This window comes from Leuciscus leuciscus (genome assembly GCF_965113295.1).
Source record: "Leuciscus leuciscus genome assembly, chromosome: 1".
NCBI lineage: Eukaryota > Metazoa > Chordata > Actinopteri > Cypriniformes > Leuciscidae > Leuciscus > Leuciscus leuciscus.
Window position 1 is genome coordinate 71,941,353 of NC_138725.1, and position 110,958 is coordinate 72,052,310.

The following is a 110,958-nucleotide window of genomic DNA, read 5'->3' on the forward strand; positions in this document are numbered from 1 at the left end:
TTGTCCTGAGCCCACGGACATCAGGACTTTTTCCCAGCAGCCTTCTTGGCGGTAATAACGGTCCGCAGATCCGTTCTACCCCTCGAAGGTTGCTGGGTTTGAGCGTGCTTCCCGTGTCCCCGAGATTTCTGTGGGGGAGCACGGGAGGACACGCTCTGTTTTTGAGTGGCACGATGTTCAGCGCTCTTTTTAGATGAATGAGGCTGCTCCCGCTCAGCAGCCTCATAAAATGAACGGCGGGGAAGAAGTTTTTGAAGGGCGGCTGCCTGTTTAGAAGCTTCTTGAAATTTGTCTACAGCACTATTGACCGCGCCACCAAATAACCCCGAAGTGGAAACAGGCGCATCCAACAGAAAATGTTTCTCTCTATCTTTGATGTTGCTGAGGTTGAGCCACAGATGCCTCTCAGTGGCCACCAGGGCTGCCATAGAGCGGCCGATGGATTTAGCCGTCTCCTTGGTGGCCCTGAGAGACAAATCTGTGGCTCTCCGCAGTTCGCACACCACATCGGGACCAATCCCCCCGCCCTCATTTAAATCACCCAGTAATTCTGCCTGGTAAGCTTGCATAAGAGACATAGTATGAAGACACGCTGCAGCCTGACCAGCGGCGGAATAAGCTTTATTAACCAGGGAAGAAGTGACTCTGACTGGCTTGGTGGGTAACATAGGCGCCTTCAGGGAAGATGCCGTTGCTGGAGAGAGATAGCTCGCAAGCGTCTCCTCCACCCTCGGCATCTCCCCATAACCATGCTGTTTATAATTTGAAATAGTGGAGTAGTGTGATGTTTGTGCACTGTAAACTCTGTATGACATGGGTTTTCCCCACGATCTCGACACCTCGGTGTGGAGATCGGGAAAAAACGGAAGGCATCTGCGCTGAGGCTGTGCACGAGAGGGCAGAAATCGTTCGTCGAGCTTGCTTTTCGAGCGAACGTCCTGCTGATCCTCTGGCCACTCAATAGAAAGTCTTTCGACAGCTCTCGTCACAACCTCTATTAATTCCTCAAACGCATGAGACTGAGGTGGCGAATCCTCAGACTCAGCGTCAACACTAACAACATCCAACTCCTCAGAGCTGGACAATTGCAGTGTTGGTGCCTCCATCGGGGCGGAAGAAACCGCAACGCGTGCTTCCGAACCCTGATGAGAGGCACTGGGTCTATCAGAAGGAGACTGAGATAAGGCAGAGCCCGTCTCAGCATCCACTGATAGATCCATTTGCGAACCCCAGGTCTGTGATCGACGCCATGCCTCGGCAGCGGCGGGACCAGAGCCCTGGGGAACGCGATCCTGAGCGCTCTGGAAGAACGCCAGGCGGGATCGGAGCGTACGCAAAGGCAGCGCGTCACAATGCTCACAGCCAGCACCCTCGAGTGCTGACTGGGCATGCTCCTCTCCCAAACAAACAACACAAAGGATGTGAGTGTCCCCACCCGTTAAATAACGCGGGCAGGGGTGCACACACAACCTATACTGCTGCTTGCTCGCCATACTGAATATATAACTCGATATAGACAGACAACACCAAATAACAGAGACAGATTTCACACAGAGCGCAACTGAAGACTCAGAAAGCTTTCGTTTTCTGTTTCGGGCTGGCTTTTATAGCTTCCTGGTACGTGACGTCACCCGCCTCTGACGTTCCGCCACACCATTGGACTGATTTTACATGTGCTTCAAGACGTCATCACGCAAAGCGTTCCCCATAGCGTCAATTTCGACGCAACGCGAGTTCCCTTGAAAGGGAACTGTAAGAGCTGCAGATGACGTGGTTATTTTAACAACAGCAGAAACACGGTGAGCAGAAAAATAGATATTTTTATAAAACACTGCATAAAACGTGAATGCAGCAAATACAATCATTTTATCATACAGACTCCGACCGTTTAACTAAACCAGGTTTGTGACAACTAAATTAACCTGTGGAACCTTTTTTTCATATTTAGCATGATTAATCAGCATATTAAGAGCATTTCATAATAAACAATGTTATAATTTGAAAAATTATTTAGAGATGAAGGGAAGACAAAAAAATAGGAAATTACTAGTTAACTTTATTTTGTGCTCATGATGAGAGTTTTACTTATTAGATTATGTATGTTGTTTGTTTTTAGTAGTTTATTACTTTGAGTAAAATATAAAAATGGCCCATACTTTTCTTAAGAGGTAAACCTGCACTTCCAGAATGTTTTCTCAGTCCCAATGCCTTCTATGTGCCAGAAACATAGGTGTCTAAATGTAACATAAATACATAAATAAATAAATAAATAAATACATAAAATAGCCTGATGAAACATCTGATCTAACCTTTTATAATCATATCCAATTGGGAGAAATAATTATGTGTGTTTTCGAGACTATTCTAATATGAACATTTAGAGTTTTCTTGTCTGGTTGACATTTGCCTACATTTAATTTTGAGGAATTAAATGGTAAATACTCACATCATTTTGAGTTTCTGATTTCTGATTTTAAAGTTAGATGCCTGTGTTAATATACTATATTCAGCACAGTACTATACTTGCAGTACATACATTATACAATATATTCACCTCAGTTGTGATTATTATACGTTTTTATGTAATTGCAAAAATGTAAAAATAGGTCATTTAGTTCTCCTTCCAATAGTAATGTAACGGTCATCAGCTGGAGTGAGAGCCTTGAGAGCCACCAGAGGACACTCCACATCAGACTATCGTGATTCCCTCACAACTACATTTCCCATAACTCACTGCCCAGACTCATCATCCCTGATTGCATCCACCTGTGTCTCATTACCTTGTTAGTCTCAGCCTATTTAAACCATGTACACTTATTCATTATCTGTGAGGTCTTGTTGTTTTATGTAACGTCATCAGCTGGATCATGATAGTCTGATGTGGAGTGTCCTCTGGTGGCTCTCAAGGGCTCTCCAGCTGATGACTGTTACAAGTAAGTTTCTCCTTTTGTTTGTTGTTTTGGCTAGACCTTCTCCTGAAGATTGAATGCTTCCATTTTCTTTATTTAACAAAAATAAATATTTTTGGGATACTGGGAGAGCTTTTAACATGTTACAATATATTCTTTTTTTTTTCTTTTTTTCTGTAACTGCTTTGGATGCTGTGTTCTCCATTTATGTTGATGTAGTGTCTATTGGTTGATCTGAAGTGAAATGGCTCGACTCTCCACACATCCATATAGAGAAGCAAGAAGAAGACCGACAGAAAAGGAAAAGCATTATTTTTGTGAAGCTGCACTTTTCTTTTCCTTAATTTCATTAGCATCTTTTTCAGCAGGAATCTTTTATTTTTATCCAGAACTAGAGCTCACTGCTTTTTGCAACAACACTGATATTTCTCCATATCTGGAAATAACTATTTTGTATCAACAATTTCATCAAACGCTGTGAAAGTGATTTATTTCTTGTAAAGAGTTCATGATTTCCATCCCTTGTGACTCAATATCTGAAATCTCAGAAAGTGCTTCTTCATCCCTCATCTTCTGCATCACAATTTTCCTCACATTTTGAACTGTGATTGTTTTCCAGCATTATTTTCTCCACTACTAATGTCATTTTCCACATCTTCACTCCTTACATTGTTCACAAACATTTCTGTTATTTCATTATTCATTATTCCTTAATCTTTTCATTTTATTTGTTTAATAATTTCAAATGAAAGTTACTTCTAATAGTAATATTAAAATGATTGTGTGTCACTACAATAAAAACTAAATGAATATGATTTCCATCAATACAATTATAGCTTGATAAAAACACACTCACACATCATTCTTACTGTCTCTATAAAGGATTTAATACACACATTTATTCTGTTATTTCTGTGACAGAAGTTAAGATATTAAAGAAAATTAAAATAAGAGTCTCTGTATCTCACTGTTAGTGATTTATCGTGCAGCTCAAAGTATTATGGGTAAAATCTCTCTACAATCTGTTCTGAAACATCAACACAGTTTCACTGATGATCCTAAGGAATAAACCCAAAACCCAGGATAGAGCGTCTGAGTGAATGTGGTCTGGACTGTGTGGATGAGGCTCATTGTGTCAGAGACGCTGTAGAAGGACAGAGTTCCTGCACTGTGATCCACATACACTCCTATTCTTCTGCTGATGGGCTTTACAGGGAGAGAAGTGCGTATCTTATTGTGTCTGAATGTGTAACTGGAGGAATAGCAGTCCAGACTCCAGGACTGATCATTACCTCCAAACGCACACTCATAACCCGATCCCTTCCTGCTGATGCTCTTATATGACACTGATATATACACACCACTATTCCCAGTCCACTCAATCTCCCAGTAACAGCGTCCACACACACTCTCTCTACACAACACCTGAGGATACTGATCAAATCTGTCTGGATGATCAGGATACGGCTGCTCTGTGCCAGTGTAAGTAATCACTCTGTTCCTCTCAGACAGACTGAGGTGTTTATTCACTGACTACGTTTACATGCAGCCAATAACCCGTTCAAAACCGGGATATTAGCAATAACCCGGTCGCGCACGGCCATGTAAACACCAGCAAAAACCCGGATATGCTCATATCCGGGTTTTTAAAAACCCGGATATTATCCCTGGGGTACCCCCTTTCTAACCCGAATATTTGGTCATGTAAACGCGTATCGGCATATCCCCATCAAAAGGGACATTGATTTGTGTTCTGCGCATGTTCTATTCGCAAGGAATCTTGGTCTTTTGAGTAGAGACGGCGCATACAGAAACCCGCGTGCAGTATACCGGAAGTAAACAAGAAGTAGAGGTAAACATGGCGAGACGCAGCACAGCACCACACTTTTGGAGCGAGGAGGAAAGCGCAAACAAAGGCGATCGCTATCTGCCCCGAACTATTCATTATCCGCATGCTGCTGCTGTTGTTGTTGTCTTTGGATACAGGAAAAAGAATCGGAAATGACGCATATTGCGTCTTAAGGAAGTCCGTACGTCCAGACGCTAACCGCGCGTCGCCGTTTACATCGGGATATTGTAAATTCCATGTATACAGGAGTAACTCTCTCTGCTCACGCATGTAAACGCGTTATTCCGAATGTTTCAGAAACCCAAATAGTGACCTTAACCCGACCATAACCCGGATATTGGCTGCATGTAAACGTAGTCACTGTGTTCAGATCCAGAGTGAGCTGATGGGAATCTGATGGAGAGAAAACACATCAGAAACAGGAATTATGAATCTGTCTGATCTTTTAATGTATCTGAACTCTTCATGAATCAATGTTCAATGTATCATCAGTGTCTCAGTACAGCTGACCAAATATCCTGTGCAAATCATCATTTACATGATCAATTATAAAACTCTTCTATCATGATTTATTTCTCCTTCTACAGGAAGAACATGAACACATTCAGTGAGTTTTTCTGCTTGTTTTCTAGTGACTCACATTGTAGGAAGTCGATCCTGGTCTTGGGATTCATGTTGGTGAATGTGACTGTGGAAATAAACAGACATGAACAGTGTGAAGAGAAATGACAAGATCAAATACATTCATTTCTGAGACATTTCTAATATGATGCTCTATAATATTAGATGATGGACTCATTTCTGAGAGCAGATTAATAATCTCCAGGGGCTTCATTTATAAAACACACACATCGGATTGATCCTAAATTCCATGGATTTCATCCTCCGTCATGTGTATATAAACGCTTGTCCACGATGATGAGTCCGTATTTCTGAATCATCAAGAGATATTTGTGGCCGTTCTGTAGGAGGATTTGATGGACTTGAATTTAATTTATTAATAACTGATTTAAAACTGGGATGCGTTTAAGGACATTTTTGTGCAAATGGATGTTTTATAAATCATAGGAACATTTCAGAAACAGTTGTACGTTCAGATTTGGGATCTTTCTCCACACGTCTGTATAAACGAGGCGCAGGACTTTACCTCCGTCTGAGATCTTCTTGATCTCCTCTTTGCAGAAATCCTCCAGTTTGTCTCTCAGCTGATGGACAGATTCTCTCATGCCATCAAAAGAGGAGAGAGAACTGAAGGAAACGTCGGGTTCGTCTGTAGATTCAGGAGGTGCTGAGAGAGACTGGAAACTCTACAGAAAACAGAAATCAAAACTCATCATCTCCACACTTCAGCCAATAACCTGCACTATATCAGATCTGAGCGGCTCTTGTTGACTTGACTTCTCTTCAGTGACTCGCTTCAATCCAGCACTTTCACACAATCAGCACATTCTTCTCATATTCATCATTTAATGCTACAAACTCTAGTATTTCACACTTAATAATAATATCATATATATATATATATATATATACATATATATATATACTGAAAAGCTGATAGAATGTAATGCTTTCAGACACTTCATTATTTTTTAAATTAGAATTAAAATAATTATTTTAATTAATGTCTTATAGTCTAAAATTATATAAAATTAGCTAATATTTAGAGAGCTTTTTGACCAACTTAAGTAGGATTTAAGTATCTGTATATGTTATTTCATAATTATTTCTATTGTCTTTGAAATATGGTTAGTTACTGCTGAATGAACTGACACGAACTAAAATATACTCAATGTAATTTCTATTGAAAATTGTTTGTTTAATTTTATCAACATTATCAATATGATCAGCTTTGAAGATCACCTGACCCAATTTCCTAAAATAATTTTAGAAGAAATAAAAGATTTCATGAAAAAGATGATGAAAAATCTAGTTGGCTGGATATTGATACCATCAAGTTAATTGATTTCATCAAGACAGAAGAAACCAGAAGTAAAAATGAGTTAATATTTAATGGTAAATTTCCCAGGGCTTTGTAAGTGTGTCTCTTTAAACAGAAGATGATCAGATGAGAGTCTGACTGATGATTATATGATAACACAACACTTGACTGAATCTGACTGAATTCCTGACAACATCTCAGTCAACGGCTCATTCTGCTCTCATGAAATGTTTCTCTGTCATAGCAGGATCTTGCTCAAGTCCACTATGATCCTGTTCTTCTAGATCTCTGTTACCTGCAGGAACTGGATGTGATCTTGTGTGTGTGAAAGCTGCTCCAGCTCAGCGTCTCTCCTCCTCAGATCATTGATCTCCTGCTCCAGTCGCTCCAGTCGTCCTTCAGCTCGACTCACTGCAGTCTTTTCCTGATCTCTGATCCGCTGTGTGACCTCAGAGCGGCTTCTCTCAATGGAGCGGATGATCTCAGTGAAGATCCTCTCACTGTCCTCCACTGCTGTCTGTGCAGAGCGCTGTTACACACACATCACAATCACACAGTGGCTTCAGCACGACTGACAGAGTCCAAACTGAGACGTCTCAAACTTCTCTTCTTCTCCAGACTCACCTTATGAGACTTCACAGCCTCTCTCAGATGCTGAAGATCTTTCTGTCTCTGCTGGATTCTCTGACGGATCTTCATCTGCGTCTCCTTCAGCTGTTTCTGGAGGACAAACCAATGACAGGGAATGACACATAAAACTACTATCATGCAAACATTTAGAAGAATGTCTCAGCTGTTTACAGAGGCCAAATAAAATATGGTGACACGTCAATAACATCAAACCTCATTGGTTCTTTCATGTCACAGTCACATGACTAAACACCATGATGTCATGACACAAACACCAGGCTTGTTCGACTTCATGCAGCTCTGCGCAGACCGATCGGCGGCTGACTTAAAGCAGTGCATGCCGGTTAGAAATTTTGTCCGACTTGAAACAGCGCCGACGCCACGTGACTGTGACGTATGCCATCAAAGTACCGCGAGAGCAAATCGAGAGTAGCCGGAGAACTCAGCCAGCGCAGCTTCTCAAGAGCGGCTGCACTGGGCTGCACGTGGGCTGATGACGACACAGCTGTTCCACGATTGGCCGGATTCACCGCATGACAACGATCACGTGTGTTTCGTGTTTATTCGAACACCTTTAGTTCCTCTAAAGCTCTCAAATCAGTTTATTATAACAGTGAACACTCTTTTCATGTCGTTGTCATGTTATATTGTGTCATGTTTATCAAATTAAAACTGCTTAAAAAACGTAGACTCCACTTCATTGATAGTAGCTAAATGTTGAACTTTATTCTTGTTCAAACAGACGCTGTATGAAGCAGTACATAAAGTATTGAATGAAAATGTCTCTGAAACATCTGTGTATTATTTGGCAAATATTGCATTTATTTCACTGCAGCTGTGGTAAAGTATGCAAACAACACGTGAGCTGTCACTACGGGAACCAGAAAGTGTCCGACTTCACGTCTCCGTTTGCAGCTCCTCCCCGCCTGCACGCGGCTACTCTCGCCGATCGGTTACATCCAGCCGCAGCCGATGTCGAACACACCTACCAGTGAAGTTTGATGTTTTTGATGTCATCATATTTGATTTGGGCTCCAAATACATGAGTTTATTAATGATTTGATTTGTGAATAAATGTGGCTCTTTTAAAAGTAGCAAATTTTAAAAAGTGCACTTTTTTTTGGAAATTATACGCTTTAAAAGAATATAATTGTGAAATAAGTGTGAACTGAACGGAATGTTTTCGGACACGACGTAATTGCATGTTAATTGCTATTAAATGAAAATGTATTATAGTTTAAATGTACATATAAAGCAATTAGCTGAACTTAAGAGTGACTTTTTGACCCACTTAAGTAAGATTTAAGTATATAATGTAATTTCATAATTCTATTGAGTTAAATTGAAATATTAAATATTATTAAAATGTACTTTAAAGTAAAACTTTTAATTTTACATTATAAAAAAGTGTACTTTATAAAGTGTACTTATGAAACAGTCATGAAAGTTGACTTTCTTTAAGTGCACTTAAGTGGCCTTTCATTTCATTAATATTATATTATCTGCAAGTACAGTTTTATTTTAAATATACTCTTAATTTGAAGTACACTACAAGTGCATGTCAATACACTTAAGCGTACTTCTTTCTTTAACCACTAGTTGTTTAGATTACTTTTATGCTTTTTCTCCTTTTTGGAGCTTGAAACTTTTTTACTCCATTGACTTACAATGACTTTCTCACTGACTTTCAATGAATAGACTAAAATAGATCAGAAATTCTTCAAAATATCATCTTTTATATTCCACAGAAGAAACTCAGTCAAACCGGTTTGGAACAACATGAGTAAATGAGTGAGTAAATAAAGACACTTTCATTTCTGTGTGATCAATCCCTCTCAGTTCATACCTGTTTCTCTGTCCTCTGTGCTGCAGTTGATACAGTGTTGTGGTTTTTATGTTCACTCTCCTTACACCACACACAGATGCACTGTTGATCAGTGATACAGAACATTTCTAGCTCTTTATCATGTTTACGGCAGATCATGTCCTGCAGTCGTCCAGTGGCATCAATCACTTTGTGTGGTTTACGAGAGTGATATTCCTCATGACGGTCAAAATGAGTTTGACAGTAAGATTCCTGACACATCAGACAGGACTTGACGGCTTTGTATTTTCTCCCAGTACAGACGTCACACTGCACGTCTCCAGATCCAGCGTAACAGTCAGCAGGAAGTTTAGTCTTCTTCAGTTTCTCCACCAGTTCAGCCAGAATGGTGTTTTTAGCTAAAGCAGGTCTTGGACTGAAGGTCTGTCTGCACTGAGGGCAGCTGTAGACTCTCTTCTCATCCTCCTGATCCCAGCAGTCTGTAATACAGATCTTACAGTAACTGTGTCCACAGGGAATGGCCACTGGATCCTTCAGGAGATCCAGACACACTGGACACGTGAACTCATTCTGAGAAATTCTGGCTTCTGCCATGTTACTGCATGAATACAGAGAGACACAAACACACAACAGCTCAACAATACTTCAGTTTCTGTTTCTCTGAACTGAGGAGTTGAAATAGTTTCCTGCTTCTGTGTTTGAGTGACGTGTGTAAAACAGGAGTGTCTGTAAATCAGCTTCCTCATTCCTGGTGAAGGAGAGTCACTTTACTGCTGTGTTTATGTGCTCTTCAAGTGGAGTCGAAAACATTCAATTGCATGCATGTTCAATGAGTGCATTCACACCGCGAGCAGTGTGAAAGCACACTTTTGATGGACAAAATTTCACACAAAAAGTACCTAAAATGCACATAATTTGCATGTGATTTAACAAGAACTGAGTAGGCTATGTCAGAAAAGAAAATGAAGACTCAAAAATATTTATTAAACTTGTTTTTATTAATCAGTTTGGGTAAAAGTGGTGTTTTATAAAAAATATATATATATAGAAATTAAATATTTGTGTGTGCTGTAAAGTGGTTAGAAAATGTTTTATCGGAATTGGCTAAAATTTGTATCGGCAGGTCAAACTCAATGAAAAATCGGAATCGGCCTAGAAAATTGTAATCAGTGCATCTCTATAATCTTTCTGATTGGCTGGTATCAAACACCATCACATAATCTGATGTTCACCTAGATGTTTTATTTATTTATTTTAACATTTGACGTAGTATTGTCGATGGGTTCAATAACACATCCTGCAAAAGGGGGGCCTTGGCCAGAACCTAGTGGTATTTGGGGGGGCCTTGTCATGGAAAAGTTTGGGGACCCCTAGCCTAGTCCACAAGACAAAATACATTGTGTGTCATTACCTGAATGATCCACAACCGTTTTTCTTTTTTTTGTAATGGTTGTTCATGAGTCCATTGTTTGTTCCGAACAGTTAAACTGCTCAATGGTCTTCAGAAAAATCCTCCAGCTCCTGCACATTCTGTGCTTTTCAAGCATCTTCTGCATATTTGACTCCTTACTAGCAGTGACTATGATTGTGAGATCCATCTTTTCACACTGGTGACAACTGAGGAACTCATACACGACTATTGCAAACCCTGCAAATATTTAGTGATGCTCAAGCAAGGGCGTAGGTTTGGCCTCAGCTTTGGTGGGGACATCCCCCTCCCCCTCCCCCTGGAATGAGTTTTCTATATGTAATTAAATAATGAACAAATGAATAAAATACACACGTATCATAGTATGCATTCAACACAACAAATCCATTATTATTATCTATTATTATTATTATTATTATCCATGATTACAGTATTCCATTAATACTAAAATTGTATCTACTATTCTATATCAAATTCTATTGATATATTCTATTCTTAAATATAAAATTCTTAGGCTACACTCACTCACAAATACATTACATAAATAGAATGTAGAAACGAAAAATGTCTCAGATCCACTGTTTATGTTGACTGCAAGATTCTAAGTTAAGGTCAGCTAATTAACATTCAGTGACTTGCTAACGTAGCATTCTATCATGATAGCGTGACTTCTATGAGTCTATCAGTGCTGCACAGCCTAATCAATACTCTTAACCTTAGTTGAAAGATTGCTGCTGCTAGGTTTAACTGTAACAACATGGTAACACATACTATCACCAATCAATACTATTTTCCACAGTAGAATCTGCATTTGAAAGCATGGTCAGTCACTACTACTGCTAGTTTATTTGTGTGGCTAGTTATTTTGCCTACTTACACTCTGCTTTATGAAAAAAGCTTCGTATGTCCCCTTTCTTCTTCTTGGGTGGCATAGCTGATCTATCTACAAAGTACAAAAAGTGGCAAAAAACGGAATATTAAAATGTTTTACTCTGGCCTTTGTATGTGGCAGAGAGACAGCCCTGGTAACTTACCGTCGGCGTCGTCGACGCGCGCGCGCACACACACACACACCACCCGCTCGCTGCCAGTGCAAGCACAAAAGTAGTCCCGGCCCGCGCGTGTAGCCTGTCAGATACACCGCCGCCAATCAAATTACAGCGTTTCTTGTACTGTCGTTGTTTTGGCCGTTGGAATCGATCCAAATAGCAGCGCAAAGATCCAAATAGCAGTTCAAAGGAGCTTGCTAAATATTGGTGGGGACAAATTTGTCATCTCAAAATATTGATTGGGACTAGTACCTAGCGTCCCCCCCTAAACCTACGCCCATGTGCTCAAGAAGGAAGCATTAAGAGCCAGGGGGTGTCAACTTTTGAACTGGATCATTAGTGTAAATTGTTCTTATTTTGTTTAAAAATGAATGAATTAATTTAGTCCTTCCCTTCAGAGGCTAAATAAGATATTAGCATGTAAAACAAAATAAGAAAAATTTAAACATCACCATCATCCTGCTCAAAAGTTTACCCCTGGCTCTTAATGCATCGTGTTGCATTCTTCAGCATTACCTTGCAGATTCTGAAAGATGTACAGTAGGTAAACATATGACTGTAACTATACATTGCAATTATTTTGTAAGGGTTAAAATATTATTTTAAGAGCTTAGTGTTGAGACCTTTCGATGGAATTTGATTGACAGGCGATCTGACCAATCATAATGCAGATAACCACCATTTTTGTCCGACAAACAAATCAAACCAGTTAGTAGATTAAGGTCAGCGGACTTGAACTTGAAAAATGGTGTGTATTGATGTCTTTTTTGCAGTTCTGATGTCATTCATTTTTAATTCGTGATATAACTAGAATAGATGATCAGTTAATGTGCTGCTTGAACCGAGGCCCTACACATTAAAGTGCCACAAAACAGTATTGTTTGAATTTCATAAAAATGACAAAATTTGAAAGCTGAGACTTTATTTCATATCAAAAGTAACTTGCTCTGTCTTGTCTGTTGGCGCAGTCAGTGTCCTCTTTGCTCCGCAATATATTTTTCACTGTGTGAGAACATGTGGAGTGAGAGCAGAATGGCTTGTCGTACGTAGCAACAGTAACTAAGAGGAATAACAGGGTAACTGACTTTGTGTAAGGTCAATTTCAAATAATTTAAATCTTTGTGGACTTGGCCTGACTCGACTCGAACTCAGATGTTAAGGACTCTGACTCAAGTCCGACTCGGCCTTCTTTGGACTCGGACTCGATTGTCAAGGACTTGGACTCGACTCGGACTCGACAAAGGTGGACTCGGATCCAATACTAGTTGGAAGTCTATTCCACTCATGTGTTCCTCTAAAAGCCAAAGATAGCTGACCAAAGGTAGTTCTTCAGGGAATGGTAGGTTGTCTGCTAGGCCCACATCCAGAAGATAAGTTTGTCCTTTCACCTTGATGTACATCTGCCGTAGGAAACAGCTTTTCATCCCCATGAACACTGCGAGTGGATCTCTTGTCACAAGGATTAATCCAGACCGGTGAAATAAACTGTCTTTGCACCGAAGTCTGGTCGCTGCCAGTGTCAACTAGAGCATGTGGTCCTTTACCGTTTACTTCTACAGAGGTCAGGTTTAAGGACAGTCCACTATCATAATTAAGAGAGTCATCAGCTCATTATTGGCCGACGCTGGTCATGTGTGTGATGCGTGTGATGCTGACCAATAATGAGCCGACACTCTGACGTAGAACCCAGAAGCGCTGCACTGTTTACACTACAGCAACAGCGTAGGAGAATGACGTGGAAGAGAAGAGATTGTTGAATAATGTCATTATTTTGGGGGATTTTTGGGACGTGTACAGCAAAGCAGGACTGTCGGACAAATACAAAAAAGTGCATGCTTACGCTCTCCTCAAATTAGCCGGTTCGGGTGCACTAGACAAATATGAATCATTTCACTCTCAAGAGGGTGAGGACAAAAAGGATCCTGATGTGTTAATTAAAACATTTGATGAGATATGCTTGCCAGAACGGAACATGATAATGGACAGACATGCATTCAGTATCACAGTGCAAAAACCTGACGAAGGAATTCAGTCTTACTATAAGACTGTTGGCTAAAAAATGTGACTTTGGTACGCTAACTGATGAACTAATACGTGACCGAATTGTCTGTGGCATCTACAATGATGCAGTCCAGACTTGACATCAGAATCAGCAATCAGAATATGTATGTTTGAGCGTTCTGGAAGGAGTATAAGGAGCTCAAAAGAGAGGCTGAAGTGTTTGCAGTGCAGAAGAACAAAAGACGATGTAACAATTGTGGAGGTGAGCACGATTATGAGCGCAACAAATGCCCAGCTTTTATCAAACGCTGCAACTCATGCAACAAATGGAATCACTTTGCCAAGTGTTGTCGATCCAAGCCTCAATATTCAGCTGGGCGGATGGCGCCATCTAGTGGAACTGGTGAAAAAAACCTACACAGAGTAAATGAAGTGGAAAGTGAAGTCCACCAAGATTATTTTCATTGTGAAAGTGTGGACCTGCTTGTAAACAAAGGAGAAATATTCACCAGTCTCAAAACAACCTGTAACAAGCAGGTCAAGCTGAAAATAGACAGAGGAGCTAAATGCAATGTTATGTCTGTATCCACATTGCAGCACGTTGACCCCAACGCTCAAACTGATCAGTCAGAGTAAATTTGATCTAAATCAAATAATTCAGACACTGGGCACTGCCACCCTAGTTCTTTCAGGGGGGAAATTGCAATTCCACATAGTGGATATAAATGTTAAGAGCCTTTCAGGCTTACCAGACAGCATGAGGTTAAATGTCATACAACTGAGCCCAGAGGTACATGCTGTACAACAACAGGCTCCTGAGATGAGTGATAATGAGGACTTGTTTCGTACTGACACGGTTAGGAAGCCAATTCAGAAAAACTGTAAGAGCTGCAGATGACGTGGTTATTTTAACAACAGCAGAAACACGGTGAGCAGAAAATTGATATTTTTATAAAACACTGCATAAAACGTGAATGCAGCAAATACAATCATTTTATCATACAGACTCCGTTTAACTAAACCAGGTTTGTGACTACTAAGTTAACCTGTGGCACCTTTTTTTCATATTTAGCATGATTAATCAGCATATTAATCAGCATAATAAACAATGTTATAATTTGAAAAATTATTTAGAGATGAAGGGAAGACAAAAAAATAGGAAATTACTAGTTAACTTTATTTTGTGCTGAGAGTTTTACTTATTAGATTATGTATGTTGTTTGTTTTTAGTAGTTTATTACTTTGAGTAAAATATAAAAATGGCCCATTCTTTTCTTAAGAGGTAAACCTGCACTTCCAGAATGTTTTCTCAGTCCCAAGGCCTTCCATGTGCCAGAAACATAGGTGTCTAAATGTAACATAAATACATAAATAAATACATAAAATAGCCTGATGAAACATCTGATCTAACCTTTTATAATCATATCCAATTGGGAGAAATAATTATGTGTGTTTCCGAGACTATTCTAATAAGAATATTAAGAGTTGTCATGTCTGGTTGACATTTGGCTACATTTAATTTTGAGGAATTAAATGGTAAATACTCACATAATTTTGAGTTTCTGATTTCTGCTAATTTCTGATTTTAAAGTTAGATGCCTGTGTTAATATACTATATTCCAACCATACAATATATTCACCTCAGTTGTGATTATTATACGTTTTTATGTAATTGCAAAACTGTAAAAACTGGTAATTTAGTTCTCCTTCCAATAGTAATGTAACGGTCATCAGCTGGAGTGAGAGCCTTGAGAGCCACCAGAGGACACTCCACATCAGACTATCATGATTCCCTCACAACTACATTTCCCATAAATCACTGCTCGAACTCATCATCCCTGATTGCATCCACCTGTGTCTCACTACCTTGTTAGTCTCAGCCTATTTAAACCATGTACACTCATTCATTATCTGCGAGGTCTTGTTGTTTTATGTAACGTCATCAGCTGATCATGATAGTCTGATGTGGAGTGTCCTCTGGTGGCTCTCAAGGGCTCTCCAGCTGATGACCGTTACAAGTAAGTTTCCCCTTTTGTTTGTTGTTTTGGCTAGACCTTCTCCTGAAGATTGAATGCTTCCATTTTCTTTATTTAACAAAAATAAATATTTTTGGGATACTGGGAGAGCTTTTAACATGTTACAATATATTGTGTTTTTTTTTGTTTTAGTTTTTTTCTGTAACTGCTTTGGATGCTGTGTTCTCCATTTATGTTGATGTAGTGTCTATTGGTTGATCTGAAGTGAAATGGCTCGACTCTCCACACATCCATATAGAGAAGCAAGAAGAAGACAGACAGAAAAGGAAAAAGCTAATATTTTTGTGAAGCTGCACTTTTCTTTTCCTTAATTTCATTAGCATCTTTTTCAGCAGGAATCTTTTATTTTTATCCAGAACTAGAGCTCACTGCTTTTTGCAACAACACTGATATTTCTCCATATCTGGAAATAACTATTTTGTATCAACAATTTCATCAAACGCTGTGAAAGTAATTTATTTCTTGTAAAGAGTTCATGATTTCCATCCCTTGTGACCCAATATCTGAAATCTCAGAAAGTGCTTCTTCATCCCTCATCTTCTGCATCACAATTTTCCTCACATTTTGAACTGTGATTGTTTTCCAGCATTATTTTCTCCACTACTAATGTCATTTTCCACATCTTCACTCCTTACATTGTTCACAAACATTTCTGTTATTTCATTATTCATTATTCCTTAATCTTTTCATTTTATTTGTTTAATAATTTCAAATGAAAGTTACTTCTAATAGTAATATTAAAATGATTGTGTGTCACTACAATAAAAACTAAATGAATATGATTTCCATCAATACAATTATAGCTTGATAAAAACACACTCACACATCATTCTTACTGTCTCTATAAAGGATTTAATACACACATTTATTCTGTTATTTCTGTGACAGAAGTTAAGATATTAAAGAAAACTAAAATAAGAGTCTCTGTATCTCACTGTTACTGATTTATCGTGCAGCTCAAAGTATTCTGGGTAAAATCTCTCTACAATCTGTTCTGAAACATCAACACAGTTTCACTGATGATCCTGGGTAATAAACCCAAAACCCAGGATAGAGCGTCTGAGTGAATGTGGTCTGGACTGTGTGGATGAGGCTCATTGTGTCAGAGACGCTGTAGAAGGACAGAGTTCCTGCACTGTGATCCACATACACTCCTATTCTTCTGCTGATGGACTTTACAGGGAGAGAAGTGTGTGTGTTATTGTGCCAGAATGTGTAACTGGAGGAAGAGCAGTCCAGACTCCAGGACTGATCATTACCTCCAAACCAACGCTCATTACCCGATCCCTTCCTACTGAAGCTCTTATATGACACTGATATAAACACACGACTCCCAGTCCACTCAATCTCCCAGTAACAGCGTCCACACACACTCTCTCTACACAACACCTGAGAATAATGATCAAATCTGTCTGGATGATCAGGATACGGCTGCTCTGTGCCAGTGTCAGTAATCACTCTGTTCCTCTCAGACAGACTGAGGCGTTTATTCACTGTGTTCAGATCCAGAGTGAGCTGATGGGAATCTGATGGAAAGAAAACACATCAGAAACAGGAATTATGAATCTGTCTGATCTTTTAATGTATCTGAACTCTTCATGAATCAATGTTCAGTGTATCATCAGTGTCTCAGTACAGCTGACCAAATATCCTGTGCAAATCATCATTTACATGATCAATTATAAAACTCTTCTATCATGATTTATTTCTCCTTCTACAGGAAGAACATGAACACATTCAGTGAGTTTTTCTGCTTGTTTTCTAGTGACTCACATTGTAGGAAGTCGTTCCTGGTCTTGGGATTCATGTTGGTGAAAGTGACTGTGGAAATAAACAGACATGAACAGTGTGAAGAGAAATGACAAGATAAAATACATTCATTTATGAGACATTTCTAATATGATGCTCTATAATATTAGATGATGGACTCATTTCTGAGAGCAGATTAATAATCTCCAGGGGCTTCATTTATAAAACACACACATTGGATTGATCCTAAATTCCATGGATTTCATCCTCCGTCATGTGTATATAAACGCTTGTCCACGATGATGAGTCCGTATTTCTGAATCATCAAGAGATATTTGTGGCCGTTCTGTAGGAGGATTTGATGGACTTGAATTTAATGTATTAATAACTGTGATTTTAAACTGAGATGCATTTAAGGACATTTTTTGTGCAAATGGACGATTTATAAATCATAGGAACATTTCAGAAACGGTTGTACGTTCAGATTTGGGATCTTTCTCCACACGTCTGTATAAACGAGGCGCAGGACTTTACCTCCGTCTGAGATCTTCTTGATCTCCTCTTTGCAGAAATCCTCCAGTTTGTCTCTCAGCTGACGGACAGATTCTCTCATGCCATCAAAAGAGGAGAGAGAACTGAAGGAAACGTCGGGTTCGTCTGTAGATTCAGGAGGTGCTGAGAGAGACTGGAAACTCTACAGAAAACAGAAATCAAAACTCATCATCTCCACACTTCAGCCAATAACCTGCACTATATCAGATCTGAGCGGCTCTTGTTGACTTGACTTCTCTTCAGTGACTCGCTTCAATCCAGCACTTTCACACAATCAGCACATTCTTCTCATATTCATCATTTAATGCTACAAACTCTAGTATTTGACGCTTAATAATAATATATATATATAGTTAAGAACAGATTGAATGTAATGAATGTAATGCTTTCAGACACTTAATTATTTTTAAAATTATAATAAAAATAATTATTTTAATTAAATGAATGTTTTATAGTCTAAATTTATATTAAATGCAATTAGCTAATATTTAGAGAGCTTTTTGACCAACTTGAGTATGATTTAAGTATCTGTATATGTAATTTCAGAATTATTTCTATTGTCTTTGAAATATGGTTAAAGTTACTGCTGAATGAACTGACACACATTTATGATAAACTAAAATATACTCAATGTAATTTCTATTGAAAATTGTTTGTTCAATTTTGAATATAATATTGAATAACACACTAGAGTTTTAATTATAATCAAGTACTTTACATGTGCTTTAGTATGTTGGTCAACATCAAAATAACTGCACTTCTTTAAAGCATGACAAAAGATTATTAAAACATAATGATTTCTAATATACAAATTAAAACTTTAAATTTTACTGTTACAAAGTGCAATTTTTAAAAGTCTATTTAAAGTGTGTTAAAAACATATTTGTCACATGGACACTGTTTAGTTAATTTTCGTTTTGGTTTCACTTGTTTTGTTCTCATTTGTCTCCTAGGTTCCCTTATCGGTCAGTCTGCGTGTTGAGAAGATTTGAGGAAAAGCAGTTCAAAGGTTACGAGTAGATTGACCATATGTAACGTTTGATTGGTTAGTGGCACTGAAACTTCACAAGGACTCTTAAGGATCCCAAGGTCAGGTTTTGTTTGGTTTTTATACTCACTTTTCTGTCTGGAGTCTTTGAGAACAAATTCATCAATGTGTTACAGGTAAACAGTAATGGAAATTAAAATCAATATTGTCAACTTTGAAGATCACCTGACCCAATTTTGGTGCCAATTACTGAAATTATTTTAGTAGAAATAAAAGATTTCATTAAAAGAGGATGAAAAATCTAGTTGGCTGGATATTGATACCATCAAGTTCACTGATTTCATCAAGACAGAAGAAACCAGAAGGAAAAATGAGTTAATATTTAATGGTAAATTTCCCAGGGCTTTGTAAGTGTGTCTCTTTAAACAGAAGATGATCAGATGAGAGTCTGACTGATGATTATATGATAACACAACACTTGACTGAATCTGACTGAATTCCTGACAACATCTCAGTCAACGGCTCATTCTGCTCTCATGAAATGTTTCTCTGTCATAGCAGGATCTTGCTCAAGTCCACTATGATCCTGTTCTTCTAGATCTCTGTTACCTGCAGGAACTGGATGTGATCTTGTGTGTGTGAAAGCTGCTCCAGCTCAGCGTCTCTCCTCCTCAGATCATTGATCTCCTGCTCCAGTCGCTCCAGTCGTCCTTCAGCTCGACTCACTGCAGTCTTTTCCTGATCTCTGATCCGCTGTGTGACCTCAGAGCGGCTTCTCTCAATGGAGCGGATGATCTCAGTGAAGATCCTCTCACTGTCCTCCACTGCTGTCTGTGCAGAGCGCTGTTACACACACATCACAATCACACAGTGGCTTCAGCACGACTGACAGAGTCCAAACTGAGACGTCTCAAACTTCTCTTCTTCTCCAGACTCACCTTATGAGACTTCACAGCCTCTCTCACATGCTGAAGATCTTTCTGTCTCTGCTGGATTCTCTGACGGATCTTCATCTGCGTCTCCTTCAGCTGTTTCTGGAGGACAAACCAATGACAGGGAATGACACATAAAACTACTGTCATACAAACATTAAAGTTACATGAATCCAGAGTTGGTGAAGTGGTTAAAGATCTTGCATGGTAAGTTTTTACTGTCTGGTTCAAACCACAGATTCATGGTTTCCTGAAATGAATGTCAGCAGTATTTCATCAGTGCCTAGTTTTATATCATTAGTATCATCATTTACTCTCCCTCATGTCGCTCCAAACCCGTATGACTTTCTGTCTATTGTGAGACACAACAGAAGATATTTAGAAGAATGTCTCAGCTGTAAAATATGGTGACACGTCAATAACATCAAACCTCATTGGTTCTTTCATGTCACAGTCACATGACTAAACACCATGATGTCATGAGAAACACCAGTGAAGTTTGATGTTTTTGATGTCATCATATTTGATTTGGGATCCAAATACATGAGTTTATTAATGATTTGATTTGTGAATAAATGTGGCTCTTTTAAAAGTAGCAAATTTTAAAAACTGCACTTATTTTGGAAATTATACACTTTAAAAGAATATAATTGTGAAATAAGTGTGAACTGAACGTAATGTTTTCGGACATGTAATTGCATGTTAATTGCTATTAAATGAAAATGTATTATAGTTTAAATGTACATATAAAGCAATTAGCTGAACTTAAGAGTGACTTTTTGACCCACTTAAGTAAGATTTAAGTATATAATGTTATTTCATAATTCTATTGAGTTAAATTAAAATATAAAATATTATTATATTTTTATATGTTATATTATATATTTTTTTAAATATACTTTTAATTTGAAGTACACTACAAGTGCATGTCAATATAAGCGTACTTATTTCTTTAACCACTAGTTGTTTAGATTACTTTTATGCTTTTTCTCCTTTTTGGAGCTTGAAACTTTTTTACTCCATTGACTTACAATGACTTTCTCACTGACTTTCAATGAATAGACTAAAAATGAATGTCAGCAGTATTTCATCAGTGCCTAGTTTTATATCATTAACATCATCATGTCGCTCCAAACCTGTATGACTTTCTGTCTATTGTGAGACACAACAGAAGATATTTAGAAGAATGTCTCAGCTGTTTACAGAGGCCAAATAAAATATGGTGACACGTCAATAACATCAAACCTCATTGGTTCTTTCATGTCACAGTCACATGACTAAACACCATGATGTCATGACACAAACACCAGTGAAGTTTGATGTCATCATATTTGATTTGGGCTCCACATACATGAGTTTATCAATGATTTGATTTGATTTGTGAATAAAAATTTGACTCAAATAAAAAAAGTAGCATATTTTAAAGAGTGCACTTATTTTGGAAATTATACACTTTAAAAGAATATAATTGTGAATTAAGTGTGAACTGAACGTAATGTTTTCAGACACGTAATTGCATGTTAATTGCTATTAAAGGTACAATATGTAAGAATTTTGCACTAAAATATCCCAAAATCTCAAGGCCAGTGTTATATATATTTTTAAGTTGATTACTTACAATATCCCAAATGTTTCCAACTATTTTTAAATCGTGAGAAAATTGCGATTTTAACCAAGGAAACGGGGCGTTAGAGCAGGGGGGAGCTGGGAGTCGCCAGTCAATTGCGTCATATCCGCGTCACCCTCGGTTTCCGCTCGTACTGCGTGGAGTCCTGGACAAATGCGGAAGTTGTAGTTGTAGCATCTATCATACTACAAACTTTATCATGTTTCGTGCAGTCGTTATGGTACACAATTATTCTTTACCGATTGCAGCTGGTTCTGTCGACAAAGCATGCTTAATTTTATATTTTCCAAATGTAGCATTCGGTAATAGTTATGTTTATGTAAGGAAAGTATTATTGCTTTAGATTTGTGTTTAGTTTATTGACATTGTTTATCACGTCTGGTGTTTATGGCCATGTAAATAAACATAGCATGTGTTATACATAAAGATTAATCAGTATTTTGGCAAATGATGTGGGCATGTTCGAATGTACTTTTACAACAATTGTTTAGAACACGTAAAACTGCGCAGCGTTATCACAACAATGAATTCAACAAATACAGTAACATCTATAATAACCAATTTAGTATTAAACCTTACTTTTCTTGCGGTTAATTCATTTTAATGAAATAAAAGTGTGATGAGGTTTAAGAGTCAGGAAGGAAGAAGACAGGGATCGGCGTGGCTGGGACTCGTACTTTATTAAAATAAAGCAAAACAAACAAAAGCCGCGCACAACGCGCATTCACCGTGGCAACCGCGACGGCACAAAACAGTTCAAAAATGAGAGCTCGGATCCACCGGTTTTCTTCCTCTGCGTCCAATTTTCTCTCCAGTCTCTCTCTCGTTCCAGCGCGGCTTATAAGCGGTCTCTCCACGCCAATAATACTGCAATAAGACACAGGTGTTCGTCATTTGTACTTGACCTACTTGCTCGTCTCTTCTCTCTCCCATCACAGACCGCGCTGAACCACACCCCCCTCGCCACAAAAAGCATGTCATTAAACGCAACATTTATAAAAATAGAAATTAGCCTCATCCATGAACATGATTTTTCGATTCCCGTCTGACTGATTTACATCCACGGTGGAGTTTAAAACGACAGTTCCCATCATTCCACGCTCCTTCACATCGTCATCAAGCTACGCCGTTGTTGTTGTTTGGAATGTAGCGCCCTCTAGCGGCAAAAAATTATTGCATATTGTACCTTTAAATGAAAATGTATTATAGTTTAAATGTAAATATAAAGCAATTAGCTGAACTTAAGAGTGACTTTTTGACCCACTTAAGTAAGATTTAAGTATATAATGTAATTTCATAATTCTATTGAGTTAAATATTATTAAAATGTACTTTAAAGTAAAACTTTTAATTTTACATTATAAAAAAGTGTATTTTAATTTGAAGTACACTACAAGTGCATGTCAATACACTTAAGCGTACTTCTTTCTTTAACCACTAGTTGTTTAGATTACTTTTATGCTTTTTCTCCTTTTTGGAGCTTGAAACTTTTTTACTGCATTGACTTACACTGACTTTCTCACTGACTTTCAATGTATAAACTAAAATAAATGAGACATTCTTCAAAATGTCATCTTTTATATTCCACAGAAGAAACTCAGTCAAACCGGTTTGGAACAACATGAGTAAATGAGTGAGTAAATAAAGACACATTCATTTCTGTGTGATCAATCCCTCTCAGTTCATACCTGTTTCTCTGTCCTCTGTGCTGCAGTTGATACAGTGTTGTGGTCTTTATGTTCACTCTCCTTACACCACACACAGATGCACTGTTGATCAGTGATACAGAACATTTCTAGCTCTTTATCATGTTTACGGCAGATCATGTCCTGCAGTCGTCCAGTGGCATCAATCACTTTGTGTTGCTTACGAGAGAGAAATTCCTCATGACGGTCAAAATGAGTTTGACAGTAAGATTCCTGACACACCAAACAGGACTTGACGGCTTTGTATTTTCTTCCAGTACAGACGTCACACTGCACGTCTCCAGCTCCAGCGTAACAGTCAGCAGGAAGTTTAGTCTTCTTCAGTTTCTCCACCAGTTCAGCCAGAATGGTGTTTTTAGCTAAAGCAGGTCTTGGACTGAAGGTCTGTCTGCACTGAGGGCAGCTGTAGACTCTCTTCTCATCCTCCTGATCCCAGCAGTCTGTAATACAGATCTTACAGTAACTGTGTCCACAGTGGATAGTCACTGGTTCCTTCAGGAGATCCAGACACACTGGACACGTGAACTCATTCTGATCCACTGAAATTCTGGCTTCTGCCATTTTACTGCATGAATACAGAGAGACACAAACACACAACAGCTCAACAATACTTCAGTTTCTGTTTCTCTGAACTGAGGAGTTGAAATAGTTTCCTGCTTCTGTGTTTGAGTGACGTGTGTAAAACAGGAGTGTCTGTAAAGCAGCTTCCTCATTCCTGGTGAAGGAGAGTCACTTTACTGCTGTGTTTATGTGCTCTAGTGGAGTCGAAAACATTCAATTGCGTGCATGTTCAGTGAGTGCATTCACACCGCGAGCAGTGTGAAAGCACACTTTTGATGGACAAAATAAATATGATTTCACACAAAAAGTACCTAAAATGCACATAATTTGCACGTGTTTTAACAAGAACTGGAGTAGGCTATGTCAGAAAAGAAAATGAAGACTCAAAAATATTTATAGAAAATTTACCCATTTAAACTTGTTTTTTATTAATCAGTTTGGGGAAAAGTGGTGTTTTATAATATATATATATATATATATATATATATATATATATATATATATATATATATATATATATATATATATATATATATATATATATATATATATATATATATAGATAGATAGATAGATAGATAGATAGATAGATAATAAATATTTGTGTGTGCTGTAAAGTGGTTAGAAAAAATCTAATCGGAATCGGCTAAAATCTATCGGCAGGTCAAACTCAATGAAAAATCAGAATCGGCCTAGAAAATTGTAATCAGTGCTTCTCTATAATCTTTCTGATTGGCTGGTATCAAACACCATCACATAATCTGATGTTCACCTAGATGTTTTATTTATGTAGTTTAACATTTGACGTAGTATTGTCGATGGGTTCAATAACACATCCTGCAAAAGGGGGGCCTTGGCCAGAACCTAGTGGTATTTGGGGGGGCCTTGTCATGGAAAAGTTTGGGAACCCCTGGCCTAGTCCACAAGACAAAATACATTGTGTGTCATTACCTGAATGATCCACAACCGTTTTTCTTTTTTTTTGTAATGGTTGTTCATGAGTCCATTGTTTGTTCCGAACAGTTAAACTGCTCAATGGTCTTCAGAAAAATCCTCCAGCTCCTGCACATTCTGTGCTTTTCAAGCATCTTCTGCATATTTGACTCCTTACTAGCAGTGACTATGATTGTGAGATCCATCTTTTCACACTGGTGACAACTGAGGAACTCATACACGACTATTACAAACCCTGCAAATATTTAGTGATGCTCAAGAAGGAAGCATTAAGAGCCAGGGGGTGTCAACTTTTGAACTGGATCATTAGTGTAAATTGTTCTTATTTTGTTAAAAAATTAATTAATTAATTAATTTAGTTCTTCCCTTCAGAGGCTAAATAAGATATTAGCATGTAAAACAAAATAAGAAAAATGTAAACATCACCATCATCCTGCTCAAAAGTTTAACCCTGGCTCTTAATGCATCGTGTTGCATTCTTCAGCATTACCTTGCAGATTCTGAAAGATGTACAGTAGGTAAACATATGACTGTAACTATACATTGCAATCATTTTGTAAGGGTTACAATATTAATTTAAGAGCTTAGTGTTGAGACCTTTCGCTGGAATTTGATTGACAGGCGATCTGACCAATCATAATGCAGATAACCACCATTTTTGTCTGACAAACAAACCAAACCAGTTAGTAGATTAAGGTCAGCGGACTTGAACTTGAAAATGGTGTGTATTGATGTCTTTTTGCAGTTCTGATGTCATTCATGTTTAATTCGTGATATAACTAGAATAGATGATCAGTTAATTTGCTGCTTGAACCGAGGCCCTACACATTAAAGTGCCACAAAACAGTATTGTTTGAATTTCATAAAAATTACAAAATGAAAGCTGAGACTTTATTTCATACCAAAAGTAGCCTGCTCTGTCTTGTCTGTTGGCGCAGTCAGTGTCCTCTTTGCTCCGCAATATATTTTTCACTGTGTGAGAACATGTGGAGTGAGAGTGGAATGGCTTGTCGGACGTAGCAACAGTAACTAAGAGGAATAACAGGGTAACTGACTTTGTGTAAGGTCAATTTCAAATAATTGTAATCTTTGTGGACTCTGACTCGACTCGAACTCGGATGTTAAGGACTCGGACTCAAGTCCGACTCGGCCCTCTTTGGACTCGGACTTGGCAATGATTGTCAAGGACTTGGACTCGACAAAGGTGGACTCGGACCCAATACTAGTTGGAAGTCTATTCCACTCATGTGTTCCTCTAAAAGCCAAAGATAGCTGACCAAAGGTAGTTCTTCAGGGAATGGTAGGTCCCAAGTCATGAGACAAGTCATGAGTCAAAATCTACGGTGCTCATTTTTGATGAATACATCACTAACAACTGGCTGAAATTCAAGAGGGAATGGGACGTGTACAGCAAAGCAGGACTGTCGGACAAATAAAAAAAAAGTGCAAGCTTACACTCTCCTCAATTTAGCCGGTTCGGGTGCACTAGACAAATATGAATCATTTCACTTTCAAGAGGGTGAGGACAAAAAGGATCCTGATGTGTTAATTAAAACATTTGATGAGATATGCTTGCCAGAACGGAACATGATAATGGACAGAAATGCATTCAGTATCACAGTGCAAAAACCTGACGAAGGAATTCAGTCTTACTATAAGCCTGCATGTTGGCTAAAAAATTTGACTTTGGTACGCTAACTGATGAACTAATACGTGACCGAATTGTCTGTGGCATCTACAATGATGCAGTCCGTTCTCAACTATTAAGGGAGAAAGACTTGACATCAGAATCAGCAATCAGAATATGTGTGTTTGAGCATTCTGGAAGGGGTATAAGGAGCTCAGAAGAGAGGCTGAAGTGTTTGCAATGCAGAAGAACAAAAGACGATGTAACAATTGTGGAGGTGAGCACGATTATGAGCGCAACAAATGCCCAGCTTTTATCAAACGCTGCAACTCATGCAACAAATGGAATCACTTTGCCAAGTGTTGTAGATCCAAGCCTCAATATTCAGCTGGGCGGATGGCGCCATCTAGTGGGACTGGTGAAAAAAACCTACACAGAGTAAATGAAGTGGAAAGTGAAGTCCACCAAGATTATTTTCACATAGTGGATATAAATGTTAAGAGCCTTTCAGGCTTACCAGACAGCATGAGGTTAAATGTCATACAACTGAGCCCAGAGGTACATGCTGTACAACAACAGGCTCCTGAGATGAGTGATAATGAGGACTTGTTTCGTACTGACACGGTCAGTGGCGGTTCTACATTGAATTACACCCTGGGCGAGACCCCTTTCGAGCGCCCCCCTGCCCCCCTACTCCCCCCCCCCCCCCCCCCCCCCCCCCCAAATATAATTTTTGTTACCCCATTGGCAGATAATGTTTTGCTTGTTTTAAGCAAAAACTCAATTTTTATTTATTTCCCCAGAAAACAAGACTTAATATCTTATGTAATTTTACTACTTTAGTAAAATAACGTTATGCATCTTTATTTAAGAAATGTTTGATATTTGGACTGGAAACAAGACAAAAATACTAAGTAAGAAAAGCATTTTTGCAGTGTAATAACTGAACTTGCAACAGTTTTGTTTCAAAGAACAATATTATGGTGAAATTAGATCTCGTGTTTGAGTTAAAAACGAATTATTGTTAAGCATAGCAAGAATCATAGAAAAAAGGCTAACAAATAAGAGTTATACCCACCAATTAATATTGCCCCTTCATTCATGACATGGATACCGTAATCATATAGAGTAAACATAGTTGCATTGCATACCTTTATCTTTCGCTCGTTTCTAAATTGGGCACCTGATGGCTTTGACCTTTCTTGTCCATCTCTTATTTGGCACTCGACATCGACAATCAACAGATCCCATGATCCCCCCATAACTGTCACTCACGCTCACGAGTCACGACCAGAAGTCAAGACTAAACCAATTCACCTTGGTGGTGGTGACCAAGTTTTTGTTCTTTTTGTATTACCTATTTTTATTAGCCATTCAGACAATTCAGAAAAACAAAAATGTACAGGAAATATAGAGGCCCGTATTTATAATATTATGAATGAAATGTGCGTTATCTGGAAGAAAGTCGAGGTGTGACTGATAACTTCGATAACTATATGGATCCCCCCCCCTTGTCCGTTCCATTTGGGAGAGACCCAGAGGTGAACTGTCATCCGCGCCCGCGCCTCCGCGCCTCCGCGCCCCCTCCCCTTTCCCCTTCTCAAACAAACAGCTTCTGTGCACGGCATCTTCTCATCAAGCAGGGGCGCAAATTTGGCAATTCCCCACACAGTGAAATGATAGATAATAGAAAACCGCTTCGCGGCGCAGATTTGTATTTTTTTTTCTGCTCGTGCCGGCGGTGCCGCCCCCCCAAAAATGCCGCCCCGGGCGATTGCCCGGTTCGCCCGTGCCTAAAACCGCTACTGGACACGGTTAGGAAGCCAATTCAGAAAAACTGTAAGAGCTGCAGATGACGTGGTTATTTTAACAACAGCAGAAACACGGTGAGCAGAAAATTGATATTTTTATAAAACACTGCATAAAACGTGAATGCAGCAAATACAATCATTTTATCATACAGACTCCGACCGTTTAACTAAACCAGGTTTGTGACAACTAAGTTAACCTGTGGCACCTTTTTTTCATATTTAGCATGATTAATCAGCATATTAATCAGCATAATAAACAATGTTATAATTTGAAAAATTATTTAGAGATGAAGGGAAGACAAAAAAATAGGAAATTACTAGTTAACTTTATTTTGTGCTGAGAGTTTTACTTATTAGATTATGTATGTTGTTTGTTTTTAGTAGTTTATTACTTTGAGTAAAATATAAAAATGGCCCATACTTTTCTTAAGAGGTAAACCTGCACTTCCAGAATGTTTTCTCAGTCCCAAGGCCTTCAATGTGCCAGAAACATAGGTGTCTAAATGTAACATAAATACATAAATAAATACATAAAATAGCCTGATGAAACATCTGATCTAACCTTTTATAATCATATCCAATTGGGAGAAATAATTATGTGTGTTTCCGAGACTATTCTAATAAGTATATTAAGAGTTGTCATGTCTGGTTGACATTTGGCTACATTTAATTTTGAGGAATTAAATGGTAAATACTCACATCATTTTGAGTTTCTGATTTCTGCTAATTTCTGATTTTAAAGTTAGATGCCTGTGTTAATATACTATATTCCAACCATACAATATATTCACCTCAGTTGTGATTATTATACGTTTTTATGTAATTGCAAAACTGTAAAAACTGGTAATTTAGTTGTCCTTCCAATAGTAATGTAATGGTCATCAGCTGGAGTGAGAGCCTTGAGAGCCACCAGAGGACACTCCACATCAGACTATCATGATTCCCTCACAACTACATTTCCCATAACTCACTGCTTGGACTCATCATCCCTGATTGCATCCACCTGTGTCTCATTACCTTGTTAGTCTCAGCCTATTTAAACCATGTACACTCATTCATTATCTGTGAGGTCTTGTTGTTTTATGTAACGTCATCAGCTGGATCATGATAGTCTGATGTGGAGTGTCCTCTGGTGGCTCTCAAGGGCTCTCCAGCTGATGACCGTTACAAGTAAGTTTCCCCTTTTGTTTGTTGTTTTGGCTAGACCTTCTCCTGGAGATTGAATGCTTCCATTTTCTTTATTTAACAAAAATAAATATTTTTGGGATACTGGGAGAGCTTTTAACATGTTACAATATATTGTGGGTTTTTTTTTTTTCTTTCTGTAACTGCTTTGGATGCTGTGTTCTCCATTTATGTTGATGTAGTGTCTATTGGTTGATCTGAAGTGAAATAGCTCGACTCTCCACACATCCATATAGAGAAGCAAGAAGAAGACAGACAGAAAAGGAAAAAGCAAATATTTTTGTGAAGCTGCACTTTTCTTTTCCTTAATTTCATTAGCATCTTTTTCAGCAGGAATCTTTTATTTTTATCCAGAACTAGAGCTCACTGCTTTTTGCAACAACACTGATATATTTCTCCATATTTGGAAAGAACTATTTTACATCAACAACTTTATCAAACGTTGTGAAAGTCATTTATTTATTGTAAAGAGTTCATGATTTCATCCCTTGTGACTCAATATCTGAAATCTCAGAAAGTGCTTCTTCATCCCTCATCTTCTGCATCACAATTTTCCTCACATTTTGAACTGTGATTGTTTTCCAGCACTATTTTCTCCACTACTAATGTCATTTTCCACATCTTCACTCCTTACATTGTTCACAACCATTTCTGTTATTTCATTATGCATTAATCTTTTCATTTTATTTAATAATTTCTTTAAATAATATTAAAATGATTGTGTGTCACTACAATAAAAACTAAATGAATATGATTTCCATCAATACAATTATAGCTTGATAAAAACACACTCACACATCATTCTTACAGTCTCTGTGAAGGATTTAATACACACATTTATTCTGTTATTTCTGTGACAGAAGTTAAGATATTAAATAAAATTAAAATAAGAGTCTCTGTATCTCACTGTTACTGATTTATCGTGCAGCTCAAAGTATTCTGGGTAAAATCTCTCTACAATCTGTTCTGAAACATCAACACAGTTTCACTGATGATCCTGGGTAATAAACCCAAAACCCAGGATAGAGCGTCTGAGTGAATGTGGTCTGGACTGTGTGGATGAGGCTCATTGTGTCAGAGACGCTGTAGAAGGACAGAGTTCCTGCACTGTGATCCACATACACTCCTATTCTTCTGCTGATGGACTTTACAGGGAGATCAGTGTCTATCTTATTGTGCCAGAATGTGTAACTGGAGGAAGAGCAGTCCAGACTCCAGGACTGATCATTACCTCCAAACCAACGCTCATTACCCGATCCCTTCCTGCTGATGCTCTTATATGACACTGATATACACACACCATTCCCAGTCCACTCAATCTCCCAGTAACAGCGTCCACACACACTCTCTCTACACAACACCTGCCAATAATAATCAAATCTGTCTGGATGATCAGGATACGGCTGCTCTGTGCCAGTGTAAGTAATAACTCTGTTCCTCTCAGACAGACTGAGGCGTTTATTCACTGTGTTCAGATCCAGAGTGAGCTGATGGGAATCTGATGGAAAGAAAACACATCAGAAACAGGAATTATGAATCTGTCTGATCTTTTAATGTATCTGAACTCTTCATGAATCAATGTTCAATGTATCATCAGTGTCTCAGTACAGCTGACTAAATATCCTGTGCAAATCATCATTTACATGATCAATTATAAAACTCTTCTATCATGATTTATTTCTCCTTCTACAGGAAGAACATGAACACATTCAGTGAGTTTTTCTGCTTGTTTTCTAGTGACTCACATTGTAGGAAGTCGTTCCTGGTCTTGGGATTCATGTTGGTGAAAGTGACTGTGGAAATAAGCAGACATGAACAGTGTGAAGAGAAATGACAAGATAAAATACATTCATTTCTGAGACATTTCTAATATGATGCTCTATAATATTAGATGATGGACTCATTTCTGAGAGCAGATTAATAATCTCCAGGGGCTTCATTTATAAAACACACACATCGGATTGATCCTAAATTTCATGGATTTCATCCTCCGTCATGTTTATATAAAAATGACCTTTTATTTATAAACTGAGATGCATTTAATTACATTTTTGTTAAAATAGACGTTTTATAAATCGTAGGAACATTTCAGAAACGGTTGTACGTTCAGATTTGGGATCTTTCTCCACACGTCTGTATAAACGAGGCGCAGGACTTTACCTCCGTCTGAGATCTTCTTGATCTCCTCTTTGCAGAAATCCTCCAGTTTGTCTCTCAGCTGACGGACAGATTCTCTCATGCCATCAAAAGAGGAGAGAGAACTGAAGGAAACGTCGGGTTCGTCTGTAGATTCAGGAGGTGCTGAGAGAGACTGGAAACTCTACAGAAAACAGAAATCAAAACTCATCATCTCCACACTTCAGCCAATAACCTGCACTATATCAGATCTGAGCGGCTCTTGTTGACTTGACTTCTCTTCAGTGACTCGCTTCAATCCAGCACTTTCACACAATCAGCACATTCTGCTCATATTCATCATTTACAGTGTTTTACGAATGCTATGACAATTTTTTCAATACTTTTAACAAATTTCCTAAACTCTTAACACATCAACACACCTACGACACACAACTGGCAAAACAGTTAATTTCATGCTCAAAATACACAGCTCTACAGTAATTTGAAAGTGATTGCAGTACCAGTTTTGGCCACAATCTTACATACTGTTCCTTTAACTATTTTTCAATTATTTTTTCAATTATAATTAAAATATTTATTTTAATTAAATGAATATCTTATAGTCTACAATTATATTAAATGCAATTAGTTAATATTTAGAGAGCTTTTTGACCAACTTAAGTAGGATTTAAGTATCTATGCAATTTCATAATTATTTGGTTAAAGTTACTGCTGAATGAAATGACACATATTTATGATAAACTAAAATATACTCAATGTAATTTCTATTGAAAATTGTTAAATATAATATTGAATAACAAGTATTTTAATTATAATCAAGCACTTTACATGTTGGTCAACATCAAAATAAGTGCACATATTTAAAGCATGACAAAAGATTATTAAAACAAAATGATTTCATATGAACAAATGAAAACTTTTAATTTGACTGTTACAAAGTGAAATTTTAAAAAAAGTCTATTGTTAAGAAAAATTGTTATCACATGGACACTGTTTAGTTCATTTTCGTTTCGTTTTCACTTGTTTTATTCTCATTTGTCTCCTATGTTACTCATTTCCCTCTTGTTTAGGGCTGGGAGAAAAAAAAAATCGATTCACCTAGGTATCGCGATTTTTTTTTTTTACGATTTTAAAATCGATTTTTTTATTATTATTTTTTAAATCACATAATCAATATTAATTCAAATTAAATTGCTTTATTTTTGCCATTGCTTGTAGATGAGGTTGACAGAAGTTAGCCACTTTCGTTTCAACAGAGGATGAAATGTTTCGTTATCTTTGAGTGTTGAAAGCGTGAAAGCGTAGTTAGAATGCATTCTGACGATTTCCTTTTGAGTATTCATGATAAGATTTCAGGTATTAAGGATGACTTTAAGCAACTTTGTGATTCTGATATAGTTGAAATGGACGATGCTCAGAAATCTATGAAGAGGGGAAAATCTCCAGGTAGCCTACTGATGGCTTGTCTGTTGAATTTTATTTACATTTTTGGGACATCTTAAAGAAACTTCTACATAGTTTGTTTAAAGACTGTATTAAAAAAAGGAGAGATGACTCCCTCAATGAAGCAGGGTCTTATTTCCTTGATCCCCAAAAATGATAAAGACCCACTTTTAATTGAAAACTGGAGACCTATATCACTGTTAAATGTTGATTATAAATTACTTGCTTTAATTTTGGCAGTTCGTTTAAAATCTGGCCTTAATAGTATAATTGGATTCATGAAAAATAGGCATATTAGCTCCAACATTAGATTAGTTCTTGATCTTCTTGATTATTCAGAGAATATTGATTCAGAAGCTATTATAATGTTTTTAGATTTTTATAAAGCATTTGATTCTTTAGAACACGCGTTTTTGGTTTTGGATGTACTTTTATCAACATGGTGAGCATGCTTTATAATGACATTAACTCTTCAGTTTTGGTTGGCTTTCAAACTACTAAAAGCTTTAATTGCGATAGAGGAGTGCGCCAAGGTTGCCCCATTTCCCCATTTCTTTCTCTGTTAGCTGTTGAATTGTTATCAATTGTTATTTTACAAAATCCCAGTTTAGAAGGTATTTCTATTTTTGGTAAAGAATTTAAAATATCTCAACTAGCTGATGATACAACTATATTTCTTAAAGACCAAAGTCAAATTCCCCTGTGTATCAATATTATTAATTCTTTCTCTGAAGCTTCAGGCTTATATTTAAATGTATCAAAGTGTGAACTATTCTGTCTTTATGACACTCAACAACCATCGATGCACAATATACCTGTTAAAGATTGTATCAAGTACCTGGGGATTTTCCTTACTAAGGATAGATTGCTCCGCCAACAACTTAATTTTTCACATAAAATAAAGAAAACAAGAACCATCTTTAATTGTTGGTTACAACGAGATCTGTCAATCTATGGGAGAGTACTTATTTCTAAAGCAGAGGGTTTGTCTCGTTGTGTTTATCCCTCTTTATCTTTATTTGTTAGTGACAAAATCTGTGATGATATTGACAAAATCTTATTGAATTTTATTTGGAAGAACAGATCTCATAAAGTTAGGAAATCTGTTTTGTCTAATAGACGTTCTGAGGGTGGATTGGATTGGAAGTTTTAAACTGTAAAGAATTAGTCAGCTCTTTTGGAATTAGTTGGTTAAAAAAAATGTCTTTGTAGTAATGGCTCAATTTGGTACTATATCCCCAATGCTATATTTAGTAGATTAGGCAGTTTAGAGTTTCTTTTAAAATGTAATTTCACTCCTTCTAAATTACCGATTTCTCTCTCCAAATTTCACCAACAAGTTTTGCTTGCTTGGAAATTGTGTTATGTGCACAATTTTTCTCCCCACAAAGAAATCCTGTGGAATAATTTGAACATTTTAATCCGAAACAAATAATTTTTCATGGATAAATGTTATGATAAAGGTATTGTTTTTGTTTTGGATTTATTTAAAGATGATGGCAGTATACTGGAATATGAAGAATTTATGACTTTGTATAATTTTCCTCTGCCTGCTAGAACTTTCAATTCTGTCATCAAAGCTTTGTCTCCAAGTTATGTGCATTTATTTAAAACACACCTTTTCTTTAATGAGAGAAAAACTATTTTGCCCAAACTTTTATTGGATGGAGTTAGTCTCATTGATAAAAAATGTAATAGTAAACTTATAAAGCTATTGTTACACTACACAGTTTACACACCCCCTCGATGTAAATTTTTCTGGAATATTTTTTTTGACAGTATTCACTGGAAGAGGGCGTGGTTACTCCCTGAGAAATATTGTATGTCTAATAAAATTAGAGAGGTACACTTCAAGATTCTTCATAACGTTTACCCAACTAACTCACAACTTGCCTCTTTTGTTGATATCTCTGACCTTTGTGTATTTTGCAAAGTTGAGGAAGAAACTTTGCTTCATTTATTCTACCACTGTGATCAGGTTAAGCCTCTTTGGCAGAGCTTGGGTTGTTATCTTTCTCACTTTATCAAATGTGATTTAAACTTTTCATTGAAGGATATATTTCCCTATTTTTCTGGGAGTGACTATGCTATTGATAGTGTTGTCAATTTCTTTGTGTTGCATTGTAAATTTTTTATTCACAAACACAAATTTCTCAAGACTTTGCCTAGATCTTTATTGCTGAGATGTCCCTTATTGTAAAATGATAATAGTAAGAACAAGAAGTTTCTTAAGAACTATGTACGGTTTTTTCTTACTTGTTGAGGAGTCAGTTATTTTTTATTATTATTTATTATTATTATTATTTGTTAATGTATTCAATGCAGTGCTGTTTCTTCTTTGTAAAAAAAAAAAAAAAAAAAAAAGTTAGAATGCATTGAAAAGCGCTCGCGAGGCTCGCACACGACGCCAGCGCTACTCATATGCTGAGAGAGAGAGAGAAGACAGTAGAGCTGCACGATTCATCTTTAACACCCACGCGATCTTCTTCCATTTCGTCTGTCTATTAAACCTTTGACTAAATCATATCAACATTCAAATCTGTGTTGGCGCTGCCGCTGACCCGGAGTAGAGTTGTCATGAAACAGCAGTCTTTTCCTCATAGTAGGCTATCATTATTTCTGTGATACAATAGTTAAAACGATCATAGAAGTACTGGGATAAAACTTTAAAGTTCAAATATAAACACTGTCTGCGATAGAGTAACTCAGCTTTTGATAAAAACTTGGTGCTTAAAATAACGCATTTATTGATTACATTTTTTCGCCACAAGGTGGTGACAAGTGACTGTTAAAAAATGTATTTGTTATTGAATCATTTATTAAAGAGAATGTATTATGATGCTTCTAAAATAAGTCAGAAAAATGTGATGAATTGTTTTTGTAAATATGACTCATCTTATACATCATGTACAGTCTGTTTAAGTGTATGATTTAACTTTTCCCCATGGTCTAGTGTTAATAAAAAAGTAAATAAAATCACAATATCAAATCGCAATACTTGTAGAATCGCAATTCTTACAAAAATCGCAATACATATCGTATCGGCACCCAAGTATCGTGATACTATCGAATCGGGAGATAGGTGTATCGTCCCAGCCCTTATAGTTACTCATTAGTTCCCTCTTTGCTTCACCTGTGTTTATCCAATTATCTTTGTTTGCTCCTAGTAAGCCTGTTGACGGTTCTCGTTAACATTTTGTCCTTGGTTATGGTTAATCCTTTGTTAATAAAGTTGTTTGCATTTCTCTTCTTTGTCTTGCCATCTAACACTGCTAAACCTTGACAATAATCATGAAAGTGTCTCTTTTTAAGTGGACTTTTATTTCAACAATATTATATTATCTTCAAGTTGGGTTTTTTAAATATATATATATTTGTAAGATTTGAAGTAATTAACTACAAGTGCACATTCAATTAATGACACAGTTCTTTTTCACGAGGGACTCATTCATGTGTGGATGAGTAGAAAGTCGAGAAGGGACTAAAATATTTTAGTAAAATGGATGAAATAGAGGATGAAAACTCTAGTTGGCTGGATATTGATACCATCAAGTTCACTGATTTCATCAAGACAGAAGAAACCAGAAGGAAAAATGAGTTAATATTTAATGGTAAATTTCCCAGGGCTTTGTAAGTGTGTCTCTTTAAACAGAAGATGATCAGATGAGAGTCTGACTGATGATTATATGATAACACAACACTTGACTGAATCTGACTGAATTCCTGACAACATCTCAGTCAACGGCTCATTCTGCTCTCATGAAATGTTTCTCTGTCATAGCAGGATCTTGCTCAAGTCCACTATGATCCTGTTCTTCTAGATCTCTGTTACCTGCAGGAACTGGATGTGATCTTGTGTGTGTGAAAGCTGCTCCAGCTCAGCGTCTCTCCTCCTCAGATCATTGATCTCCTGCTCCAGTCGCTCCAGTCGTCCTTCAGCTCGACTCACTGCAGTCTTTTCCTGATCTCTGATCCGCTGTGTGACCTCAGAGCGGCTTCTCTCAATGGAGCGGATGATCTCAGTGAAGATCCTCTCACTGTCCTCCACTGCTGTCTGTGCAGAGCGCTGTTACACACACATCACAATCACACAGTGGCTTCAGCACGACTGACAGAGTCCAAACTGAGACGTCTCAAACTTCTCTTCTTCTCCAGACTCACTTTATGAGACTTCACAGCCTCTCTCAGATGCTGAAGATCTTTCTGTCTCTGCTGGATTCTCTGACGGATCTTCATCTGCGTCTCCTTCAGCTGTTTCTGGAGGACAAACCAATGACAGGGAATGACACATAAAACTACTGTCATACAAACATTAAAGTTACATGAATCCAGAGTTGGTGAAGTGGTTAAAGATCTTGCATGGTAAGTTTTTTCTGTCTGGTTCAAACCACAGATTCATGGTTTCCTGAAATGAATGTCAGCAGTATTTCATCAGTGCCTAGTTTTATATCATTAGTATCATCATTTACTCTCCCTCATGTCGCTCCAAACCTGTATGACTTTCTGTCTATTGTGAAACACAACAGAAGATATTTAGAAGAATGTCTCAGAGGTTTACAGAGGCTAGATAAACTATGGTGACACGTCAATAACATCAAACCTCATTGGTTCTTTCATGTCAGTCACATGACTAAACACCATGATGTCATGACACAAACACCAGTGAAGTTTGATGTTTTTGATGTCATCATATTTGATTTGGGCTCCACATACATGAGTTTATCAATGATTTGATTTGTGATTACAAATTTGGCTCTTTTAAAAGTAGCAAATTTTAAAAAGTGCACTTATTTTGGAAATTATATAATTATAACTTTAAAAGAATATAATTGTGAAATAAGTGTGAACTGAGTGTAATGTTTCCAGACACGTAAAATTGCATGTTAATGGCTATTAAATGAAAATGTATTATAGTTTAAATGTAAACAAAAAGCAATTAGCTGAACTTAAGAGTGACTTTTTGACACACTAAAGTAAGATTTAAGTATATAATGTAATTTCATAATTCTATTGAGTTAAATAGAAATATTAACTACTATTAAAATGCACTTTAAAGTAAATTTTTTAATTTTACATGATAAAAAAAGTGTACTTTATAAAGTGTACTTATGAAACAGTCATGAAAGTTGACTCTCTTTAAGTGCACTTAAGTGGCCTTTCATTTCATTAATATTATATTAGTACAGTGTTTTTTTGTTTTTTTTTTAAATATACTTTTAATTTGAAGTACACTACAAGTGCATATCACTCCTTTCTTTAACCACTAGTTGTTTAGATTACTTTTATGCTTTTTCTCCTTTTTGGAGCTTGAAACGTTATTATTCCATTGACTTACAAAGACTTTCTCACTGACTTTCAATGTATAAACTAAAATAGATGAGAAATTCTTCAAAATATCATCTTTTATAGCCTGGGAAAACCCAGACAAACTTCCGGCAAATTTAGATTAGTAGTGTGGCAAAGAGCCCATTCAAGCCGATTTCTAATCCGTCCAAATCGAGGCACCAATCAGAAACGTTGAGGCGGGCTTTACACGATGACGATCGCTCTGATTGGTTTTAGGTCTATCCAATTGCGCCCAGAGGCATTTGAGCGACGTCCATTGGTGACGCCCCTTTGGAAATGAGTTATTAATGAAGCTTTGCCAGACCATAACTCAGTTACTACTGAAAATGGTCTGGTTTTAACCAGGCTACATCTTTTATATTCCACAGAAGAAACTCAGTCAAACCGGTTTGGAACAACATGAGTAAATGAGTGAGTAAATAAAGACATTTTCATTTCTGTGTGATCAATCCCTCTCAGTTCATACCTGTGTCTCTGTCCTCTGTGCTGCAGTTGATACAGTGTTGTGGTTTTTATGTTCATACTCCTTACACCACACACAGATGCACTGTTGATCAGTGACACAGAACATTTCTAGCTCTTTATCATGTTTACGGCAGATCATGTCCTGCAGTCGTCCAGTGGCATCAATCACTTTGTGTGGCTTACGAGAGTGATATTCCTCATGACGGTCAAGATGAGTTTGACAGTAAGATTCCTGACACACCAGACAGGACTTGACGGCTTTGTATTTTCTTCCAGTACAGACGTCACACTCCACGTCTCCAGCTCCAGCGTAACAGTCAGCAGGAAGTTTAGTCTTCTTCAGTTTCTCCACCAGTTCAGCCAGAATGGTGTTTTTCCCTAAAGCAGGTCTTGGACTGAAGGTCTGTCTGCACTGAGGGCAGCTGTAGACTCTCTTCTCATCCTCCTGATCCCAGCAGTCTGTAATACAGATCTTACAGTAACTGTGTCCACAGTGGATAGTCACTGGATCCTTCAGGAGATCCAGACACACTGGACACGTGAACTCATCCTGAGAAAATCTGGCTTCTGCCATTTTACTGCATGAATACAGAGAGACACAAACACACAACAGCTCAACAATACTTAAGTTTCTGTTTCTCTGAACTGAGGAGTTGAAATAGTTTCCTGCTTCTGTGTTTGAGTGACGTGTGTAAAACAGGAGTGTCTGTAAAGCAGCTTCCTCATTCCTGATGAAGGAGAGTCACTTTACTGCTGTGTTTATGTGCTCTAGTGGAGTCAAAAACATCGTAATTACGAGCTCCGACCTCATGAACCATTCAATCCGTTAAATTCCGCGTTATACAGTTAATTGACTCAACTCCGTCCATGTTGGGCTTTACTTTCGGTTTTATTTGCGGTAGTTTGCGCGTTGGCTTGATGAAGAGATTCTCAGCTGATCTGATGTGATGCGTGTTGCAGAAGCGCGTCATATCTGGCTATAATAACATGTCATTGTTGTGTCGTTCATGAACGATTCGTTCATTTTGAACGAATCTTTAATATGACCCGGGACTACCGAGTTGTCTCAGAGAGTGATTCGTTCACTTTGTGTTGACCGCGCATGCGCGCAACATCCCATAGGTACTACGGAGCCCCTAAAGGGACGTGGTGGTGAAAAAAAAAAAAAATAGGATGGGAAAATTTTTTTTTTCAAATCTTTTGCGTTCCCTCGCAAAAATTTTGCGTTCCCCCGAGAAACTTTGCGTTCCCACGCAAAACCTGTTTTGAGCTCGGACAGACACTTCCTGTTTAATGTCCCGCTGGCAGTGTTTCAGAGCTCCGTACGTTAATGGCGCGTTTATAGTGTTTGAACTTGGACTCAAATATAAAGAAATGCGGTCAGTGCTTAACTCAAGGAGTTCAGTGAAGTTGGCAGTATTCACATAGGCTATTCGAACTTCCCGGATCAATATTCTTGAATTAAACGTTGTTAAAACACAAAGGACACATATTTACAATCACAGTAACCTAGACAACGAGCTACAACCCAATTCTCATCAAAACAAGCTTTTATAATATAGGCTAAATGGATCTCTATGAGCAGGCGGCGGAGAGACAAAGGGGCCGTCTGCAAAGTTCAATAAAACCCAGAAAACGACTACAGAATTAACTCATAGTCAAAAATAGTCATTAACTTCAATGTTTCAAACTGTAGTGCCACCCAATTCAGTTTACACATCAATGGTGACCCACTGGTCATACTACACTGCTTTTGCACATTTTATATTATGGAAAATATTCAATAACTTCACTGTATCACACCAAATTTAGTTCACACATAACTGCTCTAATGTTGGTTATAGGCCTACAACACTTAGTTTGGGAAGTAATTGCACATCGAAAATAAGTAGGCCTATTCTTTACACAAATTATATTGGTACTGTATGCAGCTTTTGCATTATATTTGCTTTCTGAATTTGATGGCATTACACTGTATAACAGTGTGAAGTTATTTAATGTTTTCTTCTAAAAAGGGTGAAGTTATTGATTTTATTTCATAATAAATAATAATAAAAATTATGAATTTTGATCAAACTAAGTAATGTAGTATAACCAACAGGAGAGCAGTGATGTGTGAACTGAATTTGGTGACAGTAGGCCTACAGTGTGTCAAAGTGAAGCTATTGAATATGTTTAATAATATAAAATGTGCAGAAGGGTTTTGGGATTTGCACTTTACAGACGGCCCCTTATTTGGACTTGTCTCTCATTCGTCTGGTTAGAGACAAATTAATATTATAAAGCTCGTTTTGATGAGAATTGGGTTGTAGCTCGTTGTCTAGGTTACTGTGATTGTAAATAGGTGTCGTTTGTGTTTTAACAACGTTTAGCTCAAGAATAGGGAAGTTCAAATAGCCTATGTGAATATTGCCAACTTCACTGAACTCCTTAAGTTAAGCACTGACCTTATTTCAAATAACTGACTTTATTTGAGTCCAATTTCAAACACTATGAAACGCTCCATTAACGTACGGAGCTCTGAAACACTGCCAGCGGGACATTAAACAGGAAGTGTCTGTCCGAGCTCAAAACAGGTTTTGCGTGGGAACGCAAATATCTTTGCGAGGGAACGCAAAGTTTCTCGGGGGAACGCAAAAGTTTTACGAGGGAACGCAAAAGATTTGGGAAAAAAATTTATCCCATCCTAAAAAAAATGTCCACCATCACGTCCCTTTAGGGGCTCCGTAAGGTTCTGTACATGAAACAGAAATGATTAGTTCGGGGCCCGGGGGTCCTCCGAGTCTTTCGTTCTTCATGTCAGTCCAATAGAGACTATATGATTAGTTCATCGAGTCTTTCGGGTCTGAGTCTTCGTTCTTTTGTCAGGTTCTTTTGACCGCTGGTAGGCCTATCTCGCTAAATACAACATTAGATTCGTATTATTGACTGTGTCTGAATGTATATTGTTTTATATTTAGGAATTAACATACAATTATTAAAATATATGAGCAATAAACATGATCTGAAAAAAAAAAATCACGTAGGCTTTACACTCCGACGGTAACTGAATCCGATTCATTTTGAAGATATCAATTTGCACCCTTGAAATGGAGCTGCAATCTATGGGCGCATCATTCAAATTGAACTGTTTGTGTGTTAAAAACACCCTGTTTCTAAAAGATTGTTGGAGTTTAAGGCTTCTTTATATTTCCATCAGGAGGATTTCACACAAATTATGATCATCACAGATCCCGAGCATCATAACACCCTCTCTACGCTGTAAAAAATGTTAATAATTTTAATGGTAAAAAACTGTTAAAAAAAAAAATAAAAATAAAAAATGCAATGGAAAAGACATGTTAATTGCTTAACAGTATGTACCCTTACTATATAGCCTACAGTGAAAAACTGTAATAGCTCTCACTGGATATTTCATGTAATTTTACTGTTAAATAGCCTAGCCTACTGTTAAATGTACAGATTTTGGATGTACACTGTAAAAAACAAACAAAAAAAAAACACTTACTGTTGCATTTACTGTACCTTACCATAAAAAATAAACAAAAAATTATGGTAAAAAACTGGCAGCTGTGTTTGCCAGTACTTTACCGTAATAAAAAATACGGTAGAAATATGTTAGAAATATGTTAAAAATTATGTTTTACGGCATTGAACTAAAGTTTACGGTAAAAAAAAGTGACTATTAATAAAAAAAAGATATTAATATTGTATTACAAACTAATTTGTCATAAATCAATCCATAAATCAATCCTAAATCAATCCTGCTTAAAACTTAATGTAAATAAAACAGTTTCAATGTTCTTTTCTAAATCAAACATTGCAAATAATCAGGCAGATATTTATGCGACAGGGGAAAAAATAAAAGTTGTGTCAGAATTCAAATACTTAGGCATCATAATAGACTCAAAACGTCTCAGGTTACGACTGTAACCTATGTTCCCTGAGAACAGGGAACGAGACACTACGTCAGAATGACGCTATGGGGAACGCCTCAGGCGTGACAGGTGTCTGAAATCAAGTATCAACTCACGTCAATCATGTTGACCGGCGACAGCCCGTGAATCATCAGCTTGAATGATTAACGCGCGACCTGGATGTATAAAGGGGAGCCTTGCACACATGACAACATCCTATCGTCTGAAGGGACTGTTGCAGGCAGGCCCCGAGGCATGGCAGGGAGACGTAGTGTCTCGTTCCCTGTTCTCAGGGAACATAGGTTACAGTCGTAACCTGAGACGTTCCCTTTCGAAAGGGAACTCTACACTACGTCAGAATGACGCTATGGGGAACGATATACCAACTCCACCATGCTGAGGGGAGTGCATGCCCAAAGGCAGTGACAACTGTCCGAACCAGTAATTAGAAAACACTGGAACCACTCACCCCTAGGTCACATCGGGCTGTCAGTGACAGCACTCCCTACCGGTCATAGCCCAAGCTAATGACCCAAGAGACCGCCAGAACACAGTTAATGGGGGGTATATCTGGGCCAGCTCAAAGGCTTAGGACCACAGCTTCCAATAGAAGGGGTCACTTCTAGGGAGTGTGGCTAGGGGACCCAAGGGACCCCCAGCCAGTCACTATTCAGGGGAGCGTGCCACCTGAAATACCACCAGGCTGGCCTGGTGATCTATACTAAGACACACAGTCTGGCCATAGCCTGTCTGTCCGAGACAGAGCCTCTGGAAGTTGCCTTGGATAAGGCATCCAGAAACCAAAGGCCTGCGAAGCTGGCAGAAACCATTCAGTTCCGGAACACAGAGACGGGATCTCCCGGAGAGTGTGACTCAACCTCAAGAAACGACGGAAGTCGTCCACTCAATCCACGGGTCTACCCAGTGCTCGCTCCGAACACTGGTGAAGTAAGAGAGGGTTCAAACCAGGAAGGTCTACTGAGACCTAAGACCTGATGACCTCCTCATATGGAGAGCTCCAGTACATGAGGGCTCATATCAGGAAGGCCGGTGAGGCCTGTAACCCGGCGACCACAATATGTGGGAGCTCATACTCAGGAAGGCCTGAGAGGCCTGAAACCTGGTGACCACAGTAAGTGGGAGCTCGTATTCAGGAAGGCCGGAGAGGCCTGTAACCTGACAACCACACAATGTGGGGCTACCTTCAGAAAGGCCTAATGAGGCCTGTTACCACAAAATGTGGGAGATAGCTTGAAAGGGAGGCGCCTGTCGTAAAACATTGCGACAGCAAGACGCATCTAGAGTGGGACCCAAGTGAAGAACCGGAGTCTGAGCCACGTAAAAAAGGGAATGAAGCAGAAGCGCATTACCCTTACCATAAATATGGATTCAAAAAAGTACATGAAACGAAAGTGCGTGTACTTATGCCAGTCTGAATCCAGGAAGGCCTGGTGAGGCCTCTAACCTGGCGACCACAGTAAGTGGGAGCTCGTTTACAGGAAGGCCGGAGAGGCCTGTAACCTGACAGCCACACAATGTGGAGCTACCTTCAGAAAGGCCTAACAAAGCCTGTAACCACAGAATGTGGGAGATAGCTTAAAAGGTAGGCGTCTGTCGTAAAACATGGTGACAACAAGACGCATTTAGAGTGGGACTCGAGGTGAAGAACCGGGGTCTGAGCCACGTAAAAAAGGGAATGAAGCGGAAGCGCATTACCCTTACCATAAATATGGATTCAAGAAAGTACACGAAACGAAAGTGCGTGTACTTATGCCAGTCTGAATCCAGGAAGGCCTGGTGAGGCCTCTAACCTGGCGACCACAGTATGTGGGAGCTCATACTCAGGAAGGCCTGTGAGGCCTAAAACCTGGCGACCACAGTAAGTGGGAGCTTGTATTCAGGAAGGCCGGAGAGGCCTGTAACCTGACAGCCACAAAAACGTGGGGCTACCTTCAGAAAGGCCTAACGAGGCCTGTTACCACAAAATGTGGGAGATAGCCTGAAAGGGAGGCGCCTGTCGTAATACTTTGCGACAGCAAGACGCATCTAGAGTGGGACCAGAGGTGAAGAACCGAAGTCTGAACCACATAAAAAAGGGAACGAAGCGTACTGCGCATAACCCTTACCATAAATATGGATTTTTAGAAAGTGCACGAAACGAAAGTGCGTGTACTTCATTCTAAATCCAGGAAGGCCTGGTGAGGCCTCTAACCTGGTGACCCCAGCATGTGGGATTTCACAATGCGTGGGAGCTCACATTCAGGAAGGCCTGATGAGCCTGCATCCTGACATGTGGAAGCTCACAACCAGCGAGGCCTATACCCTAGCGACCACAGTGAATGGGAGTTCACATTCAGGAAGGCCGGATGAGGCCTGTAACCTGACATGTGAAACTCATAACCAGGAAGGCCTAGGAGGCCTGAAGCCTGGTGACCACTGAATGTGGGAGCTCATACTCAGGAAGGCCTATGAGGCCTGAAACCTGGTGACCACAGTATGTGGGAACTCACATTCAGGAAGGCCGGATGAGGCCTGTAACCTGACATGAGGAAGCTCATAACTAGGAAGACCTGCGACCACGGTGTGTGGGAGCTCACATTCGGGAAGGCCGGATGAGGCCTGTAACCTGACATGTAGAAGCTCATCACCAGGAAGGCCGAGGAGGCCCAGAGCCTGGTGATCACTGAATGTGGGAGCTTAATACTCAGGAAGGCAGTGAAGCCTGTAACCTGGCGACCACAGTGTGTGGAAGCTCATATTCAGGAAGGCCGGGTGAGGCCTGTACCCTGATAACCACAGTATGTGGGGGCTATATTCAAGAAGGCCTGGTGAGGCCTATAACTTGACAACCACAGTATGTGGGAGCTCCTATTCAACCACAGTATGTAGGAGCTCCTAACCAGGAAGGCCGGATGAGGCCTGTAACCTGATAACCACCTTATGTAGGAGCTCACATTCAGGAAGGCCGGGTGAGGCCTGTAACCTGGCGACCACAGTATGTGGGAGCTCATATTCAGGAAGGCCTGGTGAGGCCTGTAACCTGGCGACCACCATGAGTGGGAGCTCATATTCAGGAAGGCCTAGTAAGGCCTGTAACCTGAAACCCAGTACGTGGGAGCTCATAACCAGGAAGGCCGGATGAGGCCTGTAACCTGATACCCACAGTATGTGGGAGCTCAGCTCACTACAATACATTACCTGCCTACCAAATATGTCCCAGGCTCTGTACAGGAGACGAGTTCTGAAAAAGAAGAGAAGAAAAAATGTTATTTGCGCACAAAACATTTTCACTCAATATAAAGCCTGCGGCGTGCTTGGAATGAAGCACGCCAGGACTCAGAAACTCAGAAAAACCTAAGTTTTACTGTTTCACCAGCCTGGTTGGAAGGCGCTCCTATCAACCAAGCTGAAGCGGGCCATCAGAGAATTCTTGAACTCATCATGGGCCCTGCCCCAGGCCTGATGTAGGAGGAGCCTGGGAACGATGGTGGTTCGGGGGCAAGATCCAGGGAGGTGATGTCTAGCGTTCAGTCTGAGAACGTTTATTCTGGATCACCTCCCTGAGATCCTGCCTCCTGCGGGAGTTACGCCTCCTGCGCGCCCTGCCCCCTCTATTAGGAGGAGGGGGCGCACGGGAAGCGACACTGGCCCTCTGGGTCTGCCTGTGATCCTCAGACCACGACGGACCAGGCTCTCCCGCCTGCCTGGGCTGAGCCGAGGACCTCCGCGGTATAAAGCTCTTAAATGCCTCAGAGCGCGCCCTCGCCTCCCTGAACTTATCGACCACCGTCTCAACGGAAGGCCCGAAAAGCTCAGAAGGCGAAACCGGCGAATCGAGGAGAAAGGTCTTTTCTTTCTCCCCGATGTCGGCCTGGTTAAGCCACAGATGCCTCTCCGTGGTCACCATAGCCGCCATCGCACGACCGACGGAAACGGCTGACTGTTTGGTGGCCCGGAGAGCCAAATCCGTGGTGCGCCGCAGCTCTGCCATCGCGTCAGGGGGCAGGCCGGCCCCCTGATCGAGGTCCCGCAGCAGGTCGGCCTGGTAGGCCTGAAGGACCGCAAGGGTGTGCAGAACCGCACCTGCCTGACCTGCTGCCGTGTACGCTCTGCCATTCAAGCGTGATGTTGTTTTCAGCGGCTTGGATGGCAGGGTTGGAGCTCCCAGTGACGATGGCCGACCAGAGGCGAGATAGTTAGCCAACGTCTCGTCTACTGGCGGCATCGACACATACCCGTGCTCTGCGGCCCCCTCCACAGCAGCGAAACTGGCCCGCTGATGCAAATGAAGGCGCGCAGAGAACGGGTTCTTCCATGCCTTCTCGATCTCAGAGTGGAGATCGGGAAGGAATGGAAGGCTCGTCCGAGCCGGTGGCCTACGGGTGGGGAGGAACCGATCGTCCAACACACCACGAACAGGTTCCTCCCGGACGCGCCTCCACTGCAGCTGCAGTCTGTTGGTGGCGCGCCCCATAACGTCCACCAGCTCAGCGTACACTGGGCAGGAGGGCTGAAGTGGTTCAGTCTCAACCAGACTGACATCATCAGCAGCCAACTCCTGCCCGGCCCGAAGAGAACCAGTTACAGATCCATCAGAGAGAGACAAAACATCTTCCACATCGACCTGTAACTCACCCTCGTCAGCTGGCAGATCATCCGTGAGGTTAACGCCCCTCTCCAGCTGATCTGCCAGCTCCATCTGAGAGCCCCACGAACTCAAGCGCCGCTGAGCCTCAGCCCGAGCGGGACCAAAACCGCGGGGTTCAGATGCCGCGCTCACTTCCCTCGAGAAGTGAGACAGACGAGAGCGGAGCGTTCTCAAAGAAAAACGCTCGCAGTTTGCGCAGGAAGCTCCCTCGAGAGCTCCCCGCGCGTGCTCTTCACCCAGGCAGAACACGCACAGATCGTGTGAATCCTCCGGTGTCAGAAATCTGGGACACGGGTCGGCACACTTGCGGAAGGTATTCCTCTGCTTCTCTGTACGTTTCATTTTCTTTGATTGCACTCGAGAAAATACTCTATTCAAACAAAGCAGTCCCTGAAGACGAAAAGATGTTGTCATGTGTGCAAGGCTCCCCTTTATACATCCAGGTCGCGCGTTAATCATTCAAGCTGATGATTCACGGGCTGTCGCCGGTCAACATGATTGACGTGAGTTGATACTTGATTTCAGACACCTGTCACGCCTGAGGCGTTCCCCATAGCGTCATTCTGACGTAGTGTAGAGTTCCCTTTCGAAAGGGAACTAACTTTTAAATCACAGATAAAAAAGGTCTGCAATCGAGTCAAATTTAATATTGCAAATTTCCGGTTCATAAGATCGAACATGTCACTTCAGGCAGCTAAAATGTTCATGTACAGTATGGTTCTGTCTCACATCACTTTCTGTCTTACAACCTGGTCACGGGCAAATAAAACAACACTAAAATCTTTAGAGTCACTTTATAAACAGACAATCAAAATTGTGGATAAAAAACCATTAAGATATCATCATTGTGCCATTTTACAAAAGCATAAGCTTTTAAGTTGGGAAAATGTCATTAAGTATTCAAACCTCTGTCTGTTATACAAAATCATCCATGGTCTGTCATCTCCTCCACTCAGTCAGTTTGTAAACATCAGAAACACCACACAGAGAGTAACACGAGGGTCGGCCCGAGGAGACTGTGTTGTTCCTCTGCGGAAAAGTGCATTTAGTCAGAGTGCCTTTTCAGTCACAGCAGCACAGGAGTGCAACTCTGTCCCTCAGAACATCAGAGAACTCACCACATACACTCTGTTTAAAAAGCATCTAAAAAACTGTCTCATAACACATCAGACACGTCAGCATTAATAAGAATATGTATCTTCCCTCAACCCAACCTGTTGCCACTTGTGTCTCTACTGTGTCAATGTGTATAATATTAATTCATTTTTTTTTTACATAATGTCTGTATTATAGTAAACTTGTACACTGTATTTATCAACAGGATTTGAAGAGTTATATCTGTTTTACTGCTTTTTATATTTGTATTGTTCGCTGTAATCTTCTTTTATTTGTTTGTTTGTTTGTTTGTTTGTTTGTTTGTTTGTTTGTTTGTTTATTTATTTGACAGGGACCGTGTACATTAATTAGCATTGCTGCAAATGCACCAGAATTAGCCAAAAGGCTATTTTTCATCCGTTGTCCCTGGACAGATCTTAAAATTGTCTACCTAAAAAAACACAAAAGTTATTATTGAGAATTACCAGAGGTTTAGACATTGATGTTTTATTGAAAATAATAACATTTGAAGTCACCATTGTGGAGATCAGTGTTTGCTTTAGTTAGGCTCTTGACCCTTGACTTTCTAACGTTAGATTGTCTTTGACTGCTTTAACTTTGTGTTTATAAAACACATTTATTATGACATGAAAATCAGAGAGAAAATGTGATCAGGTGCTGTTGGCTATTTATTGATGATGACATAATTGTCATGTAGTCACCTGATTTACTCTCATTAAGAATCTTAACTTTCATTATATGAGAAAAGTTTAATACTAAAATATTTCACATCTTTGAGTTTAATAGCTCTGTGAAACTACTGTATGCAAACCAGTAGTGACCGAAAAATAATTTAAAGAACTTTAAATACACATGGTGTATAAAAAGCGTTTTGAACTGAATATGTTTTAGACCAACAGACATGAAGAATCAGCGTATGAATCTCAACAACGGTGACAATCAACAAAATAATCAGATAAAACTCTGAACATCACAAAACAAGCTACTAAAAAGTTGCAACAAAACAACAGCAAAAATAAAAGCAGATAATAATAATAAAATAAAATACTAAAGCAATTCAGCATAACTTATTCATGCTGCAATGCATGCTGGGAGATATTGATGAGTTTTGATTGATGGCTCCCATCATGCACTGCACTTTCTTCATCACCATTGTTGAGACTCATACGCTGATTCTTGATGTCTGTGTGTCTGAAAGATATAGTAGTTCAAACCTTTATTGTGCACAATGTTTTTAAAATTCTTTAGATTATCGCAACACTGATGGATGCTATCACATGCTAAAGACTCATAGGGCTATTATAATCAATAATTGTTATTATTTGTCTAGGGAAAAGGACTTAACATGAAAAAACAACAATGCGGTTTCTTTTATGGAAAAGTGAATGGAACAATATTTATTGAGTTTTAACAGGTTTGTGACACAATGCGATTTTACCTCAGGAGTCGACAAAGCCAAAATAACAAACAAAAACAACTAGTTTGGGATTTAGCTCTTACTGGCCTAATCCACAAAGTAAAATAAAATAAAATACAAGTACTTCTCTAACTCCCTAATCCAAAACAGGCACAAAAAAAAAAAACAAAAAAAATCGGTCTCCCTACCTCCCAAATTACTATGTACAATATAAACAAGTATAAGTGCTAACAGAGAAATGCAAGGGTAACCTGTACTCGCGGTCGTTAAACAGGTGGTAGTCAATATCACAAATAGAGCCCTTCACAGGAAACAAATGAACAACTTATCTTTCAATCAAACACTCGAATGAACACTCCAAAGATAAACACTCTCAACACTCTAGCACTGGTAAAAGCCAGGCAAGCAAAAGGAGGCTGTGAGCACAAAAGGCTAATGAAGCAGAAACAAAGGAGGTATTTACACGTCCAGGTGTCAGCTGATCAATCAGGGCGTGGCACCAATCAGACTGCAGGAGCCAATCCGGTCTTCTTCCTGGATAAAAACAAACACCTCCCACCACAGCATAAAAACACAAACAGACCAAAAGGGATGCAACATAATGTAAAATTAATGATCATATAATCAAAGATAAGGCTCTATATGAGCTCAGTGAATCAGGCCACTACATAATAATTATGTCATCATCAATTACCAATACATAATTAACATCACCTGATTAATTTTCTCTCTGATTTTCTTGCCATAATCAATGTGCTTTATAAACACAGAGTAACAGCAGCAAGCAAAACACTAATGTTAGAAAGTCAAGGGTCAAGAGCCCAACTAAAGCAAACACTGATCACCATCATGATGACTACAAATGAAACAATAAATCATCAACGTCTAAACCTCTGTTAACTCTCTAACAGAACTGTAGATGTATGACAGAAATAAAGTCAGTCTGGTTAGTAATAAGTGAACCCGGTAAAGCTGTTTGTGGAGTTGTTTAATCCTCTGATGAGATCTTGAGAGATTTAATGTTTTTTATCTTCAGTTGATCTAAGGCTGTGGCTGAAGTCAGATGTAGTTCTTGTATTTCTGCTCGTCTTGACATTCCCAGAATTCCCTGCGTGACACTTCACATTTGATGTTATTTCATTTAAATAATTATATTTCTTCTTAGTTTTTGTTATCAGTTATGTACATTTGGGGTTTATATTACATCATATATTGTTTAATAAATGTTTATGGCAGAGTCATGTGTGTGTCACCATGGTAGTGTTTTGTATGTGTGTGTATGACTCTGTGCACCTTCATTATATTAATATGTGCCTCAGCTTGTGGAAAACTAATGATCTAGTGAACTTTGAATCATCATGTGATTTTCCTTTTTACCATCTGTATTATTATGGTGGTAAATACTTTAGTGAAATTGAATGATAACATTTAATGGTTAATGAAATATAAGGGTTGTCCAGTAAAAACTAAAAGGTTACTACTGTTTAAAAAAAAAAAAAAATTATGGTAAAGTACTTATTGCTTTTCACAAAATTCTAATTTTGAATTTGGGTTTCATAAGCTGTAAGCCATAATCATAAAAATTATAACAAATAAAGGTTTGAAATATCTCACTTTGCATGTAATGAGTCTATATAATATATTAGTTTCACCTTTTTAGTTGAATTACTGAATTAAATTAACTTTTGCACGGTATTCTAATTTTCGAGTTTCACCTGTAAACAGAAGGTGATAACAGAATAAATAAACCAAAGCATGATTCAGAAGTAATCATTTTTATTTACAAAAAGAAAGTGTTATACAGCAAAAACAATGTACAATACAGCATAAAAAAAAGCACATTACAGCCTCTGAAGGTTATTTTTCCCTTACACAAAAAAAACAGTTTCTGGTGTGTAACCAGTGGTACTGCAGTTTACTACATTGTTGTCAAAAACTTCATTAGGCCTGTACATGCATCTAAACCCTCGGCCTCTACAGTGGATGACAGTGCCCCGTCAGGCTGGTTGAATGTACCCGTAGCCCATTCTTCTTTGAACTCATCACCATTCATTTCACAGAGGTTATGCAGAACACAACATGCTATTACCAGGGATTTGACCTTGTGTGTATTACAGTCATTTCGTTTTAGCAAACGCCTCCATCTGCCCTTTAGCCTGCCAAAAGCATTCTCAACCACCACCCTGGCTCTGCTTGTTTTATGGTTGTACACAGGTTTTTGGAGTGTCAGTCGTCCGTTGTCGGTGAAAGGTTTCATCAGCCAGCTCTTCAAAGGATAGGCTGCATCACCAAGGACATAGTACCCCACATCATGTCCACAAATGTTCTTTGTTACATAAGGTAGTAACAAACCCCTATCCACTAGGCCCCACAATCCTGACAAACGCAGCACTCTGGCATCATGCAGGCTCCCTGGCACAGCCTGTAGGATGATCGAATGCCAGCCCTTTCGGTTGAAGTACTCTGTGTGGTACTCCTCTGGTCCAAGAATGGGGATGTGTGATCCATCAATTGCACCTACACACTGTGGCAGACCCCACCTGCGCTCAAAATACACTGCCATTTCTTAAATTTTTTCACTGTTTGGTAACTGGATAACTTCTTGCATGAGTACCTTCTCAACAGATGAGCAGAAATCATGAAGACAGTGACACACAGTTGCAACTCTGACTCCAAATAAATGAGAGATGCTTCTATACTCAGAGTTGGTCGCAAGTTTCCACAGTGCAATGGCGATTCTTTTTTGAATGGGTTCACAATGGCGGTAGTTTGTGTCACGTCTCTCCAGTTGGGGTTGCAATCGACGACAGAGGTACAGAAAAGTATCCTTAGACATCCGGAAATTCTTTATCCACTGGGCTTCGGTGAAAGTTGGAACCACGCTCTCCCACCATCCTGTTGTTCTAGTGTGTATCCAAACCGATCGCAAAACACGACGCATTTGATAGTACTTGCATATCTAAAACACACAAAAGTGGCAAAAATAAGTTGATGTAATCGATAATAACATTATTCACAACTTGGTTTATTTTGATGGATTCATTTCTTACCAATCTTGTTCTTTCTGCCCGATGGCGCGCGTTCGTCCCAGCCATCTCACAGTCAATGTCCGCAATAGCTGATAACATACGTTGTCTAATTTTATATCCAGCATTACGAGCTTTCTGAATACGCTTTAGTATCAGTGCTCGTCTCTTTTCTGCCGTTTTGTTAATTACCTCGTTAGTAAACCAATACATCACACACAAAAGCAGCACAGCTTGAACAAAGAGTATAGAAGCCCAAGAGGCGAAACTCTGGTGTTATGGGTAACAGTCTGTAGATGGCACTGCGGAGGCGCGTCCGCCATTATGGACTGAAAGCTGCTGAAATCGTTAGCGCCAGTCAATGGCAAAATCAATGGCACACACAATAGATGGTGGTGTCTGATTAATTACTGAGATCTTATGGCACCACTTCCATTTTAGTACTGTTTATAGTTCATGTGTGCACTTCCTAGATTGCACATCTTTTTTGTACCTTTCCGCCTGTAATAGGACATTCACAGATTGTTTTTGTTCTTGCCATTGAAACGTTCACTGTGTGCACTTTCACTGAAGATGTTGAAAAAACAAGTTGTTAATATTTTTGTAGAAAATGATTTTTTTACACATTGATGATTTTTTTGTAGAATTATGTAAAAGATTAACTGTCTTTAGAAATGTTCATTTATAATTTTATTTATTTATTTATTTTTCCAAATCATATATATAGTGATGTTCACTAATTTCAAAATCAACATTTGAATAAATATCTTATTACTGTGTGTCTGCATATATATTATTTCATGAATTTCTGTTATTCATATAACAAGGAAAATGCATAATAGAACATAAATATTGATAGATTAAAGGTTTGCAGTAATTTTATAATTGTATCTTTGCAAACCGTAAGTGTTAGGCTAATGAAGCCGATTCGGTGGGGGACATACCCTTACGAAAAAGTACTATAGGAATCTTATAGTATTTTGGGACAAAATATTATAGGAATCTTATAGGAATACGAGCCGCTATAGTAGTCTTATAGTCCTTCTATAGTAATATTTTGTCCCAAAATACTATTTTCCTAAGGGTAATTAGGCCATGCATAACCAACACATAAACGTAACATTTTCTGTCATTTAACGTCGGTCATCCTCATTAATGTATTTTAAATTGTTTTCATATTTAGATATGACGGCCAGAAAAAATAAGTTATGTTAAGTTTTTGTTATGTTTTGTTTTAGTGCCATTGACTCCCATTATTTTTCGGCGTTTTCCTTCAGTTTTCAGTCCATAATGGCGGCCGCGCCGTCACGTCATGGGGGCAACTGTTGCTATGGAGCGTTCTATTGAGTTTCGCCTCTTGGGCTTCTATACTCTTTGGCTTGAATCTCCTCCATACTTAAAACTCAAAAGGCGCTGAAAACTGATTACTGTCCGTCATAGACTGAGAGGAGCAGTCGCGCGTAGTTCAACGTCACCAGACTAATTTGCATAATCTTCCCGGTACTTTAGACCGCGGTGTAAACGCAGTAAACAACTGGTCTTGGGTAAGTTCCTAGTAAAAAAAGTTCCTGGGACAAATTGTTCCGGGTAATTTTGGTGTAAACGCAGCTACTGATACATTCCTCCATATCTGGAAAGAACTATTTTATATCAACAACTTTATCAAACGTTGTGAAAGTCATTTATTTCTTGTAAAGAGTTCATGATTTCCATCCCTTGTGACCCAATATCTGAAATCTCAGAAAGTGCTTCTTCATCCCTCATCTTCTGCATCACAATTTTCGGTAACGCTTTAGATTACAGCCCGGAAAGTACTACATAATTAAGATGAATTTACAGCGTAACTTTCGGTAATTATAGTGTACCTATGAAGTACTTCCATGTAAGTATAAGGGAACAATATGCAACATTTGGGGAATAAAGGGGTAACAACCAGGAGAATTAAAAAATATATATTTATATTGTAAGTATTACAGAACTACGGGGTACTTATTCTACTATTATGATACCACAAAATTTGGGACCAATTTAGCGAGAACATACACTGTGCACCTTTTTGTAAAAATTGTATACCAATACAAACTGTATAGGCTTTTTAAAAATGACAGGGTACATATCTATGCAATAATTTTTTTTATATATAGCAAAAGTGCAGATGTTTAAGTTTGAGCTCACATGCTTCAAGGCAAGTAAAGCTAAAACTATTGCATTTTTTTATTTTTTTTTTATACTGGGAAATATACTCTTGTTCCAAGTAGTTACAGGGTAAGTGTGACATTGCGGGCCGTAATTTAAAGTGGTGCTTGTTACCCTCTTGTTCAATGTAGTTACAGGGTAAATAGAATAAAAAATACAGACTGGAAACCTTTATAAATTGGTCCCAAATGTGATTGTTGTATCATAATAGTAGAATAAGTACCCCTTACATCTACAATACTTACAGTATAAAAAAATATATATTGTGCCTGGTTGTTACCCCTTTATTCCCCAAACTTTACATGTTGTTCCCTTATACTTACATGTAAGTACTTTATAGGTAACCTATAATTACAGAAAGTTACACTGTAAAATCACTTTAATTACGCAGTACTTTCCGGGCTGTAATCTAAAGCGTTACCGAATTTTCCTCACATTTTGAACTGTGACTGTTTTCCAGCACTTTTTTCTCCACTACTAATGTCATTTTCCACATCTTCACTCCTTACATTGTTCACAACCAGTTCTGTTATTTCATTATTCAAAACCACAATATCCTCAATCTGTTCATTTTGTTTGTGTTTAATAATTTCAAATGAAAGGTACTTTTAATAGTAATATTACAATTATTATGTGTCACTACAATAAAAACTAAATGAATATGATTTCCATCAATTCAATTATAGCTTGATACACACACACACACACACACACACACACACACACACACACACACACACACACACACACACACACACACACACACACACACACACACACACACACACACACACACACCATTCTTATTGTCTCTATAAAGGATTTAATACACACATTTATTCTGTTATTTCTGTGGTAGAAGTTAAGATATTAAAGAAAAATAAAATAAGAGTCTCTGTATCTCACTGTTATGATTTATTGTGCAGCTCAAAGTATTATGGGTAAAATCTCTCAACAATCTGTTCTGAAACATCAACACAGTTTCACTGATGATCCTAAGGAATGAACCCTAAACCCAGGATAGAGCGTCTGAGTGAATGTGGTCTGGACTGTGTGGATGAGGCTCACTGTGTCAGAGACGCTGTAGAAGGACAGAGTTCCTGCACTGTGATCCACATACACTCCTATTCTTCTGCTGATGGGCTTTACAGGGAGATCAGTGCGTATCTTATTGTGCCAGAATGAGTAACTGGAGGAAGAGCAGATCAAACTCCAGGACTGATCATTACCTCCAAACAAACACTCATAACCCAATCCCTTCCTGCTGATGCTCTTATATGACACTGATATAAACACACCATTCCCAGTCCACTCAATCTCCCAGTAACAGCGTCCACACACACTCTCTCTACACAACACCTGACGATAACAATCAAATCTGTCTGGATGATCAGGATACGGCTGCTCTGTGTCAGTGTCAGTAATCACTCTGTTCCTCTCAGACAGACTGAGGAGTTCATTCACTGTGTTCAGATCCAGAGTGAGCTGATGGGAATCTGATGGAGAGAAAACACATCAGAAACAGGAATTATGAATCTGTCTGATCTTTTAATGTATCTGAACTCTTCATGAATCAATGTTCAATGTATCATCAGTGTCTCAGTACAGCTGACCAAATATCCTGTGCAAATCATCATTTACATGATCAATTATACAACTCTTCTATCATGATTTATTTCTCCTTCTACAGGAAGAACATGAACACATTCAGTGAGTTTTTCTGCTTGTTTTCTAGTGACTCACATTGTAGGAAGTCGTTCCTGGTCTTGGGATTCATGTTGGTGAAAGTGACTGTGGAAATAAACAGACATGAACAGTGTGAAGAGAAATGACAAGATAAAATACATTCATTTCTGAGACATTTCTAATATGATGCTCTATAATATTAGATGATGGACTCATTTCTGAGAGCAGATTAATAATCTCCAGGGGCTTCATTTATAAAACACACACATCGGATTGATCTAAATTCCATGGATTTCATCCTCCGTCATGTGTATATAAACCCTTGTCCACGATGATGAGTCCGTATTTCTGAATCATTAAGGAATATTTGTGGCCGTTCTGTAGGAGGATTTGATGGACTTGAATTTAATTTATTAATAACTGTGATTTAAAACTAAGATGCATTTAAGGAGATTTTTGTGAAAATGGACGTTTTATAAATCATAGGAACATTTCAGAAACGGTTGTACGTTCAGATTTGGGATCTTTCTCCACACGTCTGTATAAACGAGGCGCAGGACTTTACCTCCGTCTGAGATCTTCTTGATCTCCTCTTTGCAGAAATCCTCCAGTTTGTCTCTCAGCTGACGGACAGATTCTCTCATGCCATCAAAAGAGGAGAGAGAACTGAAGGAAACGTCGGGTTCGTCTGTAGATTCAGGAGGTGCTGAGAGAGACTGGAAACTCTACAGAAAACAGAAATCAAAACTCATCATCTCCACACTTCAGCCAATAACCTGCACTATATCAGATCTGAGCGGCTCTTGTTGACTTGACTTCTCTTCAGTGACTCGCTTCAATCCAGCACTTTCACACAATCAGCACATTCTGCTCATATTCATCATTTAATGCTACAAACTCTAGTATTTGACGCTTAATAATAATATAATCTAAATATACGTAAGAGCAGATTGAATGTAATGCTTTCAGACACTTAATTATTTTTAAAATTATAATTAAAATAATTATTTTAATTAAATGAATGTTTTATAGTCTAAATTTATATTAAATGCAACTAGCTAATATTTAGAGAGCTTTTTGACCATAGGATTTAAGTATCTGTATATGCAATTTCAATTACTTCTATTGTCTTTGAAATATGGTTAAAGTTACTGTTGAATGAACTGACACACATTTATGATCAACTAAAATATACTCAGTTGAAAATTGTTTGTTTAATTTTATCAACATTATCAACTTTGAAGATCACCTGACCCAGTTTTGGTGCCAGTTACTGAAAATATTGTTTTAGAAATAAAACATTTCATTAAAAAGATGATGAAAAATCTAGTTGGCTGGATATTGATACCATCAAGTTCACTGAGTTCATCAAGACAGAAGAAACCAGAAGGAAAAATGAGTTAATATTTAATGGTAAATTTCACAGGGCTTTGTAAGTGTGTCTCTTTAAACAGAAGATGATCAGATGAGAGTCTGACTGATGATTATATGATAACACAACACTTGACTGAATCTGACTGAATTCCTGACAACATCTCAGTCAACGGCTCATTCTGCTCTCATGAAATGTTTCTCTGTCATAGCAGGATCTTGCTCAAGTCCACTATGATCCTGTTCTTCTAGATCTCTGTTACCTGCAGGAACTGGATGTGATCTTGTGTGTGTGAAAGCTGCTCCAGCTCAGCGTCTCTCCTCCTCAGATCATTGATCTCCTGCTCCAGTCGCTCCAGTCGTCCTTCAGCTCGACTCACTGCAGTCTTTTCCTGATCTCTGATCCGCTGTGTGACCTCAGAGCGGCTTCTCTCAATGGAGCGGATGATCTCAGTGAAGATCCTCTCACTGTCCTCCACTGCTGTCTGTGCAGAGCGCTGTTACACACACATCACAATCACACAGTGGCTTCAGCACGACTGACAGAGTCCAAACTGAGACGTCTCAAACTTCTCTTCTTCTCCAGACTCACCTTATGAGACTTCACAGCCTCTCTCAGATGCTGAAGATCTTTCTGTCTCTGCTGGATTCTCTGACGGATCTTCATCTGCGTCTCCTTCAGCTGTTTCTGGAGGACAAACCAATGACAGGGAATGACACATAAAACTACTGTCATACAAACATTAAAGTTACATGAATCCAGAGTTGGTGAAGTGGTTAAAGATCTTGCATGGTAAGTTTTTACTGTCTGGTTCAAACCACAGATTCATGGTTTCCTGAAATGAATGTCACCAGTATTTCATCAGTGCCTAGTTTTATATCATTAGTATCATCATTTACTCTCCCTCATGTCGCTCCAAACCTGTATGACTTTCTGTCTATTGTGAGACACAACAGAAGATATTTAGAAGAATGTCTCAGCGGTTTACAGAGGCCGAATAAAATATGGTGACACGTCAATAACATCAAACCTCATTGGTTCTTTCATGTCAGTCACATGACTAAACACCATGATGTCATGACACAAACACCAGTGAAGTTTGATGTTTTTGATGTCATCATATTTGATTTGGGCTCCACATACATGAGTTTATCAATGATTTGATTTGTGATTAAAAATTTGGCTCTTTTAAAAGTAGCAAATTTTAAAAAGTGCACTTATTTTGGAAATTATATAATTATAACTTTAAAAAAATATAATTGTGAAATAAGTGTGAACTGAGTGTAATGTTTCCAGACACGTAAAATTGCATGTTAATTGCTATTAAATGAAAATGTATTATAGTTTAAATGTAAGCAAAAAGCAATTAGCTGAACTTAAGAGTGACTTTTTGACACACTTAAGTAAGATTTAAGTATATAATGTAATTTCATAATTCTATTGAGTTAAATTGAAATATTAAATACTATTAAAATGCACTAAAACTTTTAATTTTACATGATAAAAAAAGTGTACTTTATAAAGTGTACTTATGAAACAGTCATGAAAGTTGACTCTCTTTAAGTGCACTTAAGTGGCCTTTCATTTCATTAATATTATATTAGAGCTTGAAACGTTATTATTCCATTGACTTACAAAGACTTTCTCACTGACTTTCAATGTATAAACTAAAATAGATGAGAAATTCTTCAAAATATAATCTTTTATAGCCTGGGAAAACCCAGACAAACTTCCGGCAAATTTAGATTAGTAGTGTGGCAAAGAGCCCATTCAAGCCGATTTTTAATCCGTCCAAATCGAGGCACCAATCAGAAACGTTGAGGCGGGCTTTACACGATGACGATCGCTCTGATTGGTTTTAGGTCTATCCAATTGCACCCAGAGGCATTTGAGCGACGTCCGTTGGTGACGCCCCTTTGGAAATGAGTTATTAATGAAGCTTTGCCAGACCATAACTCAGTTACTACTGAAAATGGTCTGGTTTTAACCAGGCTACATCTTTTATATTCCACAGAAGAAACTCAGTCAAACCGGTTTGGGACAACATGAGTAAATAAATTAGTAAATGAAGACACATTCATTTCTGTGTGATCAATCCCTCTCAGTTCATACCTGTGTCTCTGTCCTCTGTGCTGCAGTTGATACAGTGTTGTGGTTTTTATGTTCACTCTCCTTACACCACACACAGATGCACTGTTGATCAGTGATACAGAACATTTCTAGCTCTTTATCATGTTTACGGCAGATCATGTCCTGCAGTCGTCCAGTGGCATCAATCACTTTGTGTGGCTTACGAGAGTGATATTCCTCATGACGGTCAAGATGAGTTTGACAGTAAGATTCCTGACACACCAGACAGGACTTGACAGCTTTGTATTTTCTTCCAGTACAGACGTCACACTGCACGTCTCCAGCTCCAGCGTAACAGTCATCAGGAAGTTTAGTCTTCTTCAGTTTCTCCACCAGTTCAGCCAGAATGGTGTTTTTAGCTAAAGCAGGTCTTGGACTGAAGGTCTGTCTGCACTGAGGGCAGCTGTAGACTCTCTTCTCATCCTCCTGATCCCAGCAGTCTGTAATACAGATCTTACAGTAACTGTGTCCACAGTGGATAGTCACTGGATCCTTCAGGAGATCCAGACACACTGGACACATGAACTCATCCTGAGAAATTCTGGCTTCTGCCATTTTACTGCATGAATACAGAGAGACACAAACACACAACAGCTCAACAATACTTCAGTTTCTGTTTCTCTGAACTGAGGAGTTGAAATAGTTTCCTGCTTCTGTGTTTGAGTGACGTGTGTAAAACAGGAGTGCCTGTAAAGCAGCTTCCTCATTCCTGATGAAGGAGAGTCACTTTACTGCTGTTTATGTGCTCTAGTCGAGTCAAAAACATCGTTATTACGAGCTCCGACCACATGAACCATTCAATCCGTTAAATTCCGCGTTATACAGTGAATTGACTCCAAGGGCGTAACTTTGGGTCGACCATTGGGGGGGTTAAACTCACGGCATATTTATTAATTTATTTATTTTTTGAATAATTTTCTTGGGTAACATGCTTATTTGCCGTTCCTGTATTAGAAATACATTGTGATACTTTTACTGATTTAGGCTACTTAACGTAAATGCAGCTGTTCACTTGACTATTTATGTAAGGAATAATTGACGACAGGCCGTTGAATTATTAGAAAAATAATGCACACCCGAGGTGGTAATGCGGTCACGACGCGAAGCGGAGTGGCCGTTACACCTCGGGTGTGCATTATTTTTCTAATAATTCAACGGCCTGAAGTCAATTATTCCGCTTATACTACAGTTACCACACCTCGAAACATTGTTCAGATTATGTATTTCAAGACGTTTGTAAAGTTTTTGTCATTAAAACGCTCTTGTATGTAGGACTAATTTCTTACGCATCTAATCCCATGCCTCCGTTGCTAATTCCAAAACGTCATTTCAGAGTTAGTAACGGAGGTTTGAGCCGCTGATAGCAGACTAATGCTGGGGACACACGACTAGCTGACACATTCTCTGACTGGTTTCATCGACTGCAGCAGATTTTAAACACCGACTTTGAACAGACTGAACGCGCTGAACACGCGTTTGGGCATGATCAGTCATATAAGTATCAAATTACATTCATAACCGGCCTTAAAGTGTGTTCCCGGCTTTATGCAGTTATTAATGCAGTTATTAGAGAGAGATGTTGCAATAATGAGACAGAAAAGCATGTGCGTCAATATTATTATTTATTAATTAATTCAATTCGTTTTAATGAATTCGTTAATTCTTTTTTTCTTTCTATTATTGACAGATGACAGACTAGCCAAATAAATGAAACCCAAAGCCCTTTTAACAAGTAGGCCTATCAATAATTATTTATTTGTTAAATTATCTGCAATAAAAATCCGTGCTGCAGGACTATCCATTTATTTAGCCTATATTCAGTTTAATTTTCTATTGATTATAGATAGGACTTTATAGTTTATTTATTCAAATTAAACTGCATGTTTCTATTGATTGTGAAGCTAGACATTGAAAATTGCAGATCAAGCGCATGGGGCGAAATGCTTTTTCTTGTTATGATTTGTATCCGATTTTCCGTTATTACAGTTGACTACGCGAAGTGATATGGAACTGTAATGCGGTCAAGACCGCCTGGAACTACTTTAGCCGTGCGTTTCCCTGAAAATAATGCACACCTTAGAACGTTCGTCAACCAATCAGATTCAAGCATTCAACGGCCCTGTAGTATAAGCCATAATGACACACAGTAGTTAAATGAAGTGTTTAAGCACTAGCCAGCAGTGGCAGCTTCCATTTAATTGATTTTTTTGTGTGTGTTCAATATCTTATAAAAAAAAAAATTAAAAAAAGAACTTAAAGATTAATCAACTGCATCACTGTATTGGCACCTACATGCAGCAAATGTATTATGCACAATTCAATACATTACACAATACAGGGTGGCACACTGACTGGAGTGCAGCTTGCACCTTTATTCTGAACAGATTTCACATATTGGTGGGCATCACCAAAACTCAGTGTTTCTCAAACTTTTTCTGCCATTCCCCACTTCGGAGGTATAAGGGTTCCAAGCCCCACCTGTCCCCAATCACCCCAACAAAATGTTAATAAACTAGGCTTTAAGTTACCTGTTAAAATGTATTTTATTAACATCACATTTTAAAAACTTAACATCAAATAACAGCATTAAAAACTTTCAAATAGAGAAAATGAAAGTGCAATTATATTATCACTTTGCATGAAATAAGACTCAAAAGTAGATTAAAAAAAATTGTGTTTGCATTTAGCCTCTGATAACATCAAATTCAGAAACTGAGAAAATACAAGTGTGGACTAACGTTAGTTGTGCTTTGATTCATTTTGTCACTTTGCAAACTCCATGCAAAAATAAAAAAATAAAAAAATAATAAAAAATAAATAAATAAATAATAATCTCAAATTGAGCCGGAGGTGGTAAATTCCTAATAATGTACTTATTTTTTTAGGTATTTTAATAAGATAACGTTACCTAAAATCCAACTAACGCGATCGTTATAAAGGTGTTTGAACAACAAAACACATCCACTTGCACATATTTGACAATTGAAATATATGATATATCCTGCTATAGCTAACAAATTTGTGAAATTTTTAATAAAGAAGGAAATAAAAGCAGATCATCAGTCATTCAGCGCTATTGTGGCTGCGGTGTGACAAGCAATGAATGACGCGTCTCCATGGGAACCATAAAGTGATACTACGATCAATACGACAATTCACCATGACGTCACAACAGTAATAGACGTTCTTCCGGGTGGCAAAAGCCGAAGCGTTCCTATGACAACGCTAGTAAATTGCTTGGAAAGGAGGCCCACCGTCGACAGTAAAAATGTAATAAAAAAATTTAAATTTAATTAAATATAATGCATTTTTTTTATCATAATAACAACTGTGTTTAATGATATAAGTAAAAAACATAATAAATATGTAATATAGTAGGCCTACACATAATTAGCAAAATACTCTCTATAGCTCTTTTTTCTAGCCAAAATAACGTGCTATATATCCTATCATGGTCATTGAATGGCTTTCCTGAGGTAAATGTTACGTGACAATTGTTCTCCAGCTGTTATATCGACCTTTGCGCGGTTGAAAAACACTGATTGGTCGATATTATGTATGAGGAATATACATTTAGGTAAGTTGCGTGAGAAAATGGATGTAGTGAGAGCGTGTGAAAAGTGACAATTGTATGAGGCGCCACGTAGGATTTAAATCAAACTTCGCTTATCAATACATAGCCTACACAGAGCCGTCGCAATGGGGTAGGCAAGGTAGGCAGCTGCCTAGGGCCCCCAGCTGAAGGGGGCCCCCGATGGCCGCACGGTCGTTTAGGTTGTGTATCTGTCCTCGTCAAACAGTATCAACCACTGTAAACAAACCATCACAGTGAGACAGCGCAATCACTCTCCAGTACTGCTCCGTGAGGGCCCCCCAAACTAGAGGGATTCCTCCTATGCAACGACAAACACTATGAGTACCCTAATCACTGTAATGTTTAAGTGACATCCACCGTCGCGCACCCCCCGTCAGGTCCCCCAGCTGTCAGTAACAGCGCTACGCGGGCATTTAAATTTAAAAATGTCATCATGAAGCGCTCATACCCTTCAGGATTTTCCAAAAGACAGAGAAAGAAAGAAGAAAAACACCAAAGACACAGCGGCAAGTAAACCATTATTATCTCCAAATACAACTGTCTGACGTGTTTTCACATCTCTGCGAACATAAACCTTGACATCAGTGACCAAACACAACGGTATGTGAGCGTTGTTAGAGGGTGAAAAAGTTCAACTAATAGTCATACACAACTTTGTTCTGTTTGCAGAATTTAAGCATAAAATACACACTAGACAACTTCTCGCCCCTTCACTGTTGTAGCTACAGCGTTCGAAAACTTCCTTTGAGCCAAATCCTCTTGATGCACGAGCCCAGATTACGATCGCATGAGATTTTTCGCCATGTATAAAGGCAAAAGCTAGAGAAGTGTTGTAACTTACTCTTGACGGCTGTCTGCCCGCGGTTGCGGTCACCGGTAAAAACTTTGTCAATTCCAAACAAAATGAGCTGGTCCTATGACTCCCATACCATGCAGTTAGGTCCAAACAAAATAATCCATCAAGTCCGGTTACATTTTAGGTGTAAGTTACGCAGGCTATCAATTTCCGTTGGTGATGTTTCTATTCCATCTGGAGAAAAATGCCCTTTTTCCTTCGCGTTTTCCTTTTATTCTTCTCCATCAACACATCTCAACACTTTGTAGGCTACCGTACGCAACAGGTAGTTTTGCGTATGACGTTACTGTCTGTGGCATTATGGGAAGTGAAGTTCTTTTCCTGTAAAGTAAATATCGAATCCTCTACACTTCACTTTCATGATATGCTATGAGAATAACAATAAACGTATGGCTATTCACTTTTTTTTTTTTTTTTTTTTGCTTTATTAGGTGCTTTGCTTAAATTTCTTAAACACTTTGTGTAGCGTACTACAGAGTAATTCATGACTCTTAAAATGCACCAGAATTCAAGAAATCCCATCTGAATTTAAAAAAAAATCCTGAGGGAGGACTTGGGACCTCACTTCACTCTTTTGCCTAGGGCCCCCAAATATCTTGAAACGGCCCTGAGCCTACATAACACAATACAATTATAAATTACTCGCATATACATTTATTGGATGTTCAAAATACATATATGAAATACTCGTGCACACTAATATGAAATCCATACCAATTCATATTATGTTAGTGATGAATGCTTGTGAATAACTTGCATATAGGCTACATATAAACTTGACGCACGCATACACCTATAAATACTTATAAACTTCCATGCATATACACCTATAAACTCTCGTCTCGCACATACATACACTCGCAGCACGCAGGCACATACATATAAACTCGATGCGCATACACGTCCATAAAACACTCACGCATACAAATTAAAACGTGGATGCATGCTTTAGGTGTGTAGGCTATGTATGCGAGTATATAGGTGTATGCGTGCGTCAAGTTTATATGCAATATTCACAAGTGTATGCATTCATTACTAACATATGAATTTCATATTAGTGTGCACGTGTATTTCATATGTATTTTGAACATCCAATAGTATAGCCTACATGTATATGCGGGTAATTTATAGGTGTATATGCACGTGTGTTATATTGATAAGCGAAGTTTGATTTAAATCCTACGTGGCGCCTCATACAATTGCGTGAGTCTCACGGCCAGTCGCTAACCTCCTCACCCACAGGAAATCGATAAAACCCTACACCTTTTGCTGTATATCTGGCAGCGCAACCCCAAACACAACACGTTTTCATCATCGTTTCAACTTTGATCAACAACAATGTTTTTAAATATGTAACTGTTGCAGTCGCCGGCTGGATCTCTTCAGTTAGTCAGTGGAAGCCGCTCGCGTTCTGCCACCCGGAAGTTACTCGGCGCCTATTGTTTACAAACATTCTGAAAAGGCCTGCCTTGAAAAACTTGTAAACTTACGTGTGAAAAGGTTAAGCAAGGCTTACATTTAAATGTGTCTTTGTTTTGAGTGTATGGTCAATAAATAAAGGAATTAAAAAGATGGGCACAAAACCTGTTTGTCGCGCCCCACTTGTCATGTCTCTATTCCCCACCAGTGGGCCGCGCCCGCACCCTTTGAGAAACGCTGAGCTAATTTAACAGCTAACTTAGCAATAGGGGTAGCAGCTACCTCCGTTTGGTCAGGATTTTTCCTCTTTTTGGCTTGTGTCGACCAACAATGAAAAATCGTTGTCTGGCTGCCTTTCAGTGTCCTTTTTCATCTTTCCATCCGTTAGCATGCACCGTCAGCTTTCTCCAACCATTCATCCCAGCGACCGCGCAAAATAGTGTGAACAAACTTGGAAGAGAAAGCGGGTTGGGTAATACCAAGTAGTCGGTGCGGGGGGTACATTACAGATTATTTAAAATATGATACTATCTTTCTTGCTGGCAAATGAAATTAATAAAGAAAACGAACAAAAGTATTCATTCGGAATATTTCATATTTATTTTAATCTGAATTATGTGATGATATTGGGGGGGTTATATTAGCTGGATCTGATTTTTGAGGGGGTCATGACCCCCGTAACCCCCGTGCAAATTACGCGCATGATTGACTCAACTCCGTCCGTGTTGGGCTTTACTTTCGGTTTTATTTGCGGTAGTTTGCGCGTTGGCTTGATGAAGAGATTCTCAGCTGATCTGATGTGATGCGTGTTGCAGAACCGCGTCATATCTGGCTATAATAACATGTATAAATATAAAGAAGCCTTAAACTCCAGGCTTTAAACTCGTTCATGAACGATGTTTCGTTCATGAACGATTCGTTCATTTTGAACGAATCTTTAATATGACTCGGGACTACCGAGTTGTCTCAGAGAGTGATTCGTTCACTTTGTGTTGACCGCGCATGCGCGCAACATCCCATAGGTTCTGTACATGAAACAGAAATGATTAGTTCGGGGCCCGGGGGTCCTCCGAGTCTTTCGTTCTTCATGTCAGTCCAATAGAGACTATATGATTAGTTCATCGAGTCTTTCGGGTCTGAGTCTTCGTTCTTTTGTCAGGTTCTTTTGACCGCTGGTAGGCCTATCTCGCTAAATACAACATTAGATTCGTATTATTGACTGTGTCTGAATGTATATTGTTTTATATTTAGGAATTAACATACAATTATCAAAATATATGAGCAATAAACATGATCTGAAAAAAAAATCACGTAGGCTTTACACTCCGACGGTAACTGAATCTGATTAATTTTGAAGATATTTGCACCCTTGAAATGGAGCTGCAATCTATGGGCGCATCATTCAAATTGAACTGTTTGTGTGTTAAAAACACCCTGTTTCTAAAAGATTGTTGGAGTTTAAGGCTTCTTTATATTTCCATCAGGATAAACTCAGGATTACACACAAATTATGATCATCACAGATCCCGAGCATCATAACACTTTCTACGCTGTAAAAAATGTTAATAATTTTAATGGTAAAAAACTGTAAAAAAAATAAATAAAAAAAATAAAAATGCAATGGAAAAGACCTGTTAATTGCTTAACAGTATGTACCCTTACTATATAGCCTACAGTGAAAAACTGTAATAGCTCTCACTGGATATTTCATGTAATTTTACTGTAAAATAGCCTAGCCTACTGTTAAATGTACAGATTTTGGATGTACACTGTAAAAAAACAAAAAAAACAAAAAAAACACTGACTGTTGCATTTACTGTACCTTACCATAAAAAATAAACTAAAAATTATGGTAAAAAACTGGCAGCTGTGTTTGCCAGTACTTTACCGTAATAAAAAATACGGTAGAAATATGTTAGAAATATGTTAAAAATGATGTTTTACGGCATTGAACTAAAGTTTACGGTAAAAAAAAGTGACTATTAATAAAAAAAAAGATATTAATATTGTATTACAAACCAATTTGTCATAAATCAATCCATAAATCAATCCTAAATCAATCCTGCTTAAAACTTAATGTAAATAAAACAGTTTCAATGTTCTTTTCTAAATCAAACATTGCAAATAATCAGGCAGATATTTATGCGACAGGGGAAAAAATAAAAGTTGTGTCAGAATTCAAATACTTAGGCATCATAATAGACTCAAAACTAACTTTTAAATCACAGATAAAAAAGGTCTGCAATCGAGTCAAATTTAATATTGCAAATTTCCGGTTTATAAGATCAAACATGTCACTTCAGGCAGCTAAAATGTTCATGTACAGTATGGTTCTGTCTCACATCACTTTCTGTCTTACAACCTGGTCACGGGCAAATAAAACAACACTAAAATCTTTAGAGTCACTTTATAAACAGACAATCAAAATTGTGGATAAAAAAACATTAAGATATCATCATTGTGCCATTTTACAAAAGCATAAGCTTTTAAGTTGGGAAAATGTAATTAAGTATTCAAACCTCTGTCTGTTATACAAAATCATCCATGGTCTGTCATCTCCTCCACTCAGTCAGTTTGTAAACATCAGAAACACCACACAGAGAGTAACACGAGGGTCGGACCGAGGAGACTGTGTTGTTCCTCTGCGGAAAAGTGCATTTAGTCAGAGTGCCTTTTCGGTCCGTGTACTTGGCGGCCAACGGATTTTCGTTTTGAAAGGAAAAAAACAAAAACGAAAAACGGCCGGTTTCCCAATTACCATTAGTAAATAGGAAAACGAAAAACGGAAAACAACCCATTATTCGTTTTTTGTTTTTATATTAAAAAACGGAAAACAAAAAACAATCTCGTTATCCGATTGTCCTTGATGTGTTTATAGATGGAAATCGGAAATCAAAATACGTATGTATAAAGTCGTAATCCTTAATTCTGCATTGGTATTTTTTCGTGACCCGGAAGCGATCTTAAGTAGTAAGCAGTTGTCATAGAAACACCTATGAGCGGTTGTATGCTAGATGTCGCCTTGGCTACGGCAGTTCATTGGAACGAATGCGTATATTTTAATGATCACAATTAAAGTTTTAATTTTATTAAATTGAACAAGCGCAACATTCAGCATTCAATCAAATATTCTAAAAGATGTATTATTAATAATAATGTTATTTCAACATAATATCTCGTTATTTCGACATAATATGTGTGAGTGCAACAAGCAAGATGTGCATTTGTAAATCCGGTGACGCATGCATTGATTTTTATTAATAAACTAGTGTTTTCTGACAGTGTCGACTGCAAAGATGAAGTTGACGATCGCCATATTCGTAGTGAACGTGCATATAGAGAGAAATGCACATCATGGATTACATAATCAGAGAGTAGCCTTTTTCTTTTCGTTTTGAATTATTTCGTTTTTAAGACATTTCAAGCTTTGTGTATTTGATGTATTTCTCATGTCTGTGTGAGGCATACACTGAGTTTCGTTAAGTTAGGATGAGATGAGCTCCAGTTAATGTGCAATGCAAGTGACCGCGCGAGCGCCTCCATGATTATATTGGCTGTTATTTCCTTCTTATTTATTCAATCCAGGCAATTATGTTGATGAAAAATTGATTAAAATTAAGATACAATTTATACAAAACGAAATACACTTTAAAGAACGGCTTTCTACAAAACAAAACTTAATGAAGTGGTCAAAATCATGTCTGACCCGCTCCATGTCTCTCGATATATTGCGCATCTTACTCGTGCTGTTCACTGCAAGCATAAATGGAAAAAAAATAACATTATAATATTTGAACAAATATGAAACTAAAAGCGCTTATTTAATGGCTACAACAGTATAATAGGCCTACAGACTCTCTATTTGTACAAATTGCTGCACATTCATTTAATTCTGAATTTTGCACACACAAGTTGAAAGGCATTTGTTCAAATCAAGTTCACGAATAATTGTGCGTGCATTTATTAATCATTATGATACTAAAATCATAACAAAGTAGGCTATGCTATGTACAAAAAAATCAGATGAGCCCAGAATATGAATGCAACGTTTACTTGTTCAATTTAATAAAATTAAAACTTTATTTTGTGATCATTAAAATAATTTAATATTAAATATTTAGTGGCCAAGTTTTTCTCATTTATATATATATATATATATATATATATATATATATATATATATATATATATATATATATATATATATATATATATATATATATATATATATGCATTCGTTCCAATGAACTGCCGTAGCCAAGGCGACATCTAGCATACAACCGCTCATATGTGTATCTATGACAACTGCTTACTACTTAAGATCGCTTCCGGGTCACGAAAAAATACCAATGCAGAATTAAGGATTACGACTTTATACATACGTATTTTGATTTCCGATTTCCATCTATAAACACATGAAGGACAATCGGATAACGATTTTGTTTTTCGTTTTCCGTTTTTTAATATCAAAACAAAAAACGAATAATGGGTTGTTTTCCGTTTTTCGTTTTCCTATTTACTAATGGTAATTGGGAAACCGGCCGTTTTTCGTTTTTGTTTTTTTCCTTTCAAAACGAAAATCCGTTGGCCGCCAAGTACACGGACCCTTTTCAGTCACAGCAGCACAGGAGTGCAACTCTGTCCCTCAGAACATCAGAGAACTCACCACATACACTCTGTTTAAAAAGCATCTAAAAAACTGTCTCATAACATATCAGACATGTCAGCATTAATAAGAATATGTATCTTCCCTCAACCCAACCTGTTGCCACTTGTGTCTCTACTGTGTCAATGTGTATAATATTAATTCATTTTTTTTTTTTTTTACATAATGTCTGTATTATAGTAAACTTGTACACTGTATTTATCAACAGGATTTGAAGAGTTATATCTGTTTTACTGCTTTTTATATTTGTATTGTTCACTGTAATCTTCTTTTATTTATTTATTTATTTATTTATTTATTTGACAGGGACCGTGTACATTAATTAGCATTGCTGCAAATGCACCAGAATTAGCCAAAAGGCTATTTTTCATCCGTTGTCCCTGGACAGATCTTAAAATTGTCTACCTAAAAAAACACAAAAGTTATTATTGAGAATTACCAGAGGTTTAGACATGGATGTTTTATTGAAAATAATAACATTTGAAGTCACCATTGTGGAGATCAGTGTTTGCTTTAGTTAGGCTCTTGACCCTTGACTTTCTAACGTTAGATTGTCTTTGACTGCTTTAACTTTGTGTTTATAAAAAACATTTATTATGACATGAAAATCAGAGAGAAAATGTGATCAGGTGCTGTTGGCTATTTATTGATGATGACATAATGGTCATGTAGTCACCTGATTTACTCTCATTAAGAATCTTAACTTTCATTATATGAGAAAAGTTTAATACTAAAATATTTCACATCTTTGAGTATAATAGCTCTGTGAAACTACTGTATGTAAACCAGTAGTGACCAACAAATAATTTAAAGAACTTTAAATACACATGGTGTATAAAAAGCGTTTTGAACAAAATTATGTTTTAGACCAACAGACATGAAGAATCAGCGTATGAATCTTATTCATGCTGCAATGCATGCTGGGAGATATTGATGAGTTTTGATTGATGGCTCCCATCATGCACTGCACTTTCTTCATCACCATTGTTGAGACTCATACGCTGATTCTTGATGTCTGTGTGTCTGAAAGATATAGTAGTTCAAACCTTTATTGTGCACAATGTTTTTAAAATTCTTTAGATTGTCGCAACACTGATGAATGCTATCACATGCTAAAGACTCATAGGGCTATTATAATCAATAATTGTTATTATTTGTCTAGGGAAAAGGACTTAACATGAAAAAACAACAATGCGGTTTCTTTTATGGAAAAGTGAATGGAACAATATTTATTGAGTTTTAACAGGTTTGTGACACAATGCGATTTTACCTCAGGAGTCGACAAAGCCAAAATAACAAACAAAAACAACTAGTTTGGGATTTAGCTCTTACTGCCCTAATCCACAAAATAAAATTAAATAAAATACAATTACTTCTCTAACTCCCTAATCCCAAAAAAAAGGTCTCCCTACCTCCCAAATTACTATGTACAATATATAAACAAGTATAAGTGCTAACAGAGAAATGCAAGGGTAACCTGTACTCGCGGTCATTAAACAGGTGGTAGTCAATATCACAAATAGAGCCCTTCACAGGAAACAAATGAACAACTTATCTTTCAATCAAACACTCGAATGAACACTCCAAAGATAAACACTCTCAACACTTTAGCAGTGGTAAAAGCCAGGCAAGCAAAACACAGCATGTGAGCACAAAAGGCTAATGAAGCAGAAACAAAGGAGGTATTTACACGTCCAGGTGTCAGCTGATCAATCAGGGCGTGGCACCAATCAGACTGCAGGAGCCAATCCGGTCTTCTTCCTGGATAAAAACAAACACCTCCCACCACAGCATAAAAACACAAACAGACCAAAAGGGATGCAACATAATGTAAAATTAATGATCATATAATCAAAGATAAGGCTCTATATGAGCTCAGTGAATCAGGCCACTACATAATAATTATGTCATCATCAATTACCAATACATAATTAACATCACCTGATTAATTTTCTCTCTGATTTTCTTGCCATAATCAATGTGCTTTATAAACACAGAGTAACAGCAGCCAGCAAAACACTAATGTTAGAAAGTCAAGGGTCAAGAGCCCAACTAAAGCAAACACTGATCACCATCATGATGACTACAAATGAAACAATAAATCATCAACATCTAAACCTCTGTTAACTCTCTAACAGAACTGTAGATGTATGACAGAAATAAAGTCAGTCTGGTTAGTAATAAGTGAAGCTGGTAAAGCTGTTTGTGGAGTTGTTTAATCCTCTGATGAGATCTTGAGAGATTTAATGTTTTTTATCTTCAGTTGATCTAAGGCTGTGGCTGAAGTCAGATGTAGTTCTTGTGTTTCTGCTCGTCTTGACATTCCCAGAATTCCCTGCGTGACACTTCACATTTGATGTTATTTCATTTAAATAATTATATTTCTTCTTAGTTTTTGTTATCAGTTATGTACATTTGGGGTTTATATTACATCATATATTGTTTAATAAATGTTTATGGCAGAGTCATGTGTGTGTCACCATGGTAGTGTTTTGTATGTGTGTGTATGACTCTGTGCACCTTCATTATATTAATATGTGCCTCAGCTTGTGGAAAACTAATGATCTAGTGAACTTTGAATCATCATGTGATTTTCCTTTTTACCATCTGTATTATTATGGTGGTAAATACTTTAGTGAAATTGAATGATAACATTTAATGGTTAATGAAATATAAGGGTTGTCCAGTAAAAACTAAAAGGTTACTACTGTTTAAAAAAAAAAAAAAATTATGGTAAAGTACTTATTGCTTTTCACAAAATTCTAATTTTGAATTTGGGTTTCATAAGCTGTAAGCCATAATCATAAAAATTATAACAAATAAAGGTTTGAAATATCTCACTTTGCATGTAATGAGTCTATATAATATATTAGTTTCACCTTTTTAGTTGAATTACTGAATTAAATTAACTTTTGCACGGTATTCTAATTTTCGAGTTTCACCTGTAAACAGAAGGTGATAACAGAATAAATAAACCAAAGCATGATTCAGAAGTAATCATTTTTATTTACAAAAAGAAAGTGTTATACAGCAAAAACAATGTACAATACAGCATAAAAAAAAGCACATTACAGCCTCTGAAGGTTATTTTTCCCTTACACAAAAAAAACAGTTTCTGGTGTGTAACCAGTGGTACTGCAGTTTACTACATTGTTGTCAAAAACTTCATTAGGCCTGTACATGCATCTAAACCCTCGGCCTCTACAGTGGATGACAGTGCCCCGTCAGGCTGGTTGAATGTACCCGTAGCCCATTCTTCTTTGAACTCATCACCATTCATTTCACAGAGGTTATGCAGAACACAACATGCTATTACCAGGGATTTGACCATGTGTGTATTACAGTCATTTCGTTTTAGCAAACGCCTCCATCTGCCCTTTAGCCTGCCAAAAGCATTCTCAACCACCACCCTGGCTCTGCTTGTTTTATGGTTGTACACAGGTTTTTGGAGTGTCAGTCGTCCGTTGTCGGTGAAAGGTTTCATCAGCCAGCTCTTCAAAGGATAGGCTGCATCACCAAGGACATAGTACCCCACATCATGTCCACAAATGTTCTTTGTTACATAAGGTAGTAACAAACCCCTATCCACTAGGCCCCACAATCCTGACAAACGCAGCACTCTGGCATCATGCAGGCTCCCTGGCACAGCCTGTAGGATGATCGAATGCCAGCCCTTTCGGTTGAAGTACTCTGTGTGGTACTCCTCTGGTCCAAGAATGGGGATGTGTGATCCATCAATTGCACCTACACACTGTGGCAGACCCCACCTGCGCTCAAAATACACTGCCATTTCTTAAATTTTTTCACTGTTTGGTAACTGGATAACTTCTTGCATGAGTACCTTCTCAACAGATGAGCAGAAATCATGAAGACAGTGACACACAGTTGCAACTCTGACTCCAAATAAATGAGAGATGCTTCTATACTCAGAGTTGGTCGCAAGTTTCCACAGTGCAATGGCGATTCTTTTTTGAATGGGTTCACAATGGCGGTAGTTTGTGTCACGTCTCTCCAGTTGGGGTTGCAATCGACGACAGAGGTACAGAAAAGTATCCTTAGACATCCGGAAATTCTTTATCCACTGGGCTTCGGTGAAAGTTGGAACCACGCTCTCCCACCATCCTGTTGTTCTAGTGTGTATCCAAACCGATCGCAAAACACAACGCATTTGATAGTACTTGCATATCTAAAACACACAAAAGTGGCAAAAATAAGTTGATGTAATCGATAATAACATTATTCACAACTTGGTTTATTTTGATGGATTCATTTCTTACCAATCTTGTTCTTTCTGCCCGATGGCGCGCGTTCGTCCCAGCCATCTCACGGTCAATGTCCGCAATAGCTGATAACATACGTTGTCTAATTTTATATCCAGCATTACGAGCTTTCTGAATACGCTTTAGTATCAGTGCTCGTCTCTTTTCTGCCGTTTTGTTAATTACCTCGTTAGTAAACCAATACATCACACACAAAAGCAGCACAGCTTGAACAAAGAGTATAGAAGCCCAAGAGGCGAAACTCTGTTGTGTTATGGGTAACAGTCTGTAGATGGCACTGCGGAGGCGCGTCCGCCATTATGGACTGAAAGCTGCTGAAATCGTTAGCGCCAGTCAATGGCAAAATCAATGGCACACACAATAGATGGTGGTGTCTGATTAATTACTGAGATCTTATGGCACCACTTCCATTTTAGTACTGTTTATAGTTCATGTGTGCACTTCCTAGATTGCACATCTTTTTTGTACCTTTCCGCCTGTAATAGGACATTCACAGATTGTTTTTGTTCTTGCCATTGAAACGTTCACTGTGTGCACTTTCACTGAAGATGTTGAAAAAACAAGTTGTTAATATTTTTGTGATATTCTATGTAAAAGATTAACTGTCTTTAGAAATGTTCATTTATAATTTTATTTATTTATTTATTTTTCCAAATCATATATATAGTGATGTTCACTAATTTCAAAATCAACATTTGAATAAATATCTTATTACTGTGTGTCTGCATATATATTATTTCATGAATTTCTGTTATTCATATAACAAGGAAAATGCATAATAGAACATAAATATTGATAGATTAAAGGTTTGCAGTAATTTTATAATTGTATCTTTGCAAACCGTAAGTGGTAGGCTAATGAAGCCGATTTGGTGGGGGACATACCCTTACGAAAAAGTACTATAGGAATCTTATAGTATTTTGGGACAAAATATTATAGGAATCTTATAGGAATACGAGCCGCTATAGTATTTCTATAGTAGTCTTATAGTCCTTCTATAGTAATATTTTGTCCCAAAATACTATTTTCCTTAGGGTAATTAGGCCATGCATAACCAACACATAAACGTAACATTTTCTGTCATTTAACGTCGGTCATCCTCATTAATGTATTTTAAATTGTTTTCATATTTAGATATGACGGCCAGAAAAAAATAAGTTATGTTAAGTTTTTGTTATGTTTTGTTTTAGTGCCATTGACTCCCATTATTTTTCGGCGTTTTCCTTCAGTTTTCAGTCCATAATGGCGGCCGCGCCGTCACGTCATGGGGGCAACTGTTGCTATGGAGCGTTCTATTGAGTTTCGCCTCTTGGGCTTCTATACTCTTTGGCTTGAATCTCCTCCATACTTAAAACTCAAAAGGCGCTGAAAACTGATTACTGTCCGTCATAGACTGAGAGGAGCAGTCGCACGTAGTTCAACGTCACCAGACTAATTTGCATAATCTTCCCGGTACTTTAGACCGCGGTGTAAACGCAGTAAACAACTGGTCTTGGGTAAGTTCCTAGTAAAAAAAAGTTCCTGGGACAAATTGTTCCGGGTAATTTTGGTGTAAACGCAGCTACTGATACATTCCTCCATATCTGGAAAGAACTATTTTATATCAACAACTTTATCAAACGTTGTGAAAGTCATTTATTTCTTGTAAAGAGTTCATGATTTCCATCCCTTGTGACCCAATATCTGAAATCTCAGAAAGTGCTTCTTCATCCCTCATCTTCTGCATCACAATTTTCGGTAACGCTTTAGATTACAGCCCGGAAAGTACTACATAATTAAGATGAATTTACAGCGTAACTTTCGGTAATCATAGTGTACCTATGAAGTACTTCCATGTAAGTATAAGGGAACAATATGCAAAATTTGGGGAATAAAGGGGTAACAACCAGGAGAATTAAAAATATATATATTTATATTGTAAGTATTACAGAACTACGGGGTACTTATTCTACTATTATGATACAACAATCTTACATTTGGGACCAATTTAGCGAGAACATACACTGTGCACCTTTTTGTAAAAATTGTATACCAATACAAACTGTATAGGCTTTTTAAAAATTACAGGGTACATATCTTTGCGTTTTTTTTTTTTTTTATAGCAAAAGTGCAGATGTTTAAGTTTGAGCTCACATGCTTCAAGGCAAGTAAAGCTAAAACTATTGCATTTTTTTATTTTTTTTATACTGGGAAATATACTCTTGTTCCAAGTAGTTACAGGGTAAGTGTGACATTGCGGGCCGTAATTTAAAGTGGTGCTTGTTACCCTCTTGTTCAATGTAGTTACAGGGTAAATAGAATAAAAAATACAGACTGGAAACCTTTATAAATTGGTCCCAAATGTGATTGTTGTATCATAATAGTAGAATAAGTACCCCTTACATCTACAATACTTACAGTATAAAAAAATATATATTGTGCCTGGTTGTTACCCCTTTATTCCCCAAACTTTACATGTTGTTCCCTTATACTTACATGTAGGTAACCTATAATTACAGAAAGTTACACTGTAAAATCGCTTTAATTACGCAGTACTTTCCGGGCTGTAATCTAAAGTGTTACTGAATTTTCCTCACATTTTGAACTGTGATTGTTTTCCAGCACTATTTTCTCCACTACTAATGTCATTTTCCACATCTTCACTCCTTACATTGTTCACAACCAGTTCTGTTATTTCATTATTCAAAACCACACTATCCTCAATCTGTTCATTTTGTTTGTGTTTAATAATTTCAAATGAAAGGTACTTTTAATAGTAATATTACAATTATTATGTGTCACTACAATAAAAACTAAATGCATATGATTTCCATCAATACAATTATAGCTTGATAAACACACACACACACACACACACACACACACACACACACACACACACACACACACACACACACACACACACACACACACACACACACACACACACACACACACACACACACACACACACACACACACACACACACACCATTCTTATTGTCTCTATAAAGGATTTAATACACACATTTATTCTGTTATTTCTGTGGTAGAAGTTAAGATATTAAAGAAAAATAAAATAAGAGTCTCTGTATCTCACTGTTACTGATTTATTGTGCAGCTCAAAGTATTATGGGTAAAATCTCTCTACAATCTGTTCTGAAACATCAACAACACAGTTTCACTGATGATCCTAAGGAAGCAACCCTAAACCCAGGATAGAGCGTCTGAGTGAATGTGGTCTGGACTGTGTGGATGAGGCTCATTGTGTCAGAGACGCTGTAGAAGGACAGAGTTCCTGCACTGTGATCCACATACACTCCTATTCTTCTGCTAATGGACTTTACAGGGAGAGAAGTGTGTATCTTATTGTGCCAGAATGTGTAACTGGAGGAAGAGCAGTTCAAACTCCAGGACTGATCATTAAATCCAAACGCACACTCATGACCCAATCCCTTCCTGCTGATGCTCTTATATGACACTGATATACACACACCATCATCTCCACTCCACTCAATCTCCCAGTAACAGCGTCCACACACACTCTCTCTACACAACACCTGATAATAATAATCAAATCTGTCTGGATGATCAGTATACGGCTGCTCTGTGTAAGTGTCAGTAATCACTCTGTTCCTCTCAGACAGACTGAGGCGTTTATTCACTGTGTTCAGATCCAGAGTGAGCTGATGGGAATCTGATGGAGAGAAAACACATCAGAAACAGGAATTATGAATCTGTCTGATCTTTTAATGTATCTGAACTCTTCATGAATCAATGTTCAATGTATCATCAGTGTCTCAGTACAGCTGACCAAATATCCTGTGCAAATCATCATTTACATGATCAATTATACAACTCTTCTATCATGATTTATTTCTCCTTCTACAGGAAGAACATGAACACATTCAGTGAGTTTTTCTGCTTGTTTTCTAGTGACTCACATTGTAGGAAGTCGTTCCTGGTCTTGGGATTCATGTTGGTGAAAGTGACTGTGGAAATAAACAGACATGAACAGTGTGAAGAGAAATTACAAGATAAAATACATTCATTTCTAAGACATTTATAATATGATGTTCTATAATATTAGATGATGGACTCATTTCTGAGAGCAGATTAATAATCTCCAGGGGCTTCATTTATAAAACACACACATCGGATTGATCCTAAATTCCATGATTAGCATCCTCCGTCATGTATATGTTTCTTAACACACTTTAAGTAGACGTTTAAAAAGTGCACTTTGTAACAATGTTGAATTAAAAGTTTTAATATGTAAATTTTAATAATGTTTTAATAATCTTTTGTCATGCTTCAAAGAAGTGCAGTTATGTTGATGTGTTTACTAACATACTAAAGGACATGTAAAGTACTTGATTATTATTATCATGTATAATATTATAATGTTATTCAATAATATATTTAAAATTAAACAAACAAGTTTAAATTAAACTTTCAAGCTTCAAGTTCATCATCATGTTTATATATATAAACGCTTGTCCATGATGATGACTGCTGTATTTCTGAATCATCAAGGGATATTTGTAGGTGGATTTGATGCACTTGTTCACATTGCATTTGAATTTAAGATGATTTATAAACTGAGATGCATTTAAGGACATTTTTGTGCAAATGGATGTTTTATAAATCATAGAAACATTTCAGAAACGGTTGTACGTTCAGATTTGGGATCTTTCTCCACACGTCTGTATAAACGAGGCGCAGGACTTTACCTCCGTCTGAGATCTTCTTGATCTCCTCTTTGCAGAAATCCTCCAGTTTGTCTCTCAGCTGACGGACAGATTCTCTCATGCCATCAAAAGAGGAGAGAGAACTGAAGGAAACGTCGGGTTCGTCTGTAGATTCAGGAGGTGCTGAGAGAGACTGGAAACTCTACAGAAAACAGAAATCAAAACTCATCATCTCCACACTTCAGCCAATAACCTGCACTATATCAGATCTGAGCGGCTCTTGTTGACTTGACTTCTCTTCAGTGACTCGCTTCAATCCAGCACTTTCACACAATCAGCACATTCTGCTCATATTCATCATTTAATGCTACAAACTCTAGTCTTTGACACTTAATAATATCATTTAAATATATATACTTAAGAGCAGATTGAATGTAATTCTTTCAGACACTTAATTATTTTTAAAATTAAAATTAAAATAATTATTTTAATTAAATGAATGTCTTATAGTCTAAATTTATATTAAATGCAATAAGCTAATATTTAGAGAACTTTTTGAAAATTGTTTGTTCAATTTTAAATATAATATTGAATAACACACAAGAGTTTTAATTATAATCAAGTACTTTACATGTGCTTTAGTATGTTGGTCAACATCAAAATAACTGCACTTCTTTAAAGCATGACAAAAGATTATTAAAACATGATTTCTAATATACAAATTAAAACTTTTAATTTGACTGTTACAAAGTGCAATTTTTTGTCACATGGACACTATTTAGTTAATTTTGGTTTCGTTTTCACTTGTTTTGTTCTCATTTGTCTCCTAGGTTACTCATTTCCCTCTTGTTTGTTACTATAGTTACTCATTAGTTCCCTCTTTACTTCACCTGTGTTTATAATTATCTTTATTTGCTCCTAATATTTATAAGCCTGTGTTTCAGTTCTCATTTGTCGGTTCTGGTTAACGTTTTGTGCTTCTTTATGGTTTATCTTTTGTTAGTAAAGTCTTTTGCTTTTATGTTCTTTGTCTTGTCATCTACTGCTGCAAACCGTGACAATAGTCATGACAGTGTCTCTTTTTAAGTGCACTTTTAATTCAATAATATATAAAAAATATGTATAATATATATAATATAAATTGCAGGTTAATCACCACAACCAATTAATGTGTAAATTAAAGTGTTCAATATGTATATATTTAAACATTTCTGTCTTAAAATGTGTTAAAATAACATTTATTGGGGTTTCTTCAAAGGTAGCATGTTTTTTTTGTTTACAGTAACTGGGTGATGATGTCATAAGAGGGAGTAGCAACCCATACTCTGCTAGATTCCTACGGTTTGTGGCTTGACTATGGAGAACGACTGGGAGACTGAGGAGGTGGGAAACCATCAATTTCTTGATGGACCACAGCCCTACAATTTTGAATCAGTCAGGCGTGAGGAAGGAGGGGAGGAGAATTGCCAGAAATCATGGCCCTCAAAGAGTTATAAATGCATTAAATGCATAAAGCATGCAAATGAAATATACAGGTTTAGGAACCCGCCCTAGAGTTTAGAGTCTACCAGTCCTAATCCAATCAGCATAACTATTCAAAGACTGGGACAGGGGCTCCAAGATCTATTAAAGACAAAGGGTGAGAGTCTCAGTAATCTGACTCATTAAACTTACAATAGAGAGAACAGGACTGACAAACATATCTTGCTGGAAACTTTGATTAACAGCTGATATCATCGTCATAACCTTAAATGCTAAATTCAATGTGCTCTACCTTAGTTTTTCATGTTATGTTATGTAAGGACATGAGATCAGCAGATCTTATACAGATTCTTAAATTTGTAACTCCACAGGGCCTTCATATTCACATAGGGCCCAACAGTAAGTTCCAGGGAGCCCTCATAGTCCAAGAGCCTTGTTTAAGAGGCCTTGTGTAGGCTATGGGACATATATTACAGCATTAATAAACATTTGTTTTCATTGTTAATGGGTTTTCTGAACCAAACTGGATCGTGTGGCCTTAAACCCCAGGCCCCCCCCAGGCTTCTGGTAGTCAAGGGCCCCTGGGCACTGGCCCCATAGACCCGGTCAGTAATCCATCCCTGGTCACTACAATAAAAACTAAATGAATATGATTTCCATCAATACAATTATACTGTATATGTTTATGTATAGTGTGCCTTTAGACAATAAAAGCTCTGAATGAAAGCTCTCTTTGCAGCATCACTCAAACCTGAGCACTGAACGCATTTATTAGGGTGTTTTAGTAAAATATATGTTGATAAATATAACCTAGGCCACTGATGTTTATTACTGTGTCCTGTTGTATGCGTATTACAGGTTTTCTCAATTGCTAACACTCTATAAATGATTCAGTTGGCACAATTTCCCAAATCATTCATTCAGTTCTTAAAACAAAGACACATTTCTCAAAACAAAAATGTATTTCACCTGTTTTCACACACATTACAATTTTCTTCATGATTTCTGCAAAACTCTACACAAAAATGCCATGATTTTACACGAGTTTAACCATGTTCTCATGATGATCAGACTCTCCATACACCCATAGTGAAGCAAGAAGACAGACAGAAAAGAAAAAGCTATTTTCATATTTTACTTTTCCTTAATTTCATAAGTATCCTTTTCAGCTGGAAAGAATTATTTCATCAACAAATCTATCAAACGTTGTGAAAGTCATAAAGAGTTCATGATTTCCATCCCTTGTGACCCAATATCTGAAATCTCAGAAAGTGCTTCTTCATCCCTCATCTTCTGCATCAAAATTTTCCTCACATTTTGAACTGTGATTGTTCTCTTTCATAGGTTCACTTGACGCTGCGTAGCGATGACACTTCACCAACATGGTTGGTTCTGTGGAGCAGGGCTACATGTGCATTTACATCTTTCGCCTTCATCTGCTTTTTCATGGAAGTTGTAGCGGATGAGCAGATCAATCATTTCATTTGGTTCTGGTAATGAATCATGGCTCGTTGAATCTGAACACAAATGCACATTCCTTCTTGCTTTCACATACTGAACCCCCGAATGCAAATCATTTGTGTTGGCTCCAGCTAGTCTGCAGCAAATGGTCTTTCGTGACACTTTATTGCACCTTGGAGGATAACCAGAACAACACGACACCACATCCCCCTAGCTTTGCAAAGTTTCAAGGAATTCCAAACCCCCTTTCTCTCTGCACCAAAGAGATAACGAAACTTTCTATACACATTCCGAACACACAAAACTTACCTTACATTTCATTTAGAATGATTCAGAACCTAAGATGATGTATTAAGGCCTGCATGTTTGGTTAGCCCTTTCATGCCATAGTCATGATTTTCTGATTTGTAACTTGGAAGTGTTTCTCCTAATTAATGTCTCAAATAGAATCATGGTCTTGTAACCTAACCCCCCCGCTCTCTTTCTATGTGACATTACACACAGGCCACAGACACACACACACAAACATCCTTTGTGTGTAACTTAGGATAGAAATATCCTTTTAATATATGTACATTCCTATATGCATGTGTGATTAGTTTTGCCTTATAATAGAGGTGTGGTTTTCTAATGTGTAGTTTTGAATTCTAAGTGTTTATTGAAAGAATGTTCCCCAATAGTGTCTTGTAACCCGACCTCGGACGAGGTCATAAACTTTATGACTCCAAAGCGGCAGCTCATCCAGCTCCTCTGCAAGAGAGATAACGGGGAGCCAACATTCCAACACACACATTAACACACACACACACAAACACCATCCATGGAACTTTTCAGAGAAAAGTACCTCTAAATGTTTTAAATGTATTCCTTTTTGTGCTTAGATGTCTTCACATGCCATACTGGAAGTACTGACAATTTTATTGTGTGTTAATCAAACTTTAAAATGCTTGTAATATGCATATCGTATGTAACTCCGTATTCCTACAATCTTCATGTGACGTGTCTGATATCTCTGTAATTCTCTCAATCTAACGGAATCGAATTCCGATAGCAGAATGCAGTAATGTGCATTATTTTACACCTTTCATATTTCTGGAAGCCGAACAGCTCAATCCCATCTCCTCATGACTCATTCCAGTGGGCGTAGCCTACAGGACAAAGAAACTTCTTCCCGCTCTGAAATCTCTGAAGGTGATTGGTTCACGTACGCGAAGTAGGCGTGAACCCATCTTCTCCATAAGAGACTGACACCGAAGTTTCTCGGTGAGCACTTTTTGTGAGAAGATCCATGGCTCCCTTTTAGGGAGCGTTCTCCGTTTCTTCTTTATTCTTTAAGTCTTTTCTTTATTTTTCGTCTTCGGACTCTTCCTACGTTCAGTGAAGCGAACGTAGTCGGCAACTTCAACTCAAAGAAAAAGACTCTTTTGAAATTCCCGCGACCGCGCTCATCTTCCTTAAGGAAGCACGCACGAGCACTTCGTCTGAGAGAACTTCCGTTTCCATGGCTCCTTAGGGAGCTCTCATCTCCGTTTTTCTCTTCTTTACTAAGTTTTATTTTCATATTCGCCTCTCCCTCCACGAGGGAGATGAACTCTGAATTATTTCTTTGGGAACGTCACGTTCGGTGAACCTTTAAATATTCCCGCGACCGCGCTCGCCCGGAAGACACGAGAGACGCCCAGCTCCGAAAAGAACGACATGCTTTCTTTCCTCAGCAAATACAAAGAGAACCATACGCAAGTATTGATTTTTGATTTGATTGATGGGATTTCTTGTTGTCTCTCTCAAAAGGTTACATTGTCTGTGAGTTTTTGCCATTCCGTGATCTCTCTCGGATCGCAGATTCTCATTCTCATCCTCACTCACTCTTTCATCCTCTCTCTCTCTCTCATCTGTTATCCGTTTGTCTTATATTGTTTTACTGTTTGTTTTGTTATGAGCTTTTAAACTATTAAATTCCATATATTCCTGATTGTCTCTGTTTTAAATGCTCATATAACCAAGTCAATGAGATGTTTCGATCTTAAGCTACATGCTTTATCTTGTTACGATTTCAGTAACCTAAATTTTATAAGGACAGGAGAGTCGTTTCAATGGCCAGAAACTATTCTTCCTGAAATTATAAGAAGTGATAACTTTATCGAGAAGTTGATAAGTTAATCTTACGGCTGTTTTGCTGGACAAACAACTGTTTGATAATTATGTTAATTTCCATTTAGGGTTATCTCACATAAATCGATCTGAAATAAGACTATTGATATATGAATGAGGAATTATAATTTGTTGTAATTGATTATTCATATATACAATCGGATCTGTTTTCAACTTCGATAATTTAATGTAACTGTAATATGCAATATATTAATCATATTCATGATTAATTATTAAAATTCCCTATAGATCATTTGAGCTATTGTTAATGTACTACCCAGTGCGGTTACAAAGTCTCGCCCTCTTCTCCCGTCGAAGCCCTGCAGGACCACGTCCGCCCTCGTGGGACAATCGTACACGGCGGCCGGCCAGGCAGATATGGCGCTCCATACCATGCAGATTCTCCGGGCCTACCATGCGGAAGTCCTTAAGTAAATGGACGAGGACGGGAGCCTCACGCCCGAAGCGGTCAAAGAGCTCCGCAGAGCTACCGACCTTGCGCTGCGTGCTACTACGCACACTGCACGTGCGGTTGGACGAACCATGGTGGGTTTGGTGGCTGTCGAGCGCCACCTATGGCTGAATCTCACTGAGATTTGTGAGAAAAAGAAGTTCTTCCTATTGGAAGCCCCTATCTCCCAGTCAGGCTTGTTTGGAGAGGCGTTTAATTCAGTGGTTGACAAATTCTGAACTGCTAGGACGCAGTCGGCTGTCCTTAAGCAGTTTATGCCTTGGAGGGCCCGTGATCCTCCTACTCCTTCCCCGGCGCCTAGAGACCGCTTCGCACACCGGAAAGAGGCCCCTAGAAGGAGTGACAAGCCGAGACATCCACGGTCTGGGGAGCTTGTGGCCGTCCAATGCCCCTTCAGCGTCCCCGTAGACGCGTTGACCTGAGGCAGCCAACAAAACCCGCTGCTTCTGCTTCACAGGGGCGTTCCTGATCCACGTGTCAGGAAACGGAGAGCTTCCCCCATCTCAGAAGGGAGGGACAGACCACTGAAGCGTTCTGTTTCCCCTCGAGATGCTCTCTGGATCAAAATCTGTCATAACCCCCGCCATCTTCCTGTATTTAAGGATGGAGACGCTCAAGGCTATCTCCCCTAAATGCATCTTCTCGCTCAAGCTGTTTCATCCACGGAAGGAGACGCATCTGGCATTCTCCTTGTGTTGAATGTTCCAGCCCCTCTGCTAGACCCTGGAATTAGAGAGACCTCAGTGACCCCTGTGGGTGATTCTTCACAGTCAAAGGATGCCTCAGGTCCTCCTTCGGCTGTTTTAGCTCTGTGCCCACCACCTCTCGCTGGCAGTCACTCAGAGAGTCTGGCGGCGAGGCCCCTCCCAGGGCCCCTTCTCACGCAGCCCTTGTCTCACCACCTAGCAGCGTGGAAACTTCTGCCAGGTGTGTCGTGCTGGGTTCTCCACACAATCCAATTCGGATACATGCTCCAGTTCCGCCGCAACCCTTCAACCCACTGTCACGAACAGCGCCCTAGAGGCTTCTGTTCTACAGCAAGAAGTAACGTCCCTCCTCCAGAAGGGAGCGATAGAGGAGGTTCCTCCATCAGACTGGGACCGCGGTTTCTTCAGCCACTACTTCCTCGTCCCAAAGAAGGATGGGGGTCTGCGCCCCATATTGGACCTGCGTCGCCTGAATTTTTCCCTTTACATAGGGAAGTTCAAGATGCTGACGTTAAAAACTATCCTGGCGCAGATTTGAACAGGGGACTGGTTCGTCACCATGGACCTGAAGGACCTATTTATATGGCAGAAGAAGTTCCTCCGGTTCGCCTTTGGGGTAAAGGCATATCAGTATCGGGTCCTTCCTTTTGGTCTAGCTCTGGCTCCGCGGACGTTCTCCAAGTGCATGTATGCAGCTCTGGCCCCCTTGAGGCTCCAGGTCATCCATGTGCTAAATTATCTGGACGACTGGCTCATTCTGGCTCATTCCAGAGAGTTGGTGTGTCGTCACAGGGACGTCCTTCTCCACTACCTCCGGTCTCTTGGTCTCAGGTTGAATGCTCAGAAAAGTGTCTTAACTCCTTCTCAGAAGACCATTTTCCTGGGTGTTCAACTCGACTCTCTCTCAATGCAGGCCCGTCTGGCCCTGCTCGAGTTTCCAGTCTCCATGCGTGCTTGGCCCGTTTCAGGCTCAGCCATCATGTAGCGGTGGGCATATGACGCAGGCTTCTGGGGCTCATGGGTCTCTTTCATATGAGATCATTCCTGTGGTGGATGAACTCAGGGGCATCCACCCTTCTTTGTCTGCCTTCCGCCTTCTAAGAGTGTTGCACAGTTGCCTTCGCGCTCTTTGGAGGTGGAAAGACTTCCCCTTTTTACTTCAGGGGGTCAAGATGGGTGTAGTTTGCCGTCGCCAGGTTGTCACGACGGACACCTCTTTGACTGGCTGGGGTGAGGTCTTCGAGGGCAGACCGGCGTGCGGCGTTTGGATGGGCGAGCTTCTCTCGTGGCACATAAATTCCCTTGAGTTGCGAGCCTTCTCTCTGGCTCTGGATCATTTTCTCCCGGCCCTGATGGGCTGTCATGTCATTGTCAGGACGGACAACATGGCAGTGGTGTCCCATGTAAATAGCCAGGGAGGCTTGCAGTCGTGCACCCTCGACAGGCATGTGCGCCGCCTCCTCCTCTGGGCTCAAGACAGGTTTCTTTCATTGAGAGCAGTTCACGTTCCAGGGGACCTGAATGTCGTAGCGGACTTTCTGTCGAGACAGAAGCTCAAGTCGGGGGAGTGGATGTTGCACCGCCAAACAGTGGCTCAAATTTGGAGCATGTTTGGCGAGATATGGAGGCTGTGGGTGTGGCCGATAAGAGGCAATCGCTAGCGACCGTGGCGTCTGGTCTTCCCGTTGATGTTCGGAAGACCATTGATAATGCTTGTGCGCCTTCTACTAGACGGCTGTATTTCTCTAAGTGGAACATTTTTGAGTCTTGGTGATCGGTTCATGCAGTGGACCCAGTCAGCTGCCCGGTCGGTTCAGTGCTGGAATTCCTGCAGGATAAGTTTGAGGCTGGAGTAGCTGCTACCACCTTGAGAGTTTATGTCGCGGCTATCGCCGTCTATCAGGAGTCAGACGAGGTCCCCTTAGGTAGACACCGTCTGGTCTCCTCCTTTATGCATGGAGTTAGACGCTTGATGCCTGCACATATTATTAGTGTCCCCAACTGGGATTTATCAGTTGTTCTGGAGGGGCTAGTAGAGCCTCCCTTTGAACCCTTGGAGTCAGCTCCGGATCGAATTCTGACTCTCAAGGTGACACTTTTGTTAGCGTTGGCCTCTCTCAAGCGTGTGGGGGATCTGCAGGCTCTTTCTGTGAGTGAGCCTTGTATGGAGTTCGACCCAGGTCTTGTGAAGGTGTTTCTACGGCCTAGACCTGGTTATGTCCCCAAAGTTTTGTCCACGTCATTTTGCTCAAGTGGTTGTGCTTCACTCTTTCTGTCCCCCTCCTTTTTCCTCTGCTGAGGAGGAGAAGCATAATTTGCTTTGCCCTGTTTGGGCTTTAAAGGCACCGCTCTGGCCAGTGGTGCAAGCCATCTCAGTTGTCTGTATGCTTTGGGGGTGGCCGCCGAGGACTCTAAGCACAGGATCTCTCACTGGGTGAGAGACGAAATTTCCCTGGCTTATGAGGTGTGGAAGCTTCCTTCACCTCTGGGCTTTAAAGCTCACTCTACTAGGAGTATCGCATCCTCCTAGGCTCTTTTCAAGGGAGTTCCTCTGGAGGATATTTGTGTGGCGGCAGGTTGGTCCTCTCCGCACACTTTTATTAGGTTTTATAACTTGGATTTAGATGCGGCCCCTGGTTCCCGGGTTCTTTCTGTATGAACTGGTCGCCTAGGTCCTAGTTGAGTCTGGTCTGGCAAAAAGAATAAAAAATAATTTATGATCCTTGAAAGTTCCTTGTTGGGCCAGATTTGGCAGCGCTTAGCTTGGCGTGTGAGGTATATTGTTCCCATTGCGTCATCGCTACGCAGCGTGGAGTGAACCTATGAAAGAGAACGTCTAGGGATACTCGCGTGTAACCCATGTTCTCTGAATAAGGAACGAGATGCTGCGTTCACTGCCAAGCACCTCTTGCTGCCTAGGGGCTTCTTCTTCATCGTTGGAAAATCTGAGGAGCAGATGGCGCGTCCACTATATAAAGGGTGAGTGACGTAGCGCCGCTGAGGAGGCGCCCGCGCCATCAGGCCAATGAATTGCCGTGATTCTATACGGGTTCAGACAATCTGCACCGCCCTGGGGGTGTCCCCATTGCATCATCGCTACGCAGCATCTCGTTCCCTATTCAGAGAACATGGGTTACGCGAGTAACCCGAGACGTTTTCCAGCACTATTTTCTCCACTACTAATGTCTTTTTCCACATCTTCACTCCTTACATTGTTCACAACCATTTCTGTTATTTCATTATTCAAAACCACACTATCCTCAATCTGTTCATTTAGTAATGAACCCTGTGATTGATCATTTCAACCGAAAGACACTTTTGATAGTAATAATAAAAGGCCTTGTTTACACTGCCAGTGAAATGTGACCCAATTCCGATTTTTTGCTCACATGTGACACAGATCGGATGTGTTCTATGACAGTGTAAACAGGAAAAAAACGCATGCATTCGGATATTTCCAGATTGGTTTCAGGCCTCATTCATATGTGGAAATAAATCGGATATGTGCCAAGCCAATGCGACTGTCATGTAAACAGGCAGATCGGATTTTCTGAGGCATTAGGCAACGTCTCCGCAGTTTAATGACGAGAGAAACCCCGACGCGCTTCAGCAAAGGGATGGATGGCCCGACGAAACGTTGTGTCATCGTAGGAGAGGAATGTGGACAGGGGCACGGGAAGTGTTTTCACATGATTGTAAATGTAACGAAAATTTTTGTTCATTTACATTTATTCATTTTAAGCATTTAGTAATTTATTTGTAATAAACACTTTAAGTGGGCTATTTAAATTTAAAAAGTGCTAGGACTATTTACATGTTCAATTATATTTTTAAAACATACGCACAGAGTGTGATTTCATATTCTGTGTGCATTCGTCCGCAGCCGCTCAAAAAAGAAAAAGAAAATTGTCCACAGCTGCTCTACTCCTGAGCGCAACTCCACTGTCAGTGTTGTGTAAGTACAGGCTCTAGGCAGTTTTTTTGTGTTCATTTCTATTTTCTGTCGCTGTGCAGGCTCTTTATTGTATAACAGCGAACAGCCCAATAACCCCTTAATTTAAGGCTTAATTTATGTGCCGTAGATCGGTCCGTTGCATTACGAATGAAAGCAGTATCAATAATGTCAAATATGTGATGTGCAGTCAAGTTCGGGTGTGTGTATATGCTGTTTTAACGAGTGTTCTCACCGATACGCTTGTGATTCGTGGAGTTTTAACGAGTTTTATAGACATTGTTTCTTATTCAAAAGTGGTGTTTCGCAACTTCGCATATCGCAGAGCATGAAACATATTTCGTGTTCGTCCATCTGTGCAAGAGAATTTAACCCTTTAAGCATGCGCGATATGTTTCAGATAGTAGCCTATATGGCAAGTGTAAACACATGAATCGGATATGGGTCACAATTTAAAGAACGTGTAAACAGACAGTCCAAAAAATCGGATATAGGCAACAAATCAGAATTGGGCATCAAGACCTGCAGTGTAAACAAGGCCAAAATAATTTATGTAACTACAAAAATTTTTATGAGATTATCATCAAAACAGAGTTTGAGAAAAGCATGCACACACGCACGCACACACACACACACACACACACACACACACACACACACACACACACACACACACACACACACACACACACACACACACACACACACACACACACACACACACTGATCTTACTGTCTCTATGAGGATTTGATGCACACATTTATTCTGTTTTACTTCAGTGAAGTACATCAGTATTAACCCCCTGAGGTCGACGGTATCGCCGGCGATACCAGCTCGCTTTTTTTTTATCAGTGTAAAAGAAACTCATAAATACTCTGTTGACTTTGATTTTTCATAGGAGTTTCGTACATCAATCGATTGTGTTAAATGTGTATTATTTTTGTGTGTACTCATAATAAAAACAAAGTGTTGAGCTTTTCGCCAAATAAAGAAAAATAAACACGAAGCGAGTTCTGCCTTCTCTCTGCCAGTGTAGTCCATTCTGAAACGCGTCCGAAAATGAACTGTAACTCACCGAATACTTCTCACACAGACACGTGAGATATGTCTTTATGAAGCTTGAAATCTCTTCTTTTAAATGAAGTAATTTATATAAAAAACAAATGTTTTCAACTCATGTAATCCGTTTGAAAGCAAGGAGAGGTACCATTTTTTCCTTCTGCCTCATTATCTCTATAATGAGTTGAGGCCGCCCCGCCCCCGGCGCTATTCAAATGGTAAATAGTTTAGGTGATCTAGTATGCATCGCATACGCCCCCCGATCAATGCCATAAAAACACAGTTTCTTCATCAGACTTACTGATAGTTCATCGCGTTTTGAGTATGGCACGCTTCTCCAGTAAAGACGCCCTTCAGATGATTCTGGACAGCGAGGAAGAATGCATGATACCGGGTTGTTTCCTCAGAGGAAGATTGTAACTCAGACTACGAACGGCAGCATTTTGAAGAGCGAATTCCGCCGAGGACACAATTTCGGAGTAAGTTTTACTTAAAAGTCTTTTGTCTTTTATTTTTCGTGTTCGCATTTATGAGGAAAAAACAATATTACGTGACAGTTCTCCATTATGGATGCAAGCGCTCTGAAAGCGCACTAAAAGACTTTCAAACTTTCACAGAGACCTCAAAACAGAAACTACAAATCCTTTCTTTAAAACGAATTTCGTTTTGTATCAATTGTATCTTCATTTTAATAATTTTTTCATTAACAAATTTCCTGGATTTAAAGTAAATATAGGCTAGCAATCACAACATAAGGTGCTTGAACTGGAGATCATCATTAACCAGACCGTAGCCTACTCGCCTCACATGTCTAAAAAATGTGAAATATATTTACAGAAAGCTGGTTCTAAACAAAACCATCCAAAACAAAAAACTATGTAGCCTAATAAATGTGCATTTCTCCGGTGCGTTCACTAGCCTACTGCGAAGATCGCGAGTCAATAGCCTATCGTCAACTTCATCTTTGCCAGAAGTTAAAGGGATAGTTCACTTTGAAATTAATTTTTGATATGTTTCAGCTTACCTCAAGGGCATCCAAGATGTAGGTGTCTTTGTTTCCGCAGTAGTTTCAATTTTGATATTTTTAGGTCAAACCGTTCTTGTCTGTTAGTCATATAATGCAGGTCGATGGTCACTGTCTCAAAACACAAGCACAGAGTCCAAATTAAAACAATTCCCCATCGTCCAAATGAAACAATTCCCCATCATAAGTACACATTGATGGCCTAAGACACGAAACGAGCGGTTTGTGTGAGAAAACGAACAGTATTTATATCGTTTTTACCTCTTGTAACCACAGCCACATCCAAGTGATCTGAGGGCGCGGGCGCTTCGGTCTGCGCAAGCGCCGGAAAGCGCCGGAAGTGATCTCTCGCGCCTGTACGTCACTCATTGTTTACACAGAACAGAGATTGTAGGTAAGACGGCTAATAGAAATGGTACTAATTTGCGCTTATCCGGGATGTTTCAACCGTCGTAAAAGAAAACAATTACGTATGCTCGCGCGAACTCATCCGGGAGTGGTGTTTTCACGAATTCCCAATTTATGAGCCTTCTCTCTTGAAGTTATGGTTGATCGCTCTTCGGCTGGATATCAACACACCCATAAACTTACTAAAGTTGAGGAGGGTCTGCAGCGATCATTTTTCCCCTGATGATTTTATAAACCAAGGAGTGGATCGCTTAGTACTGACATCATCAGCTGTGCCTATGATGTTTTCGCATCCAACGGAGGTATGTGAACAACGTCTTTGTATGTGTCCTTTCTATTTGTAAAGCTGACAACATATGCTCTCCACTTCTGTTGGCATCTCACAACACTTGCTACAAGAACACCACCAATTTTGAAGAGATCTCTGTCTCTCTGAGGCTTGAAGACGTGCTGCTGCAGCAGGATGCTTCCTCCATCGCTCTGAGTTCTTGATCTGTGTATTCTGGTTTAAATAAATATGGTTGTGAAAAAAATTCAACGTTGTCTGTTGATATATCGAAATCGTCTTCCATTGCGATTTCCTGTATATCTAAATAGGTTTAGATCTTCACAGTGAAAGGTAACACTTCCGAAATCTCTGTGTAAACAATGAGTGACGTACAGGCGCGAGAGATCACTTCCGGCGCTTTCCGGCGCTTGCGCAGACCGAAGCTCCCGCGCCCTCAGATCACTTGGACGTGGCTGTGGTTACAAGAGGTAAAAACGATATAAATACTGTTCGTTTTCTCACACAAACCGCTCGTTTCGTGTCTTAGGCCATCAATGTGTACTTATGATGGGGAATTGTTTCATTTGGACGATGGGGAATTGTTTTAATTTGGACTCTGTGCTTGTGTTTTGAGACAGTGACCATCGACCTGCATTATATGACTAACAGACAAGAACGGTTTGACCTAAAAATATCAAAATTGAAACTACTGCGGAAACAAAGACACCTACATCTTGGATGCCCTTGAGGTAAGCTAAAACATATCAAAAATTAATTTCAAAGTGAACTATCCCTTTAAATTTAAATTGCGTGTGTGAATGAATGATGATGTTTTAGCAAACTGTATTGCTATACTGAGATGAGTAAAAATGTTGAAATATGTTGAAATAAAATGTAGGCTATTTGTATAAGCAACGTATTAAACTGCAAATTAACAATATGCCCTAATATTTCATGAAAACAACATTACAGTCAGGCGAAATATGAAAGACAACATCTTGTTGACTAGATTTGGGTACAGTTTTTACTGTAGAATATACTGCCACATCAAATAAGCTTTTGTTTAGCAATTTCTATATCTATTTTTGTCAAAAATAAAGTCATCAACTAAGATGTTAGCTGTTCCAATGTTGACTATATTCAAACTAATGAATACATAAAATGTAGGCCTATAATCTTTTTTTTTTACAAAGAAAGAGTACACTTGAAATATTGTTGAAATTGTAATTATTGTTGTAATTGTAACCTTTTTAATAAAATATCAAAACATATTTACAAGATAGATGTAAGCAAAATCTTAAATGGTCAATATAAGTCTTCTTCTAAATATATATTTTGTCCTTGCATTGTGGCTCAGTCAGTGTCACACCTGAATGAATGGCTAATTATGCAGAGTGGGTGGGACATTGTATTCTAAGGTGTAAACCACTCCTCGTTCACGCCCCCTCGCATATTGGCTTTCCAAGCAAAACCTGTTTTACATCAATTTAAATCAATGTATGGTTTTATGTGAACGATAAAGCAAGACTATTTTCACATAATTTTGAAGAAAAAACTCTAGGCGAGGACATCCATTAGTCAAAAGTCTTATTGACACATATTTAGTATGTGTTTTGTGGCCTTATTTCAGAAATTTTAGTTTTTAGTTTTTTCAATAACCATGCATAAACATTATTCTCTCAAAAATGAAAACATGTACATACACGTGGCTCACATATTATGGTAGCCCTGTTTGTGCTATATAGAGTGAATTTACACCTTTGCCATTAATATGTTTATATGCAACTGAAAAAAGCACAAATGTCAGGGCATGTCAGAACATCTCAAGGGCCCCAAAAACAGCCCAGACCCCAGAGGGTTAATGTAATGAAGAGGACATAAGAGTCTCTGTATCTCACTGTTACTGATTTATTGTGCAGCTCAAAGTATTATGGGTAAAATCTCTCAACAATCTGTTCTGAAACAATCAACACAGTTTCCCTGTTGATCCAGAACCAACCCAAAACCCAGGATAGAGCGGCTGAGTGAATGTGGTCTGGACTGTGTGGATGAGGCTCATTGTGTCAGAGACGCTGTAGAAGGACAGAGTCCCTGCATTGTGATCCACACACACTCCTATTCTTCTGCTGATGGGCTTTACAGGGAGATCAGTCTCTATGTTATTATGCCAGAATGAGTAACTGGAAGAGCAGTTCAAACTCCAGGACTGATCATTAGATCCAAACCAACACTCATTACCCGATCCCTTCCTGCTGATGCTCTTATATGACACTGCTATATCAACACCATCATCTCCAGTCCACTCAATCTCCCAGTAACAGCGTCCACACACACTCTCTCTACACAACACCTGACGCCACCAATCAAATCTGTCTGGATGATCAGGATACGGCTGCTCTGTGTTAGTGTAAGTAATAACTCTGTTCCTCTCAGACAGACTGAGGTGTTTATTCACTGTGTTCAGATCCAGAGTGAGCTGATGGGAATCTGATGGAGAGAAAACACATCAGAAACAGGAATTATGAATCTGTCTGATCTTTTAATGTATCTGAACTCTTCATGAATCAATGTTCAGTGTATCATCAGTGTCTCAGTACAGCTGACCAAATATCCTGTGCAAATCATCTTTTACATGATCAATTATAAAACTCTTCTATCATGATTTATTTCTCCTTCTACAGGAAGAACATGAACACATTCAGTGAGTTTTTCTGCTTGTTTTCTAGTGACTCACATTGTAGGAAGTCGTTCCTGGTCTTGGGATTCATGTTGGTGAAAGTGACTGGAAATAAACAGACATGAACAGTGTGAAGAAAAATTACAAGATAAAATACATTAATTTTTTTGATATTTCTAATATGATGTTCTATGATATTAGATGATGGACACATTTCCAAGAGCAGATTAATAATCTCCAGGCGCTTCATTTTGTAACGAATGGACTTAATCCAAAATGCTCTAGGCCTCATAAAACCTTCCCCCTCTCCCCTGTTGTCATCGGCCCTCAAACCAGTTCTCTTCAAAGGCCGTTATCACCTCTGCTCTCCTGAACCATCTCAGCAAGAGACCGTATCCGCAGCCCTCAAAAGGCACAGCAGACCAGACGGCACGAGCCAGTTGGTCGGGAACTGTAGAGACAAACTCCAATATACAAAGGACATTTACTCCATTCTTACCCACAAACTCTCCCAAATGTTTATAGTATTTCTTCTGTGTTTTAAGCATATCCCTATGTTTTATTAGTTATGTGTCATGCGGTTGAAGGAGAGAACCCAAACGCAGACGATTTGCAGACACTCAAGGTTTATTACGACACAGAACAGAAAACAAAACCCATGAGGGGGCAAAACAGGACTGGAGGAGAGTTCACCTTGACTAAGACAAGATAAATCAATGAAGACTAGACTCTGACTCGACGATGACTTGACAGGAACCAAACAGCAACACAAACTCACAATTCTCATTAAACAGGATTCAGACGACGTACTCACAGGACTGTCACAAAGTACAACACAATGTACCGACACAGGACAGAAAACATGAGGGGATTAAATAGGGAGCAAACTAATCAGGAACACAGGTGTAAGCGATGATATAATGATTACAAGATGAGATAACAAGGGGGCGGGGTAAGGTGACAAGACAACGCAAGCACACAGCCCAAACAAATGGCCATGTGCTTACACATAAAACATGAGTCTGTCATGATCCTGCCTCAAGACAAGAGAAGATCTGGGACACAAAGGCAGAATCATGACATTATGACTAGTTATGATTCTTTAGTTATGTTAGAGTAACTTAAAATGTTGATATCCAAAGATGATGTATCACTGCTTTAATGTGTTCAAATCCCCTTTCTTGGTATCAAAAGAATCCTCTTTAGATTTTATAATCAATGGTGTACAACATGTTATGATAAACTGCATCATAAATATTTGTACCATATTTTTGTGTAAAGACTGCACAAATGATCCATGCCAGCATGAACATGCAAATGGAGATAAGATGGAACAAAGACTTTCTCCCAGTCATCTTGGATTGGTCATATCAACAAATTGGTGTGAACTGATAGGACCTTTAGAGTATCTGATTAGTTCAGATCTTTGCTCAATCTCTTTGAGACAACATTCTCCTGTCTTCTTCTGGCAACTCCATCTTCAAGTTAAAGGGTTAGTTCACCCAAAAATGAAAATTCTGTCAGTAATTACTCACCCTCATGTTGTTCCAACCGCGTAAGACCTTCGTTCATCTTCGGAACACAAATTAAGATATTTTTGATGAAATCTGAGAGCTGATCACTTCTCCATAGGATGCTAGGTGGCCCAAACTTGCTGGCCCAGAGAAAAGAGATCGTTAATATAGTCCAAGTGACTACAGTGGCTCAATCTTAAGTATATCAAGCGACGAGAATACTTTTTGTGCGCAAAAACAAACAAAAATAACGACTTTATTCCACTATTCATTTCCTTCTCTCTGGGCCTCGTAGTGTTTTTGCGCAGCGCGTCTGTGTTACACGTCACCACGTAGGCTCACTATTGGCCGACGCTGGTCACGTGTGTGATGCGTGATGACGTATAACACAGACGCGCAGCGCAAAAACACTACGAGGCCCAGAGAGAAGGAAATGAATAGTGGAATAAAGTCGTTATTTTTGTTTGTTTTTGCGCACAAAAAGTATTCTCGTCGCTTGATATACTTAAGATTGAGCCACTGTAGTCACTTGGACTATATTAACGATCTCTTTAATAACTTTTCTGGGCCAGCAAGTTTGGGCCACCTAGCAGCCTATGGAGAAGTGATCAGCTCTCAGACTTCATCAAAAATATCTTAATTTGTGTTCCGAAGATCAACGAAGGTCTTACGCGGTTGGAACAACATGAGGGTGAGTAATTACTGACAGAATTTTAATTTTTGGGTGAACTAACCCTTTAACTTCTTTGGATTCAATGGGGACCAAGTTAATTTCTTTGGATTCAAGGTGGACCACCCCAAGTACCCAAACAAACGCTTCAGCGCACTCCTGGCAAAATCATCAAGAATCTCCAGAATCTCCTGCAAGTCAATGCAAGTAACCGTTCGCAGCCTTTAGATGTGTTTCTAAGTTATTGTGCCTCTTTAAGCTGACCCTGATTCTATGATGTTTCTTGTAGGTTGTGGTTAGATGATTGTAATCTTGCCATTCTCTTTTCTTCTCTCTCTCTTTCTTTACTTTTCTTTACTTTCTTGATTCTGTATACAATCTTTGCTTAGTTTAGTTGTGTGTGTAGCCTTCCGCAGTTCGTTTATTAAACCATTAAATCCACGCTTTATTGTCTCTGTGTTTGCCACATATCGAAGTCACTTAAACATCTTGATCTAGCGATACCTATGCTATTACCCTGCTAGGACTTTATTTACTTTAGTTGGAAAAGGTTATTCTTTCTTGGCCAGGAAGATAATTCCCAAGAATTAATAATTGATTATGCTTTCTGTTCATTGGATGAACTGATTAAATAATTGCACTATTAATTCTGCTACAGTCAATTCTAAAAATAATAAAAATATTTATAATTAATTATAATCCATTACAATTATTATATATGAGGGTGTTTCTGCAACTACGGGCACTTTTAAGTCCCAGGAGTGAAATTTTAGATTTATGTTAAAATTTGTCATTTGATGTTTCATAAATATAAACGTAGTGTCAATACACACCTTGACATAAATAATTATGAATAAATAATATGATTTAATGTAAAATTATGAAGCATTTATAGGTCCAAACACCATTTTTGCTCATGTCCCACACCCGTGGTTTCAATGTTGAGATACTTAAAATTAGCTCATTCTTTTACAATATGACATTATTTCAAATGGAACTGTTTAATATACAGATTCATTTACAGAATCTTAAAATTCTTTGTATTATTTACTGATCATTTTTATGATTTTTTTAACTAAATGTGCCTGTCCCACACTTTTGAGTCCTTACCGCAACAATGAAAAAAAGCTTTTATTATGAAATTTTATCGAACACGAACAAGTCTAGTTTCTATGGAAACAGAAACTATCACTTGAGCACATTGCTGACAGACTGGACCACCACACTACCTCACTCACAAGATAACAAAAAAATAAGGTAAACATCATCTTTTCTGCTCTAGTATTTATTGTGCGTCCTTACCATTCAGCTTAATAATTGTGTATTTATAACTACATTTTAAAAATAAATGTATTTTACTGTTGAATTCATGTATATTAAGATGTTAAGATTCAAAACTAATGTGGTAGGCCTTGATAGCTGCCAATTAGCTAAAATATTAGCAAAAATGTCATTTCCGCAACATGTCTTTACCGCAGCAAATTTAGGTGTTGCGGTAAAGACCTTGTGTTGCGGTAGAGACAAATTCAAGGTGTACTGTATATTAAATGACAAATATTCAGTATATTATTAGTACTGAAGTATATATTTGTACATTTATTAGTATATATATATAAACATGCCATTTTTTACATTAAAAATAAAATTTTGTCCTTACCGACTCAAGATGTCATTACCGCAGCACTGCTCTATTTTCATTTTTTTTCACATTTTGATTTGCAAAAAAAATATTTTTACACTTAAGTTGAGATGATTAACACATTGAAATTGCAACATCTGTCATAAAAAGTTAATTATGTTATCTTTTGTGTGTATGGAAACAATTGACATCTAAGGTTACTGTAAATTTTTTACATGGCATAGAAAAAAACATGAAATTCCCTATTTTGTATATTATTTTTTTATATCAGTATTTACAAAACTGCATCAAATTTGAAAAAGCTATTTAAATATGTAAAAAAAATTATAGAAATTACTAAAGAAAAATTTATAAAATGAACGTTATTGTAACATTGCGGTAAGGACACTTTTTAAGAAGATGACCCGAAAAACATAAAAAATAAACATGTTCCAGATTAAAATCTTAACGACTACATTCTATTTTGTGTAAATCTTTATATGTATTACAGACTGTGATGGTTAAAATTGAAATTCATAGAGGTTGATCTTTTTAAAATTGGGATAGTCAAAAGTGCCCGTAGTTGCAGAAACACCCATATATATATATCTATATATATATCTATATATATATATCTATATATATATATATATATATATATATATATATATATATATATATATATATATGAGAAAGAGAGAGAGAGAGAGAGAGAGAGAGAGAGAACACACACATCGGATTGATCCTAACTTCCATGGTTTTCATCCTCCGTCACTATAAACGCTTGTCCGTATTTCTGAATCATCAAGAGATATTTGTGGCCGTTCTGTAGGAGGATTTGATGCACTTGAATTTAATTTATTAATGACTGTGATTTAAAACTGAGATGCATTTAAGGACATTTTTTTTGTGAAAATGGATGTTTTATAAACATTTTATAAATCGTATAAATCTCCAGGGGCCGTCATTTATAAAACACACATATCGGATTGATCCTAAATTCCATAAATATCATCCTACGTCATATATATATATACAAGGGATGTTTGTGGCCGTTCTGTGGGTGGATTTGATGCACTTGTTCACAATGCATTTGAATTTAAGATGAACTGTGAATTATAAACTGTGATCCATTTAAGAATTGTTTTCTGCAAATGGACGTTTTATAAATCGAAGGAACATTTCGGAAACGGTTGTACGTTCAGATTTGGGATCTTTCTCCACACGTCTGTATAAACGAGGCGCAGGACTTTACCTCCGTCTGAGATCTTCTTGATCTCCTCTTTGCAGAAATCCTCCAGTTTGTCTCTCAGCTGACGGACAGATTCTCTCATGCCATCAAAAGAGGAGAGAGAACTGAAGGAAACGTCGGGTTCGTCTGTAGATTCAGGAGGTGCTGAGAGAGACTGGAAACTCTACAGAAAACAGAAATCAAAACTCATCATCTCCACACTTCAGCCAATAACCTGCACTATATCAGATCTGAGCGGCTCTTGTTGACTTGACTTCTCTTCAGTGACTCGCTTCAATCCAGCACTTTCACACAATCAGCACATTCTCCTCATATTCATCATTTAATGCTACAAACTCTAGTATTTCACACTTAATAATAATATCATTTAAATATGTATATACTTAAGAGCAGATCGAATGTAATGTTTTCAGACACTTAATTATTTTTCAATCATTTTTTCAATCATAATTAAAATATTTATTTTAATTAAATGAATGTCTTATAGTCTAAATTTATATTAAATGCAATTGGCTAATATTTAGAGAGCTTTTTGACCAACTTAAATAGGATTTAAGTGTCTGTATATGTAATTTCATAATTATTTCTATTGTCTTTGAAATATGGTTAAAGTTACTGCTGAATGAACTGACAATCATTTATGATAAACTAAAATATACTCAATATAATTTCTATTGAAAATTGTTTGTTCAATTTTAAATATAATATTGAATAACACACTAGAGTTTTAATTATAATCAAGTACTTTACATGAGCTTTAGTATGTTGGTCAACATCAAAATAACTGCACTTCTTTAAAGCATGACAAAAGATTATTAAAACATGATTTCTAATATACAAATTAAAACTTTTAATTTGACTGTTACAAAGTGCAATTTTTAAAAAGTCTATTTAAAGGGTGTTAAAAACACAGTTGTCACATGGACACTATTTAGTTAATTTTCGTTTCATTTTCACTTGTTTTGTTCTCATTTGTCTCCTAGGTTACTCATTTCCCTCTTGTTTGTTACTATAGTTACTCATTAGTTCCCTCTTTGCTTCACCTGTGTTTATCCAATTATCTTTATTTGCTCCTAGTATTTATAAGCCTGTGTTTCAGTTCTCATTTGTCGGTTCTGGTTAACGTTTTGTGCTTCTTTATGGTTTATCTTTTGTTAATAAAGTCTTTTGCATTTATGTTCTTTGTCTTGTCATCTACTGCTGCAAACCGTGACAATAGTCATGACAGTGTCTCTTTTTAAGTGGACTTTTAATTCAATAATATAAAATTATCTGCAAGTCTAAAAAATATATTTGTAAGATTTGAAGTAATTAACTACAAGTGCACATTCAATTAATGACACTTCTTTTCCACAAGGGACTATGTGTGAACTTTCCAGGTGGTTTGGATGATGAAACATATGCATGTTGAGAAGACTTGAGGAAAAGCAGTTCAAAGGTTACGAGTAGATTGACTATATGTAACTTTTGATTGGTTAGTGACACTGAAACTTCACAAGGACCCTTAAGGATCCCAAGGTCAGGGTTTGTTTGGTTTTTATAAGCATTGTTAATATACAGCCTCACTTCCTGTCTGGAGTCTTTGTGAACAAATTCATCAATGTATTACAGGTAAACAGTTATGAAAAAAATAAAAATAAATCTTATCAGCTTTTGAAAATCACCTGATCCGATTTTGGTGTGAATTACTGAAAATATTGTAGTAGAACTAAAATATTTAATTAAAAAGATGAAAAATCCATTTGGGTGGAAATACCTGATTTTATCAAGACAGAAGAAATCAGAAGGAAAAATCAGTTAATGGCTGCGTTCCAGTCCAAAATTGTCATGCCCTTCACTTGCTAACTTCCCTCCGTCTCGTTCACTCGGATGTACGTCATTGCGAGTGCCCACTACTGGCGGAAACTGCAATGGGCTGAATTGGAACGTCCTAAGCCCTTGATCACTTGGAATCAGCTATGTAGTTGATTTATTATTTACATTAGTTTTCCCTTTAAGAATTTGTTTAATGCAGCATCCAAATGTATATGGTGTTTGGGTTGTTTTCAATTAAAAAAATTGAATTAATATATCATACACTCTAAAAACTGCTGGGTTGTGTTAACCCAATTTTGGGTCAAATATGGTCTCACCCAACGTTGGGTTAAAAATTAAATTTAAAAATGGACAAACCCAGCCGTTGGTTTACAGACGAGATATGTGGTGACGTCACAATCGTACTGCATTGTGGGATATATAGGTGCCTGAAGTGTATGAAGTAGACTCGCTCCCTCGGTCCAAATCGAGGGAACGAGGGTCTGTCCATCTAAACTTCCCTCGTCCACTTCACGAAGTGGAACGCACTTCAAAATGGCGGCGGGGATTCCCCCGAGGGGAAGTGCTTAGGGAAGTTCGCAAGTGCGTGTCTAAAAGTGGACTGGAACGCAGCAAATATTTAATGGTAAATTTCCCAGGGCTTTGTCAAGTCAAGTTTATTTGTATAGCGCTTTTCACAATTCAGATTGTATCAAAGCAGCTTCACAGTATTAAATTAAAATAATACAACAAAGTTTGTTTCAAGAGGAATTTATTGATTGATAAAATTAAATTAAATATCCCCAAAATATCCCCAACTGAGCAAGCCAAAGGCAACAGTGGCAAGGAACCGAAAAACTCCATCAAGTGACCTAATGGTGTCCTAAAACTCCATCAGGTGACCTAATGGAGAAAAAAAAAACCTTGGGAGAACCCAGGCTCAGTCGGGGGCCAGTTCTCCTCTGGCATTTATGAGCTAGAGGCCGGATTGTAGTTTGAACTGTGGGATTATATGAATGCCTGGCCGAAGAGATGCGACTTTAATCTAGTTTTAAACTGGGAGAGTGAGTCTGAGCAACGAACAGTATCAGGAAGACTATTCCAGAGTTTTGGAGCCAAATGTGAAAATGCTCTCCCTCCTTTGGTGGTTCTGGATATCCTAGGTATGACCAAAAGCCTTGAATTTAGTGATCTTAAAGAGCGCGATGGATTATAGGGTGATAGAAGATCCGTTAAATAGACTGGAGCTAAGCCGTTTAGGGCTTTATAAGTCAGTAGCAATATCTTGTAATTAATACGGAACTTTATAGGTAACCAATGCAGTGATGATAAAATCGGTGTTATATGATCATATTTTCTTGATCTCGTAAGAACTCTAGCGGCGGCATTTTGGACTAACTGTAGCTTGTTTATTGAGGATGCAGGACAACCAGCTAATAAAGCATTACAGTAATCCAGTCTCGAGGTCATGAATGCATGAACTAACTTTTCTGCATCAGAAACTGATAGCATATTACGTAGCTTAGCAATGTTTCTATGGTGGAAAAAGGCTGTTTTTGTAACATATGAAATATGATTTTCAAAAGACAGGTTGCAATCGAGTATAACACCCAGGGCCCGTATTCATAAAGAATCTTAATGCAAAAAGTAGCTCCTAGTGACAAAATTCTAAGAAAATTCTTAGAAATGTGGGCGTTTACTCTTAAAATTAAAGAAAAAATCCTAGTAAAGAAAAAAGTAATTCAGAAAGCATCTTAACCCTTAAAAGAGGTCTTAAGGTCAAAATTGTTAGGAGCACGGACGAGGACTTTTAAGAGGCTTAAGAGTTTCTTTAGCAGAGGAGAAAATGGCAGAAAGACGAAGAGGGAGAAGAAATGTGTTGCAGACAATGAATAACAGTGAGTTAATAAGACGCTATAGATTAGATCGTGCAGGGATCATGTTTGTGACTGATCTTATTAGAGAAACGCTAACATCTCCGACACAGCGCAGAAATGCCATAGCGCCAGAAATGAAAGTAATCACTACATTACGATATTTGGCAACTGGGAAAATTCCATGTTTGATACATTAAAACCAACATTCAAACCACCACTTAAATAGACATGCCAGCAATCAGTGTAATTGGAAAGAGTGGAAAATTTTTTATCATTCTAAGCCAAGCAAATACCTTATAGGAAATTAACAGCATGGTAAATAAAAATAAAAATAAAAAGGATTTATATACACATATATAATGTGTGTGTGAGTGTGTGTGTGTGTGTGTGTGTGTGTGTGTGTGTGTGTTTGTGTGAGAGAGAGAGAGAGAGAGAACGGTCAAATAGGAAAAATAACGCATGTAATCACTACTTAAAATCACTTTTTTTTCCATTCTTGGACAACCAACCAATCACAGTCTTCAAAAGATTGTGTCATACCAGCCCGTTCTCATCCTAGGGCGTCATATATTGACGCCTTTGACATTTCGTCTACATCGAACGCACATGGCACCCTTTAGCGTCAATATGAGACGCAGATAGATATGGGCCAGAAGGCGCCTCCTAGTGGTCTAACCCTATCCCTACACTACACCTAAACCTACCCATAACCGAACAAAGCTCTGTGCGTCTCATATTGACGCTAAAGGGTGCCATGTGCGTTCGATGTAGACGAAATGTCAAAAGCGTCAGTATTATGACGCCCAAGGATGAGAATGCGTTGGTCATACATAGCAACGGGGTCAGCCCCGCCTCCTTACTAAGATGAAAGTTTTTGTCTTTTCCTTACTCAGAGTTGCTCTCAGATCGGTCCCGAATCGCTTTTAAGCTAAGACTCCTACGTAAAAGTTTTTAAGCTAAATTAAGAGTTTTCTGAGAGGATTCTTAGAATCTTTATGAATACGGGCCCAGGTCTTTTAGAGGATAAAGTAACAGGACATCCTATGATGTTAAAGTTGTATTGTGCGAGGTTTTGTGGGCGGTTTTTTGAACCGATAAGTATTACCTCTGTCTTGTCTGGATTTAATAAAAGAAAATTACGCGTCATCCAATCTTTTATATCTTTAACACACTCTGTCAATTTGGAAAATTTAGCGTTTTCATCCGGCCGTGATGAAATATATATTTGAGTGTCATCAGCATAACAATGGAAACTAATTCCATGTTTCCTTATAATATTTCCAAGTGGCATCATATATATGGAAAATAACAGAGGGCCTAATACAGATCCCTGCGGCACTCCATAGTTTACTGGAGTTATGATCGATTTTTCTCCATTTAAATAGACAAAATGGTAGCAGTCAGATAGGTATGATTTGAACCAGCTTAGTGCTTGTCCTTGAACACCAGTATAATTTTGTAGTCGATCGAAGATTTGAAATGGGTCTATAATTTGCTAGATTATTATGATCTAATTGTGGTTTCTTAATGAGAGGTTTTATAACTGCCAGTTTAAATGTTCTTGGAACATGACCTAAAGATAAAGACGAGTTAATAATATTGAGGAGAGGCTCTTCCACTAGAGGTAACACTTCTTTCAGTAGTTTAGTTGGTATAGGATCTAATAAACATGTTGTTGTTTTAGACGAAGTGATACGTTTATTTAACTCTTTTTGTTCTATAGTTGTAAAGCACTGTAATTGTTCTTTCGGGGTGATAATTGAAGCTGAATTATAAGGCGCGATTGAAGATTGAACGTTTACAATTGTGGTTCTGATGCTTTCTATTTTCTCAGTGAAGAAGTTCATGAAATCATTACTACTGAACTGTAACGGGATATTTTGTTCGGGTGACGTCTGTTTATTTGTTAGTCTAGCCACGGTGTTAAATAAAAACCTTGGATTGTTTTGGTTGTTTTCTATTAGTTTGCGGAGGTGCTCAGCCCTGGCCGCTTTTAGGGCCTTTTTATAACGTGACATACTGTCTTTCCACGCGATTCTAAAGACCTCTAAATTAGTTTGTTTCCATTTACGCTCTAAAGTACGGGTTTCTCTCTTTAAAACAAGCGTAGTATTGTTATACCATGGTGCTTTATTTTTCTCTCTGACCTTTTTTAATTTAATAGGTGCAACCACATCCAATGTTCTAGAGAGAATGGTGCTCATAGTGCTAGTTAGTTCTTCTAGTTCATCTGTTTGTTTGGGTTCAGGCAGCAGCCGAGACAGATTAGATAAGCAATTTGAGAAATTATCTATGGTGGATGGGAGGATTGTTCAACCTGGTTGATAACGCGACGCCGCATGACATATTACAGCAGTACGTAATATGCAAGTTACCATGTAGTGATCAGTGACTTCATCACTTTGTGGAATGATATCTATATCGGTTGGATCGGTTCCATGTGATATAATTAAATCGAGTGTATGATTAAGACGATGTGTTGGTCCGGTGACGTTTTGCTTGACCCCAAATGAATTTAATAAATCTGTAAACGCAGCTCCTAACGCATCATTTGGATTATCTACGTGTATGTTAAAATCTCCAACAATTAGTGCTTTATCGACATTGACTAATAGGTCTGAGAGAAAATCTGCAAACTCTTTTAGGAAATCAGCGTAAGGCCCTGGCGGTCTATATACGGTAGCCAAGGCTAGAGATAATAGGGATGTTTTTCTAACATCTAAGAGCGTAACATTTAGTACAAGTACTTCAAATGAAATAAACTTATTACCCGTTTTCTGGGTAACATTTAGAATATCTCTATAAATGGTTGCAACACCTCCGCCACGACCCATCAGACGGGGCTCATGCTTATAACAGTATCCAGGAGGAGTAGACTCATTAATACCGAAATAATCATTTGGTTTAAGCCAGGTTTCAGTAAGGCAAAGTACATCGAAGCTATTATCTGTGACTATTTCATTTACAATAACTGCCTTAGGTGTGAGTGATCTAATTTTTAGAAGACCTAGCTTTAGAAATAGTTTTTGTTTACTAATAGCAACATTTTCTGTTTTAATAACAATTAGATTTTTCCTAGATCCTGCATTAGATTTATTATTTGATCTCACTAAACGAGGAATAGACACGGTTTCTATGCAATGTTCTACACTAGTATTTATATCAGTTAAATTGGTGCAGCAGAGACTATGATTTGGACTTTTGGTTACTAGTCAAAGGGTATTTAACATTTTGGAGAATTAAGTGTAAGGCTTTGTAAGTGTGTCTCTTTAAACAGAAGATGATCAGATGAGAGTCTGACTGATGATTATATGATAACACAACACTTGACTGAATCTGACTGAATTCCTGACAACATCTCAGTCAACGGCTCATTCTGCTCTCATGAAATGTTTCTCTGTCATAGCAGGATCTTGCTCAAGTCCACTATGATCCTGTTCTTCTAGATCTCTGTTACCTGCAGGAACTGGATGTGATCTTGTGTGTGTGAAAGCTGCTCCAGCTCAGCGTCTCTCCTCCTCAGATCATTGATCTCCTGCTCCAGTCGCTCCAGTCGTCCTTCAGCTCGACTCACTGCAGTCTTTTCCTGATCTCTGATCCGCTGTGTGACCTCAGAGCGGCTTCTCACAATGGAGCGGATGATCTCAGTGAAGATCCTCTCACTGTCCTCCACTGCTGTCTGTGCAGAGCGCTGTTACACACACATCACAATCACACAGTGGCTTCAGCACGACTGACAGAGTCCAAACTGAGACGTCTCAAACTTCTCTTCTTCTCCAGACTCACCTTATGAGACTTCACAGCCTCTCTCAGATGCTGAAGATCTTTCTGTCTCTGCTGGATTCTCTGACGGATCTTCATCTGCGTCTCCTTCAGCTGTTTCTGGAGGACAAACCAATGACAGGGAATGACACATAAAACTACTGTCATACAAACATTAAAGTTACATGAATCCAGAGTTGGTGAAGTGGTTAAAGTTTTTACTGTCTGGTTCAAACCACAGATTCATGGTTTCCTGAAATGAATGTCAGCAGTATTTCATCAGTGCCTAGTTTTATATCATTAGTATCATCATTTACTCTCCCTCATGTCGCTCCAAACCTGTATGACTTTCTATTGTGAGACACAACAGAAGATATTTAGAAGAATGTCTCAGCGGTTTACAGAGGCCAAATAAAATATGAGGACACGTCAATAACATCAAACCTCATTGGTTCTTTCATGTCACAGTCACATGACTAAACACCATGATGTCATGACACAAACACCAGTGAAGTTTGATGTTTTTGATGTCATCATATTTGAATTGGGCTCCACATACATGAGTTTATCAATGATTTGATTTGTGAATAAAAATTTGGCTCTTTTGATAGTTACATTTTAAAAAGTGCACTTATTTTGGAAATTATACACTTTAAAAGAATATAGTTGAGAAATAAGTGTGAACTGAATGTAATGTTTTCAGACACGTAATTGCATGTTAATTGCTATTAAATGAAAATGTATTATAGTTTAAATGTAAATATAAAGCAATTAGCTGAACTTAAGAGTGACTTTTAGACCCACTTAAGTAAGATTTAAGTATATATTGTAATTTCATAATTCTGTTGAGTTAAATTTAAATATAAATTATTATTAAAATGTACTTTAAAGAAAACTTTTAATTTTACATTATAAAAAAGTGTACTTTACAGGGCTCTCAAGTGTCATGCATTGAGCGTGACAGTCACTCATTTCGGTCTTTTGTCACGCACTCCCGCCACACATTGTATTTCTCACGCGGAAAAACTATTTATAATATATTTAATATGCCGCAGCTTCCAAAATTTCTCTGACTGCTCCGCTCTCACTGTGGAACCGGCAGGAATCAAGCGCGTCTCCCCTGGAGTTCTTAGTCGAGCCTGCCATTTATCAGCCAATCCAAAAAAAGAAAGGGGGTGCACAATAGCCAATCAGAAAATAGAACTATTGTATCCGGGTAAGATTTAATGCAACAACCAATGAAAAAAAAAAACATATCCTGGAATTGTTCATGTGATTCTGCTACAACGTCTTCCGAAAGTTTCGTTCACCCACAGAGGAAACCACTGGAGCTCGGAGCATCACTTTGGGCACACAGTCATGATCTCCTGTTTTAATGTTACAACAAATTCACAACTTGTTTGACACAAACAGTGACAACTTGACTGCTGTTAGAGAATGTTTCCCAGATAATTAGCATCAGTTTTTCCCGAGTGTCTGTAACTTAGCCAACAGTTTTACAGCCTGTTCACTGACAACATCTGCTCAGAACAAGTAGTCTAGGCCTTGTCATATTTTCATTATCACACGATGACTGACATATTGTCACATTATAAACATCTCTCTCTCCAAATAGGCTTAATAATTTTATTAGCACTAAATAAATTTGTTGTATTGCATAGTCGATGTTATAGGTCACTTTTAAAATCATGTCATATTTTATAATTATATCCTGGCCATGGATGCATTAATCATTGCATCTGTCTTTCAAAGATGTCCGGTAAAAAGCAATTAAGCATCCTCTCATTCGCCCTGAGAGGAAAGTCCCCTAAAAAGGCATACCTTCATACCTGTTTCTCTGTCCTCTGTGCTGCAGTTGATACAGTGTTGTGGTTTTTATGTTCATACTCCTTACACCACACACAGATGCACTGTTGATCAGTGATACAGAACATTTCTAGCTCTTTATCATGTTTACGGCAGATCATGTCCTGCAGTCGTCCAGTGGCATCAATCACTTTGTGTGGCTTACGAGAGTGAAATTCCTCATGACGGTCAAAATGAGTCTGACAGTAAGATTCCTGACACTCCAGACAGGACTTGACGGCTTTGTATTTTCTTCCAGTACAGACGTCACACTGCACGTCTCCAGCTCCAGCGTAACAGTCAGCAGGAAGTTTAGTCTTCTTCAGTTTCTCCACCAGTTCAGCCAGAATGGTGTTTTTAGCTAAAGCAGGTCTTGGACTGAAGGTCTGTCTGCACTGAGGGCAGCTGTAGACTCTCTTCTCATCCTCCTGATCCCAGCAGTCTGTAATACAGATCTTACAGTAACTGTGTCCACAGGGAATGGCCACTGGTTCCTTCAGGAGATTCAGACACACTGGACACGTGAACTCATCCTGAGAAAATTTGGCTTCTGCCATTTTACCGCATGAATACAGAGAGACACAAACACACAACAGCTCAACAATACTTCAGTTCCTGTTTCTCTGAAATGAGGAGTTGAAATCGTTTCCTGCTTGTTTGAGTGACGTGTGTAAAACAGGAGTGTCTGTAAAGCAGCTTCCTCATTCCTGGTGAAGGAGAGTCACTTTACTGCTGTGTTTATGTGCTCTTCTAGTGGAGTCGAAAACATTAAATTACGAGATCCGAGCTCATGAATAACCGAGCAAAGTTTTATTTATGAATGACAAACTCAGAATTCTAAACTCTAGTTGATCTTCTCCAAACTGGAAATTGGGGCAAATATCTGGACAAAACTCATGTAGTGTATTTGCCTTTAGACTACAGCACTTTTAATTATCTTTTTTTTATACATAAATTTATTTGTGTAGTGCTTTTCATCATTTCAAAGCACCTTTACAGAAAATGAATGATTCTACTGTGCCAAAGTAATGTCCATATGTCAGAATATACAGTTATAAGATAATATAGATCATGCAGTTAGCTAACATCATGTATTAATTTTCAATTTAGGCAGAAACATAAATTCCAAATTTTATTCTAGCTTCATGCTTTCTTTGGTTAGTTTCATTAAAAAGCAACATTCCCTTTCAAGGGAACAAGCTCTGCATGGAGAATG

General features: G+C 38.4%; 5 protein-coding genes and 1 long non-coding RNA gene across 6 annotated transcripts; 1 reads left to right on the plus strand and 5 right to left on the minus strand.

Moving 5' to 3' along the window:
* Nucleotides 1-3,631: 3,631 nt before the first annotated feature.
* On the minus strand, nt 3,632-9,764 carry LOC309512429 (tripartite motif-containing protein 16-like). Its single transcript, XM_082188011.1, has 7 exons — nt 9,177-9,764; nt 7,325-7,420; nt 6,996-7,229; nt 5,906-6,065; nt 5,399-5,446; nt 5,120-5,151; nt 3,632-4,442 (listed from the first exon to the last, which is right to left on the minus strand). The coding sequence occupies exons 1-7, from the start codon at nt 9,747-9,749 to the stop codon at nt 3,945-3,947; spliced, it is 1,641 nt and encodes a 546-aa protein (XP_082044137.1). The 5' UTR covers nt 9,750-9,764; the 3' UTR covers nt 3,632-3,944.
* A 6,735-nt stretch (nt 9,765-16,499) lies between these two features.
* Nucleotides 16,500-24,028, minus strand: LOC309512334 (tripartite motif-containing protein 16-like protein). The gene is made up of 6 exons (XM_082187874.1): nt 23,206-24,028; nt 19,898-19,993; nt 19,569-19,802; nt 17,954-18,113; nt 17,444-17,491; nt 16,500-17,196 (listed from the first exon to the last, which is right to left on the minus strand). Exons 1-6 carry the CDS (start codon nt 23,782-23,784, stop codon nt 16,673-16,675), a joined length of 1,641 nt encoding a protein of 546 aa, XP_082044000.1. The 5' UTR covers nt 23,785-24,028; the 3' UTR covers nt 16,500-16,672.
* A 5,498-nt stretch (nt 24,029-29,526) lies between these two features.
* Nucleotides 29,527-42,502, minus strand: LOC309512414 (tripartite motif-containing protein 16-like protein). Its single transcript, XM_082187978.1, has 6 exons — nt 38,756-42,502; nt 37,105-37,200; nt 36,776-37,009; nt 31,522-31,681; nt 31,107-31,154; nt 29,527-30,859 (listed from the first exon to the last, which is right to left on the minus strand). Exons 1-6 carry the CDS (start codon nt 39,326-39,328, stop codon nt 30,336-30,338), a joined length of 1,635 nt encoding a protein of 544 aa, XP_082044104.1. The 5' UTR covers nt 39,329-42,502; the 3' UTR covers nt 29,527-30,335.
* A 13,384-nt stretch (nt 42,503-55,886) lies between these two features.
* Nucleotides 55,887-60,821, minus strand: LOC309512350 (tripartite motif-containing protein 16-like). Its single transcript, XM_082187899.1, has 6 exons — nt 60,245-60,821; nt 58,724-58,819; nt 58,395-58,628; nt 57,326-57,485; nt 56,818-56,865; nt 55,887-56,570 (listed from the first exon to the last, which is right to left on the minus strand). The coding sequence occupies exons 1-6, from the start codon at nt 60,815-60,817 to the stop codon at nt 56,047-56,049; spliced, it is 1,635 nt and encodes a 544-aa protein (XP_082044025.1). The 5' UTR covers nt 60,818-60,821; the 3' UTR covers nt 55,887-56,046.
* A 13,354-nt stretch (nt 60,822-74,175) lies between these two features.
* Nucleotides 74,176-75,797, plus strand: LOC309513001. Its single transcript, XR_014211241.1, has 2 exons — nt 74,176-75,400; nt 75,443-75,797. It is a non-coding gene; the product is annotated as an uncharacterized lncRNA (long non-coding RNA).
* A 2,062-nt stretch (nt 75,798-77,859) lies between these two features.
* Nucleotides 77,860-110,354, minus strand: LOC309512432 (tripartite motif-containing protein 16-like protein). The gene is made up of 8 exons (XM_082188025.1): nt 109,727-110,354; nt 107,922-108,017; nt 107,593-107,826; nt 100,468-100,627; nt 95,468-95,515; nt 94,638-95,220; nt 78,012-78,162; nt 77,860-77,905 (listed from the first exon to the last, which is right to left on the minus strand). Exons 1-6 carry the CDS (start codon nt 110,297-110,299, stop codon nt 94,700-94,702), a joined length of 1,632 nt encoding a protein of 543 aa, XP_082044151.1. The 5' UTR covers nt 110,300-110,354; the 3' UTR covers nt 77,860-77,905; nt 78,012-78,162; nt 94,638-94,699.
* Between the last annotated feature and the right edge of the window lie 604 nt (nt 110,355-110,958).

Coding starts and splice junctions, on each gene's coding strand:
- LOC309512429 (XM_082188011.1), bottom strand. CDS start 9,749: ATGGCAGAAGCCAGAATTTCTCAGAATGAGTTCACGTGTCCAGTGTGT. Junction 7,230..7,324: donor AGGCTGTGAAGTCTCATAAG/GTGAGTCTGGAG, acceptor TGTGTGTAACAG/CGCTCTGCACAGACAGCAGT. Junction 5,447..5,905: donor CAAGAAGATCTCAGACGGAG/GTAAAGTCCTGC, acceptor TTATTTCCACAG/TCACATTCACCAACATGAAT.
- LOC309512334 (XM_082187874.1), bottom strand. CDS start 23,784: ATGGCAGAAGCCAGAATTTCAGTGGATCAGAATGAGTTCACGTGTCCA. Junction 19,994..23,205: donor CACAGAGGACAGAGAAACAG/GTATGAACTGAG, acceptor TTTGTCCTCCAG/AAACAGCTGAAGGAGACGCA. Junction 18,114..19,568: donor ATCACATCCAGTTCCTGCAG/GTAACAGAGATC, acceptor TGTTTTCTGTAG/AGTTTCCAGTCTCTCTCAGC.
- LOC309512414 (XM_082187978.1), bottom strand. CDS start 39,328: ATGGCAGAAGCCAGATTTTCTCAGGATGAGTTCACGTGTCCAGTGTGT. Junction 37,010..37,104: donor AGGCTGTGAAGTCTCATAAA/GTGAGTCTGGAG, acceptor TGTGTGTAACAG/CGCTCTGCACAGACAGCAGT. Junction 30,860..31,106: donor CAGGAACGACTTCCTACAAT/GTGAGTCACTAG, acceptor TCTTTCCATCAG/ATTCCCATCAGCTCACTCTG.
- LOC309512350 (XM_082187899.1), bottom strand. CDS start 60,817: ATGGCAGAAGCCAGAATTTCTCAGGATGAGTTCATGTGTCCAGTGTGT. Junction 58,820..60,244: donor CACAGAGGACAGAGACACAG/GTATGAACTGAG, acceptor TTTGTCCTCCAG/AAACAGCTGAAGGAGACGCA. Junction 58,629..58,723: donor AGGCTGTGAAGTCTCATAAG/GTGAGTCTGGAG, acceptor TGTGTGTAACAG/CGCTCTGCACAGACAGCAGT.
- LOC309512432 (XM_082188025.1), bottom strand. CDS start 110,299: ATGGCAGAAGCCAAATTTTCTCAGGATGAGTTCACGTGTCCAGTGTGT. Junction 108,018..109,726: donor CACAGAGGACAGAGAAACAG/GTATGAAGGTAT, acceptor TTTGTCCTCCAG/AAACAGCTGAAGGAGACGCA. Junction 100,628..107,592: donor ATCACATCCAGTTCCTGCAG/GTAACAGAGATC, acceptor TGTTTTCTGTAG/AGTTTCCAGTCTCTCTCAGC.